The 134,236-nt window shown below is 41.0% G+C and overlaps 7 protein-coding genes and 2 long non-coding RNA genes across 12 annotated transcripts in view; all 9 read right to left on the reverse strand.

Annotated features, from left to right (window-relative positions):
* ankrd28a (ankyrin repeat domain 28a) overlaps positions 1–8,067 on the reverse strand; it is a 19,234-nt gene extending 11,167 nt beyond the window's left edge. Inside the window, exon 1 of one of the 2 annotated variants that reach the window (XM_019350890.2) lies at positions 7,874–8,067. In XM_019350890.2, the coding sequence (XP_019206435.1) occupies positions 7,874–7,900 (27 nt within the window). In that variant the 5' untranslated portion in view covers positions 7,901–8,067. Of the gene's footprint in view, positions 1–1,073; positions 1,776–7,873 lie in introns of those variants that run through there. The other variant, XM_019350889.2, reaches the window with a different exon arrangement.
* Positions 8,068–10,181: 2,114 nt separating this feature from the next.
* On the reverse strand, positions 10,182–13,210 carry LOC106096745 (uncharacterized). Its single transcript, XR_001223108.3, has 2 exons — positions 12,589–13,210; positions 10,182–11,076 (listed from the first exon to the last, which is right to left on the reverse strand). It is a non-coding gene; the product is annotated as an uncharacterized LOC106096745 (long non-coding RNA).
* Positions 13,211–15,778: 2,568 nt separating this feature from the next.
* Positions 15,779–17,754, reverse strand: LOC100693478 (granulins). Of its 2 annotated transcripts, none has more exons than XM_005462010.3 (5): positions 17,659–17,754; positions 17,393–17,542; positions 17,002–17,304; positions 16,676–16,839; positions 15,779–16,331 (listed from the first exon to the last, which is right to left on the reverse strand). In XM_005462010.3, exons 2-5 carry the CDS (start codon positions 17,540–17,542, stop codon positions 16,316–16,318), a joined length of 633 nt encoding a protein of 210 aa, XP_005462067.1. In that variant the 5' UTR covers positions 17,659–17,754; the 3' UTR covers positions 15,779–16,315. The 2 variants fall into 2 exon arrangements, with proteins under 2 accessions (XP_005462067.1, XP_005462068.1); XM_005462011.3 differs by having other exon boundaries at positions 17,677–17,717.
* Positions 17,755–24,458: 6,704 nt separating this feature from the next.
* Positions 24,459–26,226, reverse strand: granulin (progranulin). The gene is made up of 5 exons (NM_001279700.1): positions 26,190–26,226; positions 25,880–26,029; positions 25,497–25,799; positions 25,190–25,363; positions 24,459–24,636 (listed from the first exon to the last, which is right to left on the reverse strand). The coding sequence occupies exons 2-4, from the start codon at positions 26,027–26,029 to the stop codon at positions 25,196–25,198; spliced, it is 621 nt and encodes a 206-aa protein (NP_001266629.1). The 5' UTR covers positions 26,190–26,226; the 3' UTR covers positions 24,459–24,636; positions 25,190–25,195.
* A 17,193-nt stretch (positions 26,227–43,419) lies between these two features.
* Positions 43,420–45,469, reverse strand: LOC109196647 (granulins). Its single transcript, XM_019350973.2, has 5 exons — positions 45,350–45,469; positions 45,040–45,189; positions 44,658–44,960; positions 44,351–44,524; positions 43,420–43,763 (listed from the first exon to the last, which is right to left on the reverse strand). The coding sequence occupies exons 2-4, from the start codon at positions 45,187–45,189 to the stop codon at positions 44,357–44,359; spliced, it is 621 nt and encodes a 206-aa protein (XP_019206518.1). The 5' UTR covers positions 45,350–45,469; the 3' UTR covers positions 43,420–43,763; positions 44,351–44,356.
* Positions 45,470–57,230: 11,761 nt separating this feature from the next.
* Positions 57,231–59,230, reverse strand: LOC102076122 (granulins). The gene is made up of 5 exons (XM_019350974.2): positions 59,123–59,230; positions 58,903–58,983; positions 58,467–58,769; positions 58,160–58,333; positions 57,231–57,582 (listed from the first exon to the last, which is right to left on the reverse strand). Exons 2-4 carry the CDS (start codon positions 58,981–58,983, stop codon positions 58,166–58,168), a joined length of 552 nt encoding a protein of 183 aa, XP_019206519.1. The 5' UTR covers positions 59,123–59,230; the 3' UTR covers positions 57,231–57,582; positions 58,160–58,165.
* Positions 59,231–68,481: 9,251 nt separating this feature from the next.
* Positions 68,482–71,250, reverse strand: LOC100692931 (granulins). Its single transcript, XM_003457268.5, has 5 exons — positions 71,096–71,250; positions 70,682–70,831; positions 70,334–70,555; positions 69,281–69,418; positions 68,482–69,186 (listed from the first exon to the last, which is right to left on the reverse strand). The coding sequence occupies exons 2-5, from the start codon at positions 70,829–70,831 to the stop codon at positions 69,097–69,099; spliced, it is 600 nt and encodes a 199-aa protein (XP_003457316.1). The 5' UTR covers positions 71,096–71,250; the 3' UTR covers positions 68,482–69,096.
* A 1,612-nt stretch (positions 71,251–72,862) lies between these two features.
* On the reverse strand, positions 72,863–79,085 carry LOC106096746 (protein FAM133). 2 transcript variants are annotated; one of them, XR_002058077.2, is made up of 11 exons: positions 78,929–79,085; positions 78,203–78,300; positions 77,804–77,882; positions 76,802–76,888; positions 76,664–76,696; positions 76,404–76,475; positions 75,842–75,940; positions 75,698–75,736; positions 75,477–75,569; positions 73,705–73,755; positions 72,863–73,570 (listed from the first exon to the last, which is right to left on the reverse strand). It is a non-coding gene; the product is annotated as a protein FAM133 (long non-coding RNA). The 2 variants fall into 2 exon arrangements; XR_002058076.2 differs by having other exon boundaries at positions 75,698–75,739.
* Positions 79,086–80,759: 1,674 nt separating this feature from the next.
* cdk6 (cyclin dependent kinase 6) lies at positions 80,760–121,276 on the reverse strand. The gene is made up of 8 exons (XM_003457253.5): positions 120,344–121,276; positions 119,147–119,502; positions 112,646–112,781; positions 107,550–107,717; positions 92,148–92,257; positions 84,985–85,035; positions 84,546–84,681; positions 80,760–83,993 (listed from the first exon to the last, which is right to left on the reverse strand). The coding sequence occupies exons 2-8, from the start codon at positions 119,368–119,370 to the stop codon at positions 83,841–83,843; spliced, it is 978 nt and encodes a 325-aa protein (XP_003457301.1). The 5' UTR covers positions 119,371–119,502; positions 120,344–121,276; the 3' UTR covers positions 80,760–83,840.
* Between the last annotated feature and the right edge of the window lie 12,960 nt (positions 121,277–134,236).

Genomic DNA, 134,236 nt, shown 5'->3' on the forward strand with positions numbered 1-134,236 from the left:
AGATTTAACTGTTTGTGTCTTTGATAGAAAAAAAAATAACATTTATTTTAAAATCAAACTAATTCATGTGCAAAATGAAAACTTATGCAGCACAGCAGACATTTGGTATTATAATAAATGTCCTTAAAGACTGCCCTAGTGAGCCTCATCTTTGTTACCAAGATTCGAGCAATGTAGAAATCTTAAATTAATGCTACTGTTCTCTAATTGCAGCTTCCTTCTTTCAAAACCTATAAATAAATAAAAGTGTTTTTCATTTGCTGCAACAGTAGTGAAAGTGCACTGAGTAACGCTAATATGATGATGCTGATTTTGGCGAGGTTCTAATCTTCAAATGCTGCCGTTCGCTCTTTTGCAACCTATCAAGTATGTCTACAGAGGCTCCATGTCTCTTACTGACAAATCTTTTTGGCTAGAGTGGCTCGCCATGGTCAAACACTGCTGTTCAGTCTATACTTAGTACTATCTAGTGTTAATAAGCACTACAACAAACACTTTCAGCCTTCTTCTGTTTTCCCCAACCTGCTCTCATTACCTCCAAACTAAAAATAAGTAGGGCTGTCTAGCATGCCGGCATCCAACTCTTGCCTATTACAATGATGACCACTAAGCTAATGTAAGTGATTGAAGGAGGTCCCCATGCATAAACCCTGTCATCACAGCCGGCACATCTTCTTTGGCTTCCCCCTCTTCAGTGCATGCTTCAAAGAGCAGTTATCATAAGATGAAAAGACTTATTAACATGTTCCAGCAGAAAGCTTGCCCTTTATACATCCAACAGCAGAGACTACAAAGACCAGGGCTTGCTTTTAATCTATACAAACCAGAGCAGTTCTCATGTGGCAGGACAATACTAGTGCTATATTTAGTGGCACATACCATGCGCTGAAAGTGCACTGTATTTTTATAGAATGGCACATGAAACAGCACAGGTGTAAACATCAGACCAGGACTACAAAGTGCAGTGGTCTACCTTAAATCCCAGTTAAAGCTGTCATTTACACAAAAAACTGTAGATGGTTCCCTTGTTAAAACTAGCAATTTAGAGATTCAGCAAACAGTCCCAACCTCACCTTGTCATCCTCAGCGGCTACCTTTCGAGAGGGATGATGGGATCTGCGGTCTGGGGATGATTTGGGCCGTGGAGGTGGGGATGAAGAGCAGGAGTCATCCTCCTCTACCTCCTCCAGCACCACGATACACACACGGCTAGCCCGCTCAGACCGCATCGGGAACAAACATTCACACGCCACACAATCACTCACTCACTCACTCACACACACACGCTCTGTCACTCACGCACATGAATACAGAGTGTTCCTTCTCACATATGTGCGCAATTCAGCGGCACAAAGGTCAGCAGTAAATCCCGCACGCATAGTGTTTTCCTCGTAAACAAGCGCTGCACATCTTCACAGAAAAAAAATCCACTCTGAAATCCGGCTCTGTCCTCTATCTGTCAGTGTTGCTTTGCGGCATGTCTCTTTATCCTCCTCCTCCTCTTCCTCCTCCTCTCTCGTCTCCACACTCACACTCTGTGAGCAGCAGTAGCGGAGACGGCAGGGAATTCCTTTGCGTAATGGTGGCGGTAAGAGGCATGCGGCAGAATGAGCTGCGCACAGGAAGCTACATATCCTCAGTGCTGTGCTGCAGCCAGGAGCACATACGCAACTGATGCAAACACACACGCGTGCGCGCGCACACACAGATTAGCATAAACGTGGGAGGGGGCACCTAATGTATGTGTGGGTATGCATCGCTCATTTCAGGCAGACTGCTGAAGCCAGCTCTTTCAAAAGAAGAGAGGGATAGGAGAGGGAAAGGAGGGGGAGGGGAGAGGAGATAAAAGGGGTGAGAGACAGAGAGAAATAAAAAGAAAAGGGGTGGGAATGGGAGGGGATGATTGTAGGCAGGTACCTGGAGCACTACAGAACAGCTGTGTAAGTTGACAGTGAAAAATAGAAGAGCAGATAAAAGAGAATCAAGTTATAAAAAGAGTGACGAGAGAAGTAAGATTTGCTGGGACAAAGGACAGCTATTTTGATGCGTCACTGTAACCAGGTCACTTCCTGGTCAGGGCTTATCCTTACTGTCCAGCTAACGAGTATGACAAATACTTCCACTGTTTTAACTGTAAGAACAAAAACAAAAGTCTAATAATGCTTTTAAAGTAAAAGCTTCCCTTTCAAGGAACAGAAACCATGCTGTTTGTTGAACGTTTGAGCTCAGTCCAGATTCCTGCTTGTTTACAACTCTACCTAACTCAATCTAACCTTTGTCTTATCATTAAGTACCGATCTAATAAAACTCCTGTCTGTTATTGCACATTAAAGTAATAATGTCAAAGGTTGCTCATATTTTGTTAACTGGGCATGCTTCAGGCATCTTAAAAGCTATAATCAACATAGATCGTTAAAAGCAACAAAACACATACACACTGAAACGTGGTGCTGTTTTTAGCTAAATGGGGTGTAAATTATCTGCATTTTATAAAGCTGGTGCTACAATAGAAGTCCCCTTTCATTCTGTATGCTGGAGAATCAAAGAAAATGAATACCACATTGTTGTTGTTTTAGTTTGTGTGTGTGCCCTTGTCCTCTTTGGTGTACTGGTGGCATAGCTTTAGAAGTTCCCATCTCCTCATTATAAAACTGGAACCAAATGGCTTTGCCAGAGAATGTGAGGGTAGCTAACAAGACCAGTCTGTGCGTGCAATACTGTGTGTGTGTGTGTGTGTGTGTGTGTGTGTGTGTGTCTCCTTCATATTCAACACAGATCCTAAAAAGAGCAATCTTGCCAAGCCACACATCCCTATTAACTCAGTGGGAGGGACGGCGCAAGGCAAATGAGAGAGAGCGATTCATTTAGAAAGAGCCTTTGTGCAGGCCTAAATTTTAAGTCTAATGGTTTTAGCATTCAGAAACTTAATATAAAACACAACATACAATTTCTCTTTTCCTACAGTAATCACTCTGCCATTACAGATTTGCATCAAAAGCACAAACAAAGAATGATTTTCAGGAACCAAAGCATGTAAACAACCAGTGTTTTGTCTATCCCACTTGCTAGCACTGGGGAAACTCTAAGCAGAGCAGCCTGAAGATATTTACAAAGCAAATTTGTTGTAACCTGCCAAACAGAAGTGGGTATTTCTGTCTGTATTCATCCAAAGTCAAAAGCAAAGCCAAAGCAATGGATATGGAACAGGCTGGAAAACTCCACATACAGTAAAATGAATGATCAACATCATGTGAAAAACAATCTAACAAATAAATAAACATTTTGTTATGTTGGTCTTGTGTGGTGTCAAAAGTCCAGTGTGACTGCAGCTACTTCACAAGAGACCTGACGTGACAGTGTGCATGTGTAAGAGAAAGTATGCAGGCCTGCACTGACCTCTACTCTGACCAAGCAATAGGATGCACGGTGTGTAACGTAATCCCAGAAACACAAAGGGCAGTGCGTGAGTGTGTGTGTGTGTGTGTGTGTGTGTGTGTGTGCGCTGGCACAGACAGCAGTAATAAACCTGCTGAAATCAGCTGATACCGTGAGATATATTAAAAGGTTTCAAAGATCATCATGAGATCATCTGTAGTATAACTTTGCTGTTTTGATGTGTGTGGTGTAGGGATGTCACCAGAGCTATCTAGAGCTATTATACCTCTAGAAAAACTACAAACAGAGCATCAAAAACTACAAGTGGAAGATGGCGATTAGTGCAGCTGCTGCGATAGCTCTCCCCTGACTCATTATGTATGAAAGTAGTGTGTGTTGCTATCCTAAAATACAGGTTACCATTTTGCCCGAGACAGCTGAAATTAGCGTTATGAAATCATCTGTATGATAGGCTGAAATGTTTGTAATGGCTAATGTTGTAAATTGGTTAAGCTAGGTTAATCTAACTAACTTTATACCTCGTAGTATTGTTAGCCACCTACTCTGCGTCCATTCAACACTTTAATCTGTGTCCCATCAACAAAATATTATGTAAACATTTTAAATAAATGGTCTGCCACCATCACGTCAGTGTTTTAATACAACTTTTGAACTAGTACGCGGGATAGACTTTTTTAAATTATTATTATTACTGTGATATTGAACTGATCTCAAGCTATTGATAACGATGACTAACTTTCTGGTAATGTGACATAACTGGTAGTAGTGCAACGGACCAAAAGTCTCACGGTTCGTATCGGATCATGTTTTTTTCGTCACGGATCGGATCAATTTTCGGATCAGCAGAAAAAAAAAAAAAAAAGACAAAAATTTAAATCGCCATTTACTTATTTAAGTATTTTTTGCCTATTAAAAAAAACATTCAACTCAAGACTCATTGCACACAATTATATAAAAACAAATTAAGATGCAATATAGGGCAGTACAGGGCTTTCTATCTATTACTCCGCTGTGATATAATGGCTCAAGCATGTTCATCATAGTTTAAACTAGTGCTGTCAACGTAAATCTCGTTCAAAAGACGTTAATGCCATAACTGCATTAACGCGGCAAATCTCCGTTAACTAGTTACCGCGGATCGCCCCGTGCGTGGGGCTGCACGGCGTCAATGCGTCAACTAACGCGTTGACTAGTTTAAACCCCTTGTTTTGCACAACGGAATATGGCCTCCCGTCTGCAGCTAAACACCCCAATAGCTTTTGTAATAGCTTTAGCCCGGTCAGATTGGGCAGCAAAGGGCTGCTTAAATACCGCAAATTCCTCTGCTCCTCCACTTGGAGCGCTAGCGCTGACCATAGCTATCGCTTGACAGACTGACCACGCGCACCATACACAGACTTTTTTCTTCTTTTTCGAATCTTCGGATCACGTGTGTGCCGAACCGTGGAGTGGGATCGGTTCGGATTACAGATTATTATATTATATTGTTATGATTAATTTAGTTTTAAATGGATAATTGGATAATTGTTCAGTGAAAATCTGATGTGATGTGAAAGCTCTACCTTTTTCTTTTAAAATCCTTTATTTGAACTGTAAGAAGAACTCTGCAGATTTATTTTAACACCATCTATCCTTGAGCCAAGATCATCTTTAATGTATTGTTAATGCGGGAGAAACAGGAACGCCGATAAACACTGGAGAACAAGCAAATTCCACACAGAACGGTCAGTGTTAACCACTGGGTCGGCTTACGCTTTGATTATACTCAGACACAGACACAGACAGCTGGCGACCCAACAGACGAGGAGTTATTCCTGTTATAATTGTATGAACTATGCCTAAATTCCACTTCCTTGGGCGCACATGTAGTTGATGTCACTCAGACACAAGCGGCCTCAAGCGGACCCCAGCTGACTTGCAGATCTGAAAATTCTGATCAAACTTACACCAACTATGACTAAATAAACTAAGACAAACTGTGACTCCTAATGGTTTTTCCTTGTATAAATCACTACTTTTAGCCAGATTAACCTAGAATAGCCTACACATTCTCCAGGACTATAAAACTGAAAATTAAAGCAATTAAGTTGTATAAGTTCTGCACACACTGCACTTGTCCAAACAACTTGGTGCATGATGCTCAGAAGCTGCCGACCGGTTATTGTGTGGGACGATTCTGCTGTGTACAGACGGTTCTTTTGAGAAGTCCCAGGCCAGTAAACACATAGAAGGAGAAACATTTGAAATACTAATGATAGTTTTTTGTTTGTTTGTTTGTTTGTTTTTTAAAGAGAAATGATTCAATCACTTCTTAGCTGGATCAAACATCCTGGTTTCTAAGCAACATGACGCCCTCTGCAGGACAAACATATGCCGTTGCCAAGAAAAATGACATTCTCGTCTCCAGTTTGGCCCTCTGAGCCCTCTAAGTGTGACTATTTTTGTCCCTTTGTCAACTTGTCAGCAAACAGCACCAGAGAACAATAGAGAATAGAGAGGGAGATCTGACCAACACACACTCTTCCGCTCGTTGCATGCTTGATGTAAGACTGGAAGACTGTTCAGGCCGGGACAGGACACTGAGCCCCACAATACCTGACCCACTTTTTCTTGACCAAACTCATCAGGGCTTCAATCTAAGCCAATTGTGACTCAATATATAACTGAATTTCTAAGCAGTCAGTGTCACTATACTGAACCCCTGATAAGTCATTAAGAGTATAAAACATAAATTAAAAAAATAACAGATTTAAATCGATAATCCAAAGCTGAAAGCATAGCTTTGGATTTCAAATTCGTTAACAGTCACACAACAACCTCTCTTAATTGAAAACTGTAAAAAGTGAGAGACAAATATCAAGATTAATTAACTGTATATAGGAATTTTTAGGTAAGAGCGGTAAATAATAACAGCTGTATCAGCTTTGGAGCTGGAACATTCTCATAGTTTGCTATTTTTTCCATTAGTATTCATTTATTTTAATTAATTTTAGTCTCCAAAGCAGGTTTGCTTGTTACATTTTTACTATTGGTTAAGCATATAACATTCTCATCAGTTTCAGCATTCATTTTAATAACAGAGGATGGTAGAGATTCTTAATCTTAGCCTAATGCAGAGTTTCATCATCTTTATTATAAAATGTATTATTTAAGAAGTTTAGCACCAGCACTACAACAGAATCACAGTACTTTGACTCACGGTGTAAAACTCCCAGTCTCAGTTAACCTGTTCTTCATGTATGTTGACAAATTAACAAATTCCATGCCAAAAAATATTCTGTCTTTTAAATAGATTGGTCCACAATACCATTTCCTTTTTAAAAAAAAAAAAAATATATATATATATATATATATATATATATATATATATAAAATTCTATTTTTATTTCTGTTAAGTAAAATGCATACATGTATATGAGCTTACACACTTGATTTCCTAATTTATTACATCTATCTATCAAGCAAATGTACAAATACTGCATTATTTTCCTTTCAAATGTTATATAACATACAAACTGCTGTCAATGTGACTGGCTTCTCAGTGGGCCAAACGTGGAATATAAATAAATAAATAGTGTGTGGTAAAAACGTTAATCCGACCCTTGGCTAATGATGAACCTGCCCACTTGCTATCACTACCCTGAAGACAGGAGCGTTTCCAGCAGCTGATCTGAGCCTGAGGATAATGTCTGACCGGTGAACACAGCTGTGCAGACTTGAGGGCCAGCACCAGCTGCTACTTCAGTGTGACAGCCTTTCTTATCTCCAGCAACAGGTGACTGCCCGAAGCTGCCCTCGGGGGCTGAGACGGACAGCTGACAAACCTACTGGGCAACCAATTCGATCTGCAGTCTTTTAATTTGTAAGGTGCAATCCAATCCACGATATCGGCTAACTTTTACGTTATTAACCTGGCAAGGTGTGCCACGCGTTAAGGATTGCGGTTGCTTATTCACATTTAACAGGGCGCAGGAGTTAGCTAGCCACCCAGATTACCTCGTAGCTATCCAGCTGTGTTCATCGGTCCATCACCACCAGCACCAGCAACACTCACACACAAACAGTCAAAAGCACCCAGCCTTTGGCATGAAACAACTTTAACTGAACAAAGTTAATGCAAGGCAACAGATGGCCACACGTTAGCATGCTTCTTGCTGTTTTTTCTTTTTTTCTGTTTACGGCTACAGCTAGTTAGCTAACATGTTAGTTGACTTAATGATAAGAATGATGCAACATTAGCCTAGCATTTAGACTTTTATTTAAAAAAAAATAACATTTGCACGGTAGGCTTAAGTCACTATTGAGAAACCTAATAGTTTTATGTTACACAAGTTAAAGGAAAAATGAGCAGTCGACGTGACACGCCGCTCCTTATCTCCATACTGTAAAAACTCGAGCAAACTGGCGTTAATCGGTTTTACTCAAAAGTGTCGAGCTGACTACACCCCAGCTAAATGAATTCATAGGTGAGCATTACCTGGTCTTGTATCTTCAACACAGCCATATTCCTTGAGTTAAGACCAAAGGAGGCAGCAACTCGCCCGGGAGTTACTGTAAATTACCCGGGGTAGACTGAAAGGGAAAAGACGCTCCGCGGCGGCTTCTCCCTCTTCCTGTCACGGACGCACTCACTGGGAATACACAGCATCAACTTCCCCATATTTTCACCGTTATGTGTCCCGCTTATCAGGGAAATCATCATCTTGTTTCCCATAAACACAAAACGCAGACTCCAGCGCCCTCGCCATGTGTCAATATGAATTGTATACTGATTGAAAATAAAATAGTTTAGTATTAACTACACTGAGATAAATTCAAAATCACATTTTTCCCTGTTTGTAAAGTGTAAAAGCAATCATTTTGCCACATAGTGTGAAGGCATGAAGCAACTATAGACAAACATATTAAGTAAAATATTTTTTTAATTTAATTTTCAGCGTACAATATTATAAAAACATATAGTTACCTCAATATATAATTGGTCAGAAACGCAACACCATTTTTAAATTTAATTGGTAAAAGAAGATTATTATTATTATAAAATGAATTTGAGAACAGAACCCCAGCTTTAGTTTAAGGGTAATCACATCATTGTATGTGTTGCATTTGTTTTCTTGAAGGTGAGGAAGTGGAATATTTTGGAATGACTCGTTCTCAACTCAGTCGAGCTGTATTTCACTTGCTGAAGAAAAAACTTTAACAAAAAATTTAGATAGTGCCAGTGAAGTTCTGGCCTAACTGCTTTATTTCAAATTTTTAAAGTCTTAAAATCATCTTTAATTACTTTCAGAAATAAGAATTGAGTGCACAAGTTTGAATTTAGTTTTGGATTTTGTCACACAGGCTTAAATATGTACACACACTCCCACAAATATTTGGTTAAACTTGCTAGGGGACATTGCTTTTAGTAGTCACCAAAAAACCTATCAGCATAGTTCTGTTTGGACCACTCTTATTTGCAAATTTAGTAGAATTCATTAAGATTGGTTTCTTTCCTTGCACAGACCCGGATTTCAAGCATAGTCCATAAATTTTCAATATGGTTGAAGCCATTCCAGAAGCTTAATGTTAGCCTGCATTTTCCATCCCAATGCGTGATGTGTTTCAGATTACTGTCCTGTTGGAACAGCCAATTGTATCCAAGTTTCAGTCGTCTTGCTGTTAATTTGAGGTGAAGTTGAAGAAGTTTGAGGTATCCCTTCTTCTTCTTTACTATTCCAACCACTTTTTTTTACTGACATGATGCATGTGAGGCATGATGCTACCACCAGCTGGCACAGTGTTCTTAGGTTTAAAGCCTCACCTTTAGTCCTCCAAACATACCACTTATCATTGTGGCATCTCAAGTTCTGTGTCATCTGAGCATAAAACCTTCTTCCAGAAGGCATTTGGCTTGCCCATGTGGACAGCTGCAAATTTCAGTCAAGCTTAAAGGTGTTGATTTTGAAGCAGGGGCGTCTTTCTTGGTCAGCACCCTCTCGGTCCCTGGCAATATAAAACTCACTTTACTGTGGACAGTCATGCTGATGTTCCAGCAGTTTCCAGTTCGTTGCAGGCTTGAGCCTCGGTGGTTTCTGGGTTATTCCTGAACAGTCTAACCAAATTCTTCTCATCTGAGGGTGAGAGTTTGGGTCTTCTCCCAGACCTTGGCAGAACATCTGAATAACTTGCAGTACAATTGTTTGAACTGATGATCTAAACAGTTTCTTAGAAATTTCTCCAAAAATGTCTACAATTTTCCTTCTTAGGTATTCACCAAGTTCACTGGACTTTTCTGTTTGGTCCATCCACTGAGTGCTGTCAAGCAAACCCTTTTTATGCTGGCAAAGAGAAGCTACCAGTTGTAGTCAATCATGATCACTAAGAAGTGAATAGAGCTCATCAAGTTGGCTGAACAATATGTATACATATATCTGAGCCTGTATGTATACTTTTAACCCTGTATGGATTAGAGAAAATCCCAAATAAATTTAAACTCATGCATTAAATTCTTGACCTTTTAAAGTCACTAAATATGTATGCTTTACAGTTCAAATAAATTAAAAATCCAAAACGACCATTACCTTATGCCCTTAATAAGTCCATGTAAACTTCTGACTACAACTGTACATATTATTACAGTTATGCACAATCTTTTAAAACGTATAAATGTGTCCACTACTTCATCTCTGCAAACCTGCAAAAAGTATACCGGCACTCACTGAGACAATCATCGTGTGGTCGATTACAACTTGTAAAACAAACTACCGGTACCAGATATTTACAATAAACAATGCATGTAATGATGTTGATGACAGCTTTTATTTTGAACACATAAAACAAACAAACCAATAAATACGCACATATTGTTTCTATCAAAATGGATGTTTTCCAGTCAGTAAATGTCCCTATAGTGATCCATATACCAAGACGCAGCAGGTTTTCGTGCATTAACAGAATTTCATCCAGCTATAACATTCACGCTGATCACATGGGATTCAGGCCCTTTGGTCTGTAAAACCTCCTGCGCCGCTCTAGACTGGAATTACTGGAAAACTGTTTGCCACAAGTACCACACTTGTTTTTCTTGGTGTGGCTTTGCAGGTGTTGAACTAAACTCTCTGCAGACAGTAAATGTCTCCCACAGATTCCACAAACATGGTTTTTATCCCTTATACAGTATGTGTTTGCACATGGGCTTTCAGTCTGTACATGTAATGGAAAATCTTCCCACATAGGAATATGAAACTGGAGCTTTGATTGGTTGATATCTGACTTCTTTTTGTTAAAGTCACAGGAAGTAACAATCTTTTCACACACAGTTTTGTCTTTGATCTGAGCGCATGTGAACTTGAGCAAAGTGTTTTTGTGTCCTTTGACTCAGTCTTGCTGCGTTTTCCATCTCTGGAAACTGCACTGATTCCAGTAGAGTGCAGAGCTTCCCAAGTCAGTGCTGATACATCACACACCGTGCATTTGGGCAGAGATTCCATTGCCTGAGCTGAAGGTGCAAAAAGAGACCATCCCTTGCTGCTTTCACTCATATCTCCATAAAACTGTTCACATAGTCAATGACGACATAGTCGTAGTCCTGGGGCCGGCTTGGCTCTAGGCTTTGTTCTCTCATTTGATTGCTACCCTTTTCCACCAGCTCGTCTTTGCTCTGCAGTTGTTGTGAGCGCTGCGTCTCCGTAAGGCTCTCTGAGGAAAGGAAAAGGAAACCATCACAAGCTGGTACAAACATTAGAAAAGTTTGCTTTTAAAGTTACACTGCATATATGTCACACCTTGCTTGAATAAAGTGATGAGAAAACAGAGGATGTGTGTCTGTCACTCAACGGTTTAACAGCTGAATTAAAACCCTTCACCTTTTCAAAACTATTTAAAGTCCAGTTTAAAACATTAAAAGCACAACACAATAAGACCAGGCATACTTTCTCCTTGTTCATGAGTGAGGGGAGAGTGACAGACAGATTGGTGTGATGTCAGCAGTGATAAATGAGGTCACATGAGGTAAAGACACACAGCAAGACTGGAAAATAAATGCAAATTTGAGGATTTAGTTACTAAAGAAGACACTGCAACGGTGGTCAAATGTTGATGGAGGGTGTAACCAGACAAACACTAACACAGCAGGTGCTGGATGATCTGCTGCGAGGAGTTTATAATAATTTCTGGTCAGAGATTTGTTACATGTGTTGAGTTTTACTTGAATTTGTTTCACTGAGGAGAAGAATTTAGGCGACCAGTACAACAAGGGAACATAATCTGGAGATAGGGCTATTATTCTGGTACAGCAGCAAAGTATTGCCTAAACCTCAGTGACATATTGATGTGAAATCTTATGCAAACAAATACAATCACGCCGCATTCAATGAAAAATTACATATACATTTTTCTTTAAAAGTAAAGCTTTTACATTGTTTTGCTTTGGACTTTGTCTGAGGGATGATTACTCCAGTGATGTACTGGTCTGCATCACATTTAAAGGCACTAATAACACACACAATGTCCTTTTACATAAGGGCAAAACACACACTCATTATTGTACTAAACAAATAGTTTTATAAAATATTTTGCAGGTACATTAAGAATGGCTACATTATGACATTATTTTCTGAGCTGTCATTGTAGGAAAAGCACAGAAAGCTACAAATGAGAATCAGCAGCTGGGTCCAAATTGACCAGTACGTTAAACTCATACACCAGTCACGTGCAAGCCTTTTTCTTCTCCAGTGTGTTCTCTATATAGTTTCAGTCAACCATAACCTTAACTCTTAGTGAAACAGTGAAACTGAGAGTTGAGGAAGGGCAAAAAAAAAAAAACTAAACTAATAAACAACAACAAACAAACCCCAAATCATACATTGGATATAAAATTTGTGTTTTTGTGATATTAAAATCAAATTCAATAAAACAAACAAACAAACAAACAAAGAAACCAACACAAAGATGTATGCCCAGACCTAAATCCTACAGAAAATCTGTGGGGTGCCCTGAAGAGGTCTGCGCACAAGAGATGTCCTCGCAATCTGAGCTGACACCAAAAAAACTGTCACACTGAGCCGAAACAGTGCAAATACAAAATTTGAGCAGTAAAACAAACAAACAAACAAACAAACAAACAAACAAACAAACAGCTGGACTGGTGCATATTCCCTTTAAGCGTTTATTTTCTGGCGCATTTATCATCTGCTAGTTTAATGCGCCAACCTGAAGTCCAAAGTTGGATTTGATGATAATGTCCAGCGGTTACGCTGGTTTTCTTCCTTCAGACGGGTCGCCTGCTCCGTGTAACTTGTTATATTTTTTCTATAGCACCAAGTACTTCAGAAGCAGCAGCCTGGAGCCGTCTGAAGACAAACAACTTCAGTTCTTCCATTTGATTCACCTTCACACCACACGGGACCAATCCTCTACCTCTGTTTCTTCTTCGTCTTCCGACTCCGATGGAAACTGCGGCACAGGCGGTGCTGCTGCCCCCACAGGCTACGTAGTGTCAGTGTAACAGTTTCATCCTAACGTGCGTCAAGCCTGATGAGGAGACACAACTGCTTCTATTGTGTTACTTTGTTGTACTTTGTTTGAACTATTTTAAATTTTACTTACATACTTAGTTTTATTCTTTGTTTTATTAAGTTCTTATACTCTGTCTTTCAGTACTGCCAGATACACATTGGGTAACAAATTTGCCACATCTGCCCTAAATGAAAAGTACTTTTAATAATTAAAATCGTAAGCGGAAGAGAAGGGATTTTTTTTAAGGTTTTAAGGGTAAGCTCTTTAATCAAATTGGTATTTTTACTGCTAAAAATATATTTATTGTGGTTTTCCGTGACAGAGTTTTAAAAAAACACTAATGAAAAAAATATGAAAGCATATTATTATTATTTTTTCTTTTTTAATAGGATGCAAAATTACAGTTATTTACTTGAATTTTTTAACCTAAATAAATGAATAACTAAAAAGTTTGTTTGTGGTTGAACATTTGAAGGTGCATCAGCTTCAAATTTTGTGAATACAAATGTGAATTCAGTCATTAAAAAAAGTAAAATAGCTTTTGACAGATTTTTAAAATATTTGTGTTTTTTTGTTTTTACAACTGTCGTCTAATAAATTTATTAATCACTATAATTCCTTTTTGTTGAAGGCACTTTTTTTGGTCCATCAGCTTCTGCATTTCCCCATAATTATACTGTGGCTCAGCAGCAGGGGAGGCTGACACAACGGAGCTCCATCAGCTCATCACGCCTCCCCTGCATAAAAGAGCCGGGACCTGAGGTGTTGTTGTTGTGTGTGTGGCTGGCAGCTGAAAAGCTGCAGCTGAGATTAGAGGAAACAGCAATAGTGTTAAAAGAACAAACTATGTGGTTGGGTCCGACATTTATGCCACATATACATATGCTGGTAAACACAGAAAATCTGCTCTGTCCCCCAATTTACACCAAGGGCGTAGATTTGGCATGGACGGAAGGGACATGTCCCCACCAATATCAAGCAATTATTGAATTGTCCCCACCAATAATTTGATCTCTTCGAGTAAAGAAAAACAAACCCGATAGAAAGAAAAAAAAACGATCTGTCAACGTCTCATTCACCCAGCGGTGCAGAAAGAGTTAAATTACGTTCTCTACTGGAGTCCTACCTCATGTGACAAATATGGCCAATGTGATTGGCTGTGCCTTTCAGGGAGCTCTGTTTAGTTTTAGCAGCGGCAAGCCTGCGCTGCAAGGACCTACAAGGAGGAGAGGAGGGTGGCAGCAAAAAGGAAGAACCTGGATATAAGAAAGTATTTTTCAAAGAAACCTGTAAGTCACTTAAAGTCAAGTTAACTCATAAAATGTGTCCGTCATAATAACGTTACAGGCTATGCTAGGCTTTGGCCCACATCAGTCTAAAATTGTATGTAACCATGAATAACGTGTTTTGGAAACTAACTGCACAACATGCAGCACTATTAGTTATCTCAGTCTCAGAGTAACATTTCTAATTTTGATTGAAACTGTCAGAGAAAACGGAGCCTCGAGCAAGCCAGGATATTAGTTTACAGAGGCTGTTAAAATTATATGTCTAACATTAAAATGTTGGTGACACAATAATTTCATTGTCTTGTACTGACATATTCATAGGGTTAATTTTTGAGACAAAATATCATGAGGTAGTCATGATTTTGCAAATATTCCACCTTGTAGTGCAGTTTGCACAAATTGTTTTAAAAATGCACTCACCCTACAAACATTACTGATGAGTCAAGATCTGCACAAATTGACAGAAACACTGAAGCAGCTCCCCATTTTATTCTTATTGTCATGTATGTGCTATTTGTCAGGTGACAGAAGAACCAACACAAAGCTCAGAGAGCAATGGTGATGCAAGATCACAGGTGAAATTGGATGATGACTTGGTGGTTCATTACTGTATTTGAAGCACATGTGTGACTGCATGTATTTCGAATGTCTCACTGTTATTTATCAGGTGACAGAGGCAGCTCTGCCATGTTGTAGCTCGGACAGAGGTGACGAGGTGAGGTCACAGGTGACTGACTGATGTTTTGGTGCTATAGATTAACGAGAGGAGAAGGCATGTGTTTGGCTCCTTCACATAGTGGACATTGAGTTGTTGTGTGGGGCACCAGTAGTCCATGTCTGTTGCTGTAACAGTAGTTCATGTTTAGAATAAAAAATCCCAGCTCACTGATTTGATCAGGGCAATAGTGCCTAAAATGTTGCATAATTTTGCTGAGAGATCTTTACTTTGTGGTAATCTTAGATGAGTAGTTTTATGGACAAAAACCACCAGGTCATTCAGTCTTCCCTTAGTGCTAATGTATAAGAGATGTTGGTGTGATGTTGGTATAACTGAAGTTAAGTCATTATGCAAATGTACTGTTTATAAGATTGGGGAAACCTGCAGTCAGCTGAGACTGAAGAAGTCACTTGGATGAGTGACGAAACGTTTCTCCCAAAAAACGCTACGTCCAGATGAACAGAATCAGCTTTTGGAAAATTAATTACCTGGATGATTGAGCATGCATCAAGACGATATAACTGAAGTAATGTTGTTAAGTCCTTAAAGTCAAATTCTTTTATTGTCATGATTGTATTTGAAAATATATTTATTTTTGTATGATACCTGATTTATATGGAATATGGCTGAAGTAAACTAAAGTCTAAAATACTTAGTCATTTGTTTAATAGTAATTTAACATTATATAATTCACATATAAAACTATGAATTGTAATTTTAAATGGTTTAAAAGCATGTAGAATAGCATATGTAGGCAAGTATATTTCTCCTTTTTTTAATCAAGAAGCAAAGACAAAAAGGAAAAAAAAAAAAAAGAAACTGGGCAGGGTTGAATCAACCGTCCCCACCAATGCCAAAACCAAATCTACGCCCTTGATTTACACAGGTCACAACAGGTCTTTATTGGTGACACAAGATAGAAAACATTCAAACAAAGAAAGAAACAATAAAGACATTTTAATAATCATTCAGCCTTACATTTTATTTTCTAGTCTACATTCAGTGATATCTAGTTACGCAGGCAGCAGGAAATCTTGCAAAGCTGGTTTGTTAGGATGACTGGTGACTGTCCATTGCAACAGCCAACTATGCACACCCATTAGTCTAAAAGCAAAGAAACAGCAAACATTAAAAACAATCTTGTGCACTTGTCAGATCATTTGTCCAGGAACTGTCTTCTCCCAAGACTGATCTGATTATATATCAGATGTGATGCAAAATGCATTTCAACAGATTTCTGACCATAATAATAATAATAGGAAACTCTTATAAAAGAAAAAACTATTCAAAAGAATAGCCACAGCACATTTAGGCATGTTTCTGTGATCCTAGGATGTCCCAAGGGTAGGCTCGAGTTTTCTGCATGAGAAGGAGGAGGGCTGTGGCTACATCCATGCTCACAGAGATCGTTCATCTACGCAGAATTGGCCCTGAAAAAAAATTTACCCCTGTTAGACCAAAAGGAAATAAACAATAAACACTTTTTTTTTAAACATTTTTGTTCACACATGGTGATACTGAACACTGTTTTGTTGACCCTTATTGGTGGTAAAACCTGGTTCTTGCCTACCTATCCATAAAGTCACCTTTTGTACTGCTGTACTGCTGACACTGATATGAACTATTGAGTTACTTGTTGCTTCTTTGAGTTTCTTTCCACATGAGGAACCTAAGTCAAATATTCATTCATCTGTGGGAGATTTAAAATGTCTGAACAGTGAGTTGTGCAGAGAAACATTCTTCAAAATGAAGGTTGGAATGTGGCATTTCCTACCTCCTACTTTCCTTTGCCTTTGGGATGGGAGAAGCAGGTGCTGAAGGCAGCGCTGGCTTATAGAGGAAGGGATATGTGAGTTTTTCCCTCAGACAGTGCGTGTAGGTGTGATCACAGTCCAATCCAAATGGACAGCAGTGGTATCCATCGAGACAACATTTCCCCTACAAGAAACACTTTTAGTCTCTCTAACAATAATAATGGAGCACTTTTTAATTAAAAGCTGCAGACGTTCAGATGAAAGCCGATTTCATGTTAGTGGAAGATAAAAGGAATTTCATTACATTCATGTGTTGTATTGCACAAGTGTGTTTAGGCTGACTCACGGGAGAGTAGGGACAACAGAACCAGCCTCCTTTTGGGTGTCTGCAGCAGGTAGTGCCATCAGGACAGTAGGTGTAACTGTCACAGTGGACCACTGAACTCTTTATTTGATCTGGGACGCGGCTCTCTTTAAGCTCCTGGAGTGGAGATCCAGGCAGTTCAGGTGGGGCTGGTTTCTCCGCAGCCTCCTTCTTCACCATGGGTATGGTCAGCCACGGCTGGTCTAATTTCTGACATTTCATGGTAACCAGGTTACAGCGATATCCCGAAGGGCAGCAGTGGCGCAGATCAGCACAGCACATGGCCTGCAGAGCAAATAAAACTCATTTCTAGAAGACTCCCAACTACCACAAATCAAGTTACTACACTGGTGTGTGAATACACCTGACTTACATTTGGATATAGACAGCAGCTATATCCATGGGCAGTCTTGCAGCAGGTGCAGTCATCTGGACAAAGACTCTCATCAGGACATGTGATGGAGCATGAAGCAAATCCCCACACAAACATACCAACTGACAGCCACAGAGTGATCCCCGACATCTGCAAGGAAGAGTGTCGCCATGATTTTTTATTCTTTTGTTACTTAAACTTCAGGTTTTTCTGTTGCCTGCTGCGGTAATGTCAAATTTCAGTTAAAGACTTTAAAGGAACTTTACCTTTTTTCAGTCACTTATCTTCAGCAAGTGAAGAGCTTCAGCAGCTTCTCGTCACACGTTTCCCTCTGCTGAATCAAGCATGCAGGTTACACATTTTATAATGCAGGTTAGACACTCCCACTGACCTAAACTGTAACATCCCTTCTGTCACGTGATGCTTGTATTAAGACAGACAGGTTTTCAAGATTTCTGGAACTGCAGAAGGTCAAATCCACAACTACTGCTCTGCTTGGCTTAATAAACAAACTGTTAACTACATGTGCACAAGCAGTATAGTTAAGAACAAATGTATTTTTCATTATCGCTTACCATGCACTTCTTTTAATCGTACTCTATTTCACTAAAATGCCCTAAAATCCAAAAATATAACAGATAAGAACAAGAGGAACAATAACAATAAGGCCATTCTGCATAATGAGCAGTTAAGCATGTTATGATGATTGTAGGGAAGAATTTTCACTGGGGAAGTGTGTTAAAAAGGGAAGCCTGTAACTGGATTTTAGTAATTTGATGAAGTGAGCAGTGTTATTAGACTGAACCGTTAATAACAGACATCAGAATAAATTTTTAAGTCATACATAAACATATGTATAAAAATGGGAATATACAAAACAGTACCCAGATGAACACTTTGACAAAAATATTTATGTTTACTGAAGAGGAATTGTGGGGCAGCATGGTGGCGTGGTGGTTAGAGTTGTTGCCTCACAGTAAGAGGGTCTTGGGTTTGAATCCACCATCTGGATGTTTGCGTGTTCTTTCTGGTTTCTCTCCTGGTATTCTGGCATCCTCCCACAGTCCAAAGATATGAAGATAGTGGGGTTTTATTAACTGGTGATTTTAAATTGTCCTGAGGGGTAAATGTGAGTGCAGATGGTTGCCTGTCTGTCTGTGTTACCCCTACAACAAACTCATGACCTCTTGAACTCTGTACCCTACAACTCACTCTATACCACCACCCCTTGCAAATGTGTTTGCAAACCTCACCTACTTTTTCCACTTCTACATCCCTTCAGTGACAGATCTCATCTCATCTGCAGCAAAACAGCGACTCCAAACATACACTAAAGATCTCAATATCCTCCAAGAGATGGTTTGCCTTTATCCCTAAACTCTCTACTGAGAAAAAATGATGCTGTTTGAAAGGATTTTTTTCTGTTTTTGAATTGATCTAATTGATAAAATTTTTTTGCATTGTTAACAAAAGTATATTTGAACACATCCTCATTGCATGCCTTTTCCACAATGCTAAAAAATTAGTTTCGTCCTAATGCTGCAGGAGCTGTAGCGGTTTCATTTGTTCACTGATGAACACTGAAAGTGTTTGTGAGGTTCACCTACTGTGTTTGTTGTTCTTTATAATAAGCATAAACCACTGATCACATGTGACAGGGTCAAAGCCATCAGCGCACTGTGAAACGGAAACGGAATTTCCATTAAATTACAGTAAAACACTGACAACACGACCAGACATTCACTGTGATTACTCTAGTGTACTGTATCAGAAGTAGGTTTTACAGTTTAATAATAATAATCTCAACTGTCTCAACTATTCATTTCTACTTTTTTTTTTTTTTTTTTTTTTTTTTTTTTTTTTTTTTTTTTACTGTAACATATAGTTGTATGACCTGATGCACGAATCATCACAGCAAGTCCTGAGAACTTCCTGCAGGATTCTTGCTACTGCTAGCTAAACCTGATACACTGGTTTTGCCCAGTCACTGGAAACCACTTCACACAACAAAGTCTAAATGTCAAATAACTGTAACAACCATCAAAATAATGATAATGATGAACTTCCATCATTTTAAGCCCAATGAGTCAGTCAAGAAAAAGAGAAAGAGAAAGAAAAATGCTGCATTGCATAGTGAAACAGTAGGTGTAGGTGTGATGTGTAGGTGCAGGCTCAGTACTTTTGTTCATGTAAAGATGAGCTTCGCTGTCACCACTTTAGGTTGCTTCCAACTGAGCTGTCCTGAAATTTAATTCCATAACTGCCAAGCATGCAGGAAGGTAGTCATAAAGGAGGAGTTTTAAGCTTGCAACACCAATAGGTTTCTTTGTTTTGTTAAGTTTCTTACTAAACCACAAGGTGCGGTGGAATGTATTGACAAAACAGTCTCTCTCACTGTGATTGTGTGTGTGTTTTTTCTTTTTTTAAAATTATGTATTGTTAATTTTAAGAGTTTTTGGAAAGCTTTTTATTTCACTGGGTATTTTCTCACCCCACTAATCTGCTTGAAAATGACATTTTATGACACTGATATGCTTTAATAAAGGGTTTACTTCTCCATGTGGGTATAGATTTACGGGGAAGAGGGAACTTCCCCATACAAATTGTGGGTGCAAACAATGTGACTAAAAACATTTTTACAAAAACCTCCACAAATCAATAACTCAAATGTTAAGGTGGCACAAATAAACATAACTGAACTTAAACCAGCCAAAATTAATGTCGAGTGCACCAAGCTACACTGACCTGGTCTTCTCCTCCTGAACTACTGAGTTCTTCTGTTTAAATATTCTCAAGCGATCCAAACAAATAGTCTCTAAAGGAATTTTCCATACAATGGGTAAGACTGAATATTATAATCATCCACTTATTGATGCTACTTTTTACCAACAACAAAACACACTATTAAAGTGTAGCCATTACATTTTATAATGGCATACATAACTGAAGCAAACAAATCCCTGGAGTTTTCTTCCCCCTCTTTACCTGGTTCCTTCCATCAAAAATAAACAGGAAGATATGAATACATAAAGTGAAGCAGCACGTCCGTAAGTAAGGTAAGTTCACACACAATAAAAACGAATTAACAGTTTAAGCAATAAATGTTTTCAAACTACAGAATGAAGTATGGCTAAATCAGAGCAAACAAGAATATTAACTAATAATAACAAGACTAATCTTTGTGTTTGCAAATATGTTCTCACCCACTTTGTGACAGTTTGATTTTTTATTTCATTTGGAGTTTTTTCGTCCTGTTTCCACTTTATTCTGAGTGAGGTTCCAGTGTGTCCTTGCTTGTTTCAGTTTTACTGTCTGTGTCCTGGGCAAGATTCTGACATCCAGGTTGTCCCTCTCGCATCCATCAGTCTGTGTGGGAAACTTCAGTGTAAAAAAGTGCTTAGACGGTGGATAGATAGATTTAGTTTCTTTACTTTAACCTTTTGTTTAACCACTAGTGCACACACAGTGAAACTAAAAGCAGAAGAAGGAGAAAATCATAAATGACACCAGACCCGAAAACAGCGCCAATAAGTTAAATAATGACAACTTTTCAATGTTAGTTATCTTGACACTTTTGATACGAATAAATGAATCATTAAATAGTTGTTCAGCAAACTGATATTCTTGCAGTTGTAGATTTGTTAGGAAAGCTAAGTTTAAGTGAACCAAACAAACCCCTCATCCCCACAGCAAATACAGTATAAATACATAAATATATGAATAGTTTTTAAATATATATTTTTAAATGTACCAGTGTCAGACAAAGCCAAGCTACACACAGCACACAGCTAGAGGGACTCTTCAATTATTTAAGATGCTTTAAGTTTCTGTCCTTCAGTGTTTGTGTGACTGAAAAAAGGTAGCCAATAATCTCCATCACTTCGCCCCATGCTGTGAATTTAACTGAATGTAAAACATGGCATAAACACTGCACACCTAATAATAAAGTGCAAAAGGATTAACGATGCACTTCTGTCGAACAACATATTGAGTGACATCAATTAAAAAGAAGTGACAAAGTGAGGATGACTCATTTCGTTAAACACCTTCTGGTCTCCTGATCACTCTCTGGTGGGAGGAAGGAGAGGAGTCAAGGAGAGGAATTGAGGATGTGAAATTTGAGAAATGAGTGGAGGGCGGGTCTTACCCATCTATCCATCCTTCCTTCCATCCATCCATTCATCCTTCATATGGCCACTAAGGGGCAGCAGAGGCAAGCTGTGAACATGACAATATCAACACCTGAGTTCAAGTTATCTGTCATATACAGGTAACAATGGGACAATATTACCTGCAATGAAATTCGTAGGCTCCGAGGCAAAGTAAAATTGCACAAAGTTACACTTAGTTTCATATTTTTATCTAAATAGAGAAATTTTTTAAAGTGGAATAAATTAATACAGATTACTTAAACTTATACTGTAGTGGCTGTAGTGCAGAGGTTTTGCATATACATGTACAGTGTGTACAGCAGGGGTGTCTAACTCCAGTCCTCGAGAGCTACTTTTAGATGCATCCCTACTCCAACACAACTGAATCAAATGATTGGATTACAGCATGCCATCAAGTTTGGCAAAGGCCTGGTAACAAGTCATTCATCTGATTCAGGAGTGTCGGATCAAGGATGCATCTAAAAGCTACAGGACAGTAGCTCTCGAGGGCTGGAGTTGGACACCCCTGGTGTACAGTGATTGTGCAAAATAAGCTGTCTGATATTTCAGCAGTTCAGTTGCCCGATGACTTTTGGATAAAAGCTGTCCATGAATCTGCTGGTGAGGGTGTGGATGCTCATGTACACTCCTATCTGACTACAGGAGCTTGTTCATGTGGACGCACTTTTCTCCTCTCCCTTATCTTCCCTGCTTCCCTGCTTATGTCCTTGTCTAGTCTTGTGTTTTTTTTTTCTTTCACTCCTTGGAACACTCTCTCACAGTCTGTATCTAAAACCTAAAGAGAACTATGGATTTGATCAACTGGTCTCTGAATGCTATTGACACCCTCTTCTCCACGAGAAGTCTGGGCTCGGGAGAGCCAGAGTGCCCTGGAGGGACCTTCCCTGCCGGATACGCGATGGACGGGTGGCAGACATGGAGGATCGTGTGCCTGGCGGGACTGTCGATCGAGGACGCTGAAGATATCTACCTATTCGGAACCATGATAACAGGGTTCTTGCTGATCGGAGCTGGCTTGGCCCTGGCTTATCAGAGAATTAAGAAAGCGGAACCGGCTGTCCAAACCGCCACAAAGCTGCCCGCTGAGATTGACTTGACGGGACGAGGTGCGGGTTTTGAGAAAGGGCTCACAGACAGGGACATGGTCAAGAGCTTGGAGGCAATTGCGGCTGCAGTGAATACTCAGAATAACATCTCTGAGCGGATATTGGGACACATCAGGGAAGAATCCGCTCAAATCAACAACTATGGGCGGAAGTTGGAATACATCACGGATCAGTTGGCTGTGGTCGCGAGGTCTCAGAATCTGCTCTGTGAGCAAAAGAGTGACAAGATCTCGGATTCGAAGATAAATAACATCATGGAAAAACTCGCAGCTATCCAACGGATGATGGAGGGACCAGTGTCGGAGTGCTAAAAGAAACAGCTCGAAATTCTCATGAGTTGGTTGGAAGACAATTGCTATCATAATCTGGCTACCCCTCCGGCGCCAGCTGCGGGCTCAAGGCTGGAGCCGATCAAAACAATCCCTGATAACGACTATGTTGAGACTGTTCCTTCCCATCCCATGCAAGGCCACCTGGGTTGGCTGGTAGACTGTTTACTTAGCCTGGCAGGGCGAAGGACACTGTCTCAGCTGAACTCTGGACACGCACACACATACATATACTGATACTGATAAGCACTCACCGACGCATCACCCTCCCTACCCCGGATCCAACGCCACCTCCAACGCTTACCTCCCCTCTGATGTGGACATCGGGTCAGCTGGAGGCGCAGTCGAACGATTGCAGCGGTCCCAGATCAGATGTACACACTGGAACTCTTTCCCATGTTGCTCGTCTGTGTTTTATTGTGCTATGGTGTGTTGATATCTGTCCATTCCTGTATTATCCTTTTGTGTTACACATTTCGATGTTTTTTCCTCGCTACCTAGCCTGACCTGTCTCCCCAATGTGATGTTGTGTAATGTATGTACGGTCGGCAAGGTCTGTCATCTTGGTTGCGGGCAAAAGACCTGCAACTGACAAATAAAGGCTATCTCATCTCATCTCATAACCTGTCTAGCAACACCAGGCTTCACTTGTAGGTTCTGACCACATGAGGAATCTGAGCCAAATATTTTCTCCAACTCAAATATCTATGTTGCAAATGGGTGAAAAGGGGCAGATTTATTCCATTTGCTGTGATGTTGTTCTGTGTTTTCTACACTAGGTGTCAGCAGCAAACAGGCCGTTTCCAGAAGAGTGACCGAAGCATGGAAGAAGCTAACAACAATGGATCCGCAGTTTGGAAGCTTTTTAGGCTGGCAAGACCAACAAGGGTTTATTTTGTTTGTTTTTTGTTTTTTGTTTTTTTCAATTTGTTCATCAACTTCAAAGCGTTATCATAATGAAGTATTGTGATAAAGTTGTAATTCATTATGTTGGACTGGTGTAGAGCAGGCTGTGGTGTTCATGGGCACTCAGACTGTGATGTGAAAAGAAGATAAATGAATGACTCCATTACCCAGTTTGGAAGAAGATGTTATTTTTATTGGTCAAGTGTGAAAAGTACACAAAGGAAGGAAGAAACAAATCAAGCCTTTCACCTTACTACCTTAAATTCAACATGCTGGTCTATACTCACTGACACTCAGTCACACGGGCAATATAAGACAATGGAATAGATAAAAAGCACATTTCCATAACTAAAACTATATTTGGTGACTCTCAATTATAAAATATGCAGTAACATTAGCTTAACCCTGTAAACCTTCATCCATGAAATAATTGCCAGAAAATTAAAATTTTCTGAAAGTGGATGATTTATTGAACCTTCTGACAAATTAAAACAAAAAGAGATTAAATGTTCATTTGAAAGTATAAAATTTAATTTTCATTATTTTTTTTTTAGACCTGTGTACTATTCTTCAGCATGGCAAAAAGAATTTTAGGACAATTTTTAACAAAAATGACCAAAAAAATCTATCACAGTGGACTTTAAAGCCATCTCAGCATGTGTTACCATAACGCAGGAGGGGTTGCAGGTACATCTATAGTCACAGCAGCTGAAAATCTGCTTCCTGTGTCCCTGAAATGATTACAAATTGTTCAGTTAGAACAAAATATTTTGGTCAGAATGTGTTTTGTACTCTAAACCATCTATAAGCCACTCTTCAAATAAGCTCTACTGCTGACACTGAACTGGAATCAAAGCAAAATATTAAGTTGTCTGTTGGAGATTTGTGGGTATTTAGCTGCTACATGCTTTTTGCATGTCTGAAGCCAGTGTACTTTGGATTTATTAAAATCTTTCAAAGCCGCAAAACCTTGCAGAAAAAATACTCAGAGCTGAAGAAAGCCAATGAGTCAGTAATAACTCCCTGTGATATCATCCCCACAAGGTTCATCATGTCACAGTATGTCAACATCAGCGACCAAGCCCACAACTATCAGTACATTTAGCTGTTGTTAAATCCTGGTTAGTGCTCAGGTGTGCATTGGCATCACATGACTTGATAAAACACCAGTAAACAAAAAAAGGTCCTTAGCCTTTAAAATTGATCTGAAGAGTGAGTCATGCAGTGAAATTATCCCAGGATGTTCTCCACATGTGAAGGTGGTTAGAGTGTGGTGTTTCCTACCTTCTCCTAGTTTTCTTTGTCCTCTGAAGTTGGGATGAGGGAGGCAGGTGCTGAAGGCACTGCTGGCTTGCGGAGGAAAGGATATGTGAGTTTTTCCCTCACACAGTGCGTGTAGGTGCGGTCACAGTCAAATCCAATTGGACAACAGTGGTAGCCATCCAGACAACATTTGCCCTGCAAAAAACACTTTTAGTCTCTCAAAAGAATAATTATTATAGCTGCAAACTTGCTTCATGTCAGTGGAAGACAAAAGGAATTTTATTACAATCATGTGTCTTATTGCACAAGAGTGTTTAGAATGACTCACAGGAGAGTAGGGACAACAGGTCCAGCCTCCTTGTGGGTGTCTGCAGCAAGTAGTGCCATCAGGACAGTAGGTGTAACTGTCACAGTAGACCACTGAACTCTTTATTGGATCTGGGACCTGGCTCTCTTTAAGCTCCTGGAGTGGAGTTCCAGGCAGTTCAGGTGGGGCTGGTTTCTCCGCAGCCTCCTTCTTCACCATGGGTATGGTCAGCCACGGCTGGTCTAATTTCTCACAATTCATGGTAACCAGGTTACAGCGATATCCTGAAGGGCAGCAGTGGAGCAGATCGGCACAGCACATGGCCTGCAAAGTAAGTAAGACCAGCAGAGCTTTTTAACAACCAACAATCAAGTTACTGCACTGACGGAAAGTTTCTGACTTACATTTGGAAATGGGCAGCAGCCAAAGCCGATTTTAGCCTTGCAGCAGGTGGCGGAGTCTGAACAAGTACTCCCATCAGGACATGTGATAGAGGATGAAGCAAATCCCCACAGAAACACACCGAATGACAAACACAGAGTGATCCTCAACATCTGGAAGACAGAATCAACATGACTTTGCAGATTTTTTTCTTTCTGAACTACAAAGGTCAGACTTTGTAACTTTAATGTGACACACTAACGCACAATGTTAGTAGCAAGCACTAAACCATAAACCACTTTACAAAAAAGTTCACTTCTTTTAATCCCTTACCTTTAGGCAGTGAAGAAATTCAGCAGCTTCCTGTGTTGCCTTTCACACTTTCCCCTCTGCTGTATCACACACACAGCTCTATATAGTACAGGTCAGACACTCCCACTGAGTAAGAATGAAAGATTAACTTCACGTAACACCCCTCTATCTCGTGACTCTCATATTAAGACAGACAGGTTTTGAAAATTTCTGGAACTGCAAAAGTTCAAATCCACTACTTAACTGCTGTATTTGCTCAGCTTAATATACAGTCTCCACAAGTCCTCATATGACATGATTGTATATGCACAAGAAAGAAGGACTGGGTCTGTAAGCCTCACCTATCGATCAAAGTCCAACAGAGCTGGCAAAAGTACAGACGTTCTTCAATATGTAGAAGTACAGATTGAAGTACTGAGTACTATTTATCACAGTTGCTGAGCAGTCCTTACTTTTGTATATAACCTCTTCTTCCCCTCCCGTCCTGTCTTTCTCACATCGTTCTCTATCTCTGAAGTTATTAACTTTTTTTCCCTCGCTCAAATGTAGAACCTGTACCTTTAGCTAGCAGACACACTTTTGTGACAAACTGCACACAAACAGTTTGCGTGTTTGCAAATATTTGTTGAGCTGTTAGAAATGCTGGATTTTATAAAACACTGCTCCCCTTATGCTCGCTTCTCTTCTGTAGTGCTAGCTAGATGCAACTTGCAAACATCTGGTCCAAAAAGTGTTGTTTTGGATCATTTTCGCCAGCTTTAAGGGCTGAATGTGGTACTTTAAATAACATATAAATCATAAATTTCTGCCTATTTTGTGCATGGTTCAACAGGATTGTCTTTGTTATTTATGTTCAAGTCGGTTTGACATCTGTTATGTTAAACAAGAGATGGTACGACAACAACAAGAAGACACACCACCTTTGTCACAATTATTGTACCTTCTTGCACAACATGGCTATGTGAACGCTGCTGTCTTAAACATTCTTAGAACCCTGAAGATAAACATCTGCGGGAGCTGACTTCTCCACTTCTTGCCATTGCTAGCTAAACTTGCAACACTGGTCTTGGTTACAGGAAAATCTCAAATCAAATCACATATCTACAACAATTACAGCAAGGGATGAGCTTTAAGTATGCCTTAACTATACCAAGTGTTTTGATAGCAGTTCATGACAAAGTCATCGCACAGCCGAAGCAAAACAGCCTCATGTAGCAATGGAAGACCTTAGGTAATTAGCACAGCGGCTAACTTGTAGAGGGCTAGCATGGTGATGAGTGCAGGACACTGGGGGGAAAAAATAAAAATAAAAAAGTGTGAACTTCAGTCCATGGTGGCCATTAATCTACCGTGTTGAAAAAAGAGAACGATATGTGTTTTGGAGGAAGGAAGGTTCAGGGTTTATGTATTGGTAGCCTGTTGTTGTTGCTCCAAAAGATTAACTAGCTAAGGATAGTGCCCTCCAATGAAAATAGGTGCAGCCAATTATTGAATGGACTACCACATGATATGATTATTTAAGTTGTTGCATTTTGAGAACAAATTAAAGCACCCAAGACTACGCATTAAAGGTCCAAACTCATGCTAAAGATGCAAAATGTTCATCTCCGACTCTCCATAATGTTTTCATTTAAATATAAAAATACATCACTGGAGCCGCCCAGAGTGAAATGAGCAGTGTGGGAAATAATGACACACTGGTGTGTGTTTTATTGCGACATTAGCAGTTCCCATTGTTTCGGCTCCACACTTGAGAGAAAAAAGTCATAAAATTAAAAATAAATGTAGCTCTCCTTTTAGCAAAATATTATTATATATAAAGGTGTTACTAGAGTTATGAGGCACTACAACAATTTTTTTTTTGTTACATCAAAGTTGGATCTCATCCAGCTCACGTGTTATGAAATGAATAAATGTAAGTGAAGAGCCGTTAGGTGACAGGCAGCAGATGCTTCATTGCTTAATTTTGTTACTGCACAGAAAAGAGCAGAAAACTACAGGTCTTGTGAGTATTGTTGTTTTTTTCTTTTGTTCCATGCTTACAGGTTTACAAACGCTTGTGTTTACAACTATCACTAGATGTTTTTAAAAAAACCTGTCGGTTACTGATGGTTATTTAACATCAGAATATTTGGCATGCATATATGTGGGTATGTGTGTGTGTACCAAGTACTGTATCATACTTACTTTCAGTTTCTTGTGTTTCTTAAACAAAATATATATTATGTGAATGCTGCTATCTTTAACGGTCTTGAAGATACAATGAAGATAACTATCGACTGGAGCCAAGTTCTTCTTGTCTTCTTCTGGTCATTGCTAGCTAAACCTGCAGCACTGGTCTTGGCCCCATAAAGACAGAAAATCCACATCCACAACAATCAACGTTTACACATAAAAACAAACTGAAATAATCATTCAAATTGGTTATTTAAAAAAAAAAACATCTATCCCTTGGAAGGGCTAGAAAAATATTCTGCATTTTAGCAATTGATATGACTTTCAATTAATGTACAAGATCACTAAATTGTGGACTTCAGTCCTGTGTTCAGAACTGCAACTTGGTGACCAATAATGCATAAAAAGGACAGAAAGATATGTACTGGTAGTTGCTGGTTAGAGGGATTGTTGCCCAACTTTTCTGGCACTAGCAAGAGATGGTGCCTTGCAAAGAAAATGATCAAATATTCTGCATTTTAGCAATTGATTTGACTTTCGATTAATATACAAGATCGCTTTATCCAAGAAAACTGCTTTGTGGGCTGTAAATTGAAATGGGAAGTTATAACGAATATATCACAGTGAATTGCTTCTTTTTCTCACTGCTTCTCTTTTTGTTCTTGGCATCAGGAAAAAGTTGAAATGTGACCACAGGGAGAACAAAGAGCACATGCCTCTGAAAACCATTTCACAATAATGGAATTTGTATAATCAGCTGCAACAGCAACCAGCAGGCCAGTCACGAGGTCAAAAATGTACTAAACTGGCTTTGAAAATTGCCAAAATTAAATGCATTGTACTGGCCAACGGGAATGTTCTGGCTAACGCACGCTACAGAACCCATGTATCCATAGTTTTCACATTACGCTAAAGCTCCTGGGACACGCCGATGTGTGTCAAGTCTTTGAACATCTTCAAGTTTAACTTAGCCAAAATGCCAGATAGTTGCTGTGCTATCGGATGCACAAATCAACGTTTATTTACACCTGCCAGAATGGTGCAGAGTATGTCAACAACATGTGAACACACCTCTCCTAACCCTGCCTTACAGTCCAAATCACACCAATCTGACAATTTAATGCTACGAGAACTTTTCTGGCACTACACTGTAAGTACAAGTCGACAAAACATAAGATTATGTTTATTATTTACACATACTGACTGAAAATACATGTAGCTGTCTGTACTTTGAAAGCTTTCAAAGCAGCAGTGTAAGGTGAGGAATTCTCTACTAGATGCACGTAGATGCAGCAAAACTGGAGCTCTGGGAGAGACGTCACCACTTACAGGGATTTTTTTTAAAAAGCTGCAGAGGCAGAATATGCAAGACAAGTCCCCAAAATTCATATCTTTGTTTTTCCTCCATGGATCGATGATCTAAGCAGTCTTGGCTCAAGACAAGTGAAAAAACCAACACTCAACCAATGGTCATGACAATGGAGTAATGTTTTGCCTGTCAGGGTGGTGAGTCAGTCACATGACTGAAAACTCTGCCTGGTTGGGATCTCAGTTAAGGAGATTTATAGAATTAAATTATTGGGTTTTAACTTAAATAATTCTTTATTTTAGTCTGATCATGTTGAGCATATTGTTTCCAAGATGGCAAACAGCATTGCTCTCTTAAGGAAATTCTCTACATATCTTCCTATCTCTGTCCTGAATTGTCCAATCATTTGGTCATGCTAAAAAACATCTATAAAAGTTACAGCTTGAGGCACCCAGAACAGTTCAGCAATTTAAAGGCACATGTTTAGTTACTCGTGCAATCAGCTATTGTGAAATCTGTGTCATTCTTTTATTTTGCAATTAACTTGTAAGGTGTGGTTTTAGTCGTGATCATAAGACACAGCAAGTGACCTGTGGTCCACTAGATTTACTCTGTCCTCGAGCTGATTTTAAGAAAGGAGCTGCCAATACATAATTTACAATACAAAAACTAACCCTAAACAAGCTTTAAATAAACACAATTTAACAAATTCTACACAAAAGCTGTTGTCAAGAAATCTGACATGACTGCCCCGCACTTCACACAAGGATGCTGACGAACACCCACTTGGCCAAAAAAACATTTTAACAAACAACCTGCATTTACGGTGATTTACTCAATGTCACACTGCAGGATATTATATTTTTATTTTGCCTGTAGTAGTGACGCTGTGCTGGGGCTACACAACTGTGGATGTTTTCAGTACTTGGCACATGATGATAAAAAAGGGCCCAGGGGGAAAAAAAGGCTGTGGTTTGAAACTGTATTACTCATGCTATGAAAATGAGGAGCAACGAACTTATCTAACCTTTCTTTTTTTAAAGTACTGTTACATCAAAGTGGTGCTGGTTAGTTTAGTGTAGCGTTGTGTGCACCAGTTCAAGAGATTTGGAGTGCTCTGTTTGAGAAGCCCTTATTCTGATTTGTGTTGAACATAAAACACCGGCATGCTTTGGTAAAAATGACTTTTAATCAGATAAAGAACGAACGACGGACTCGGCCTACAGTGTGAGAGACAGGACAACTTAAACATCTGGTCAAATACATTTTTTTTAGTAAAATGAAACTGAGAATTTGGCTTCTGTTCTGTAGTATAGTTCTATCCAAGTCTGTGGTTTAAAGTGCTACAGCTGTGAATGCCCTCTATATGACAGGGCTGAAACAAAAGTGAATGAGAAACGTTATTCAATACTTCATCGAATAACATTAAAAACTGTTTCGTTTGACTACTTGAATACTGAAAGTAACCCAAGCAATGGAAAAAGTCGGGTATGAAGCATAGGGACTAACTTGTAGTGGGCTAGCACACTGAAGGTCTTAGTGAGTAGCAGGCACACTGAAAAAACTGTGGACTTCAGTCTTGTGTTCAAAACTGGTGACCAATAATGTATAAAAAGGACAGTGGTGAACAAGTGAAAGATATGCACTGGTAGTTGCTGGTTAAAGGAATTGTTGTCCAACTTTTGTGGCACTGGCAAGAGATAGTGCCCTGCAAAGAAAATGAATCCATCAGTGTAAAAATGTGCAGAACCTGTTGCAAGTAACTCTGGGAGTGTAGTTTATCTTAATGAAATAACCGATAATAATGAAAGTGTAATTGAAGTGTGATAACATGTAGAAAATTTAGAGCTGTTTAAGTTATTCTGCGTTGAGGGACAGGAACAAATTAAGAGCATGGGGAAAATGACTTTTCTTCAAATGTGTCATACTTGCTCATGTTCTTTTGAGGCAGCAGGGAAAGTTCCCATTGTTCCTTTGGTCACATACTCAAACAGTCATCCAGTTCACACTGTGTCACAATTCACAGGTTGTCGCCTGTGAAATGACAAATATGACCCTGCTCTTGATCACAGTTTGGGTGAAGACACATTAGGTCAGCGGTCCCCAACCCCTGGGCCACCTACCGGTTCCGGTTCATGAGTAGTTTGGTACTGGGCCACAAGAGTTGATGCTTGGGTGTGAAATTTATGGTTTTTATGGTTTTTATCGGTTTTTATTGTTATTTTTTATCGTTTTTATTGCTAACTCGCCTTTCCCTGGGTCTTTTCCCGTGTGTTATGAATAACTCTTCTTTTTTTGGTACCGGTCCTGGTTTTATTTTGTTGTATTTATCTGCGACACCTTAAAGGCTGGTCCGTGAAAATATTGTAGGACATAAACCGGTCTGTGGTGCAAAAAGGGTTGGGGACCACTGCATTAGGTGATCAATGTGTTGAACTCTGATTAAATTCTCATCTACACTGTAGGAAGAGTAGCAATTGAATGCGTGTTTTCCTTTCATCTGAGCTAAAAATGAGTGAAATGTTCATCATGGGTGGAAAAATAATATAGTAAGTTATAAGTAGTAATTAAAGTAATAGTAATAAGAGTAGAAAAAACAGGTTAAAATTAAAAATCATTTAAATTGATCGCAGATAAGAAAATAGAATGTAATAGCTTTATTGTCAGACCAAACAATAAAACATTAGGAGTGCAACTCTAAAGTGGGGTTTAAAATAAAACATCAAACATAAAAATGTTGAATAACAAATACTATAAATGAGTTATTATATTTAAAGGGAGAGAGTAGAAGCACAAGTTAGTTATCAGTACAGACATTCATTGATGCATTTAAGTATTCAGGACAGAAATGGCCCTTAAAAAGAAGAAGTCCGTGAGTCTACAGGTGTGTGTTTTGGCTGATCTGTACCTCCCAGAAGGTAACAGTTTAAACAGATGGTGGACCGGCTGAGAGCAGTCCCTAAAACCGTTTATGCTCTTTTGAGGTAGTGAGAGTTGGTGATTTCCTCCATGGATAGCAGCTGGCAGCCAGAGATTTTTTTTTCCGCTGTTCTCACCACTCCTTGCAAAAACCTGTTTTGTCTTCTACGGAGCAGCCTGTATACCACACTGGTAAGCGGTATGTTAGACTCAACTGCAGCATGGTAGACAGGAACAAGCAGTCTCCTCTTCATGTTTCTCCAAAAGAGAAACACGGAGAGGAGGCTTAGTGGAGACTTAGTGTTTAAAGCAAAGTTGTTCACTGAAAATGCTGACACTCGTCGCAGTATTTCATCTGTTTACTGACTCATCTTAAATGGACTCATATTCACTTGATATTAACTTGATATGAACTTACTGATGGTTTTGGATTAGTCAACAGGAGTAGAATCAAATGTGAACAGTGTGCACAGCACAGCCCTGTGGAGCTCTGATGTTCAGTGTATTTTGTGAAAAAGGCATAGATGGCTGAAAGAACGTGCTTACGTTTGCTGACCAAAACATCTGGGATAATGGCATTAAAAAAGAGAATAAAGAAGTGTTTCCAAATGGTCCAGTTCAATGCAAATTCTGTGCATGAGTCACATGAAATTTGTTCTGTGGTCAGGCAAATGAAAAAAAATATTTAATTCTTTTTGGAAAATATGAACACTACATCCTCTGGGCTAAAAAGAAGAGGGACCATCCTGCTCATCATGAGCATTCATTTCAACAGTCTGCATCTCTGATGATGGTATGGCTGTACTTCAGTGCTTAAGAAATTGGCAGCGTGCACATCTTGAAAGGCACCATCAGTGCTCAAAGGTATATACAGGTTTTAGAACAACATATGCTCCCATCCTGCCAATGCACTGCAAAAACTCAAAATCTTACCAAGAGTATTTGTCTTATTTCTAGTCAAAATTATCTCATTACACTTAAAATAAGACAGAATCAGCTAAAGGGCAACATTTCAGTGAGCTAAAGGAACTTGTTTCAAGACAGTAAATCTTAAAACTAGACAATTTTCACTTGTTCCATTGGCAGATTTTTTTTTTCACTTATTTCAAGCTAAAATATCTTGTATTAAGTAAAAAAATCTGCCTTCCCTCATTCACTTCCCTGCCTTCAGGGAAGGCCTTGATTATTAAATTCAGTTTTATTTATACAGCGCCAAATCACCACAACAGTCGCCTTAAGGTGCTTTATATAGTAAGGTAGACCCTACAATAATACATAAAGAGTGAAACCCAACAATCATATCAGAGATTAATAACAAGTAAGGATTCAATACAGAGAAGTCTATTAACACATAGTGAAAATCATGGAGAAGCTTGCGACTCTGCAACGGGAAATTGATAGATCTGGGGACCAGTGATGGACATTAGATCAACTGCAGAATTGGAATGCAGCTTTTTGCCCTAAACCAAACCAAAACAACCTCTATCTTCTCGTGGCCTTCCCTCACCAGCTAAAATTTCCCGGGCCAAAGCTGGAACAACCAATTCTCCCAGATAACAAGACGGTGTATGACTCTCTACTCTTTCCTCCTACTTCTTCAAGGTTACCTGCGTTGGCTTGTTGACTTTTGCTTAAATCTAGGTGAAAGGGCTCTCTCTCTTGAGTTGGACACAAGATACAGACACTTACGCACACATGCACATGTACTCAGACAGAAATATACAATATACAATATAAATGACTACTTCCACTCGATGCAGCCAGGTGGGTCTGATTCCAGCGACGGAGTATGGCTGCAGGACCAGATGGCTGTTTTTTCCTGTTCTCAAACTGCTCTCCTCCAGTCAATCAATCAATCAATCAATCAATCAATCAATCAATCAATCAATCAATCAATCAATCAATCAAAAAGACGACTGAAGAAGAAATACACAATGCATCATGGGAATCTCCCAGCATTCTACACTTTTTGCAGCATAACTAAGGGAAGATTCAGGGTCCCCTGGTCCAGCCCTAACTATATGCTTAAGCAAAAAGGAAAGTTTTAAGCCTAATCTTAAAAATAGAGATAGTGTCTGTCTCCCAAGTCCAATTTGGAAGCTGGTTCCAAAGAAGAGGAGCCTGAAAGCTGATGGCTCTCCCTCCCATTCTACTTTTAAATACTCTAGGAACAACAAATAAGCATGCAGTCCGAGAATGAAGAGCTCTAATGGGGCGATATGGTACTATAACGTCAGTCCAGACCTTTCACCCTTTCACTGAAAACATTTGGAACATCATGAAGCAGCTGTTGTAGATAAAATATGTGTTTATGAGCTTTGCAAATCATGGTAATCAAACAGTTGTATTGGCAGTTAAAGTCTGTGCAGGCCTACCTTTTACCTGATCAAGCAGCAAGAAGGTAATTAATGAAGAACTAGAACTAGTATAAAAATCGGCAAACAGTTTCCATCCCTGCAGCTGGCAGAATCGACAAATGTCCCAGTATTTAGGATTTTACATTTCTATGGAGCTGGTATCACATTAATCACCAGCAGTGGGATGGAAACTAAAATATCCTAAATGAATGGTTTTCATGCCAAGGCAGAAATGCACCAACCTGATATTTGGTTTAAATACAGTCTCATACTGACTCAAATATCAGTATTGGTCACACAGTGGGCTGATTTATTAGATTCACTGTAATGTTGTGTTTACAGCATCATGTGTCCTTAGTAGAGGGCTCATTCCTAAATGGAGCATTAACATAGCATGGGGCAAGCAAACAGATTGGGATGGGCAATTTGGAGATTATTTAAGGTGGAAAGACCAACAGGTTTCTTTGTTTGTTTGAACTTTCTGTCTTAACTGTAATCTATGGTTGACTGAATTGTCAGCAGCTGAAAAGTTTCTTGTCAGCTTATCTTGTCTTCTCTGATTAAGTTCATAGAAACACTTCCTGAAAAGCTTTAACTGCATGTAAGGTAACAGAATGATAAGGTAACATAAGGTAATTCACAAATCAAAAGGTAAGTTCAAACCAGGGAAAACACACATCTATGAAATGAGGGAACATGGAAAAGACAAGCACACATCATTAAGAGGGGACATGACAAAGGGCAAGGGGAGACTCAAACAATATATAGAAAGAATAATAAGGCTAGGGGAAAACAGCTGGGAAACACAGAGGGAAAAATCAAGGATAGCAAACTAAACTCAAAACAAGGTACACAAGACAAGAGACTTTCAAAATAAAACAGGAATTAACTCACACTGAGGAAAAGACGAACGTGATACAAGGAAAGACCAGTGTTGGGACTAATGCGTTAATAAGTAACGCGTTACAGTAACTACGTTATTATTGTGGTAACGAGCACGGTAACTAGTTATTATGCCAAAACCAGGAACGCATTACTCGTTACTGGGATTTAGATAGGCTCGTTACTCGTTACTTCGTGTGGTGCTATCGCGGAGCTTCCACAGATTCAGTAACATTAGCAAGTGGTGGAGGCCAGCAGGTGGATGAGGGAAAAGGGAGGCAAGAGGAGAGACCCGAAGCGGCCGCCGGTCCGAGTGTCAGGTGAACTGAACTTCAGGTAAGAAGTTATGACCTGCAGTCTATTTGGGTCAGATATAAACCAAGTTTAGGTGGAGTTTATTTTCGGTATGCTGACATTTTCGTACTGCGTGCTAGCTAGCATGACGGAGTTTCTATACAGCTGTGTGGGTGCTATGTTACTGATGTTGAACTTTATTTTGTTCTTACGGTTAATTATTAGAGTTGCCAACCGTCCCCTAAAAAACAGAATCGTCTGGTATTCAGAGAAAATATTACGCGTTTCGTACTGAGGTGAAAAGGAACACAGTTTGTCCCGGACTTCAGCTACAATGAAAAAGACACAAAGCTGAAGCTGCACAGCTGCCTCTTCTTCTCTCATTCTCTCCCCTCTCTCTCCTGTTGCTACTTCAATCATGAAACTGATCAATGATCAGCTGATCGGCTTTTCTCTCTTGTTTGTTTATCGCCCACTTTGCGCCAGAAAGAGGAAACCAGCGGATGTCGCGCTAAACAACAGCAGCACGTTTAAGCTTGATCAGCTGTTAGAATTTATTTAATATTAATTTCTAGTATCAGCTGATGTTTGCTGGAGCCACAGCTGTAAAGCTGCTGGTCATGATATCGGTTTGGTTATCTGGTGAGAGGGAAACATGCAGATGAAACCAGGAGATGTCCTTACTGAATCATCAGAGCTGAACAGGTGATGGAGAAACAGGTTTACCTTTTAGGTGACATGAATAAGTTGAAGGGAAGTTATGAACTGTTTCTGAGAGACAAATAACACCAGGATGCTTTTCTATGTAGCTGACAGCTGGTAACTGTGCAGGGGCGGGTCTAGCAAAGTGCTGCCAGGGGTCCATGTAGGGCATTAACAGGGAAAGGGGGGCACAAGGAAATAGTTTTCTTTATTATTCTCATTTAAAATGTCTCGCTTTTAAAAAAATAATTATCTGAGTCTTACAACAAACAATTGATAGATTGATACATATATACCATCAGAACAGTGTACATCACTGTCACAACGGTGTTTATTTTCATTCAAAGGCTTTATGATTTTTCCTATAATGGCGGGCCGGTCTCTAGTCAAAATGCCCGGGACGATTTTTTTGTCCCAGTCCAGCCCTGGATGCAGCTCATCTGCAGTCTGGTGTTACCTACATCTTCCTATTCAGAAGGCAGAATTTCCGAGTTCTGAGTACAATCAAAAGCACCACGACTGCAGTTTTTGTGTTGGATGTAAAAAGCAGGCTAGACTCATGCGGCGGTCAACGACGGTCCAGGCGTGGGATTTCTCTCGTGGAAATGTGCACATTATTTTTTCCTTTCTATTGGTAGGTGGCACAGTGCACTTGTGGCAAGTAAGCAAGCTAGAAGACTGGCAATCTGGCTGGGTATCCAGTTACGGAAGCAACACATTAACAAAACCAAAGTTACTTTCCCTAGTAACTAGTTACTTTGAAAGTAACGAGTAACTTGAAGTAACTGAGTTACTTTTGATAGAAGTAACTAGTAATGTAACCAAGTTACTAATTTAAAGTAACTTACCCAACACTGGGAAAGACAAACACAGATACAGAAACACAGGGGATGCAGGAATTCCCAGAAACTTAAGAAATAAAATAAAAACTGAACCAAAACTTTGAACAAAACTAGATATATAAATATAAATATCACCTGTCACTGTCCACTTAACAGTGTGTGAGAGAGTAAGTGCAAAGCACACGGTGTAACAAAACTCCTGTAACCTCATTTCTTTTCATACTTCAATTTTTTTCTAAAGGTGAAAAAAATGTTTGTTTTTTACCACAGACGAAATTGTTTGACCAGAATTAATAAACAAAAATAAATGAATAAACACAAAGTGTATTTTCCTTTCACTTTCACTTTCTCTTTAGTTTTTATTATTTAAATTTTTTTTTTTAAATCTTTTTGCTTAGTAAAAATAACTGATGCACAGATATGTAGATCATTGGTGTTGCCTCAGGGCAAGCAAGGCAGGTAGTGCTTATCTACGAATATCAATTGGAACACGTCAAAATGAAAGTGATCTGTTCTTTCACCTCAAACAGCTTTCTGTCATATTTACATCTTTCCTTTAAATTACTACCATCTGTGGTTGGTTATTGTCTCCGGAAGCAGGCTTAACTCCCCTTTACTGTATTTCCACTGAAATCTGGATTTGACTTCATATCCATGTCCTGACATGTAGAGATGTGGTTCTCAATAAATAAATGGACTAATGGCTTCCGTGCTTAATGTGTTCACAAATTTGGTCATATTAGTGAAGCCTATAAGACGTTTTCTCTCTATTTCACATTTATTTATTGTAGTTTTGACATTTATTTCAGTTTACTAAAATGTTTTTTCACCTCTAAAGCATTTAGTTCATTTCCGGTGGACAATAATAACCCTTGTCCGTGATGACAGCAAAAAACAGGATAACTGGTGCTTCTGTCAGTTCTCCTTTCATGAGGCTTCTCTCTGTGTTATGAGCTGTTGCATTTCATTAAAGCCTGATTCACTTCATTTGTGTCTGTCCAGGTGCTCACAAACTACTTCTAACACATAAATGAGTGGAAAGAGACCCAGTTATCCAGTTATTACCACACTCCGTTTCACATTATTTTCAGTGTTGGCTGTAAAATGGAACCTGTCTTTGATTCACTTCCCTATTTTCTTTTTACCGTAACTTTACCTCCTCCTTCCTTATCTAAGTGTGTTGCTCCATCAGCTTCTTCATTTCACCATAATTCTAAATGTGCTGCTGCCCGCAGAAACCCGGCTGTGGCGCCTGACTTGTTTACTTGATCAAACTCAGCATGTCAGTCTTGGACTTCTTTATGCCCAGAGCAGTCTTATTTCGCAACCAGTCACAATGGAAACTCACATTACTATCATTTTTATTTGCAAATGTCCTTATATTTTTATTCTCCACACCAAACACCATGACTTCACTAGAGAATAGTATGACCTTTCAGTTTTTGAAAAAAATCCAGCCACTCGACATTTTTAACAGACAACATAACCCAAGTTTAAAAAAACAGCTCCAGGAAATCATGCTCAGCTAATTTGTGATGGTAACATCAATATATGCAATATGTGCAACATTCCTCAGCAAATCTTGAGTAAACTAATATTAGCTCCAAAAAACCCCAGAAAACTGTTACGGTGCAGTTTCAACATTCAACATCGTTTCAATATTGTTTGTGTGGCCCCGAGAAATCTCAAGAGTAAGAATTTCTGTGCTTCAAAAAGGAAAGCTTGCAGGTGTATCCATACACAGCAGTGCTGCCCATCTGCACAACACTGGGCCTGAAATCAGTACAATCAGCACAAGTGTTTGTGTTAGAACAGCTGCTTTTCTAGGATTGTGGTAAAAATAATCATTTGCTGTTTTAATGCTTTAAACCTGTAAAATTTGTAAAATTTACCTCGAGATCAATGTGCTACTGTTCATAGAGCTAACAATTTTTTCTCACTTCACATCTAAAACAATCAAAATGTTAATATTTTGAAACTTAAGTGTTCAAAATAAACAAATATATTAATATATAAATAAATAAAAATGTGCATACATGTTTCATTAATAATTGTTTCTAGATCTGGATTTTTTGTGCAATTAACTGCTCACAGTTTATTTATCTTAAGCAGGCTGAACCATATGGGAAGGTTACGGTTAGGGTAAAATATCACGCTCAGAAACTCGTGTTTTAAACTCATATTACACACTTTGTGTTACAGGGTTAAACAATTTATGGGGCGATCGTGGCTCAAGAGTTGGGAGTTCGCCTTGTAATCGGAAGGTTACCGGTTCGAGCCCCGGCTCGGACATTCTCGGTCGTTGTGTCCTTGGGCAAGACACTTCACCCGTTGCCTACTGGTGGTGGTCAGAGGGCCCGGTGGCGCCAGTGTCCGGCAGCCTCGCCTCTGTCAGTGCGCCCCAGGGTGGCTGTGGCTACAACGTAGCTTGCCGTCACCAGTGTATGAATGTGTGTGTGAATGGGTGAATGACTGGATATGTAGAGCGCTTTGGGGTCCTTAGGGACCATAAAGGCGCTATATAAATACAGGCCATTTACCATTTACAGGCCATGTATAATCCTTACCAGTGGGTAGGGACAGTAGATGCCTTACAGCAAGACATCCTCCCCTGGCAGTAATGTAGAGAATCAAAGTGAATGACTTGAGCCTTAGGAGAGCCGGCGCTGTCTTGTGTTAGAGCTGGCTCTGGTGTTTGCAAAATGGGAAAGAAAGCTAACTATTACTCTCTGTCTCTTATCCAGAATTAGCTGGAAATGTTAGCTAGAACTACATGCCTTGCAAAGGAACTGAATACATCAGAGTAAGAATAAAGTGTAAAAAACATTTTGTCTGCACATTAAGTATGGCAACATGTTTTTTTTCTGATGTGTTATTGCAAGAAATGTGCAGCATGCTACAGTTTAGAATTAAGAAGTGCTTCTAAATGGTCCAACTCATGAAAATCAGCACTTTCTAAACTGTACAACAGTTACACTAACAATGAAACTCTATGTAGACCTGTCTCTTTACACTGCACAGAAAACTCATCAAAAACATGCTACATCACTACAGCTTCCTCTTCACATTGGAGACATCCCTGTTTTTTTCCCTCTTTAAAGGAAAAAGAAAAGAAAAAAAGGGAGAGACAGAGTCACCAACATTTACATTGAAGCTTGAAATATGCTGAATGACTTTTTTCAACTTTGGGAGGCACTGATGTAATATTTGGTTCAGATATGAACTCCACACCTACTCAAATATGTATGCTCTGGGTGAGCAGGGGCAGATTTATTTCATTTGCTCTGATGTGGTTCTGCATTTTCCACATTAGGTCTCAGCAGAGAGTTTCAGAAGAGTGAACATAACATGGGAGAAGCTAACAGCAATGGATCTGCAGGAAGCATTTTAATCGTGCAAAATCAGCAAGTTGGATTTTTTTTGTTTTGTTGTTGTTTTGTTTTCTGTTTTCTGTCACGATGAAGTTTTCGTCTGCAGAATATTTTCCTGTCTCTCTCTCTCGGATTATAGCAGTTGTAAGACTTACTAAGAAGCTTTTACTGCAACACACACTACCGGTCAAAAGTTTTAGAACAACACAATTTTGCCAGTTATTTACTGCACTTCAAGTCCAATGAATAGCTTGTAATGGTACAAAGGTAAGTGGTGAACTGCCAGAGGTTAAAAAAAAGGTAAGGTTACCCAAAGCTGATGCAGAGAAAAAGTCAATTAACAATGGAAGAGAGACAGACCACATAACACTTAAGAATGTAGGTCTTTCCTACAGAGAAATTGCAAAGAAAGTCAAGGTGTCAGTGCGTACAGTTTCCTTCACCATCAAAAATCACTCAGAAACTGGGGCAAGCTCTGACAGGAAGAGGTTTAGCAGACCCAAAGCCACAACTGAATCAGAGGAGAAGTTACTGAGAGTTAACAGCTTGAGTGATAGGCAGCTTCAAGCACAGCTTAATAGTGGTTGTAGTAAGCAAGTCTTAGTTTCACCTGTGAAGATAGGACTTTGAGCTGCAGGTATCAGAGGACGCGTTGCAGCAAGAAAGCCATTGCTAAGACATCAGAATAAGACAAAGAGGCTTGCCTGGGCCCTGAAACGCTGCCAATGGACTACTGAAGACTGGAAGAAGCCATTATGGACTGATGAATAAAAATTTGAAATCTTCGGTTCATCACGCAGGATCTTTGTATGTTGTTGAGTAGGTGAAAGGATGGTTCCACAGTGTGTGGCATCAACTATCAAATATGAAGGAGGAAGTGTGATGGTCTGGGTTTTTGGGTGGTACAGAGTGAGAGGTACCCTGAACCAAAACTGCTACCAATGCATTCTGCAGTGCTATGCAATACGCTCTGGTACGCGTCTAGTTGGTCAGGGTTTCATCCTACAGAAAGATAAAAAAACATAACATAAGTGACACAAAACATAAGTGCAAGCCAGGCCAGAACTACCTCAGGAAAAAATAAAAGATGGTAAGCTTAAAAACATGGAGTGGTCAGCACAGTCTCCAGACTTAAACACCATCGGGGTTTGGGATGAACAGACAGAAAAGTGAAAACAAAGTAACCTACAAGTGCCACACATTTATGGGAACTTCTGCAACAGATATGCGAAGAACTTTCCGAAGAACATTTGATTTCTATTGTAGAAATAATGCCATGGGTGTTTTCAGCTGTTATATCTGCCAACTGTGGCTACATTGATGACACAAAAGTTTAGAATACAGTTTCCTCTATAAATTCATTACATGATTTCATTTTTAACTCCAGCATAATGTAGTTGTTTCTGGCCTGGATGCAGTTTCCACTTCACAATAGTCCTCCTTTTGTGCAATGAAAATAAAAGTAATGTCCATATCTACCGTGTAGACTGAGCTACCATTTCCCTCCTCCAGTACACAAACTAAAATCTGCTGTGTAGCAGCCTCAAGGATTGACATAAGCATGATGTAGAGTTATACAACAGGGTTTGTTCTGGTCTTGACAACCTGTGAGAACTGCTCACGGACAAAAACAATAAAACAAAAACATCACATCAAAATGCACACTTGTACTTAGTGTCAATCAATCAAAAGTCCTTGATCACAGAAAATAAAACATTTAAAATACACAAACCTCGTGAGCTGGCATCCAGGAGGGGCTAAATAGTCCTTTATGGCCTTATTATCATATTCTCCATCTTCTTTCTCATTTATTTCTTCTCTTTTTCTAACTTTAAACATTACTTTCTCCATGTGTGGAGCTAACCGCAAGCTGCAGCATGCAGACACCATGTGCCTTAGCAAAAGAGTGCAACTGCAACCAACTGTACCCTACACAGTTCACCGCCAGAGGGTGCAAAAGAACAAAAACAAAAACATACAGCTTAACAAAACATCAAATGCAAAAGGCTTTTTCACACTGTGTGCAAGTGGAACCAATAACCTGGATCGATAGGCAAACAAACTGAAGATTCCAATGAGTTGGACTACTGGGAAAAAGAACCGGTTCTCAATTGCCATTCCAATCCACCATTATACATGGTAACATAATTAGTGTCTGTTTGTGTATATTTCTTCATATTTTGATAGGAAAATAGGAGGTAGGTACAGCAATTCTTGTTTTAATACTGGAATGTTCAAACATACATTGATATACAGAGTTTGAAAATTAATATGTGGTTTGTTCAACTTTATTCTTCAAGTAATGCATTATGCTGGACTGGTATTGAGCAGGCTGAGGTGTTCATGGGCACTCAGACTGTGAAGTGAAAAGATGATAAATAAATGACTGCATGACACAGCTGGAAGGACGATGCTATGACTTTTTATTGGTGAAGCAAGACAAAAGTATACAAAGAAATGGAAAAAAAAAATCATAAAACAAATCAAAAAAATTTCACCTCACCATCGTAACATCATACTGGTCTATATTCACTGACACTCAGTCACATAGGCAGTATAGGAGAATGGAATAGATGAAAAACACATTTTCATTATTTAAAAAATAATCGATTAAGATGATTTAAGATTAGCTTGAAATCCTTAATGATAAATCCAGATTAGGCATTTTCAACACATGATGACCTCAGTGAAAAGTTTGCTTAGCTGGTCTGTGGAGATGACTGGTGACTCTTTCTCCAGTGGGCCTGAAATTAGTGCAAGTCTTTGTGTTAGAACAACATATTATAGTCACCTCACTAAGTTTCTCCCTAAGCCAGGGGTGTCGAACTCCAGGCCTACAGGGCCGGTGTCCTGTGGGACACTTTTCATTTGGCTACTAAGGGGCAGCAGAAACAAGCTGTGATTTCTGGTCCTTGGGCTGCTACATGCTTCACTATGCTTGCAGGCTAGTAGCTGAATTAGCTTGTCTGCTGTTTGTTTTGGGAAGCCAGCATACTTTGGATTTATAGGAATCTTTCAAGGCTGCAAAACTATGCAGAAATACTACGCAGAGCTGAAAGATCCAAATTTGGTAATAATACTCTATGACCAAATGTCACAGTATGTCTGTCAAATGATCAAACCCACAACTATCAGTATATTTAGCTGTTGTTAAATCCTGGTTGGTGATCAGATGTGCACGCCATCATTTGATATAACACCAGTAAACAAAGAAAGGTCTAAAATGTAGCCTTTACATTTGATCTGAACAGTGAGTCATGCAGTGAAATTATCCCAGGATGTTCTCCACATGTAAAGGTTGTAAAGGTGGTTAGAGGGTGTCGTTTCCTACCTTCTTCTAATTGTCATCTTCCTCTGAAGTTGGGATGAGGGAGGCAGGTGCTGAAGGCACTGCTGGCTTGCGGAGGAAAGGATATGTGAGTTTTTCCCTCACACAGTGCGTGTAGGTGCGGTCACAGTCAGATCCAACTGGACAGCAGTGGTAGCCATCCAGACAACATTTGCCCTGCAAAAAACACTTTTAGTCTCTCAAAAGAATAATTATTATAGCTGCAAACTTGTTTCATGTCAGTGGAAGACAAAAGGAATTTTATTACAATCATGTGTCTTATTGCACAAGAGTGTTTAGGCTGACTCACAGGAGAGTAGGGACAACAGGTCCAGCCTCCTTGTGGGTGTCTGCAGCAAGTAGTGCCATCAGGACAGTAGGTGTAACTGTCACAGTAGACCACTGAACTATTTATTGGATCTGGGACCTGGCTCTCTTTAAGCTCCTGGAGTGGAGTTCCAGGCAGTTCAGGGGTGTTTGGTTTCTCCGCAGCCTCCTTCTTCACCATGGGTATGGTCAGCCACGGCTGGTCTAATTTCTGACATTTCATGGTAACCAGGTTACAGCGATATCCTGAAGGGCAGCAGTGGACCAGGTCGGCACAGCACATGGCCTGCAAAGTAAGTAAGACGAGCAGAGCTTTTAACAACCAACAATCAAGTTAGTGCACTGGCAGAAAGTTTCTGACTTACATGTGCATGGGGACAGCAGGCAAAGCCGATTTTAGCCTTGCAGCAGGTGGCGGTGTTTGGACAAGTACTCCCATCAGGACATGTGATAGAGCATGAAGCAAATCCCCACAGAAACACACCGAATGACAAACACAGAGTGATCCTCAACATCTGGAAGACAAAATCAACATGACTTTGCAGATTTTTTTCTTTCTGAACTACAAAGGTCAGACTTTGTAACTTTAATGTGACACACTAACGCACAATGTTAGTAGCAAGCACTAAACCATAAACCACTTTACAAAAAAGTTCACTTCTTTTAATCCCTTACCTTTAGGCAGTGAAGAAATTCAGCAGCTTCCTGTGTTGCCTTTCACACTTTCCCCTCTGCTGTAACACACACAGCTCTATATAGTACAGGTCAGACACTCCCACTGAGTAAGAATGAAAGATTAACTTCACGTAACACCCCTCTATCTCGTGACTCTCATATTAAGACAGACAGGTTTTGAAAATTTCTGGAACTGCAGAAGTTCAAATCCACTACTTAACTGCTGTATTTGCTCAGCTTAATATACAGTCTCCACACTTCCTCATATGACATGATTGTATATGCACAATAAAGAAGGACTGGGTCTGTCAGCCTCACCTGTCCATCAACGTGCAACAGAGCTGGCAGAAGTACAGACATTCTTCAATATGTAGTACAGATTGAAGTACTGTTTGAACTAATTTACTGAAAGAAAAGCAAAAAAGCATATACTTGGAAATTTACTTAATGAATGAAGGGAAAAACTACTACTAATAATAATGATACATTTTATTTAAAGACTTTCTAAACACTCAAGGACACCTCAAACACAATTACAATTGCTTAAATTGTAATGTAAGCAATTAAGTAGCGCTTCTGCAAATTTTTGGGTGCTAACTGCACTCTCACTCACCATTTTAATATAATATTAAAATAATATTAAAACACAGGAATACAAGCTTTATTTCAACTCGCATTGTAATTGTAATGATATACTCAGCTTGAACATTTGCGATGGAGAACACAAGCAGGGAAAACAACAGCTATATTTGTTGTTGCCTACAGTGTAGATGGGTGACTTTGCATCCACACTAAAACAGAAAAATCGATATACTCCGGGGTTAAAGTGAGGGACATTAATCTTGGTTCTAGTGGTGCAGTGTGAGGAAATAATCAGAATAATTTCTGTTGTGAGCTCGAGCTGATTTTGTGTTCAGGCTGCAATCAGCTGGGCTGTGCTGCTGCTTTTTGGGGATTCACACAACTGAATTCAACAAGACATTAGCTAATGTTACACAAGCTGACATGGCTGATTTATAAAGATAGAATTCAGTGAGTGAATCTAAGCATCATCAGCTTAAATGTAAATTGATGTCTTTTTTTTTCTTTCTTTTTTAAACCAAAACACCACAGCTTCTCTGTGCGGGTTCAATTTTGTGCTTTACTGTAAATTTGACCACATTTATTATACAGTGCTCAGCATAAGTGAATACACCCCACTACATTTGTCAGAAAACTTTTAGTTTCCTTTTAGAATCAACATTTTCTATGAGATACTATTCTACAAAATACTCCCACAAATGTGGGACATTGATTGCAAACAAGATTTGTGAATTTTCCACAAACAAAAGTGATTTTCCTAACAAATTCATTCAAGCCCATGTTGCAAAAATCAGTACACCCCAATTATAGTAAGTGATTCAAAAATTTAAGAAAGATGGAAGTGCAACCATCTTACAGAGACGTCCAGGCCGTCCATGGAAGTTAACATCTCGACAGGAGCATCTTCTGATGAGAAGGGTTGAAGAAAATCGTCATGCAAGGTCACTGAAGTTAGCTAAAGCAGTAGAAAGCCAAACTGGAGTGACCGTTTCCTGTGACACCACACTGCGCACACTGCAGAGGAATGGCATGCATGGGTATCGCCAAGGAAGGAAGCCTCTCCTAAATCCCATGCACAAAAAAGCACGCCTAGAATTTGCTAGGGCCCATGCTGAAAAAGATCAAGACTACTGGGACTCTATACTCTGGAGTATTGAGACAAAGATCACTGTTTTTGGAACTAATGGTTTCAAAACTGTATGGCGTCATAAAGGAGAGGATTTCAAAGACAAATGCATGGTGCCTACAGTGAAACATGGTGGGGGCAGTGTCCTTATGTGGGGCTGCATGAGTGCTGCTGGTGTTGGGAAGCTGCATTTCATTGATGGTATCATGAACTCAACAATGTACCGCTCTATACGGAAGAAGATGCCTCCATCACTCCATGCACTTGGTCATCGTGCACTTTTCCAACACGACAATGATCCAAAACACACATCTACAGCTACTGTTGCATTTCTGAGGAAGAACAGGTTGAAGGTGACTGAATGGCCAAGTATGTCTCCTGATCTGAACCCGATCGAACACCTGTGGGGAATTCTGAAGCGACAAGTTGAGCATCACTCTCCATCCAGCATCCAGGCTCTAAAAGAGGTTGAAGAATGGAAAAAGATAGATGTTGCAGTATGTCACCAACTTGTTCATTCCATGCCTAGAAGACTTGGTGCTGTCCTTGAAAATCACGGTGGTCATACAAAATACTAGATGTAGTAGTTTTTGTTGCGGGGTGTATTCATTTTTGCTTCACCCAAGTTGAGTAAAACTGAAGATTTTGTGATCTAAGTTATATTATTAACCTTAATTTCATATTATGGAGTTAAAATGGAGTTAAACAAGTGTTCAATAAAACCTAGCCTCTTGAAAATTTTGGAAATTGTTCTTTTGTTCTTTGAGCTACTGATTAACGTACTTTTTAAAGGGGGTGTACTCATTTATGCTGAGCACTGTAGTTAGGTTTAAAGTTCCTATTTATCACAGTTGCTGAGCAGTAATTATGTTTGTTTATAACCTCTTCTTCCCCTCCTGTCAGGTCTTTCTCACATCGTTTTCTATCTCTGAAGTTATTAACTTTTTTTCCCTCCCTCAAATGTTAGGGTCACCATATTTCCAAAAAAGAGGACACTTAGCTCAGTCATGAAGAACTTGCTTAAAGAAACATATTTAACATATTTAAACGATGCCTTCTCTGTGCAGTTAATGAATTATGAAATAAAATATGTCATATAGGCCTTTACAAGTAAACAAGTGCAAAAAAACCCAAAAAACTTAAAAACCTTGGGAATTAAATAATGGTACAGAAATAATGCATCATCTGCATAAAAATTTTTTTTTACCAGTACTGGGTCGGTATGAGGGCTGGACTGGGACAAAAAATTGTCCAGGGCATTTTGACTAGAGACCGGCACACCAGGTATTATAGGAAAAGCCATAAAGCCTTTGAATGAAAACAAACGCTGTTGTGACAGTGATGTACACTGTCTTGTTGGTATATGTATGATTTCTATACATTTTACGTCAGATAAAAACTTTGGTTGTAAGATTCAGATAATTATTTATTAAAAGCTAGACATTTTAAATGAGAATAAGAAAGAAAAGTATTTCTTTGAGCCCCCCTTTCCCTGTTAATGCACTACCTGGCCCCCCTGGCAAAGCTTTGCTAGACCCGCCCCTGCACAGTTACCAGCTGTAAGCTACATAGAAAAGGATCCTGGTGTTATTTGTCTCTCAGAAACAGTTCATAACTTCCCTTCAACTCATTCATGCCACCTTAAATGTAACCCTGTTTCTCCATCACCTGTTCAGCTCTGATGATTCAGTAAGGACATCTCCTGGTTTCATCTTCATGTTTCCCTCTCACTACATATCCAAACCAATATCATATCACTATCAGTAACATCATAGCACCCGCCCAGCTGTATAGAAACTTCGTCATGCTAGCTAGTACGCAGTACGAGTTATTGTAACTGACTGTAAAAAGTCAGCACAACGAAAATAAACTACACCTAAACTTACCTTCTTACCTGAAGGTCAGTTCACCTGACACTCGGACCGACGGCCGCCTCGGGTCTCTCCTCTGCCTGCCTCCCCTTTCCCTCATCCACCTGGCCTCTGTGGAAGCTCCGCCACAGGTGGTGGCTGTGGCGGAGTTGCTTTTACACATCGGCCAGCATCTGGGCAATCCACCACCTTTCATTGTTTATACCGTTACAAAAACAAAAACAACAACAACAAAACCACCCGTAAAAACGAAAAATCACCATCGGGCATACCGGGCATGCCCGATGGCCAGTCCAGCTATGGTCGGTACGAGAGAAATTTCTTTTGCAGTTCGCCTGAAAAGATGCACTTGCGCTTTGAGATCTTTTAAACACCATTAGGCGCATTGCTGCGCGCTGTCTGTCCCATCTGTGAGCGCAGAACAAGCGCTCACAAAACAGCAGTTCGGGGATGAAGTCTCACACATAGGTCCTCTGTTGGAATATAGGAAAACACGGACATTTTTATAAATCTCGAAAATTCTCCCGGACGCCCTGGACAAAACGTGAAAAATGGACATGTCCGGGGAAAAGAGGACGGTTGGTCACCCTATCAAATGTGGAACCTGTACCTTTAGCTAGCAGACACACTTTTGTGACAAACTGCACACAAACAGTTTGTGTGTTTGCAGATATTTGTCGAGCTGTTTGAAATGCTGGATTTTATTAAACACTTCTCCCCTTATGCTCGCTTCTCTTCTGTAGTGCTAGCTAGATGCAATTTGCAAACATCTGGTCCAAAAAGTGTTGTTTTGGATCATTTTGGCCTGCTTTAAGGGCTGAATGTAGTCCTTTAAATAACATCCATCCATCCATCCATCTTCATCCGCTTTATCCGAGGCCGGGTCGCGGGGGCAGCAGCCTAAGCAGAGAAGCCCAGACCTCCCTCTCCCCAGCCACCTCCTCCAGCTTATCCGGGGGAATACCAAGGCGTTCCCAGGCCAGCCGAGAGATATAATCTCTCCAGCGTGTCCTGGGTCTGCCCCGGGGCCTCCTCCCGGTGGGACATGCCCGGAACACCTCACCCAGGAGGCGCCCAGGAGGCATCCTTGTCAGATGCCCGAACCACCTCAACTGGCTCCTTTCGATGTGGAGGAGCAGCGGCTCTACTCTGAGCCCCTCCCGGATGGCCGAACCTCTCACCCTATCTCTAAGGGAGAGGCCAGCCACCCTTCGGAGGAAGCTCATTTCTGCCGCTTGTATCCGCGATCTCGTTCTTTCAGTCACTACCCACAGCTCGTGGCCATAGGTGAGGGTAGGGACGTAGATCGACCGGTAAATTGAGAGCTTCGCTTTTACACTCAGCTCCCTCTTCACCACGACGGACCGGTGCAGCGTCCGCATCACTGCAGCCGCAGCACCAATCCGTCTGTCGATCTTCGGCTCCCTTCTCCCATCACTCGCGAACAAGACCCCGAGATACTTGAACTCCTCCACTTGGGGCAGGAACTCATCCCCGACCCGGAGTGGGCACTCCACCCTCCATCCTCTCCGTGAATCGCTACCTTATCGTGGTGGAGGGGTTTGTGTGTCCCAGGGATCCCAGGGGCTATGTTGTCTGGGGGCTTTTGCCCCCTGGTAGGGTCTCCCATGGCAAATTGGTCCTGGGTGAGGGACCAGACAAAGAGCGATTCAGAAGACCCTTATGAAGAAAACATCGAGGGAACAGTTTACCCTGCCCGGGATAGGGTTACCGGGGCCCCGCCCTGGAGCCAGGCCCGGGAGGGTGCCCGAGGGCGAGCGTCTGGTGGCCGGGCCTTAGTCCATGGGGCCCGGCCGGGCACAGCCCGAAGAGGAGACATGGGCCCATCCTCCCGCAGGCCCACCACCCGCAGGAGGGTCGGGTGCATTGTGTGCTGGGTGGCAGCCAGGAGCAGAGGCCCTGGCGGACTGATCCCCGGCTGCCAAGACTGGCAATAGGGACTTTAAATAACATATAAATCATAAATTTCTGCGTATTTTGTGCCATTATGTGCAATAAGCACTAGTGGTGGATGCACCAACAGGATTGTTTTTGTTATTTTCCCTCCATATATGTTCAAGTCGGTTTGACATCTGAAAGATTTCCAGTGGTGGGAAATAGTCACTCATTTTCCATGTGTTGAATCTACACTAAGAAGCCTGTTTTGTAAAGTAGTAGAAAGTAGAGATATTTGTGTTATTAAAAAAGATATACAATATATATCTTATTCATATATTATGGTTTTATGCTACAAAACCATCGGTAACAAATTTCATTTAGTTCATTTTGCAGCATAAATGTAACTCCAACCACACAGTCATAAAGATCTCCTGTAATGTTAAACAAGAGATGGTACGACAACAACAAGAAGACACACCACCTTTGTCACAATTATTGTACCTTCTTGCACAACATGACTATGTGAACACTGCTGTCTTAAACATTCTTAGAACCCTGAAGATAACCATCTGCGGGAGCTGACTTCTCCACTTCTTGCCATTGCTAGCTAAACTTGCAACACTGGTCTTGGTTACAGGAAAATCTCAAATCAAATCACATATCTACAACAATTACAGCAAGGGATGAGCTTTAAGTATGCCTTAACTATACCAAATGTTTTGATAGCAGTTCATGACAAAGTCATCACACAGCCGAAGCAAAACAGCCTCATGTAGCAATGGAAGACCTTAGGTAATTAGCACAGCGGCTAACATGTAGAGGGCTAGCATGGTGATGAGTGCAGGACACTGGGGGGAAAAAAACACAAATAAAAAAAGTGTGAACTTCCATGGTGCCCATTAATCTACTTTATTTTGAGAAGAAGTTGAAGCACCCAAGACTACGCATTAAAAGTCCAACCTCAGGCTAAAGGTGCATAAAGGTGCAACTCTATAATGTTTTCATAATGTTTCAATTTAAATATAAAAATACATCACTGGAGCTTCCCAAAGTGAAGTGAGCAGTGTGGGAAATAATGTCTCACTGGTGTGTGTTTTGTTGTGACATTAGTAGTTCCCATTGTTCCGGCTCCACACCTGGGAAATAAAGTCATAAAATTAAAAATTAATGTAGCTCTACTTTTAGCAACATGTTATTGTATATAAAGGTCTTAATAGAGTTATGAAGCACTACAAAAATGTTTTTGGTTACATCAAAATTGGAGCTCATCCGCTCACATATTACTAAATGACGAAATGTAAGTGAAGAGCCGTTAGGTGACAGGCAGCAGATGCTTCATTGCTTAATTTTGTTGCTGCAGAGAAAAGAGCAGAAAACTACAGGTCTTGTACGTATTGTTTTTTTTTTCTTTTGTTCCATACTTGCAGGTTTACAAGAAGGACAATGTATAAAAAGGACAGAAAGATATGTACTGGTAGTTGCTGGTTAGAGGGATTGTTGCCTAACTTTTGTGGCACTAGCAAGAGATGGTGCCTTGCAAAGAAAATGATAAAATATTCTGCATTTTAGCAATTGATTTGACTTTCGATTAATATACAAGATCGCTTTATCCAAGAAAACCACTTTGTGGGCTGTAAATTGAAGTGGGAAGTTATAACGAATATATCACAGTGAATTGCTTCTTTTTCTAACTGCTTCTCTTTTTTGTTCTTGGCTTCAGGAAAGAGCACGTCTCTGAAAACCATTTCTCAATAAAGGATTTTTTATAATCAGCTGCAACAGCAACCAGCAGTCACGTCAAGTAGTGCTTATCTACGAATATCAATTGGAACACGTCAAAATGAAAGTGATCTGTTCTTTCACCTCAAACAGCTTTCTGTCATATTTACATCTTTCCTTTAAATTACTACCATATGTAGTTGGCTATCGTCTCCGGAAGCAGGCTTAACTCCCCTTTACTGTATTTCCACTGAAATCTGGATTTGATTTTATATCCATGTCCTGACATGTAGAGATGTGGTTCTCAATAAATAAATGGACCAATGGCTCCCGTGCTTAATGTGTTCATAAATTTGGTCATATTGGTGAAGCCTATGAGACATTTTCTCTCTATTTGACAATTATTTATTGTAGTTTTGACTAAAATGTTTTTTCACCGCTAGTTTGAGCATTTAGTTCATTTCTGGTGGACTATATTAACCTTTCTGTGATGACAGCAAAAAACAGGATAACTGGTGCTTCTGTCAGTTCTCCTTTCATGGGGCTTCTCTCTGTGTTATGAGCTGTTGCATTTCATTAAAGCCTGATTCTCTTCATTTGTGTCTGTCCAGGTGCTCACAAACTACTTCTAACACATAAATGAGTGGAAAGAGACCCAGTTATCCAGTTATTACCACACTCCGTTTCACATTATTTTAAGTGTTGACTGTAAAATGCAACCTGTGTTTGATTCACTTCCCTATTTTCTTTTTACCGTAACTTTACCTCCTCCTTCCTTATCTAAGTGTGTTGCTCCAACAGCTTCTTCATTTCACCATAATTCTAAATCTGCTGCCCGCAGAAACCCGGCTGTGGTGCCTGACTTGTATACTTGATTAAATTCAGCATGTCTATTACTTGATCTGGTCAGCCCTCAGTTATATTTGTACTGGTGACACATAAAGGAGTAAAGAAAGAATAAAACAAAACAAAAAGTCTTTCATATTGCAGTCTTGGAGCAGTCTGATCTGGCAACCAGTCACACCAATAGATGAAAACTCACATTACTATCATTTTTATTTTTTTACGTGTATTCATCTTCTTATCTATTCATTCATCCACTGACTGTCTTCTTGTGATCTGATTCTGTCTCAGATGTCACAGTATGTGCAATATTCTTCAGCAAATCTTGACTAAGCTAATATTAGCTCCAAAAACATAGAAAACTGTTACGGTGCAGTTTCAACATTTAACATCGTGAATGTAAGAGAGTAAGAATTTCTGAGTTTCAAGAAGGAAAGATCACAGTTGTATCCATACTCACAGCAGTGCTGCCCATCTGCACAACACTGGCCCTGAAATCAGTACAAGTGTCTGAGTTGGAACAGCTGCTTTGCTAGGATTGTAAAAACAAAAAAAATCATTTCCTGTTTTCTTAAAAAAAGTAATATTTTGAAACTTGAGTGTTCAAAATAAATAGATATATTAATATATAAATAAATAAAAATGCGCATATATGTTTCATTAATAATTGTTTCTACATCTGGATTTTTTGTGCAATTAACTGCTCACAGTTTATTTATCTTAAGCAGGCTGAACCATATGGGAAGGTTAAGGTTAGGGTAAAATATCACGCTCAGAAACTCGTGTGTTAAACTCATATTACACACCTTGTGTTACAGGGTTAAACAATTTATGCACAATCCTTACCAGTGGGTAGGGACAGTAGCCTCTGTCTATTATCCAAAATTAGCTGGAAATGTTAGCTAGAACTACATGCCTTGCAAAGGAACTGAATACATCAGAGTAAGAATAAAGTGTAAAAAACATTTTGACTGAACATTAAGTATGGCAACATGTTTTTTTCTGATGTGTTATTGCAAGAAATGTGCAGCATGCTACAGTTTAGAATTAAGAAGTGCTTCTAAATGGTCCAACTCATCAAAATCAGCACTTTCTACACTGTACAACAGTTACAGTGAAATTCTATGTAGACCTGTCTCTTTACACTGCACAGAAAACTCATTAAAAACACGTTACATCACTACAGCTTCCTCTTCACAGTCAAGACATCCCTGTTTTTCCCTCTTTAAAGGAAAAAGAAAAGAAAAAAAGGAGAGAGAGAGTCACCAACATTTATATGGAAGCTTGAAATATGCTGAATGGCTTTTTTCAACTTTGGGAGGCACTGATGTAATATTTGGTTCAGATATGAACTCCACACCTACTCAAATATGTATGCTCTGGGTGAGCAGGGGCAGATTTATTTCATTTGCTCTGATGTTGTTCTGCAATTTCCACATTAGGTGTCAGCAGAGAGTTTCAGAAGAGTGAACATAACATGGGAGAAGCTAACAGCAATGGATCTGCAGGAAGCATTTTAAGCTTGCAAGACCACCAAGGTTTTTTGTTGTTGTTTTGTTTTCTGTTTTCTGTCACGATGAAGTTTTCGTCTGCAGAATATTTTCCTGTCTCTCTCTCTTGGATTACAGCAGTTGTAACACTTACTGGGAAGCTTTTACTGCAACACACACTACCGGTCAAAAGTTTTAGAACAACACAATTTTGCCAGTTATTTATTGCAATTCAAGTCCAATGAATAGCTTGTAATGGTACAAAGGTAAGTGGTGAACTGCCAGAGGTTAAAAAAAAGGTAAGGTTACCCAAAGCTGATGCAAAGAAAAAGTCAATTAACAATGGACGAGAGACAGACCACATAACACTTAAGAATGTAGGTCTTTCCTACAGAGAAATTGCAAAGAAAGTCAAGGTGTCAGTGCGTACAGTTTCCTTCACCATCAAAAATCACTCAGAAACTGGGGCAAGCTCTGACAGGAAGAGGTCTAGCAGACCCAAAGCCACAACTGAATCAGAGGAGAAGTTACTGAGAGTTAACAGCTTGAGTGATAGGCAGCTTCAAGCACAGCTTAATAGTGGTCGTAGTAAGCAAGTCTTAGTTTCACCTGCGAAGATGGGACTTTGAGCTGCAGGTATCAGAGGACGCGTTGCAGCAAGAAAGCCATTGCTAAGACATCAGAATAAGACAAAGAGGCTTGCCTGGGCCCTGAAACGCTGCCAGTGGACTACTGAAGACTGGAAGAAGCCATTATGGACTGATGAATAAAAGTTTGAAATCTTCAGTTCATCACGCAGGATCTTTGTATGTTGTTGAGTAGGTGAAACGATGGTTCCACAGTGTGTGGCATCAACTATCAAATATGGAGGAGGAAGTGTGATGGTCTGGGTTTTTGGGTGGTACAGAGTGAGAGGTACCCTGAACCAAAACTGCTACCAATGCATTCTGCAGTGCTATGCAATACGCTCTGGTATGCGCCTAGTTGGTCAGGGGTTCATCCTACAGAAAGATAATGACACAAAACATAAGTGCAAGCCAGGCCAGAACTACCTCAGGAAAAAATAAAAGATGGTAAGCTTAAAAACATGGAGTGGTCAGCACAGTCTCCAGACTTAAACACCATCGGGGTTTGGGATGAACAGACAGAAAAGTGAAAACAAAGTAACCTACAAGTGCCACACATTTATGGGAACTTCTGCAACAGATATGCGAAGAACTTTCTGAAGAACATTTGATTTCTATTGTAGAAATAATGCCATGGGTGTTTTCAGCTGTTATATCTGCCAACTGTGGCTGCATTGATGACACAAAAGTTTAGAACACATTTTCCTCTATAAATTAATTACATGATTTCCTTTTTAACTCCAATTGCTTATTTGTACTGTGCTTTCATTTCAGAGTGCAATGAGACATTAAACTGCATAATTTCCAGTAAAAGCTGAAACAACTGTGGTGTTCTGATCGGATGGGAATTGAAATTAAGAATTTAGCGACTCTGAATCCATTTAGATATCACTTATCGATTTAATTCCTTTTTTATTCTCTTATTAATTCTCATTGGCTTCTAATTGGCTTCTCTTTGAGTCACCACCATCACTAAGCAGCATATCAATAACATTTAATTTTTGCAGATTAATTGTATGCTTTGTTTGTGCATGTTTATGTATGCGTAGATTTCCCCTCTTTGTTGTGATCAATGTTGGAGCCATTACTCAAAAAACGTAATGTATTACACATATTCTCAGCTTTAACATCTCTCTGGGTTCTTGGGTAGCTTAACATTAACATGCTATCTGTGCAGGTGCTTTCAAAGAGCCGAAGTTGTGTTAGCAGCATAATGTAGTTGTTTCTGGCCTGGATGTAGTTTCCACTTCACAATAGTCCTCCTTTTGTGCAATAAAAATAAAAGTACCGTCCATATCTACCATGTAGACTGCGCCACCATTTTCCTCCTCTAGCACACAAACTAAAATCTGCTGTGTGCAAGTGGAACCAATAACCTGGATCGATAGGCAAACAAAATGAAAATTCCAAGGAGTTGGACTACTGGGAACAAGAACCGGTTCTCAATTGCCATTCCAATCCACCATTATACATGGTAACATAATTAGTGTCTGTTTGTGTATATTTCTTTATATTTTGATAGGAAAATTGGAGGTAGGTACAGCAATTCTTGTTTTAATACTGGAAAGTGCAAACATACATTGATATACAGAGTTTGAAAATCAATATGGGGTTTGTTCAACTTTATTCCTCAAGTAATGCATTATGCTGGACTGGTACTGAGCAGGCTGAGGTGTTCATGGGCACTCAGACTGTGAGTAAATGACTGCATGACACAGCCGGGAAGAAGATGCTATGACTTTTTATTGGTGAAGCAAGACAAAAGTATACAAAGAAATGGAAAAAAAATCATAAAACAAATAAAAAACTTTTCACCTCACCATCGTAACATCATACTGGTCTATATTCATTGACATTCAGTCACATAGGCAGTATAGGAGAATGGAACCGATGAAAAACACATTTTCATTATTTAAAAAATAATCGATAAGATGATTTAAGATTAGCTTGAAATCCTTAATGATTTCCCTATTTCTACAATAAATCCAGATTAGGCATTTTCAACACATGATGACCTCAGTGAAAAGTTTGCTTAGCTGGTCTGTGGAGATGACTGGTGACTCTTTCTCCAGTGGGCCTGAAATTAGTGCAAGTCTTTGTGTTAGAACAACATATTATAGTCACCTCACTAAGTTTCTCCCTAAGTCTTTCTATCTAGCCGCTCTTCATTTGGCCACTAAGGGGCAGCAGAAACAAACTGTGATTTCTGGTCCTTGCTACATGCTTCACTATGCTTGCAGGCTAGTAGCTGAATTAGCTTGTCTGCTGTTTGTTTTGGGAAGCCAGCATACTTTGGATTTATAGGAATCTTTCAAGGCTGCAAAACTATGCAGAAATACTACGCAGAGCTGAAAGATCCAAATTTGGTAATAATACTATATGACCTCATCAGCACAAGAAACAGCTGGTTAGAGCAGGTTCATCATGTGACAGTAGTCTGTCAACATAAATGATCAAACCCACAACTATCAGTACATTTAGGTGTTGTTAAATCCTGGTTGGTGCTCAGATGTACACAACATCATTTGATATAACACCAGTAAACAAAAAAAGGTCTGTAGCCTTGAAATTTGATCTGAACAGTGAGTCATGCAGTGAAATTATCCCAGGATGTTCTCCACATGTAAAGGTGGTTAGAGTGTGGCGTTTCCTACCTTCTTCTAATTGTCGTCTTCCTCTGAAGTTGGGATGAGGGAGGCAGGTGCTGAAGGCACTGCTGGCTTGCGGAGGAAAGGATATGTGAGTTTTTCCCTCACACAGTGCGTGTAGGTGCGGTCACAGTCAAATCCAATTGGACAGCAGTGGTAGCCATCCAGACAACATTTGCCCTGCAAGAAACACTTTTAGTCTCTCAAAAGAATAATTATTATAGCTGCAAACTTGTTTCATGTCAGTGGAAGACAAAAGGAATTTTATTCCAATCATGTGTCTTATTGCACAAGAATATTTAGGCTGACTCACAGGAGAGTAGGGACAACAGAACCAGCCTCCTTGTGGGTGTCTGCAGCAAGTAGTGCCATCAGGACAGTAGGTGTAACTGTCACAGTAGACCATTGTTTTCTTTATTTGATCTGGGACCTGGCTCTCTTTAAGCTCCTGGAGTGGAGATCCAGACAGTTCAGGGGTGTTTGGTTTCTCCGCAGCCTCCTTCTTCACCATGGGTATGGTCAGCCACGGCTGGTCTAATTTCTGACATTTCATGGTAACCAGGTTACAGCGATATCCTGAAGGGCAGCAGTGGAGCAGATCGACACAGCACATGGCCTGCAGAATAAGTAGCAACCAACAATCAAGTTAGTGCACTGGTAGAAAGTTTCTGACTTTCATGTGCATGAGGACAGCAGCCAAAGCTGATTTTATCCTTGCAGCAGGTGGCGTTCTTTGGGCAAGTACTCACATCAGGACATGTGATAGAGCATGAAGCAAATCCCCACAAAAACACACCGAATGACAAACACAGAAGAGTGATCTTCAACATCTGGAAGACAGTAGCAAAATGACTCTGTACATTTTGTCTCTTTGGAGTATCAAGGTCAGACTTTGTAAATTTAATGTAACACTCTAACACTAAAGCATAATTCACTGTAGAAGAAGTGAACTTTTTTTGTAACCTTTACCTTTAGATAGTGAAGAAATTCAACAGCTTCCTGTGATGCCTTTCACGCTTTCCCTTCTGTGGTATCAAACACTGCTCTTTATATTAGAGGTCAGACACTCCCACTGCACAAAAATGAAAGTTTCACTTCACGTAACACCCCTGTGTCCTGTGACTGAGACAGGTTTTCAAAACTTCTGGAACTACAATAGCTCAATTCCACTATTAAACTACTGCTCGGTTAAATATACAAACAGTCTCTATACATGTTCTTATGCCATGATTGATTATACCTATTAAAAAAAAAGAACTGGCCTGTAAGCCTCACCTACTGATTAAAGTACAGCAAAGTTTGGAAAGGTACAGAGATTCTTCAATATGTAGAAGTACAGACTAGGGCTGGGCGATATGGCCTAAAATCCATATCGCGGTATAATTTGAAGCACGTGCGGTAACGATATATATCGCGATATATTCTTTTCTTCTGTATAACGTATTTTCCACACTATAAGGCACACTTAAAATCCTTTAATTTTCTCAAAAATCGAGAGTGTGCCTTATGTATGAATTCTGGTTGTGCTTACTGACCTCGAACCGATTTTGGCGTGCAGAAATCTGTTAAAAAAATGTTTTAGTACAACTTTGGTAAGCCGCACTGCTTGATGGATTGTCAGAGCATTACGGCTGCCGTAGTGAGGAGCTTCGCGGAGTAATCTGGGTCCAAAACTCAGTCCGTTTCAGGTCCCAAAGTCAAACGAACACAGAGTTAAAAACGGTCTAAATTCTTTCTGTAATGTTCTGTTCTCAAACTTATGAATAACGTATTCTTAATCTGCTTAACAACACTTTCATCTTTAATAAAATCATCAGCGTTGCTGCTTTACCAGGTGTAACAATTAAGTTGAACATCCAGGTATCCATGAAAACAGAGTTTATTAACTTTAACGGAGTTAGAAGTTAACAGGAAGTTAGCGCGCTAGTTTCCACCTAAACATGACATACCATGTTCTGACTGAGAGATTTTTGAAACTAATTAAAAGTACAGCTCTGCTAGCACTTCCAACACAAATGAAGACAGACAACTACAGGGAGTGCAGAATTATTAGGCAAATGAGTATTTTGTCCACATCATCCTCTTCATGCATGTTGTCTTACTCCAAGCTGTATAGGCTCGAAAGCCTACTACCAATTAAGCATATTAGGTGATGTGCATCTCTGTAATGAGAAGGGGTGTGGTCTAATGACATCAACACCCTATATCAGGTGTGCATAATTATTAGGCAACCTCCTTTCCTTTGGCAAAATGGGTCAAAAGAAGGACTTGACAGGCTCAGAAAAGTCAAAAACAGTGAGATATCTTGCAGAGGGATGCAGCAGTCTTAAAATTGCAAAGCTTCTGAAGCGTGATCATCGAACAATCAAGCGTTTCATTCAAAATAGTCAACAGGGTCGCAAGAAGCGTGTGGAAAAACCAAGGCGCAAAATAACTGCCCATGAACTGAGAAAAGTCAAGCGTGCAGCTGCCAAGATGCCACTTGCCACCAGTTTGGCCATATTTCAGAGCTGCAACATCACTGGAGTGCCCAAAAGCACAAGGTGTGCAATACTCAGAGACATGGCCAAGGTAAGAAAGGCTGAAAGACGACCACCACTGAACAAGACACACAAGCTGAAACGTCAAGACTGGGCCAAGAAATATCTCAAGACTGATTTTTCTAAGGTTTTATGGACTGATGAAATGAGAGTGAGTCTTGATGGGCCAGATGGATGGGCCCGTGGCTGGACTGGTAAAGGGCAGAGAGCTCCAGTCCGACTCAGACGCCAGCAAGGTGGAGGTGGAGTACTGGTTTGGGCTGGTATCATCAAAGATGAGCTTGTGGGGCCTTTTGAGGATGGAGTCAAGCTCAACTCCCAGTCCTACTGCCAGTTTCTGGAAGACACCTTCTTCAAGCAGTGGTACAGGAAGAAGTCTGCATCCTTCAAGAAAAACATGATTTTCATGCAGGACAATGCTCCATCACACGTGTCCAAGTACTCCACAGCGTGGCTGGCAAGAAAGGGTATAAAAGAAGAAAAACTAATGACATGACCTCCTTGTTCACCTGATCTGAACCCCATTGAGAACCTGTGGTCCATCATCAAATGTGAGATTTACAAGGAGGGAAAACAGTACACCTCTCTGAACAGTGTCTGGGAGGCTGTGGTTGCTGCTGCACGCAATGTTGATGGTGAACAGATCAAAACACTGACAGAATCCATGGATGGCAGGCTTTTGAGTGTCCTTGCAAAGAAAGGTGGCTATATTGGTCGCTGATTTGTTTTTGTTTTGTTTTTGAATGTCAGAAATGTATATTTGTGAATGTGGAGATGTTATATTGGTTTCACTGGTAAAAATAAATAATTGAAATGGGTATATATTTGTTTTTTGTTAAGTTGCCTAATAATTATGCACAGTAATAGTCACCTGCACACACAGATATCCCCCTAAAATAGCTAAAAGTAAAAACAAACTAAAAACTACTTCCAAACACATTCAGCTTTGATATTAATGAGTTTTTTGGGTTCATTGAGAACATGGTTGTTGTTCAATAATAAAATTATTCCTCAAAAATACAACTTGCCTAATAATTCTGCACTCCCTGTAAACAGCAGTGGCGTTTGCATGGTTACGGAAGTTGGACTACCTGGTATATAATGTTGTGCTACGTGATTGCTAGCGACACAGCTATGTTAGCATAACATTAGCACAGTGAAGCCGGAGGATGAACGCCAACTTTTTTCCACTCGATAAAAGTTAACGTGGTTAGGGACAAATGCAATCGCATAGCAGGATGCTATGGGCCAAACTTCAGTCAGGAGAACAACTGAGATTATTCATCTACAATACAAGGTTAGTTATTAATATACTGCAACAACATGGGAATAGAGCAGCTGCGAGAGAATTCAACATTAATGAATCAATGTTACGGAAGTGGAGGAAGCGCAGTTTTTGGCTTTCCCGATTGTGGTGGTGCGAATGAGGGATAACCAGGGACGGTAACTAAGATGTTGACAACGCCACCTGGGGGAGGGAGTTACACCCCAGGAAAGATTTCTCTAGCCAATGCAAGTGTTACACTGGCTACCAAAGCCCACAGACTCGTTATTAACAGCAGAGGTGAGACAGATGAATTTTACAAATCAAAATTTATTAAGAAGAACTACTAAAAACATAGAATTATAAAATCAGAAAGGTACCTAAGGTAGCAGGGTTGAGACGGCAAGATAGTTAATTAAAACACTTTATTAACAACCGATAATTAAAATGACCAGACTCCCTACCACGATGCTACCCTAAAACAATCAGTTTGATAAAAAAAAATAACTAAACAAAATAGTGGAGACTGGCCACTTGAGGAGGCAACCTACAGGGAGGAGTGCCCAAGGGTGCCACCAATTACTCACCCGTGTAATTCCACTGCAGACCTCACTGTCACTCACACTAAACTCTAAATGGTGCAATCTACCTATGCCCGGTGTGTACACTCGCATGCATCGGGGAGGGGATTCCACCTCACGTGCCTAGCCCCTCAACAAGCGGCCGCACCTCCACTAAAGCAATAAAACAAAGCATAAAACATTAAACACATTAGTAAAGGAGATCCACATAAAACAAATACACCCCAAGTTACTGTTCTTTATAAAAGCATCACATAACAAAACAGCATAAGACAAGACAGCAGCAGTATAGCACAATCCACTCTCTAAAGGGCAATAAACTGAGTAGCTTTCCTGGAGAGATCTGCAGTGCTTAGCTGCCTAATGCTCTCAGCCACCTTGGATGGACAAGACTGCCAAATGCCTCCTTCTGGTAGTGAAGCGCAGCTGTTTCTTATAAGCCCGCTAATTGTCAACTGGGAAGGTGTGGATGTTAGTGGTGCATTCGTGGACATCACGTAAGATCCTACCCCAGAATCTACTTCACTACAATCTACCCCCGGGATTTGAATCATCGTCCCGACGATTGACACTCACTGCCAAGGTCTAAACAGGGTAACTGTATTAGGCACAGGTGCTTGGGAGTGCACAGCCCCTATTGCTCTACTTCCTGCTACTTGGGGCAAATGATGCAGATTCGAGTGCATCCCAGCATTACCACGGGTAGTCCTATGTAAAGGGGCTATATTATTGTGAACACCAGCCATAACTGCCAGCTGATCAGTGCAAGCCGACACCACAGGGGACGTTGAGGGTTCTAGCTCGTCTGGTCTACGAGGGCTAGGAGTCTCTGGTCTTGGTTGGCAACTGCTTGGGGCTGGAGTAGGTTCAGAAACCAATAAAAAACACTCGCCACCTTGCATGGGTTCTTCTACAGGGGCAGTAGTGTACACGGACCCATTTTGGTCAGGGGCCTTAAGCACTTTATACACCACTGAACTTGAAGCACCCTTAATTTTATTACGACCTCTGAGCCCAACTTTCTTCAGATGAACCAGCTGACCTTCTCGCAGGGGAGCATCCTTTGCTTGCTGGTCATGGCGCGTCTTACGCCAATCAGCTACAGGGATTTGCTTCGGTTGAGGTGCGGGCAAATGGCCCACACACACATTAAGATGGGTTTGTGCATCTTTAGCCGACTGGCATCGCTCACACTCCTGGCACCACCGTTGGATGTCTCCATACATCCCTACCCAGTAGCACCATTGAGAAACCACATCTGCCGTGCTCCGAACACCCTGATAACCGTGCTCCTGGTGCACTTGCTGCAAAACCTGACCCTGAAGGGACTTGGGCAGCAATTCCTGCAGTGTCTCTCCTCTCCTTGGATGACAGACCTTCCGATATAACACGCCATCCCGCTCCACTAACCTACTCCATTACCTGACCAACCCGAGGGCCAGCTTTGAAGTGCGACCACGCTCCTTGGCATCAGGGCCCCGCCTCCGCCTCCAAAATTGCAGAAACTCCCGGACCATGGGGTCAGTCTCCTACAACATACGAAGGTCAGACAATGTATACCCAGGGAAGACCGAAGTAATGGCTTTAACAGCGGGGGTTACTGGTTTCCAACCAGTAACCTGCGGCAACGGGTCAGGTAGTACAGACTCTGAGCCTAGGATGCCCCCACCTGAACCTCGGCTCAATGGTTCAGGGGGTGGAAGTTTCCCTGCATGGAAGAACAAACAACATTACTTAAACTGGCTTGCACTGCTGTACCAGCTGACTGCACAGGCATGACTGTGGGCTCACCAGGGCACTCTCTGGCAAAATGCCCAACCTTCTGGCACCGTCTGCAAATGACAGCCTTATTACGTGAGGCAGGATATGGTTTGGAAGCACTATTCGAAGCTCATAGGGTGCAATACCTGCCGGACTACCTCTAAAAGGGACCTCCTGGACAGTGTGTTGAAAGCCTAACGCCAGGGGAACCGAGTAATTTCTATCCCTCCCGCCCCCTGGCATACCTCCACGCTTCCATAATATAGCCTCACGACGAACATCCATCAAGGTGGCAGTAGGGTGGCCGCGGACATACTGTTTTAATTCTCTGCGTAAGAAACAATCAAGCACATTTTCAACAAATTGGTCTCTAAGCAACACATCTTTGTTCAGCAGAACATGAGGGGACTGTTTCACAACTCTATCCATGCGGCACATAAGAGCATGCGAAAACTCTTGCAATGTTTCTCCCTCCTGCTGTCGTCTTAAAAAAGAACTCTTCCTGCAGAGAGACATATGACTTAGTACACCCATACAGTTCCTGTAAAATAGTCAAAATCTTTTCGGGATCGTCTTTCTCCTCTGGGAGCCGATATTTAATCTCTTCTCTGGGCTCGCCTTCTAGACGATCATAGATGAAAAGGGCTTGGTCGGCTGGTGAAAGATGTCGTACCCTCAAACAGGCCTGCACCTCTTCCACCCATTTGGCAATACCTATACCAGTCTTACCGTTGAACCATGGGCACTTCCTCTCCCGAGGAATGTAAATCAGTCTCTCAGTCGCGGGAGCTGAAACAGCAAAATGCACATTGGTGGATGAACCTGTAGCAGCAGCACTGGTGCCAGGTTGCTCCGATCCTCGCTCTTGCCGCATCTGCTGATTTTCTGCTTGCAGCTGAGCTACCAAGTCTCGTAGCTGTGTGAGCTATTCCTCCATGATAAACCAGAGTATTTAAATATCACTTTATAAAACCAGAAGTCCGTCCCGACGCTGCCGCTGCTGCTGTGTTGCCGCTGCACTACAATAACCAGACCAACCGAACAGATTTAACCCCAAAAAAACAAAACAAAACAAACAAAAAAAAAACCTGCAACAGATCTCTGCCTGAAAATATCCTGTCGACACAACGCCAGATTGTGGTGGCGCGAATGAGGGATAACCAGGGACGGTAACTAAGATGTTGACAACGCCACCTGGGGGAGGGAGTTACACCCCAGGAAAGATTTCTCTAGCCAATGTAAGTGTTACACTGGCTACCAAAGCCCACAGACTCGTTATTAACAGCAGAGGTGAGACAGATGAATTTTACAAATCAAAATTTATTAAGAAGAACTACTGAAAACATAGAATTATAAAATCAGAAAGGTACCTAACAGCTGCATTTTCAAAAATACCCGTGTAGGTGTGGACGTAGCGTAAAAGAGTTAGTGGTGTATTTTATTACTACCTGTAATTTATTGCAGTTTACTTGTATTTGTTTAATTGTTTACTCAGTGTTTGAGGTGTGAAATAAACCGCAATGGAGTTTGAAAATAAAATATGGGTGTGTGTGGAGTATGTGATTGTGCGGAGGGGGGGGGGCTAAGATTTTTCTTGTAAAACAAAGGGCGGCCTAGCAAAAAAAGTTTGGGAACTACTGCCCCAGGGTAAGGTGATCTCTCTCCTTTCTGTCTCCTTTCTCTCTCCTGTTTTTGTCATAAAAAATTCTAACATGTTTACAACTTTTCTTTTAAATTGCTGACATCTTGTAGATAGTGTCTCTTGAACAGGCCTAACTCTCTTTTACTACACTTCCACTGAAACCTGTGGCATCTCTGGATTTGATGGAATGTCTGTGTCCTATTAACAATGGCTTGAGCTTGTCAAGGTGAGAAGCCAACAACAGCACACCTGTTTGGTCTGGGTCTCAAAAATTAATTGATTTATACTACCATGCTTAATTGTTTCATGTGTTAAAAAATTTGGCCATATTATCAAAGTGTAAGATGTTTCTCTTTCTTTCTCTCTCTCTCTACACAAACACACACACACACACACACATATGTATATGTATACAAAATATAGTTTTAGTTACTTCCAGTACTGGAAGTAACTAAAAGTAGGGTTAATATAGTTCGCTCGAACGTTCTAGTGAACTATATTAACCCTCGCCCCCTCGCCCACGACCACGATACAAAACATTGTAACTTGTGCTTCAGTTCTCCTTTCATGAGGCTTGTCTTTGTGTTATAAGTTGTTGCATTTCATTAAATCCTGATCCACAGTTTCTGTCCAGGTGCTCGCAAACTACTGCCAACACATAACTGAGCGCACACAGACCTATAGAGAGAAACGTGCCTCGAAAGTGTTACGAGACTGCGTACGATCCACAAGCGTAAACTAAGATTTACAAATGTGTACAGTGATTTGTGTGTAACTTTTGAGGACAACACACACGAACATCAAGCTATTCGACCACACGTTAAAAAATAAAATGAAATAAAAAGGATACACTCAAACCAGAACAAATGGTTATTATTTACGCACAATTTTTCAAGTTCAGCTTCACGAATCAGATAGTTTACTCCTTGAAAAACCTTTGGGTGGATACAAATGTCTAAAACGGGTAACATCACTCTCACTTCCTCACTTTTTTTGTTTGTTTGTTTTGCTTTTGTTCTACATTTTTAATAAAATTGACCGTTTTTTTTTTTTCTAAAGAAACAGCACAGCTCATCACCCATCTAATTCAAAACATTTTACCAGATATGGCTACTACACAGTAGCCTAGTGGGAAAAGTCAGTGCACATCTGCAGATAGAGGGATCACCGTGGTTATGCATCACTCCCAGTCGTCCTCTGGAGTGAGTATATGCCAACCAATCTCTGTATATTTTGAATATAGATATAATCCATGTAATGTGGAATAATACGTTGATGCTAATCTTACCATTCTCTGGTAATAGCAGGCTAACACTAATGTTAGCTAATGACTAATCCTGAATAATTCACAAAGTCGTAGCTGTTTTAAACCATATATTCCCCTACTAGGCTACTGTGTAATGCCTTTAAATGTTAAATCTATTTTTTCTGTTGGAGAGGTGTCTTATTCTGTTTTTTTAAGATAAAGGAAATGCATAGTTTAAAAAAAATACATTAAAAGGAAGGAGGAGGAGGAAGCTCAGATGTCCCGGTTTTACACTGGGATATGAAGGCAACCTTCGTGGATCTGTGCAAATTCTCAAAACCAGATGTGGCCATGTGATGTGATGTGAGTGTTTCAGGCGATCCGTGCACACACATTTAAGGGTTTGTAAGTCAACCAGATGAATGTGAGACATTTATATGTACAGAAAGTTTTTGGAAGAGAAAATCCTCAGATTTGTGAAGCTAAACTCACATTGCTTTGTAAATGTGTGTGCACTGGATTTGGACCATCTATTTTTTGTGCAATTTTATACAAATCTTGGTTGGATTCTCATGCCTGGCTTCAATCGAGTGGGATTCAAATTACCCCATTTACCTTAAATATGATATTCTTTGGTGTGTTTCTGAAGGAAAAGAAAGCCAATTATGGTGTTAAGGTTTTATTAATCTTGTGTAAGCAATATATACATAAATGTAGTTTTTTTTAAGACCAAACCAACCCTACTTCACTGAACTTAACTAAGTTTAACTTATATTAAGACTGTGTCTACGGTCAAGCACTGTTTTAATGTCTTTATATTTTAATCCAAGCTCAAAATAAAAATCTATGAATCTCTCTCTCTCAAAAAAAAAAAAATGCACACAAATCACTGCACACTGGAAATCTTAGTTTACACTTTGTAAGACTTTTTCTCTCCATATAGACCCAGTCTTAACTGGTTATTGCCACACTTCTTCCTTTTTGACATGTTTTTGAGTGTTGGCTGTAAAATGGAGCCTGTCTTTGTTTCACTTCCCTATTTTTTTTTTCTTACCATAACTTTACCATTCCTCCTCCATTACTATTGTGTTACCGTCTTTCCTCATCTAAGTGTGTTGCACCATCAGCTTCTTCATTTCTCCATAATTCTAAATCTGCTGCCACCCGCAGAAACCCTGCTGTGGTGCCTGATTTGTATCAAACTCTGCATGTCTGCTGCTATATCCAGGTGGTCAGCAAGTTATATTGTTAATGGAGACAAATAAAGTAAAAGAAAGAATAAAACACACAAAAATGAATAAATTTTTTTTAAAAAGCTTTCACCTTCCAGTCCTCCACTTCTTTATGTGGCAGTCTGACCTTGCAACCAGTCACACCAACACACCAACATTTTGCGGCATCAAAACTCACATTTCTATCATTTTTATTTGGAAATATTCTTATGTTTTTAACTTTCAATACAAAAACGCCACAATTTGACTTGAAAATAGCAGAAAAGCCTTTGATTTTTCAGTTTATGAAAAGAATCCAGACATTAGACATTTTCAACATGACCTCAGTGGAAATAAATGGTTGCAGGAAATCTTTTGAAGCTAATTTGTGAAGTTAAATGGTGACTGTCCAGTGACGCAGCAGCATCAATTTAAACACAAAACAGCCAACGAATACTTAAAGTAATCTTACGTGGATATAACATCAATTGCCCGCTCGCTGTCTTCTTGTGAGGCTGATCGGCTTCTATCTCAGATGTGGCAGTGTGTGTAATAATTTTCAGCAAAATCTTGACAAATCTTGAAGTAACAGTATTTAAAAAATTTTAAAAAAATATAAAAACAGATCTAAACTGTTACAGTGCAGTTTCAACATTCAGCATCGTGTTTCAACATCATTCGTGCAGCCCTGAGAAATCTCAAGAGTAAGAATTTCTGCATTTCAAGGAGGAGGCATCACAGGTGTATCCATACTCACAGCAGTGCAGACCATCTGCACAACACTGGCCCTGAAATCAGTCCAAGTGTTTGTGTTAGAACAAAACATCAACCTTATTACAGCAAGAGGTGATGGCATTTCTGGGATTTATGCACAATCCTTACCAGTGGGTAGGGACAGCAGTTCCACTGGCCTGTGGATGCCTGGCAGCAAGACATCCCCCCCTGGCAGTAATGTAGGGAATCACAGCGAATGACTTGGGCCTCAGGGGAGCCGACGTGTGTTAGAGCTGGCTCTGGTATCTGCAAAATGGGAAGGACAGGCTAACTATTAGCCTGTTCGTCTTATCCAAAAATTAGTCGATTCATCAATCCTATTAAATGGGGGATAAAGTCTATCTGAGCTGTCACATGGGGGGGAAAGTACACTTTGTATGTAGCGATGGGAATTGATACAAATTTATCAGATATCGTAACATATCAAAGACATTACATTTGTGAAAATTGACTGCATGCTGTGGGTCAAATGTTTGCAGGCGCTTGCAAAGTTGCTTCAGCAGCACAATGCAGTTGTTTCTGTCCTGTATGCACTTTGCACTTTACCATCGCAATCTTGTCCTTTTAAGCAATAAAAATAAAAGTAATATCCATGTCTACGCTCAAGACTGTTCCACTGTTTTCCTCCTCTGACAAGAGGAACCGATAAACAGAGTCTGCAAGCAGACTAACAACTCCAAGGAACTGAACTTTTTCTATGCGTGTATGTGAGAGGATGTGTGATTTTATCTAAAAGTCCTTTAAAAACCTGATTTCTTTTTGTATTTAATTAATCAAGCTAAACCAGGAATTTTTTTTACTTTACTTGGCCATCTAAGGGGCAGCAGTATTTCTGAAACCCATGAGGAAAACTACACAGAGCTAAAGGATGCAAAGTTAGAAAAGAAATTCAGCAACTGTCCAGGTGTGCTCTCATCATGGCGAGAAACAGCTGATGCACGTGCAGTTCTTTTCTTGTCACATATAAAATGATTACAGCAGTCTTGCAATATAAGTGAGCAAACTGACAGCTGTCATCACATTCATGTGACTGGTGAACTCATGTGATCCTGCCTTATTGCTTTATTAACTTCTTCTTTGTGTAACATCGCTTCTTTTCAACAAAGTGAGGAGTTAAAGCGACAGGCAGCCTTTAAATGTTGTCAGCGTGGTGTGTCCTACCTCATTCATGCTCTCTGTGTCCTCTGACATAGGGATGACAAAGGCAGGTACTGAAGGCAGCGCTGGCTTATAGAGGAAAGGATATGTGAGTTTCTGTGCAGCATCCTTCTTCACCATGGGAATGCTCAGCCACGGCTGGTCCAGTTTCTCACACAGCTGTGTCACCAGGTTACAGCGATACCCTGACGGACAGCAGTGGAGCATGTCTGCGCAGCACACCGCCTGCAGAGTGAATACGACTTATTTCCAACCTGACTTCCAAAACCAACAACAAGCAAAACAATAAATAAAAAACCAAAGCAACAACACTCATGGAAAGCTATATTTGTGTGAATATAGCTGACTTACTTTTGGATACTGACAGCAGCCATATCCACGCTCAGTCTTGCAGCAGGTATCGATGTCTGAGCAAGTACTCCCATCAGGACACGTGATTAAGCCAGAAGCAAATCCCCACATAAACACCCCGACTGACAACCACAGAGTGAGCCTCGACATCTGGAGGGGAGAGCATCACACTGACTTTTTCTTTTTCCCTTTAATTCTTTTCCACTGACATCAAGGTGATATTAAAAAGTAGATAAAGTGCATATTTCTTTGCAGCTCACAAGTCAGACTTTTGATCGCATGTACTCCTGTAACTACAGTATCATTTTCACTTCTTCTGAAGATTCCTGCTCTCAAATGAAACTTACAAAACAAGATATTAAACCAATAAATTGCCCATAAAAGATTTTAAAATCAAATCTTTGAATCACATACCTTCAGATTGGGAAGAGAGTCAACAGTTTCCTGTCATATATTTCACACTTCCCCTATCACTGAAACTTGCATGGCTTTTTATAGTGCAGGTAAGACCCGCCCACTGAGGAGCAGCTGAGAGCTTGACTTCACATCACAGCACTTCTGTCCTGTGACAGTCATATAGCAGTTTTTAAGGTTTCTGGAACTACAGTAGTTCACGCCCACAGATAAAACTTCTATTTTTAAAGGGAAGTGCATTGTTTACTGGGCAACTTAAAGATTAAACAAGGCTTTATGAACACACATTAACCTTTCATACCTCTGTTTTGATCACAAGACCTGCCTATGAAGTCCTGCCACTGTGATGAGTGGCTAAATGTTCTCAAACTTTTATTTTATTTGGCCTTTACACTCACAGTTTGTGAAAGCTTTATATTTTTTTTTTTTATTAAAATCACCTAAACTATGAAATGCCAGCACATGTTTGCTCAAAGGAAACAAATATCCACCCCCACCCCACCACATTAATTCTCAGTTCCCACTTTTATACTTTATGGAAATTACTGCATGCCAATCCATGACTAAACGTGTTCCACTGTGCATTTTTCTATCCAGGTATGCTTTTACTACATTGGCAGCGTGTTTGGGATCGTTGTCATGATAAAAAAAAATGAAGCTGTTGCCATTCAGATGATTTCCAGATGGTATTGCATGGTGGTCCAAACTTTGAAAGAACTTTCTGTTTTCATAATGCCATCAATTTTGACAGTATATCTCAGCCACTTGCTAAAATGGTCCCAAACCATGACAGAGCCTCCAGTGATCCTGAGACTCACTGTGGTAAATCTCTCCTGTATTTATAGATGGCAATTTGAAGCTAAATTTTCAAAGTTCGTAAGACCTATTGCCACCGATTTTCAGTCCTGTTCTTGTGTAACTTGACATTCCCCAGCCTTTTCTCCTTGTTTCCTTTCCTTAGGAATGGCCTTTTAACAGCCACCGTCCCTCTGAGACCATTTCTGATGATCTACCTGCTGTTCACTGAAGCTGAAGGGCCCGATGCACCTCCTAGGTCTTTTTTGCCTCTTTCTTAAGGATGTGACTTTCAGATGCTGTTCATCTGCTGTGGAACCACTTTGTTGGCATAAAAAAGAATTTTATGTCTGTCAGTGTTATCTTTGACATTTTTCATAGATCGAAGCCTAGATACAATTTAAAACTGGTTCTTTGCCAAGTTGTGTGTAGACACAAAGAGGTTCATCCTTCAGATTGTTAGGTGCTGTTTTTATGCTTGAATCACTCACAGGTCAGAGTTAAGTGGCTTAACAAACAAAAAACATTCCTCTAAAAATGTCAGGTAGAAGGACTGGGCTGAAAGTGAGTGAAAGACTTTCAGAAAGCCTGCAGAACTGTTGCTTGAGGCCACTTGAAAAAATACGAGTCTGGCTCCTTAGAGACAAAATATGGAGAAATGAAGGGTGACTCATGACACTTTCCACAGTGGTGTCACACTTTTGGAGCCTGTGGTTTCATCGGTGAGGCATCTCATTCATTGTGCGGCATGACAGCAGATTCAAACACAAAGTCAGACTCATGGTTCAGTAAGAGGCACTTAAAGTAGTGAGGTTTACATATTTGTTTTTCTTTTTCCAGTTTCAGAAACAGAACGGAGAAGAACGGGGTCTGAAGAGGCCGAAGCTCCAGCAACCTGGAGACCTACAAACAACAGCTTTATTACTTAACCAACTCCTTCTGGCCTCAGTGTTGTAACTACATAACAGCAACAAAGGTTAAAACAATACTTTATTATTGAACTCCATTGTTTGTACAATTACACTGCAGTGTAACAACTCATCTAACGAAAACAATTATCCCTTGTATTACTGTATGACTGTGCAGCTCATTTCTTACAACAATGGCCAACTTCAATATGAAGCTGACAAGACATCCGGTCATCACGTCTACATGCATCACGCAGGCACTAGCATCAACAGCCTCGTGTAGCAATGGAAGATGTCAGGTGTGAAGCACAGGGGCTAACTCCTAGAGGGCTAGCATTCTGAAGGTGGTGGGGAGTGCCAGGCACACTCAAATCTCCACAGAGAGAGAGGAGGAAAAGAGAGGGAAGTGTGGGGAGTTCAGTCCTGTACTGTGTAACTCAGACCAATAGTGCAGAAAAATCATGGTGGTAAAACAAAAAAAGATGCACCAGTCGTTTCCACTTAGAGGGACCGGCGCTTTCCTCATTTTCACTTCACACATAGAAGCCGAGCATTCAAGCCCGCTGCTTCCCCTGTTCAGGTGGAAATCCCCAAAAATTGGATGCGAGTAGTTTTTGGTAGTCAAAGGCAAAAATGACTCTACTATTGAGCTGTCAGAAAAATGGGAGACACGTTTTCAGTCGAGGTCCGAGTCCGACTGAGACGCCGCCTTCTTTTTCTTTTTTCTGCCATGTTTTTTGTGCTTCTTTTTCCTCTTCTTCTTGGATTTGTCCTGGAAAAATAAAAAAAATTCTGCATTTTAGTGACTGATTGGTCTTTTGAACGATGTACAACGATATACTGCTCTGCCCGCAAAATCTTGTTTGCGGACTGTCTTGAAATAGGAAATGAAGTAAAATGTCTCACTGTGAATTTCTCCTTTTCCTCGCTGCTTCTCTTCTTCTTCTTGGCTTCAACCTGCAGGAGTAAAAAGTTGAAAGGTGACAAAGAATTTAAAAAAAAAAAATCCCCTAATATTTCACAATAGTGGAAATTCTACAATCAGCTGCAACAGCTGTGGGGTCAATCCAGGACCAAAGATGTTGTCAAACATAAATCTTCATGACTCCTTTATCTTTCTTCTGAATTATTAAATAGAATACATGCAGTACAGATCACTGGTTAGTTAAAACTGGGCGTGTGACCCAGTTTGAGATTATGATTTTTTTTATTTTTTTATTTATTGCATCTTGTGTTTTGTAATTTGAATATATTTATTTACTTATTTAAATTCTTAAGGCTGTTTTACTCCTATGTTCAGATGTTGCTATTTTTAAAAGTGCTTTATAAATAAAGCTGGCTTGGCTAAGAACACCATCAGCACTGCGTCAAACACTGATAGAATTAGGATGGATTTTCTCCAAGTTATTGAGGAGAAGGATCTATTCCACGTCGCACTGCAGGATATTAATTTTTTATTTTGCCTGTAGCAGTGATGCTGTGCTGGGGAAATACAACTGTGGACATTTGAAGTCAAACAAAAGTTCATATCTGAAACCATTTCACTCACATCATGAAGAGGAGCAGTAAGGAACTCATTTAAATGATCCTATAAAGTAATTTAATGTAGTGTTGTGTGCAATGATTCAAGGAGCTGAACATTAAATGCTGCCATGCTTTGCTAAAAATGACACAAAGATGGACTTCCCCCTACAGTAAAGAGACACGAGAGCTTGAACATCTGGTTGCGTAAACATTTTAGGAAAAATGAAACTGATGATTTGACTTCTGTTCTGTATCGCTACTGTATCCAAGTACAGGGTTTAAAGAGGGACACCAGCGAACGGCCTCTATCTGACAGGGCAGAAATGTAAAAGGCTCCATTGAATAACATGAAAAATGGTTCAGTTTGACTGCTTGAATGATTAAAGTAACTAAGGCTTTGTCCAGATCACTATCAGAATGAAAAGGTAACACATTCAAGACATAAATCCAAGCGGTTCGTATTTCCATCAGATGTCTACATGTGCATCTCATTGTCAATGCTTAAATAAGAAAATAACACCTAAATAAATAGTGCTCCAACAGCCAGCAGACAGATACAAACACGTGATTTATTCAAGTATTTTGGGTGGAGGCTTCTTTTACGTGCAAAACAGGAGGATCACTAATGAGTAACCGACCCCTTTGTGATTATAACAGAAGCCCTCTGAGATACTTTGGTGACATCTGGACCAGAGTCATTACAGGTTTGCATTTGCCAATTAGCTTTTTATTTTTATATGATTATTTATGTTAGTTTCCCCCAAGATGTCTAGTTTTCTTATTTTATTTCACCCAAATGTTTTTTCAGATCTAATTTTAAGTCCAGTTTTAGTCAGCTATTAAAAGCCTTGGTCTGCACAAACAATCTGTTCGTGTGCAAACAGCAGTGAAGACAGACTGCCATAAATATCTGACCTGAGAATAAGATCGACTCAGCTCTGACAAAAAAAAATAAAATAAAATCAGGGGAGCATTTTCAGTGAGGAGCTATTAAATTTAAAAACCGAGAAGACCAAAGAAGCAAAAGAGGAACAAAGGATGAACAGAGTAACGCTCAACTACTTCAAGTCTATTTGTAAAGTGAGGCAACGGATACATTTTTAATAAAAAATTAATGACTGCAGAAATGTGTGAGAGACAGAAATAATACTTACCGCCTCATCATCATCAGAGTCAGCAGACGACTCTGATGATGAGCCTTTATGACTTCTCTCAGCCTTCCTCTTTCTTCTACGGCTCTTTTCATCCTGATGGACACAAGATTTATTTATTTAAGTTGTTTAGGGAGGAAAAGAAAAGCCAGAGAATTGCATTTTAAATCAAGCGTCGTCATCAAAACGACAGATAAGTGAATAACTGAATAAACGTAAATTACCTTATCTCTGTCACCTTCTTCCTTTATTCTTTTCCTTTTCTTCTTGGAAAAAGAAAAAAGGACAAAAAATTACCACCACAGTCCATTTCTATAAAACTGCAATGAATCCACTATCACTACTTGCAGCATTGGAAAGAGTAAAACCTTGCTTTCAGCATCTGACTCATCCTCTGAGCTGTCCGATGCTCTTCTGGATGACGACTTCTTTCTCTTTCGCTTCTTCTTTACAGTCTTCTTTTCATCCTGCACGTGCAAAAAAAAAAAAAACCTGCAATCAGTGTTTTGCTGTATGTGAAGGAAAGCAGGAATCCTCCTAAGATCCACTAAAGTCTTTATAAATCTGATCTCTCTAAAAAATACAGTTTAATTTTTTTTTTTTCCTCTTTTTTATTAATTTTTGGGGGCTTTTTAGCTTTTATTAAGACAAGGACAGTTTAAGAGTGGACAAGAAAGGTGAGAGAAGGCAGCGAAAAGACATACAGGATATCAAGTCAACAGCCTTGTGGCACACTGACTGCTCAAGCCAGTGGGCCAAAAAACTTGCATCCCAAGTTAGTTTTGATAGTAAACTGTCATCCAGCAGACTCCAGAAATGTCCCAACCCGAACCTGTTTAATGCTACATGCCGTGCAGCTGTATTGTGTTACACTAGATTAGGTTCAAATGAAGCACATGAGATGTAAAATGAATCATAAAAGGACCTTACCTCGTCATCTGACTCTGAGGAGGAGCTGCTGGAGGAATCAGAACTCGATGAGGAGGAGGAAGATGAAGAATGCTTGACCAAAACACAGTGGAAGCAGGGTTCATTAGATATGAGGTTATTCGATTGTTTGAAAAAACAAAAAAACCCAAACTGCATTCACAGGCTTGAATAAGAGACGAGTTTAGAAAACATGCACTCTGTGTGTATGTATCAGTAACATGGCACAGCTGTCAATCAAAATGCTGGAGGTCTCTCCTCACCCTGCTGGATTTCTTCTTCTCCTTCTTCTTTTTCTAAACACAAATGCCAAGCAAATGAAGCACAGAGAAACAAAAAGTGAGTAAAGACGAGAAATAAAAATAATACTTCATGAACCTGATACAGGATTCATATCATACCTCTTTTTTGTCTTTCTTCTCCTCCTTGTCCTTTTCACTTGCACCTAGCATTTTCTCTCTGTTTTTGGCAAGTTCTTTCTTCCATCTCTTAAAAAAAACAAGAAACAATGTTACCAAAATAGTATAATAATAACAATAATAATAATGATAATAATAATAGACTGCATTTATATAGCGCTTTTCGCAACCCTTAAAGCGCTTTACAATTCCACTATTCATTCACTCTCACATTCACACACTGGTGGAGGCAAACCACAGTTGTAGCCACAGCTGCCCTGGGCCAGACTGACAGAAGCTAGGCTGCCATATCGCGCCATCGGCCCCTCTGGCCATCACCAGTAGGCGGTAGGTGAAGTGTCTTGCCCAAGGACACAACGACCAAGACGGACAGAGCTAGGGATCGAACCGGCAACCTTCCGGTTACAAGATGAGCTTCCCAACCCCCTGACCCCCCCGTGGTGTTTATTTGGTAACTGTTTCAATAAGTTGCAATATTTTCATCTAATATGGATTACAATGTTGCTACAGTGAGAAACCATGACAACACTTCAAATGTTCTACACACAAAAACAAATAAAAAAAAAATAAAATAAAAATCAAGCTCTCACAGTACGGTCACATTTCCATTGCAAACACAGATTTCCCCTAAGAAGGTAAAACATGCGGTACACCTGCACTCAGGCTCCGAGTTCACTGTATCAAACATTCTCACACTCGTAAATAAACAGTCAATTAACAATAACCAACTAACCAAACAAACACATCTTTGGACTGTGGGAGGAAGCCAGAGTACCAGGAGGCCCAGAAAGGCTCCAGCTGACCAGGATGTTTGAACAAATGCACCCCTGTGCCAACCACAAACTAAATAACTTTAAGATTGTATTTGTCTTTTTAATTTATAGACAAGTAAGGCAGCCATGGAGTATTAAAAGTAAGCTAACTCCAGAGGAAAACTGTGATTAACAGCCCTGTTCAAATGCTCTGTATATAATGCAAACATACCTCATTCATTTTGTCCTCAAAGTCAGCCAGGGCTCGAGAGCCCTTTTTCTTCTTCTCCAGCTGTTCCTTTAGCTCCTCCCTGATAAACACAAATAATTTTTTTTTTTTTAAACGGCTTAATTCCAAAACTGTCACCTTTTGGAAAAGACTGGATTCTTCTAGTTAAAGGTGAGGTTAGTATTCTTATTTAGGAATCACTAATAGCTTTATCTACTTAATACTGTTCATATGCTTTAGAGTTTTGAATTTATTAAAACCCTTTAACAAAGACTATGCTGCCAGATATGTTCACCTTGACTCCTTTGGCTCTTTAATAGTACACCAAAAATGTTCTTGTGGTGATGATAAAGTGAGGACACCACTTTACATCACTAAGCTGCAGATCTGCCCTTTACTTACCATGTTGGTCGAGGTCTGCTTAAATAATCCTGAATGGTTGGCCCAGAGCCCTGTACCGGCCCCCTGGCTCGTGCAGCAGCAATGGGGTTAATGTAAGCCTGAAACACAGACAAAAGCATTCATTTCCATCCTTCTAATAGAGGGACGCTTAAAATATGGCATAATGCATTGCAATTCACCAGTACTACATGCGGGATCGCTAAAATAGCTGTGAAACAGGGCAAACAGAGCCTGGGCATGGGGTTTACAGCAGGACGCTGCTACTGTGTAAGATTTGTGTGTACCTGGAGCTTCCCGAGGCTATTGAGAGAGCAATTAGTAGTACTTAGTAATAAAGTAGTTGCTGTATTTGCCAATCAACAACGGTCAAGTCAGTGCGCCTAAGATGCAAGCCGGGGGGGACCACTGTGCAACCTCAGCATGCCAAACTTTAACTACTCCCAAATTTAGGATTACCTTCTGATGCACTAAGCTAACGTTAGCTGTTTGAAAGCCTAAAGATTAAAGCAACCAATCTACGCTGTTGTATTTCCAAGCTAAGTGTGCATATGCGCGGCTAAACTAACCACCGTACACAGCAGGCCTAGCATCACAATACCTAGTGGACACGTACGTAAGCTAACCAATGCTAACTGCCGCGATAGCCCGTTTATTTTTATCTTGTTTACTAAATGTCACTCGGTAGATATGCAAATAATTTTATTCAAATTATGCGGCACCACTCACCACTCGATTGTCTCTCTTGCCCATGTCGAGTCAGCAATGGGAAACAACACCCAAGAGAAAGAACAACCATTTGTGTTACCTTGCTAACATTTACGTAGCCACTTCGAGTTGATAAAAGCTCGACTGATTCTTCTTCTTCGGCTGCCGTCGCAAATACTACACTACTGCCCCCTTCCGGAAAAGAGTAGGATATTGTGTCAGAATCCAAGTAGTGTTGAAATAAGCCAGAAATTAATGCTTTTACTAATACTTTTATTTTACTACTTCTTCTGGCTGCTTCCTTTAGAGGTCACCATAGCTGATCCTCTTCCCCCCATCTCACCCTATGGCAAGCATCCTCCTTTGTCACACCAACTCTCTGCATGTGATCCTCTTTTCATCATGCCTGGCAGCTCCATCTTCAACATCCTTTGTTCACTATATCCACTATGCCTCTACTGTACAGGTCCAAACCATCTCAGCCTCGCCTCTGTAACTCTAACTGCTAAGCCTGAGCTGTCTGTCTGATATACTAATATCTAATCATCTCCATTCTGCTCACTACCATGTTGACATCTTCACCTCCACCTCCCGTCTTTTTGTCACTGCCACCATCTCCAAATGATACATCATAGCAGGTTTCATTATCATCTTGTAAACCTTCTCTTTACACTTGAGGTTATTCTTCTGTCACAAATTATCCCTATGACACTCTCCTCCCTGCCTAACCCTTTTTCACCTCTCTTGTGCAGTCTGTTGCTTCGCATGGTTGACCCCAGGTATTTAAACTCATCTACCCTCACTATCTCTGCTCTTTGCTGTTTCACTGTTACACCCGTTTCCCTCTCATTCACATAGACATTGTGAGAAAGTATTAAAGCAGGTGGCATGTTTCAGTTCCCCTATGATATGCAGAGATAAGGAGTAGGTTGTAAAGAAGAATAGAAAAGCAGGAAACTATAGAGGAACAGTTGGGGAGTGTACCTTTCTATGTGAACGTTAGGGTGTGTGGCCTTGAATGTCCTTGATAAGGAAACAACGTATTCTTTTTATGACTCGGTTTGCTGACTGTAGTGGGCGTAGGGTGAGCTCACCTGTAGCCCCCGTGTCTAATCATGTAATTTAAAGGTTGCAACATGCTTGTGGGACTACTAGATAAATATAGGGCAAGTCCCTTAAGGGAGCGCCCAGAGCCTTTATAATGAACAGACTGAGGAATTGCTCCTCAGATCCACTTGGTGCTTGCTGTGGCTGCATGCAGTGTGATCTCCCAATGTGCATTGGTAATAAAGCTTTGATGAACGAAAACTTCAGCCTCATCTGACTCTTCTTCTCCAGCTGGGATATCAAACGGATCGGTGAGGTCGAGAAGTGAACCTCAACAACATGTATTCTGTTATGGTTCAGTCAACTTTCATTGTTCTTCCCTCCAGAGTATACCTCCACCTGCTATCACTACAGATAACAGTGTCATCTGCAAACATCTGTCACGGAGGCTCCTGGCTTACCTCATCTGTTACTCCTTCGCAAACAGGAAGGGTTCAGAGCAGAACATTGCAGACCTCAACCCCCGTCTTACTGTCCTCATATATGTCCTGCATACTTCTCATGCATTTCCACAGTTCCACTCTTGGCACCCTATTATATACTTTCTCTAGTCCCACAAAGACACAGTGCATTTCCTGACCTTCTCCATCAGCACTGAAAGCAAACATCAGATTTGGCGCACTCTTTCTCAGCATGAAGCCATACTCCTGCTCACTAATCGCCTCTTTCCCATTTCTTCATGTACGCCTCATGAGCGTTAGCCCTCTGTATTTACTCCAACCCTGATAAATAAGTCCAAACAACATTAATAAAAAGCTGCTTTTTATTCAGCTGGTGCAACATAATAATAAGACACCGATGCATTCATACATAAGTATAATGCCAATATGAGTGATGGATGAAGCGACGTTCAAAAATAGTGACACTGCTTAGAGTTCAGCAGCGGATTTCAGTTGTTATGAGACTGAAGAGCATTACAGATTGGTTAAATCATAAGAAAGCACACAGTGACTGTATTAACTGTAATGAGATTAAAGCAGTCAATATTTTAAATGTAAACCTCCGTGTCTAACGCATTTGTAGCTTTGATTGCATTGTAGATGCCACTTACACCAGAAATGAGTCGTTATCAAATAGAAAAACAAAAAAGAAGAAAAAATTAAAATCACACAGTGTTAAGCAGACATGTATTTCTGTCATGTTTGCCACCTGGTCATTAGGTTGTGGCAAGAACAGTTTATACAGGCAGTTATCTTCAGACAGTAAGGACTACAGTAACATATATTCGATAAATAGTAAAGACAGTAGATTGTGATCAATGACACGATCCTTAGACAGCTTGAAAGAAAACCTGAAGAAGTTGTATCGTAGTCATTCAGTAACCCAGAGATGTGCAAACTGTGCCCGAAAGGTTTCGGACGTCCGTGGAGAGAACCTGAGAAAGTCAGAGATTGAGTCTGTGTGTGTCTGTGTCTGTGTGCTAAAAGCACTACCTGCTACGAAACCCCAAAACAAAAACCAGTGTTACAATGTTACTGTTCTGCAAGAACTACTAAATACAAAAATACAACTCTGGAAAAACTTGCTTTTACCTTGCGGTTCAAAACTTAACTTGGATAGAACGGCACGCCAAGGTAAAATAAAGCAGAAACTGTACACAAAATATTGTGCATCACATCGTCATCAAAACTACTGGAAAATCCGTAGTAGTTCTCAACACATGATAAAAGAAATCCGTCGGAACAACCCACCACACGCAAATAAAACAGAAAACAAAGAAACAACTCTCGCCATGCAACATTCTGCAGACCCTCGCTACTCTACGTCTATCCGTTTTAACGACATGCCTATGTGCTGACAAACGCACGTATCAAAAGGTTTCTATTGTTACAGCTTGTACTTTAGAACTAGCACAATTTACTGTACAGTACCAATGCTTTTCCTTTATACATTCCTTACAACGTCAAACTATTCTTACACGGACTCTACAATCCTTTAATGAGTTGGCGTCACTGGTGTAAGAACACTGTATACCCCAGCATTAAAAAAACAAAACAAAAATCAAGTTACAAGTATATAAGACTCGTCAATAAAATTAAAATTAAATACAGAATATTAGTGACACAAAAGCGTGCCAAAATTCTACCATGTTGAATGAATAGTGCTTGTGGGTCTGTCTTTGACACTTTGTGCAGGTCTGTCTGTGCATTACTGTATGATTTGGAAAGAAATAATTTGATTTCACAATAATGATAAAACAAAGCGCTCACGTTGGTACAGCTAAAAGTCATTAAAAAGTCAAAGTCTATGTAAGTTGTAGGAACATCTCCAAGTTGTCTCAGCACCGATATCAGCCCCGTTACGAGTTCCTCGATGTGTGCAGAAACCATTAGAATCCCGCTACTGGTCTGCAGTTACTCTAGACTTCCACAAGGTGGCACCATTATTCTAGGTCAAACTGGAATGATAATGGACATGGCAGTGGGTGGCTGGTTTGTGATGCCTAACAACGTCCGAGTGAGTACATGGGTACGTGAGCGTGCTTATGTCAGCGGCACTGGGGACAATAAATGTGCGTGTGAAACGTTCGTCTTCTCACTGCACACACCAGCAGTAAGCAAGCTATTTATAAAAACAAAACAACAAACAAGACAACACAACAACAAAAATAAAGAGGCAGGTGAGATCCATCCAGGCTCTGGTCTGGTCTCTCTCTCTCTCCTGCAGTCCAGAGTCTTTTTTTTTCCATTGTTAAGTATAAACACTGGGCATAAGGAGGCTTCCGCTCTTCGGACTCTACAGTCCCAACTCCAAGTCAATAAAAGGATCGGGTCACTTTGCATTGTTACACAACATTTCACATCCTGAAAGCAGCATTTACAATCCATCAGTTCGTGGAAGGATGACAGCTTGTGTGCGCAGGGTTCTGGGGGGCGTTTGGTGCCATCCCATCTTCACCCGCCCCCCAGAGCGTTTTATACGCCCCAGGGGGGAAAGTATTTGCCCACTTTAGTCTGTTTTAGGCTTCGTTTTATATGCAACGTAAAACCAACATTAATGATGCTTTTTTTGACACTGATTATCAGAAAACATTCATAAAGAAAACGTTTAACGAAGTTACCTATAAAGGAGTGACAATATTACCGCTCTAAACTGTGTCACACGTCGCATCAGCTGATACAACTCATCGCTTATCAGGTAGGGTCTCTACCTTTCAAAATAAAGCATCTCCAGGTGACTGCTGTTGTGATTTGGCCTTTATCTTTCTGAAATAAATAAAACTGAATTGAACTAATGTGGCTGAGCGCTGCTGATGGAAACCCAGATGTGCTGTTCTTTAGTTAACATCATGCCTGCAGGGCCCAACAGCTGGAAAATCTCATTACTTGTCAGCTTGTATTTGGCACGTAGGACAAACATTAAAACACAGCTCAGCAAACGCCCCTTAATTAAAGCTTTCTGACCAATAACTAAGTGCTATATGTTGGTGGTGACGCGTCTTTGCAGGAGGCCACTGAGGACTTGAGTGGGGAGATCAATAAAGCAAAGGATAGACTTTGAAATTCACAATGTAAACCTCATTACAGAATGGCGTCATCATAATGGAGAAAAGCTGCAGTACTCAAACACTGATGCCTTTTCTGGACTATTTTTTTGAGATTGTGAACTCTCCTGTAACCAGCTGTTTTGTTTTTACTTGATTTGAGTGGATTTGTTGAAAGGGAAACCTTTTTCTGGTAATCAGTGCCAAAAAAACCTTTACTAATGTATTTTGATTTCACGCTGAAATAAAACATGACAAACTTTTTAGGAAGGGTACAGTAAATACTACTTATAGCCACGAGAACGTGGAGGGCGGTTAAAGGGGGGGGGGAAAAGAGGACTTTCAGGCACTCCTCTCCTCCATCGTGGACTTGTTGCTGGGGATGGGCTGGGCTGCGTACACACTTCTGCTGTGGCTGTCCACGCTTTGAAAGTAGGGGTGACTCAACGCAGTGAAGGCCGATATTCTCCTGGACGGGTTGAAGGTGAGGAATTGCTGCGGGGGGGAGAGGAAAAGAAGATAATGAGAGACCACCAAGTATAGAGGCTTGTTTACATTTCTAGGTTGAATAAAATATTGCGTGCAGCTCGGTTCCCACGCTGATTTTAAAATCAAAATCGATGCTTCAAAATGCAACAATCCTGATGAATGATCGATTATATTTGTGCTTTTATAAACAAGCCGAACTACAAGTTGGGTATAAATCTGCTCGATGGTGAAGTAAGCGCTTCGCTTGATGCATTTATTTTCCACACATGAGGATTTCAGGCTCCATGTTCAGAAAAAACAAGGAGTTAGAAGATATAAAATGTATCAAAAAAAAAACAAACAAAAAAAACCAATCAAATTGTACAAGGTAGTCAAGTTACTGACAGAAGTTGTTCTGTTAGCTTAGCTTCTCTTAGTGCTTTGGCCCATAAATAAATGTGCACGATGCCATAAAGGCGACAGTGATGAGCAAGTGACAGCTTTAAAAACATTTTCCATGCAATCTTTTTGGACACACATGATATTTTAAGATCTTTTAATGAGAGTTACACTACAAACCATTAACAAGGCCCGTCCCTGCTCGTCCATGTCTGGAACTAGGTCTTCTATTGGTTTCGGGGGCCGGGGTGTGAAGGCACTCTGTGGCAGGGCTACTTCCTGGGGCCAGTCTTCTGCCGAGGGTACCCCGACAACACTGTGGAATCATACAGCTCATCAGTGTCTTCATCATCGGCAATGGGAAGCATTCACCACTTAATTCCAGTTCAAATCATTTGAACTGGAATTGGGGGGGGGCACACGAATACATGCACCCCAGAAAAGCAGTGTGGGTTCATCTGATGGGTTTTGCATTAATTAGAAAAACAGTAGATGAGTGCATGTTCTGTCCTTAATGTTTAGGCAAGGGTTTGACTGAATCTTCCAAAATTCCACTGAGTTGAAAGAAAATATAACCGAGCCTGAGGAGAAATGGAAAACAAGAGTAGTCATTACTTACTCAAAAATCTTTCCTAGCTGATCAACATCCGAGTTTCCTCTAAACAGCGGCCTAGAAAACAGAAATTATAAAAAAAAAGGTTAGTTTAGTTTCTACGTATTATGTTGCAAAAACAAAACAAAACAAAGCCCGGAAATGCAGAAAAAGGTTTCAAAGTTTTTCAAATGTAGAGATTCAGTTCTCCCTTTTGTAACCTGCTTTAGATAGGAGTCATTTTCCCATGGTACACTGTAAGACCAACAGCCCTAACATATAAGCTTTTGGCTCGAGGAATGTGGGACTCCGATGTGAACGTTTTGAAGTAGCCACACGCTCGCAGCTTCATCCCAGGGAATAGGGATTGTGGAGCGGTGTTGGTGGTGCTGCTGAGGATGGGGAGGGAAGGAAACGGGGGATGAAAGGAGGGAGGAGAGCGGCAGCAGGGCTGCTGGTGGTTCCTGTGGCTTTGGGCCGTCTTCGGGTGCCCGTGCTTGGCATGGGATCAGCACAGATTCCAGTAGTCATCATCAGCACAAGCCTGGCAGTCGCCACACGGGACAGAAAAAGCCTTTTTATCCCGTGTGTGTGTGTGTGTGCGAGTGTGTGCGAGTGTCTGCTTTTGCTCTCGCTGACTGAATGCGTGGAGGAAATTGGGAGGAAAAGGCGTTTGAAAGAAAAGTTGGATTATCCTAACAGAGAAAGAGGTATAGGAGCTGGAGCTTCCTGTCAAAGTTCCTCTGAGGGGAAATAAGGAGGTGCTGTTGTCACAAGAGGGGACTTGTTTAACATTGCACACACCACCACTTTTAGGCTAAATGAGATTAATATTTCTAAGTGAAACCGCTCCCTCTCTCTCTCTCTCTCTCTCTCTCTCTCTTTTTTTTTTTTTTTTTTTTTAAATAGGTTCCACTTCTTTACTGTGTTTGCTCACCAGCAGATGTCAATGTAGTGCCAGGGTATCATCATATAGATGTGCCTTTATGCATGCCTGTCTGCATTTTGTATCCAGGCCTTAGTACACTTCAAGTGCACCCCACTTAACTGAACTCAACAGAGACTGGTTTAGCCACCATGTGCTCCTTGTGCTTTCCCACTTGCAGGAAGCTTTGCATAGCTTACACCCACACTTTCCTACAGTGGAGACACTGGGGATATTAGTCACACAAAAGGTGTTTGGCACATTTTTACTGTGACAGCAGACTTTCTGTCACAAGCTGAAGTTTGGAAGTGGAATTAAGATATTAGTTTCTTTCTAGTGTTCATAAATGGTGTCCTTGAGTAACGGACGTCTCAAAAATGATTGCATATGCAGGTCTTTTAGGGCAAGGCACCGCACTGAGAACTTTGACAGGCATGTAAAATCAGACCAAACCAGTTTCTGACTGTTGAAAAAGAAAAAAGAAAAATCACCTACAGCAAAGCTATCATGCCAAAACAAGTAGGGCTGATAATTCCAAGAGGTCCATTTTTAAACCTGGAGTGGTTTGTTGGTTTGTTGAAGGGGGATAACTGGATTCACACAGAGCTGGCCGCTGGCATGCACACACAGTCAGCAGTTGAGTGCGAGTGCTCGCGCTCTGGCATCGTTTCCCACCCTGAGATTTGCACGTACAAATCCCAATGCCCGTGCACAACGCCACACAAGTGGCTGCAGTGAAAAGGCCGAGACCGAGTTGGGACAGGCAGCTGAGTCACGCATCCTTTAGTGCCAGCACGGCGTCGTCCCACATTCCTTTGAGAGAACCTCTGGAATGCGCGTGTGAATTCGCATGTTTGCACGTGAGCGTCTCGAACCATCTGAGTGGGAGCTGGAGAGAAATGAGGTGTGCGCGTTGGACGGCGGACTTTTCATGCAGGGTATCCCTGTACTGCATGCACGCGTGCATGCAAGGGTGTGCTTTTGAGAATTTATCAATCGAGTTCCAAACTGTGAGAAAGTCAACACGGATGTGGGGCCTCTCCCGGGCCATTAACGAACCGCGTTCAACCTTTTTGGTTAGAGGAATGTCAACAAGCAGCAGCTCTCTCCACAGTTCTTTCGAACTGTGACTCACCCAACACCATCCCAGCCATGCAGATGCAGACTTGTATAATATTTGCTCAAATTCCTTGGAGAGCAACTATTCTCACTACAGTACATAGTCATTAAAAACACTTTTAATGAGCGTGTACTCTAATAGCATGTTTGGTGGTGAAAGTGAAGAAGAATGTGCTCATGAGTCATGAAACCTTTGAAGTCTCATGACTCAAAGAAAGAGTTCACATGTTTCTGGCCTGAAATGCGACATGGGGGGTCATGGCTGCTCGTGGGGGGGTTTTAGGCTTACTTTCAAAATTACATCTAACTTATGAACCGGCTGTTTCTTCTTCACTCAGCCTTTTTCACTCTGTGCTTATAAACTACTCTGCATTTAAATCATTAGTTATGAATCTCCGGCGTTCTTCCACAGCACATCTTAACCAGTCGAGTCAGATGGCTGCCCCAAACTGAGACAGTTTGTGTTGGAGGTTTCTTCCTGTTAAAAGGGAGTTTTTCCTTACCACTTTCTCCAAGTGATTGCTCATAGGGGGCCATAGGGGTTGATTGCAATATCAGAGGGAAACCCCAACAAAGTGAAAATGCTACAATAATGCAAAGTCAAACCCAATGTCTTGCAAACCAAACAAAATCAAAGCAACTTACAGAAAACAGGAGACTCATTATTTTTCTTTTGTTTTCTATCATATTATATGTACAGACTGTTTAGTCCTGCAGTGGTAGATGCTCACAGTGGTGAGTATAAACCAACAGATCAGGGTTAACAGCTCTAAATGCTTCAGTTAATTTGTTTTCTACTCTTGACTCTATGATGTCAGAGCTCTTTATGTCATCACAACTCTGGTTCCGAGCAGTCGCTTTACCCGACTGCTGTACCAACTATCTGTTTCCGAGGGGCCCCCAATCAGAAGAAAGCTGACTTAAAGGGCGATGGACGAACGAAGGGGCTCCAACAAGTTCTAGTATTCTAGACAAATTTGACTTTTCCTTTTAATCATGCAAAGATTTTCTCTAGCGGAGCAAGGAATAAAAATGTGAGGCTAAAAATGAGCACAACAGATTGGTGAACAATTCTTCTGAAAAACAGCTTAATTATGAGCATAGAGGTCTGCGTTCGTGCCCCCGAGCTGTCAGCATTTCTAATCTCAATTTCAATATAACTGCAAACTAACAAACACTGTTCTCTCTCAGTATCTTGCTTTCTTTCTCTTCTCCCAGGTGCCCTTTAATCTCTGACAGGTGGCCTTTTAAAAGCCATCTTAATCACCCGCTGAGACTGAGCAAGGAGAGAGAAGTGTGTGTGTGTTCGTGTGTGTGTTCATGGCCATCAAAGAGCTTTGCCTTACCGTCTACCTTACAGCAAAGTTGGGCAGATGCCAGATTTTGAAAATGCACTACACAAACCAACACACTTCAAAGTTTATTGTGTCAGGGTGCGAGGAGATGTACTGCATCAACTGCTCACTCTGATCAGGGCTGCAGACAGAACCAGACTGTGCTTTTAAATGAGCACTATATAACACAAGGACAGACCTTTGGTACACAGATTACGCACACATTGTTTCTACTATTTGACTTAAAAATGTTTGATTACAGATCAACTTGGGTTTTTTTTTTTCACGAGTGTAAAAGACGCATTGATGGGAAATAAACTTTGCTTTGTTCTCTTCATTTAAAGCCTGACCTTCAATAAAATTTTCCAGCTTGACCTTGCCACAAGTATGGAAAGTACCATACATTACTGACATTGAATGAAGTAGTTACGAGCATGACTGTGAATACATTACCTCTAAAACTAGCAGTGAACGTCTTATTCGAAATTCACCCATAAACCGCTGAAAATATTTGAAATGCGGTGCACAGATACAATTTCTGAACGAGGATAACGTTTTATAACTGGCGCCACAAACTGAAAACCTGTAAATGCTTCACCTGCTTTGCATGATTCGGAGTTTGAAATAATCCTGCTTATTTTTGGACAGCGGCCCCCTTTAATTCATCATCGGTCTCCGTCCCCCCCACCCTTCAAGGCCGACTATGAGAAACTTTTGACAGCAGAGCGGGACTTGTGTGACCACAGCTGTGTCATTCAGATGACCATACAAGGGATATCTGCTCTCACCGAAACCTCTGCATACGCTGACCTCATATGAAACTTTGGCCATGTTTCACGATTACACATCATTATGAAAGTGCACGTATGGCGTGTGTATGTGTTTTGGTTTTTTTTAAATATATGAATGACAGAAAAATAAGGAAACTTGAAAAAAGTTTGAAAGAACGCAAGTTCGAAGAAAAGCTATACTGTGAAGTGGTCTCAATTTAAATGTTGCAAACTAAGAGAATGAAACCTTAATCATAATTATAACACTAAGTATCAAAGCAGTCTCTCACAGTCCCAAAAGACCCATCTTTTTGTCCTATGCGTGAAAACTTGTAAAGCATCATTAAAATACTGTCACGTGCCAAGATTTAAATAGCCGGCAAACAAATTGAGCTTGATCAAACAACTCTTAGATCAAGCTTCATCACGGCACCATTTGTCAACAAGATACTCCGAAAGTGCCTCTGCATGTTTTTGTGCAGCACGACTAGATGTTAGCCTTGGGTAACCTTTTGATAGAGGAACCTATACATTCCCATCAGGTCCCAAGTACAGAGCGTGGGTTGCTGTGTGCGGCTGCGCATGCTGGGGTAAGGAGTCGTTTGGGGAAGGAAGCAGGGCTGCTTCTCTTGGCACTTAGCCCTACCTCAGAAAGACTGTTATTATCTACTGTAGAACACGCCACTTCAGCCTGGCGCGACCTCTCTACTGTCAATTAAAGCCTACATTTTATACATACTGTAGCACCTTAAAAACATTAAATCAACGTCGTCTTAATTTGACGAGGATAAAACTGCATCTTTTTGCCCCCGTCTTTTCTTTCTTCCAAAAAACCAAAAACAGGCAGTTGTAACTTTTTTGGGGGGGGTGAAAACTGTCCGTTATTAGCTTGGCTCGCCAGCGTGAAGTTCGTTAGACCACAAACTGACAAATACCTATACCAAGTAGAAGTAGAATCTAGACTTGCATGCTGCAACCACAGCAGACAGCAGTGTTACTGTAATGGCTTGATAAGCCAACCGAAATGTGATTCCTCGCTGCTCATAACGCATCTGACAGGTGTCATTTGAGGAAAAGATGACTACAGTAAGAAACTCCCAAATAACTGATTGTGCCGAGCGATTTCAGTTCGTGTTTTTCAAGTAAAATTAGACCAATGATACAAAGAACGCCCGTCGCCCTCTTCGTCGAGCTGCTCCTTTGTGAGCGATCGTAAATACAACACTCAAAGAAAGACTTTAAGCTTTTTCATCTGTTCACATGGGAACATTTTTATGAGTCACCCACCAGTAAAGAAGACGTTTTGATGTCTTATACTGCTCAAAAATGTATCCATTATATTATTTGATTATTACTATTACTGCAACTTATATGATAAAACAAACAGTCAGATAATTTTATGGGGGGGGGGAGTATTTAATATTAATGACACAATGACTTGGTTCCAGTCCCCCATATCACTTCTCATGTCTGTAACCTCCCCAAGTGATTCGGTTAAAGTGCTGTGCTCACTGAGGAATGTCATCATTACTCAATCATTACTTAAGAACACAATAAAGGGACTTTGGTGGGTATTTTCCCTTCCACAATGCTTTGGCGTAACCCAAATAACAGAAATTACAATAGCTATCAAGAGTTTGTTGGAACAGAAATAAAGCTTCATTAGTCTTGGGTTGGACACCCTTTTCCCTTCAGAAATGCCTTAATTGCTTGTGGCACAGATTCAACAAGTGGTTCTAAAAATTCCTCAGATTTTGTTCCATATTGACATTACAGCGTCATTCAGCTGGTGCAGATTTGTCGGCTGCACACCCACGAGGTTAATCTTCCGCTCCACCACATGACAAAATGCTGCATTGGATTGATATCTGGTGTCTGTAGAGGCCATTTGTTATGACGATATGAGCTTTGTAACATAGCACTTTATCTGCCATCAGAAGATGGGTACTCTGTGGTCTGTGGTCATAATATTCAGGTAGGCTGTGGCATTTCAACCATATTTATTTGGCATTGAGCATAATTTTAAATGGCACAAAAATATCCCACACACCATCACACCATAACCAGCAGACTAAACCTTTGATACTAGGCAGGATGGATTTATGCTTTCATGTTCACACCAAATTATGACGCTAATATCCGAATGCTGCAGCAGAAATAGAGACTCATCAGATCGAGCAACATCTTTCCAATTATCCGTTGTTTAAACTTGGTGAACTTGTGTAAACTATAGCCTCAGTTTCCTTTTTTTGGCTGACTAGATGGTCTTCTGTTATTAAAGCCCATCTGCTTTAAGATTGGACATGTTGATGTGGTCATCTTGACCATGTCAACACGTCTAAAAGCACCGAGTTGCTGCTTTGTGATTGGCTGATTCGTATAAACAAGAAATTAAGCAGGTATACCCAATATAGTGGCTAGAAGTCTCTATACCATGCAACGTCATGTCTTGGCAAGAGGAAAGTGGGTCATCTATAAGGTCTACATGCCTTTAAGCACAGCCCTAAATCCCAAATTGTCTCTTATACAACCGCTAACCTAAGTGTGTATATCACAGATAAAGACTTACAGTGCATTGAATAAGGTGTTGCACAGATGTGTGCAAATAGGTGATGTGGTTAGTTAGACCCAGCAAAGTGCTATTAAAAAAAGATACCAGTGAAAACAATCAAGACAACATGACGCTCACAAAGAGTCTGAATATGAAGACCAAAGTCTAACATGTGTTTAGACTTTACCGCCAAGGTGCGTCAACACTAAACCTCTGAATGAAATGTGATTGCGTGACTCGGGAAGCATTTGTGAAAACCTCGACAGAATCCTTCCACATTATGTTTATTCTATGTTAGACTGCTTCCTGATTAATAAGAGTGATCAGCAGGGATGCTAACAGTGAACCCAGGAATACCTCGGAGAATCAACATTAGTGAAAGAGACAAAGGAATAAGAGAACTGCAGAGAGACTTTAATTGAAGTTCAAAGACAGTCCAGATTTAAATAAGTATAAAGCCCAGACATCTTTGCCCAATACTTAGGCCTCACCTTCTCCTGAACATCTCAGCGAAGATGCAGCCGACACTCCACAGGTCCACCGGTGTAGCGTAACTTGACTGGAGCAGCACTTCTGGGGCTCTGTACCACAGTGTTACCACCTGCAACACAGCAGAAAACCTGTTAGATTTTACTGCACAAAGCACACACATAGACACACAAGTCACTAATGCACAGGGTTAATGCTTCTCTGTCCCCATCTTGAGCTTATGTAAGACATGAAATCATATCTGGCAGGACAGGCCTCCCTGTTCCCATTCCGGTGTACCCACTTCACACAATCTTTCCACATCAATCCACCGGGGAAGCTCAGAACTGTACCTTTATTTACAATTGCAGCGTGAACGTCGGTACAGAGGAGCACCTACTACAAAGACTCACAATACATGTCTCAAACCTGGCAGACAACATGTGCATGGGAAATGAAAAGGGGGTGATTAACTGATATCAACCGCCCCGCTCTACCCCTCCTTCCTGTCAAAATAGAGAGTGAGAAAAAAACCCAAACACTTCCTGTCTTTTATCAGACTACCCTACATCCACCTGAAGCATCAACAGCAGCCATTTTGTGCTACTTCAAACTAAGCATGCTTTCCAAATTTGTCCCTGTAACTCTTTTGGGACCTCGCAGTTTGTGTGTGTGGAGCCATGAGCCTGCAGGAAAGCAGCAGCATTGTTAACAGCTACAGTAGGGAAAGCCTCCAGACAAAACTCAGTGACCCCTAGTAAGAGTGGACGGGTTCCAGGTGCTTTCCTAAACTCCAGATTTTTCCTACAGCTTTTGGCTGCAGTTCCCCCTCCAGGCACTGCAGACTGCTTATCTGGATCTTCAAGTCAGGGACGAATGTATGTAAGCAAAGAGGATGCACTGTCACCTAGATATATTTATAGACTTGGCTGGCTCTAAACAAGTATGAAGGAACAATCATTGGATTTTTTTTCCTCCCCTCCTTTTTCTTTAAAGATCTTATTCACTCTTAAATATGCTTGACTAGGTAATTTGAGAGGAATGATCTTCAAAAGAAGTACGCAGTTAAATATAAACTATTAGTGAATGAACTGGGTCATTGTTTATGTGACCGGCACAAGTTGCTTGTGCGTTTCTGACTTGTAGGATTGTGGTGAAAGGAAACTCATGTTAGGTCTAATGCTCCACACTTTGCTTTCAGTACTTTTCAAAAACTTCTGAAACTGCTCTGAAACATTATCCAGACATTCACAGCAACCAGGTGACACTTTCACAGACTCTGATTTGAATGATGATGGTTTATTACTGGAAAGCTGAAATCCTCATCAGTCCCAGGTGGGCTTTCAGTTGATTGCCAACTAGCCTAAATTACATCCAAAAACTCAACAAAACATGCTACAAGTAAACAGACAGTATTAGTTCAAAGTACTGCAGTGACTAAAGGGTTTATGGTTCATGGGCCGGTGTCTATTTGCATAGCTCTTTACCTGCACAGAAAAGAAGGATTGTGGAAATATAATCAAAGCAGAGACACTTTTTGTGCATGTTCAAGATTAAAAATGCATGCATTATAAGCACCAACAGTGGCTGCAGAGGACAGTTTTCATTGTTTTCAAGCACTCGGTTTCACTTCAATATTTAAACTTCTTTCTCTGTTATGTCTTCTCCACAGCAGGGAGGGCCGGGGGTGGTAGCTAAAGGGACCAACAATAGCACAAACACAAACAAACACAGGTAGCCCAGATTACAGTTTGTTCTACATATGTGACAATGCCATCGGGTTCACGTACACAACTACCAACTATGAAGATAAGGGTCTGCAAAGGTCTGCAGAACATGTGTGTAGGGGTTTCCTTGTGCAGTGCTGCGCCAGGAGTCACAGGTAGTGAGCAACTGGATTTAAATACATTACTGGCAGCCTAAATAAATATTCTAGGGCAATTGATTACCAGGTCATCTGGCCATGGAATAGGAATTCCACGGAAATCACTTTATATACGACTGTGGCACAAGAACTTGTCCTGGATATGTGAGGTGAACTGAACAAGTGAGCAAATCTCCAAGCTGACAAGTGAGATCAATAAGAGGAATAAAAAGCTGAGCCGCATTTTTTCTAAACTGAATGAGACTATTAATAGAGCCGGGGGCCGCATTTTGCAGATGTGTGATACTTTCTCATCTCTACTTCCTGCTTCAGTGGAAATAGGGCGGAAGTTGAGGCTAGTTGGCTGAGATCCGTCGGGCGAGTCACGTGACCAGAAATGAGACACGCATCTGCCAAGTGAGCACACCGAGTGTTAGGGTCATTGACGAATTTTAGAACAGTGAAACCTCAGAGAAAATCATGAATGGAAGTCGCACAGCTTCCCATAGAGTCGGGCTACATACTTTCATTTTGAACGAGGACAGGACTCAACACAGCATTGCTACATTTTTGTAGGAATTTTAAAAATTTTTCGAAAATCTTTTAGTTAAGTTTGCAGCAAAGTGTTGAGCTCGATCTTCAGTTAGAGCATATCTGCATCTGTCGCCTATGGAGATATTGCCATGAGATGTTCAAATGCAGGTCACCATTTTTAAACATGGATAGATGCTTAACCGACAAATGGCCCGCTCCACGTCTTCCTCTTACGCTTGCAGTTGCAGGCTCAAATGCATATGACCTCAGTCTATTGCATGGATTTGTCACCCTGCAAATACAAAAGTCAGGACTCCGAGATACATGCACGCACGCACACATGCACACAAACTCACACACTCTCACAAAGCCTTCTAGGAAGAACCACAGACCTAGAGCTCGGGGTATATCCGCCTCAGTGAAATGCAGTTATTCGAAAACCGAGCCACAACTGCAGATTAAGGCATATACATAACACATGCATGCACTTGCAGACACACCGGAAGATAGCTGTATTAAGCTTTATTTCAAATATGAAATTACACCCCAGCCACTTGCAAAATACTAAACCATTTTTGTAGCTGTGTATTTATGGCCTTGCATGCCTGCACTGAAGGATAAGCCAGCAGTTATTCTAGATTTGTGTTTTTTGTCAATGACCATCATAAAGGAAACTAAAACCAACAGCAGACGATTTTTCAGTACTTTCCAACTTCCCTTACTCCATCTTTGACACTTAAATTTGTTCCTGCTCAAGACATAAAAAAGTCACATATTTAAAAACATATTTTTTCATCTGTATTCTTTGCACTAGGTAGTGTTTAGAGCACCAGCTCCCTTTTCTCCATACCTCCTCCCTCATCTCTATAAAAAAGCCCATTTCTCTGTTTCTGTAAGTCTATAAAACACACGTGTCTAAAATGCAGTACAGCCCAGACTTAAGTTGGAGAACCTACTGTGTACATGAGTGGGTTTAGATCACACACATTTTGACACTATGCATGGAATGCTCAAGCCTGTTGCATCCAACCCCTTAAAAAAAACCAAAAAAAACAAAACAAAACACAACACTCATCCCTACAATGCTTTGAGTCGAGGCCTAAACACACAACCAAATAACTGTTTTCACAGAGATGATTATAACAACACGTGTGTGCTACAAAATGAAAAAAAGGACATTCCACACTTGTAATGTTCCCTTTTGCCCCCCCCAATCTTCTTCCGACCACGTTAGCATTCCTCCTTCCTTAGTCTCGCTTTCTCACCCTTCTTATTCTCTGTTCTGCTTCACAAATGCCCTCATTATACGCTCCTGCTCTCCCTCTTCTGCACGGGCTACATGAACACACGCAAACTCATGCACGCAGTATAACGGAAAGTCAAAAATGGGTCGGTCATTTTGCATTTTCAATCTGCCTGCGTCCATCTGACACCCTTCTTCCCCTCTGGCACGGAAACAGAAAACCCAGGAGGTGGTCAGATAAAGCCAAATGAGAAAAAAGACAGAGCAAGCTAAGAGCAACACAGCGAGAGAGAGAGATGTAGTGAGTGCACGAGGCTGACTCCAGATTAAAGGACAACATTCTCAGAATTCCTTTCTGCTGAGACCATCGTCCTCAGCCCTGCCTGCTGCTCTTTCCTCCCGGCTCCTCATCAGGGAGGAAATGGCTTCTCCTACCCCAGAGGACCTCCAGACCTCCTAGGTCAGACCTCCAAGCCCGTCCGCCTTGCAACATCCGTTCCGGTGCTGCCAGTGCATGCTGCATGTACGGGGGGACTTGTATGACAATGAGGTGCATGCACATGATCAAGGGTGGGGTTGGGAGTAGGGGCATTTGGTTTGAGCTATGTGTGAGTATTTGCATGCGAGTTAGAGAGCACCTGCTTTAGCTTGGATGAGTATGCTTCAGTGCCAAGAACCTTCTTGTGCTAGAGTGTGTAACTACAAATGTATGCAAGTCATCTGCAGCATGTGTTTGACGTTTTAAGGGAGAAGTCCGTTTATTACAGCCTGGGCTTTATTTTTCCCAGATTAGTGCATCTTTGTTGTCAGTGATTAGTCCGTGTGTTTACCAGTTAACTGAAGCAGCATTTCGAAGTGGGAACTTTCCATTGTATCAGAAATATAAAACATCCGGTAACAATTATGAACAATGAACTCTGGGACTGGCCATCACCCCCCCACGCCATCACGATGCCGAAAATTCAATCCCGAGTTTATCGAGGTAGCTTTCAAAATAAGGTCAAAGTGCCTTTTTGCTAAACAACAGCAACTCTAATCTGAAGTAAATCTACTGCAGAATGGCTTGAAATGGGGTGGGGGGGGGCAATTTCAATCTTAATCCAAAAATAGATGCGGTGAAATGTCCTCATGGAAGCTGCTCATACCACACATCACAATATCGTTGAGCTGAAGCATTTCTTTAAAAGTTTCTTTAAAAGCGCTCCAAAAAGTCCGCCTGAATATTGTGCAGGGTCTGCACTTTTGTTAAACATGTGTGAAACCTACGCTCGCCTCTTTGCCAATGTCGTTAGAATCACAAATATTGGCTGCGGTTGCACAAAGTAACAAAATAAGCAATAAACACTGTAGCTCGGCTAGAAAACAGGACCTACACTGTAATAACCAGAGTCAGTTCATTCAGAACGTTTTTTGAACTGTAGGAGACCACATGCTTCATTCCTCATCCCATTCTTCTTCAAATCTCGAGACGTCTTCCTGTCAGTCAGAGTGACCTGATGTCATAAGGGGCTGCAGCGCCAGAGGCGAGGAGGCTGATGGCGCTTGGCTCGGGGCCCATGTTTACATTCCCTGTCACTGAGGAAGCCCAGGATGAAAGCGCTCCACTGCACAGTGATACATGCCCTCCACACACACACACACACACACACACACCACACACACACACACACACACACACACACACACACACACACACGCACGTACGTAATCGAAAAGAGCAGGATTGTCGAAAGTCAAAATTTTCAGTTGCTGAATCAACCGGAATAGAGTGGAGTGCACTTAGGCTTGAGTACATTCCTGAAAACAATCCACAACAAATTGAAGTCTTCCTAAGAGAACCTCAGAGGAAAATGTGTAAAGACTCCGGTGTATATAGGCTGGCTACATTTGGGTGAAGCAGAGCGGATGTCATAATAATAAGCATTAAACAGCATTGTGTCTCCAGAGAGGCTCCGTTCGAAGCTTCAGCAGTCAGCCATCTTGTAAACACCATTATTTCATTCCTCCTTCACTTTTCCTCTTGCTCCCTTTTTTTTTGTTCTGCGAAAAAAAAAGGGGAAAAAAAGAACAATTCACAGCCTCCCACAATAGCTCTGCCCAGACCAGGAAAGGAAATAAAGGAGAAGATTTAAAAGAAAAATGAGGTGGGGGGGCAAAAAGGTCCATTGAGACAGAGACGCCTATGGGAGGGTCTGAGAGACAGCGAGAGAACTACAGGGGCCCAAAAAAGAAAAGTGCAAGAGCAGCACACAAACTGTATACAGTAAAACAGAAAAAAATTAAAAAAAACGAGGGGCAGTGAGACTGTTGCCAAAGTATGCACAGCGTACAGGAATGCAGCACGGGGCCCTCGGCGCACAAAACAAAGACAGCACAGTCAGTGGCTCTCTCTCCCCAGTGCTACCACATCCGCACATCATTAACTGGAAAATTCCTGATATATGCTGTAATTTCCCCCCCCCTCCTATTCCTCTTGCTGCTGCTGGTACAGACTAGGCTTTAAAATCCAGGTGACTGGTGCGTGTGCACATGTGATTCACACGCACCAGTCAGTAGCCCCCTTTTCCGCACCTGCAGGGTTGCCAAGACATCAACAACAATTAATACAGCAATGTGCAGAAGTAGGAGCGTGTGTGCGTTTGCATGTGTGTGCGGGGGGGGGGGGGGGGGAATCTCTGATCATATATGTATGTGTGTGTCAGTGAGTGTGAAACCCTGCGAGTGTTTGCTTATGTCAAACTGAGGCCAACCCCTTTGCTCCAGCCGGCTGCAGTCAAAGCATAGAGGATGACTTTTCCTTTTTTCCCATGTGGAGCCGTTTGAGGAGATATCTAAACATTCCCACATTCAGTGCTGCACGTGCTCTCCTGCGTGCACTGCAAGGATTTTTTCCCCTCCCTCCCTCGCCCAGCCTGCTTGCCTCTGTCTCTCTCTCTCTCTCTCTCATTTATTTCTTGCCTGTCCAGAGCAGAAACACATTGTTTGGCATGAGGACAAATTCACAGACATGACGATCTGCTTCATACTTTGTCATCGCAGAGTTATTTCATCTTCGTCCGTATGTTTCTGAGCTCTGCTGCGTTAAACAGTGGCGGTGCACAGCTGATGTCTGACATAGTTTGACGATTGCGTCAGCCCCTAAAGCATGTTTTGGAAAGAGGCTTTTTTTAAAACATTGCATTTGGTTTGGGGGGGGGGACAACACACCTTATTTGCATGATCATCGGTATCTTCTAAGAGCATCATGACATGCCACAAATGAGAACATTTTCCCCTAACTCCCGCCAACAGATTTTAACTGATATTCATAGTCAAACGAGGGTGCAAAGGTGGGAGACACTTTCATAGTGAAAATGCAAATGCAGACTGAATACAGTCAGACTGCTTCTTGAAAGTCTTGTAGTGTTAAAAGCACGTCTGCTGTTTGAGCACGGGCAGGAAATCTGGTTTCAATTTGTTTAATGTCGTCTGAGATACGGGTGTCTTATTCTGGTACGGGTAGTGGGAGGGCTGCGAGAGGGAACCGGGGGGAAGAAGTGGGAAAACACCTTTGATCAGGTAACGGTTACAGTCCCCTGCATGTCACCAACCAACATTTTACGGGAAGTGGTGGCTGTCGACGTGCAGATTGTTTGAGACGAGTCTATTCAAAATTATGCAAATCAGAAAAGCAGCAATGAGTAAAAAACAGTGTTTGTATTCAAAACAAGTAAGCCTCAATTCAGCCAGGATATAAAATTCCCTTTGGCCCCCATGTCACTCAACACACTGATGTAAGATAAGATCAGAGGCAAGACAAAAAACATTTGCACCACTAATAAGCTTATCTTGTCATTCCCAGTAAATGATGGCTGCCAGCTCCATTTCTTTTCTGCTAAAACTAGAAAAACACAAGAGCTCAACAGATACCGCTCGCATCAAAGTCTGCTGGCATTCCCCTTCAGTTCTCCAAATTCAATTTGAGCGGCAACGACATGCGCGTGACAGGCATAAGAGCGGAAAGCAACGGGCATCACGGGATCATCCCATCGAGCCTTGTATGACGATGATTATAAATGTGTGGATGGCAACAATGGAAAGACCCCTATGGTCAGGTTACAGGAAGTTATTTATTGGAAGCTTCACCTAACTTGACCTGCATGAGTCACATGAAGCTGAGGGGATTCCCTTATCTTACTGTTAGGAATTTTCTTAAAAACACTGAGCTGGATTTCTCCTCAAGCTCAAAGTTTAACATGAACTGACATGTTTCATGCATTACGTATACAGTCAGTAGGGATTAGCTTAAATAAAAACATTCATTAATGCACAGGAGTGAAGAGAGAGAGATGAGTTCCTCAACGTGCATCCAATTCCATCATTCCAGTTATGCAGCGTTGCTGATTTGTTACTGAGCCCTGATAAACAGGAGAGGAGCGATTAATGCTCAGATGACGGAGGCAGGAGTAAAAGGACTTTTTTCTGCTAGAATGGCTCCATTTCCCAAAACTTTAGTGGGAGTGTTAACGAAAAGTGTAAGAGTCTAGTGTAGGAGATGAAATTATACCAACATCCTGTTGATCCTAAGTGGGCAGAGCAGATGCTGTGGTGTGTTTGAAGGGAAAGATTCACTCAGATGCATAATCAACAATAACCAGCCCAAAAATCCACCGTGCATTAGTTATTTCCTAAACATTCAAAATTCATCCACCCACAGCTATTACAAGACACCATTAAAGTGTGTTTTCATTGTTACTAGGCTACCTGTTGCCTTTTTTGGTAGTTATTTTAATGGTTAGAGTTCACATCCTGTGAGACTGAAATGGAAAATTCTCCATAATAAAACTCTTGAAATGACAGGAAAAAAAAAGGATTTCTGCCTTTATTAAAATAGATCAGGGTCTTACTAACGTCCAGCAGTGATGGTGCTTTCTGCCAAATAATTTACACGTTACAAACTGTGACTGTCAGCTAAAGGCATGCGTGCTCTTTTTTTGTGTGCTCCGATGTTTATGGCCTAGTGTTGGTGCTGACATGTGGAAACTGTCTGATGTGCAGACTCTTGTGTGCAGAAAAAGCCTCTTTAAGCTGTATTTCTTCAGACAAACACTTTGTCCATCTGTTTCAAAACACTGCTGGGTCTCATGAAATACATAGTTTGTAAGGGGGGGGGGCTGTATGATATTTTACTTGAATCTATTGCATGTGCTTTTCATTGCAACTGCCTCTTGAGGTCTTCAAGATTTATTTATATTTACCTACTTGAATTTATAACCTCCGCCAAGGAGGTTATGTTTAGCATTTGCATGCTTTTCTGTCTGTTAACATAATAGGTCGAAAAGTTTTGAATGAATCCTGATAAAACTTGGTAGGGGGTGTCGAGTGGGGTCATGCTAACAATCCATTAAAATGTGGCCTACATCCAGCGAAGGTCTTCCACGCCAACTTCATGATTTGTTACCAAAATTGACGAAAAGACTTAGATGTGATGTGTATTGTCAAACTATAGAAAGTACTGTACAAAGATCTAAAATATGTCACATTTAATACATGTCACATGCGATATTTAAAACTGTTTCTCATGGCCTCTGCAACATTAAGGACATGATACCGGTATGTGGGGTGTCACATTCGACATTTCACATGTGCCTTTCTTTCAAGTTGACCTTAAAATCTGCTATATCTTTAAAGTTATGTCAAAAGAAAGAGCTTAAATGTACTGCAGTATAATATAATATCATAAGATCAAGTTATTTATGCCCAGTTACAAATAAATACCTATCATCTATTACCTACTCCTACAAAATGTTTGTGTATTGAAAGTAAATGTGTTATGCCACGTGTTGGCGGAGGTTTGCACTCTTCTGATGCTTTTTGTTGAATTTATTATCGATTCTTCTTTACGTTTTCTGTTCACTCACTGTACTGGTGATGCAAATGATTGCTAGGTTCACTGACATGCGTCACCTGCAGGGTTTAGGACGCTGTCACACTGGAAGGCGGTCAGGCCTTAAAGAACTCGAGTATTAATTTTACATGTTGAATAAAATGAACGATGTGCACATTTATGACAGATTCTCTGAGAGTCTGTTGCATGTTCCCTACCCCCGCCTCGAGGAGTGGACCAATCTGAATGAAACTTTGCATGAACATTGCCTTGGGCACTGTGAGCACTAACATCTATATAGTAGTATATAGTATTAATTTTGACAGTTCAACTGAACTCTGAGTGGAATGAATTTTAAGAATGTGACAGTTTTTACATTTACAGCCACTCCCTGTTTAACAGGATTTCTCTTTTTCTCAAAACCCATGAGCCCGAAGAAGGGCCGACACCGAAAAGTCACAAATTACTGCATCTCTGCAAGCTAGACTATGTGCAAAGTCTTTTTGTTTTACAAATTAAACAACAGTTATCCCAAAGCACTTCATATTCTGAGATAAAGACCCTACCAGTGTTGTCATCCTGCTAACAAACCCAGCGTTTACTAAGTCCATTAGTAATCTCATTACATGTTTTCTGTCACTTTATGCATTTAGGATACAAGAAAAGGTTAAAGCGTTGTGCTACTCTGTGAGTTGGTTTGTTTTGTATTAAAATGATGTGACACTTCTTCCCATTTCCAAAAAGATTATTTTGCTTCAAGTGCTTTGGCAGCAGGAGGACCTTAAAGAGCCCTCTGCACTCTTTCCTGTTATGTCAGATTAACCCATCAGCTTTTCCCATCTGCCTGTCACTCAAGGCAGTACAATGAGGCTGTAGCCAAACTAGGGTCATATAAAAAAAAAAAGAAGAAAAAAAAATCAACAAAGCAATGGTCCCTCAGGAACTGCCGGGGGCACCCTAATCTGGACCCCCACACCAACCCTTTGGGTGGTCTCCCTCCCCTCTCCCTCTTTTTACTCTCCATCTCCGTTCTACGAGAAGCCGATTTGGTTGGGTTGGGAGGTAATCACTCATATTCAGTCATGCATGCACCCGGACTCCATGGCCCAATTTTAAATGCACGTGTATTAGCAAGCCACCATGTTGCTAGGTGAGGCAGCAAATTCATCACAAAAAGAGAAGTTCGGGCAATGCTGGTAAATCATCAGCAGAAAGTACACCAGTGCTACTTTCAGTTAGCAACACTGGAAAAACAAAAAAACCCCATAAAAGTGAGTGAGGGACTCTTTTAACAACTTCATGCAAATGTTCATTTCAGTCATCTTGTCATTCTAGAAGTGCTAAATGAATCACTTTGAAAGTGAGAGAGAACAGTCTCATTCGCTTAAGCAACAGCAGTTCTCTAAAGCCCATCTGTCTACCAGTAACGGTGGCATTAGGTGACTAAATATGTAACTGTTGGTCTGTTGGGCAAAGGGGAAGATCCTCTTAAACACTGTGTGTGTGTGTGTGTGTGTGTGTGTGTTGGTGTGCGCTGCATACAGTGTAGATTGTGCGCTTTATTATTAGCAAGAGGAAACAATGAATGGATGAATGGAGATTGTGTATGTGTGTGCGTTTGTTTGTGTGTGTCTTGGGCTGATAGGGGGATTCCAGACCCAGGAACATTCATCTGGAACCGAAGACCCCGTCCTCGCAGCTCCACACCAGCGCGTGCATGTGCTAAGACACACACACACACACACACCCCATCTCGTTTTGTGGCCCAATCTAACCGAGGAAGGAAATGAGTGCTCGAGTGTGACTGCAAACAGATTAACATGTTATGTGCTGCTCTGTGTGTGCGCGCGAGTAGTTTCGGGGACTTCATAACTGTTGCTCATATGTGAAGGTGAATCCCCTGGCAAGTATTCTTTCCTCGACAAAAATGCCCGTCTAGTCATAAAAAAAAGAAAAGAAACTATCACACCTACTTGAGACGAATCTTCAGTAAAACCACATACACACTAAATATTGTGTAACACTATGCAAATTCTATGGTTAATCATGTCTTCATCTACTAGTGCGCTATGAATAATCATCAATCAGGATGATAGATAACTGAGGAAATACTTCTCTTAATCTAAAAAAATTACCCTTGATTATAATACTGAGAAATTATATGTTTATGGCGTGGCCTACGATCATTACTCAAACTGAATTTCTTTCCTCTTAAAGACTAACCCAGTTAAAAGCAGCTATCAGGTGTAACCTTTGGAACCGTAACTCATCTGTACTTTCCAATAACTGTTGCCTTAATAATGAAAGTGCAAGTTAACATCAGTGTTTCCAACACAAAGACTTTACCTGGCGTTTCGCCCACTTATGTGAATGCCTCCCAGTGTATTTGTTGAGTAATCTTAGCATTTAATTTAATTATTAACTTAAAATTGAACAACAATGCCATCCACAGTGGATCTACCAACAGACACACCCTCCATTCTTATTTATTAAAGTCGCCACTAAACACTTGGCTGACCAGAACACATTTTATACTCCAAGCTCATGTACATGCCTAACATTGTTGCCAAGAGAGTCTGAAAATATCACATCTGGACTTTAAGAAGGCAACGTAAACAAAGGTCACTGGGGCATGCATGGTGGGATGGTCAGCTTGCTTGACATTTTTAATGGGTTTGGGGTTTTTTTTAAGAATCTGGTGATTTGCTTCATTAAACTGCCTTTAAAACCATCAGAAATGGTATTTCTCCATAAAAATGCCTACAGAGCACCAGAAGTTGTTACTGTGCAGTAGATGCGAGCATGTCAGCTTTGGCTGTCACACAGAGAAGAGCACCAATGATAATGCCACAGACGAGCAGAATCAAAGCTCGTCCTCTATCAGCTCAGCTTTCTCGACATTTATGTCACCTGGACCCAAGGTGGATTATGATGGATGCAGAAAAGTACAACACCAGCCTATCCAGGTGCATGCACTTTTTCCTTCTGACATATTTCAGCCAAAAGAAAAAAGAAATTTGGTTTTTGCGCAACTCACTTGAGTCTGGAAAGATACATTTCTTTAGCATCACAAAATGAGTACTATTTAAGTCTACTATATGTAAGAGAAAGCTGACATATCTCCAGGATGACTTGCACCAATACAATATAGATGAATAAATAATTAGTACTACAGGTCAAAAAATTACAGTTGGCTAAAATACTTTTATTTCACCTTCACCAAGCCTTAACATAAGGTAATGACAATATCCCAATGGACTCAAAAAGTCCAGACACATTAATGATGAAATTTCCTAAAAAGGCAGGCAGATCAGAAAAGCTTTGAATAAAAGTTTTTTTAAAAAGGGAAAAAAACCCCAAAGTACTGAGCTACTGTTGCTGCCTACCTTGATCTTGAAAGTCTCATCTCTCCTCATTTTAAACTCTTCCAAAGACTCTTTTCAGTCCTTCTCTATATATTATCTGGTCATCAGAGCCCAGAGCTCAGCAGTTAGGCATCAAAGTCCCGACAGCGGGACGGGAGGGGTGTCTGTCTCTCCTTGCCTGTTCCATCCCTGTCTGCGACAGCCACTGAGGGATTCCTGAGGCAGGCCACGGGGCCCCTTGGCTCTCAATTTACACAGAGAAATCCAATCATTTGGCGCTGTTCTGCCGAGCTACCCGCTGATGCCCTGTAAGTGCCCGCTACAACACATTAGACGCTTTTCATCCAACTCTCAGGAGATGGGAGGGAAGTTCAAGGCGGTGTGTCTTGTGTTGGGCTTTAGGGTCAGGAGGGGGATCCATCAAAAAGCCTTGATGACAACGTCGGCATGAGTTTGAAGTATCCACACACACATTTTATCAAGATCCTACTACAAAGTGCATGTTCGAGGATGGTTTGTACAAATAAATAAAAGACAACAAACACACAAACACACACACACAGTTATTAAGTGAAACCCTGTAGAAAAAATAAAGAGGTTTTGAGTCGGTTTTTGAATGTAGTTACAGCTGTAACTGACTTCAGGTCAGCAGGCAGGTTGTTTCCAAACAGCATCACAGGAACTGAAAGAACCTCAGGAAACTTAGGATCTAATTCTGGAAACACTTAAAAGACCTGCACCTAATGACCTAAGAGGTCTGACTGGGTTATATGTACTGAACCAGTCAAAGGATTTTAAAGGTAATTCTCTGTTAAACTGGGAACCAATGAAATGCCTTCAGTACTGGGGTAATATGTTCAAGTTTGCATGTATATGTAAGGACTCTAGCTGCTGCAGTGAGTTTAAGTCATTCTACTGGTGATTCTAATAGTCAGTAGTAAATAAATAAATGAAGCCTTACAACAGTCTAACCTGCTAGATATGAATGCATGGATCAATTTCTCAAAGTCAGTTTGAGAGAAGGATTTTCAAAGTTTTTATCAATTTAGGTGGAAGAAAACAGTCCGTGACTTTATTAACATGACTGAGATGACTGTCCAAAATAATGCCAATGTTTTAACCTGCTGACTGTGTTTGAGAAAAGGTGGTGATACATATGAACAGATTTTCTCTCCTATTTTTAGAACAACAAATATTTCCATCTCGTTTCTGTTCAATTCAGAAACGTTCCTGGCTTCCAGCAAATGTCATCAACGGATCTTATTCATTTGTGATCAGAACAAAATAAGCACAGCTGTGCATCATCTGCAAGAGAGTGGTAGGATGTATTATTATTTTTTATGATAGTACAGTGGTCCCTCGCTGTAACGCGGTTCACCTTTTGCAGCATCGCCGTTTCGGGGATTTTTTTTTTGTGCAATTTTGCATGCTTTGTTTTTTTTCCCAGCGCATTGTGTTCTGCATCCTGATTGGCTGTAGACCATTGTCAGTCAATCTCGTGCCAAGTCTCCTGTCCAGTACAGAATGCGTTCACCTTGTCAAATTTACATAGAACTTAGATCGCTAGCAGTGTGACTCAGAAGTGCTGTACTGTAACCTTTATCCCCAACAAACAACACTAACGACGAAGCGTTTTGCTCCGTCCAAGGCACCTGCAGTAGCACCAAAAGGCAGAGGAAGATGCTACCATCGCACAAGTTGGACTTCTAGACACAATCAGATAAGTCAAACCTACTCAACTCATTCTTCTTGCTTCCTCTACTTCCATACCATTGATTCATTAATGTTGAATTCTCTCGCAGCTGCTCTATTCTCATGTTCTGGACCTGAAAACAGGGTTTGATCTTTGATTTCATGCTATAATACTGGACTTATTTTTCTACAAAGGTTTGAACTTTGTGGGCATTTAAAACAAGAGAGAAAAGTGTGAAAATGTTCATGCCTGTCTGAGACAAGTGGAAAAAGTGTGTAGTGAGGGGTTTTACAGCCTTAAAACATCTATAATAATTGTAAAGAATAAAGCTGACTACTCAACGGATATCACCTATCGTGGGTTATTTTTAGAACGTAACTCCCGCGATAAACGAGGCACCACTGTACCAAGCAGAAGCATGTGAAGGTTAAAGAGTCATGGACCAAAGAAGGACCCTTGAGGAACTCCCAGTGGAATTTTCATTGTGCAGATCTAAAACTGCTAATTGAAACATGAAAACTTGTATCCATTAGGTATGATGGCAACCAGCTGAGAGCCCGACATGTTAAAACCAATTAAATCTATTATATTTTGCTTTGAAAGATAAGATCAGAAGTAGGTCTATATTTATTAATTGCCAATAAATCCAGGTTATTTTTCTTCAGTAGTAGTGTGATTACAACTCAAAAGAAGAAGAAAATAAATTAAAAAAAATTAAAATCACCATATTTCATAGTGAGAAGTCTTGACGCGCTCATCCAGTCGGGAAACCCTGTGCTTACAGTTTTGTGAGTATTTGTTTTGAAGGCCTCCGCTGGATGAGACCTACTGCGTTTAAAAATATGAAGACCGTAACTCACCACTGACGTGAGCGCCATCTGGAAGCTGTAGATGCGAGCTAGACCAAAGTCGGCCAGTTTGATCTGTCCTCCGCTGGTGACCAGGATGTTTTGGGGTTTTAGGTCACGGTGAACCACGCGGTGCGAGTGCAGGAAGTCTAACCCCTGGAGCAGCTGGTACATCATATCCTGTAAAAGAGCCAAAGAGGGAAACAGAGGGGCAGCAAGGACATAAAGTTAATATGAAGTTTAAAAATGGATGGTTTAATTATGAGACTAGTACAGCAATGGCACTATTGAACGCATACGGGGCAAAAAAGGCTGAGCGGATGGTCGTGGATGTTGATTACATTTGCAATATACACATCTGAATGATTACGTCTGACCTGTTGGAACGTCACTTCCGAAACAGTTCATGCTAACTGTCCACACAAAGTCTAGGCTGCAAAACCTTGCACAACTACAAAGATTTGAATCCATTTCTCCTTCGCTCTGAGCAACGAAAGGCCAGAGTGACAACAGCCTGCAGTGAAAAGCATTGTGGTATGGAGGGAGTTAACTAGAGGAGGCCTGCGTCTTTTCTCGTCGACTGTGGCAGATGTTTGATAACTGACACACACACACACACACACACACACACTCGATAGAGGCAGAAAGAGGCCCCTGCTTTGTACAAGCACAGATCTCTGTTACTCAGCAGCTGTCCTGCTAGATTTAATTGGCACTCGCTCGTTTCTCTCCCCCCCCCTTTTTTTTATGCCCCAAAGCTGACCTCAGAAAATAGCCATAGGCACCGCATCGCCCATGACACAAAGAGGAAGGTAAACTGGCATGAGCAGGAATGAACAAAGCCAGCTTAGACTTGTTCTTTCCAAATAGGAATACTCTCAAACAGGTGCCACACCTGTAAACAAAAAACAAGTCATTCCATGGGATTGTGATCAGGTAGTTTTGGCAAAGACTGTTTAAGTAAATAAAAGTCGAGGGAGTGGTATTTCAGGTTGAATCCTAATACCAACTTAAAAGTCTGTGTGTGTGTGTTTGGTTTTTTTAGCCTCGCTTACATGTAGCACACAGCAGAAGAGCTTCAGGCACCTTCTCTGCTGAAAATACTTCATTTGGTTTAGGTGAGACGGGGGGGGTGCAACACTTGAGTAGACCCATTTGTTCCAGGCAATTACCTGGTCCGTGTTCAAGCGGACATTAAGCAGATTTCGTATAAGGGGAGCTGAAAGTCTGTTTAGCGAAAAGACAGAACGATCCCCACGATTGTGCTCTTGGATCTCCGATCGGGTACCGTCTAGAAATATCCAAGGTTTGCGATGAGAGTTTGAAAGCCCCTTTCTACAGCACCCATACTCCCTCCTACTCACAAGACACACACCCCAAAAAAACAACCCAAAAAGCCCTCCGCCAAGACCTCACAAGTGACATGGACCTGAGCCCGCAGCTCTATTCAGTGGCCGACCAGCTGGTGAGTGAGTCAAAGGGGTCTGCACACTGAAGCAGAAAACATTAGCGAGCAGTGTGGGGCTGGCTGCTGTGCGGGCCACAGAGGAGGAGACAGGGCACCCTGCACACAATACTGTGCAGATGGGGAGTGATGTGAGTGTGTGTGTGTTTGTATACACAAACTAACAATGTTCCCCCTGGGTTGGTGTAAGTATGAGCGCATCTATTTCCAAATCTGTGTGTGTGTGTGTGTGCATGACTGTATGCACCTCAGTCTGTGTGAGGGTGCATCAGTGTGTGGGTGCCCTCTGACCAAGGACAGGCAGGATGTATAAACAGACCTTCCTTTCTACATCTCCATTGAGCCATGACCTCCCGAGGAGGGCAGCAGACAGACAGGGCCATAGGACAGAGGCAGGCAGTTGGTTATTTTGTGTGTGTGTGTGTTTGTGTGTGTATATACAGGGTGGGGTGGGGGGGCTGACACAATAGCATGGCCCCCCACCCATCAGTTCCTCTGTGCTTTAAATAGCCATTTCACCATGCTTCCTTTCAACAGCATTTCCTAATAAATACTAATTATCTCACAAGTGTGACCTTTGGACAAACACATAAACAGTCTTGGCCTCTGCGGCCTGAGTGTCATCTTCCCGTCACTATCAGGTAGAGTCACAGCTGAGTAATGCTAAATATTTCAGCTACGTTCTACATGGTCACTATAACCACTGACAGCAGGCAAACATCAAGTTTATGCATACAAAAATATAGTTTATAACTTCTGAAAAGTATAAAGGCCACTTGTGGCACAAAGCGATCCACCTCCCTCAATGCTGATTCCAGCTGCAGGGAGAGAAAAGTGGCTCACACAACTGTCTTCAACTGGCAATGCTTCAAGCTAAAAAGCTCCACAAACAACTTGGCCAGGAGGAAATAAAAATCACACAAAAAAGCAACAGATCTGACCCTGGAAAAAAGAAAAAGAAGAAGAAGAGGTCCAGGGAGGGAGGGAAAAAAAGTAGTCAGCCCATGCAAAAAGCAGTCAAAACATGGCTTTCTGAGTGCGCCTCCTTTTCTAATGCAAATGTAGCAGAGGCAGCCATATTGTTTATTGTAGCCAGGCACAATATGGGACATCTGCCGGTTAGCGTTAGTGTAATTCCCTCCCCATGCTTCATTAACCTCTCTTCTCCCCCTTCTTCATGGACCCACAGAATAGAGTTGTGGAAGCTTGGATGATGATGGCGGAGGAGGGTGGGCGAGCCCCAAGCGGTGGCCCGGCTGACGAGCGCTGAGGTTGGGGCAACCTGGCTGCTTGATGTCCTTCCAGCTCATTTGATTCCTGGAGGAGGGCCCCTTGCATCAATGACCATGTGGTGGGTCTCGAGCCTGAGTGGGTGGTGTTGGGTGGAGGGCTGAAGTGGACAGGCTAGGTCAGGGTGGGGTGCTTCGAGTTTGAGAAAAACTATGCTTCTTCTTTCGGAGTTTAGGGCCACTGGTTGAAGGTAAATGTTTTTTCACGGTTAAAGGTGGAAACGTTCACACAGTCAAGGGGGACTGCCATTTAATCAGATGGGCACAGGCGGCACACGTCTGGACTGGGATTCAAAATCTGGAGTTGTTTTGGGGGGAGGGGATCCCCTTCCGAGTTACTGTGGAGTGTCCACTGTCCTAGCAATAACAGGGGATGGTGCCTGGCTCTGTAGCATTGTCGCTGTCCTTTTGTTCCTTGAGGCCTCAGCTGTTAGGAGAAAGCAGAGCCTGGGAGGGGGCTTAAGGGGTGGCCACATTGTTCAGAGCCCCAAAACGCCTCCTCAAACTTTTCCAACGTCAGATATGGCCAAACACAGATAGTGTGGATGGTTGGATGGGTTGACATCTTATAAAACTGACAATCCCACAAGTAAGCCTACTTCTTGTATTGTCAGGCCAGGTTTGCAGAGTTAAGAAAGCTGGCCGAAATGTAACTTCTCTGTCTTCTTTCCTTTCCAGTACAAACCACTTCCTCATCTTTTCTTGAATACTGAGCACAACAACACAGGCTTCTTAGTGGAGGTATGTACCAGTGTCCAGATGTTTCAACACGCCTTCAAATGTGAACATCAGACCATTGACACATCTTCACACGTGGTCTGAGACTAAAAGAGGGGAGCGCTTGTTCATTACAGTTGTATTCAGTGCAGTAGCCTCTACACCGCCACAGAAAGAGTCTGAGTCATTCAGGGTTTATAATCAGTCCTTTCGTTGATTAATTCATCACTTATTATGAGTCCTATGAGACAAGTGGTCAGAGATCTGCAACCATTGGTTCAGCCATTTAACCAGACAAATAAGCAACAATCTTTTGATAAAACTGCACATTTTTACTCCATCCACTGGCACTACAATTATTAATGAGCTGTTTTAAATTAAATGAGCTAAACTCTAACTCTTCTGTTATATCAAACAGAGAAAAGGGCCTTTCTTCCCACCCTTTACTTCCATTAAATCCCCTTGGGCTATGTCCTTATTTTCAGCTTATTAAAAAAAAAGTAAATAAAATTAGTTAATACAGCTTCATGGGACTCAAAACAACTGACTAGCTAATAAGGATTAACCTTCTGATGAAACAGACTCAAAAACTGAAAGTAGCTACACATAATGACTGTGAAAATTTCTGAAGCGTCGGGTTTCCAGAAAAACGCTGCAGTATTATAATATCTGCAGCCAGACGTGATCGGCGCACACATCACAGAAACCACAGTCCCACAGTCTGTATCAACTTCGGCAAAAGTCATGGGAAAGCCTCAGGTGTGATCTACCCGACTCGTCTATGCTTGCACTGCATCCCACTGACAGCCCGGCTCGACACAAAGCTTTCACAAGCGAACCCAGGCCCGGGGTGATGAGCAGCGGTTGCCGTAGCACCCGAACTTCTCCGTTTCAAATTTGACACTTCAAACTCTCGAGGCTCCTCTGTCTAAAAAAAGAGATATACCTTTCCAATATTATTCATGGCACATCAACTGACCTTGGGGTGAAACCCGATAAAGATCTTTTTTTTTCTTTTTTAATGTTTCCCACACGAATTCCTCAGTTTTTTAAAAAAAGAAAGAGACCATAACAGAGGAAAGGAGCTACTTCCGACCTTTTGGCAAAGTGTAACTGGATGCTCAGTGGATTTATTTAACACATTTCCCAATTCAACAACTTTTAGCACACAACTGAGAGGGCTCTGTTTTCAAAGACACACATGGAAGATTTTTAAAACTGGCTCTGTGTCTGTAATATTGTGTAAAGTTGGAGGGAAGGGTGAAAATAGAGAAGGCAGGGATCCTTTAATTTGGAGCCCATCTGCCACATGTGCTGCCCCTCAGAGTGCCCCAGTAACTCTGATGTTGGAGGGAACTGCTCTGCCTTCTGCGTCTCTGGCCAAGAAAACCCACTCAGAACCGTAGAAACATGGCTGTGTTCAACCAGTGCTACAGCCGCAAGAGATTAACCAGGCGCTTCCTATATACTTCAAACAGAAATAATATTTAAAATAAGCCTCCTTCGTTTTTTTTCTTGGAATAATGTGTAATAGGCAAGCACACACACATTTATAGTGACCATTAAAATGAAAAAAAAAAACAAACAAACTGCATTTACATTCCTGTGTAAACCTACATTACGACGACGGCGGTTACCTTGATGGTCTCAGGCGGTACTCCAGGGTCAGGAGCCTTTTCCAGGTAGGTGGTCAGGTCCTGATCTACATGCTCAAAGACCAGAGTGAGTTTGGTTTCTCGGTCAGTCCGAGAGACTGTGCACACATCAAACAACCTAGGATAGGAGAAAAGATGATGAGATCAACACAATTGATTGAACGGGGGTGCACTAGGCTTAGTTCCCTGCTGCTACACAAGGTAAGAGTACATGTACACAACATCAAATATTACCCACAGGCTCTTATTACTATATAGACTATAATTAATCACCTTTCAGCGTCTATAACAGACTGTAATTTAAGATTTCAGATTCTTATGCCCCATCAGTGAAGTAGGCTACTGCATTTGTTTTAGAGTATGAACACAACAGTATATTATTAATATAGTAATAAAAGTATTTTAAATAAGAAGTTTGTGATACCAAACATTGGTGTAACTAAAGATATTATCAGCAGTGTTGGGGAGTAACGGAATACATGTACCAGCGTTACGTATTTAAAATACAAAATATGAGTAACTGTATTCTGTTACAGTTACCGTTTAAAAAGGTGGTATTCAGAATACAGTTACTTTGCTGAGATAAAGGGATTACACGGCGGTCTTTTCCCGTTTCATATGTTAGGCTATGCCCTCTCTATTTTTGGTAATTCCACGCCGGTGGAAACCCAAACAAAACACGCATTAAGAGGCTCTATATGGCTTGGCTCTGTATATAGCACTGCAGAACTGTGCCCCCCCCAGCATGTTTGCACTGAGTAGGAGATGCTCTGTATCTCATTGTACAACTGTATAGTGACAATAAAGGCATTCTATTCTAGTCTAATGCCTGTGTCTCAATCCCGCGGCCCATGTCACCTCTACTTGCCCCATATGGAAAAGAAATTGGAAAAACTTATAAAAGACTTGCACCAGCTTTAGCTTGCTTCATATAGTGAATCATATAAGGCTTATATGATTTACTCATGAAAGTGGCCACTTTGTCATTACTTTCATATATAGTTTTAGGAAGTATCCAAAACATACAAGTTCCATTTATATAATTTTTCAAGGGATCATTATATATATTTTTTTTATTTTTTAATATATATATTTTCCATATGGGGCGGTCCGCATAATGATGTGAAGAAATTTTTTTTAATTATTGTTCAAAAAATTATTTATTATGAAGTCAATGGGCAGAGTGTTACAGCCATAGCCCTAAAGAATGTGGCCTCATGGGCAGTGTGTAGTCCAGTTGTAAGTAAGCTATTAGGACTCGACCGTACACCGTGTTCGTGTTTTCCTCCAAAACAATAAGTTCCGTTGGAGCCTTTCAACGCCTCTCTCTGTGTCTCGCTAGCAAAGTCGACCCAGACAACAAAGTAAAGCTAGTTTTCGGCTACGAGCCCGACAAGGAACCCGACGTATTAGCCAGAGGTCCCTTTAATACGGTTCGGAGCCGTGGACCTGTTTTATATACGCGCAGAATAGTTTCATATGAGATCGCTGCAAAAAGTGCAGCCTTACCTAATGTCCACCCTACTGTTACTCATTTATATTAAGATTTAAAAATCTAGTTGGTATTGGTATGGCGAGTAACCTTCAGTAATAGTAATAAATCACACAGCAATAGTACATTCATGCAGTTGTAAAAAGCATGATAATATATTAAGTAATCCAAAGTATTCAGAATACATTACTCTCATTGAGTAACGTAACGGAATACATTACAAAATACATTTTGGGGCATGTAATCTGTAATCTGTATTTTAAAAGTAACCTTCCCAACACTGATTATCAGTAACTGGTAAGGGTCATTAGGATAGCTAAATGTCAGTGTGTTTCCTGCTATGACAAGTGCTAATGCAAAAGCACAACCAGTTTTCTTAAATAGATAAAAAGATAATAATTAAAATGTACAACAACCTAGCTTTGAATAAAAATGTCCCTCATATTAAAACTAAGAAATGAATCTGAATCTACCACCATCGCCAAGTTTCAAAGAAAGGGAGTGCTCATGTTTTCCATTGTGTTACATGACCTTTTCTTTTAACACTCACTTGTTTTACTTTTGAAATTAATAAGTTTTTTCCATTCTCGCTCGATGCAGAAATTGGCCTGATCAACACTTCCAGGTGTTCTTTGTCATATTTATTTGACTCAATAATGTGCCTGATGTTCTAAGTGGGTGACAGGTCTGGGCTGCATGGAAGCCAGTTTAGCACCTGGTCTCTTTCACTGAGCCACGCTGTTGTAATATGCGTAGAATGTGGTTTGTCATCATCTTGCTGAAATCAGTAGGGGTGTAACAATACTCCAAAACCACAGGTTGGTTCATACCTTGTCCATTTTTGTGCCTTAAAACACAGGATTGTCTTGCTTTTGTCTTTTGAGATGGTTTAAACACTGTTATGAGAAAAAAATCCTCCAATAAAACCATCATAAAAGCTGGGACATTAACTCATAAATCTGGACCCCCCGATTTATCCTATGGGATGATAACACCAACTCCAGCTATGGCCACTGCTTTTTTGCAAGCCTTTTAAAACTTTAAGACTATTGAGCCTTAAACACGAGCGCCTTGGTTTCCCAAGGCGACCAACTAAGGCCAAGCATCCAGATTATGTCAGTAGACCTGCCAAGGAAGGCTTTGATGAAAAGCTGGAAAGAAAAAAAAAAATCTATCCAGTGTGTCCTCTTCAAAGAGCGAGGGACTACAAGCAGCATTCCTCAACCAGCACTATGACAACTCCTGACACACTATGGGACGTCTAGTGGAGCCTGCCTGCAAAGGCAGCATCTTTCATCGTGACAACACAGAAGACGAAAAGCGCCTTGATGGATCTCCACCGAGCACATGTTGCGTTGTCATTAAGGGGGTTAAAGAGAGCAAAAACTAAACCATTATTTTCTTTCTCTTCTTCAGTCTACAATATAGTTTTTTTAGGCAAAAAAAAAAAAAAAAATGTTTAAATTAACAGGTTAAATTTTAAGTGTTGCTCGTTTTAAAAATACAAGTTTAAAAGATATTTTGAGTTATCCTAATATTCAGAGTTTATTTTAACTTTGAGTTGTCCTAATGGACAAGTATAAAATTATTACAAGCCCTAATTATACACAAAGTTTGAAAGTTTACATTAGTAATGAAGACGGAAACTAAAAAGTAAACATTTTCCTCAAAAACTAATTTAGTCCTGTGGTGGAAAAAATTTTGACTTAAGCTGCCAAAAAACTGGAGAACAAAAAAGAAATAAAACCTCACTGGCTTCATTCATGATCATTGCCGTACTCGTTATATTCATGAGGTATCGTATTAATCCAGTGTGACAACATCTTACTCTTTAATGCAGGCACTCATTTAACTTACCTACAGTTATAAAAGCACAGAAAAGAAATAACTAAATCTCCCTGGAAACTTGTTTACTCCTATCCAGAGAGGCATCATTTGTCCTTGCCAACAACCTGGTAATCAATGGGTTTGGTCATGCTGGAGTCAGAGGAGTGAGTGAGAGGTATTAGTACTGTGCATGATGTCAGAGAATAGAAGGCGCCCTCCTTCTGAAGCACTGGGGTTAAACGCCCCTCACAGCTCGATTGTTGGACTACAATGGAGGCTTTTAGCAGACACTGAACATATGGAATGAATAATGGGCCTCATTACAAACATCCAGGGGTTGCCTGGAGTCACACAGAAGGCCCACAATGCACTTTTCCTGGCCTGTGCCGCTTGGCTATGCTAGTTGGCTAAACTCAAGGGTAGAGGAGTTTCTCCGACGCTTTAAAAATCTGCTGGTTTACATGCTTTAACAAACAAATGCTGCTGCATAATATGGAAAGTGTCTAGTGAAGCAAAGCGTATTCAACCATAAATATAACTGACCAAAGATCGTTTTAATGCTTGCTTACATGTCCGTCTTCCAGTAAGGACAAACCCCCACTGTGGACCCATTAAGAGAAAGCCACAACCATTATCCTCCATTATTCATTGATACGTTGGGGAATTATTGTTAGAGTCACAAGGGCACAAGCCATGCCTCTAAAACATCCATTTAGAACTTCCCCTTCAATCCCAAAGCACTCGATATTCAGACTAAAACAAGCACAAGGTCAGACCTTGGCTTGTGCCAGCATGTGACGCAGTATCAGAGTCCTGCTCTCTCAGTGAAAAGTCATTACAAAAACCAAAAGAAAATGGCATCTGTGTGCAAAACAGTCAGAAGGAAAACTAGAAAAAAAATAGCTTGTTTTGTTTTTAAACATCATGCATTATTGCCAACTGGCATTGATAGTGCCAAGTGTCATACTCGAGGCCATTTGGATAGGATAGAACAGTACTGATGGGCACAAGAGTTTAACTACAGAGAGATGACACAGTTATGGAAACGCCAGCACATGATCTCACTAAATCAACATGGGAACAGCTTTAATGTGTGTTCACATTGATCCTACAAGTCTTAGAAACTGTACTGGAGGGATGGACACCATTCTCCTGAAAGACCTGGTGTTGTGATGGCGATTATGAAGACCAGGCAAAAATCTCCAAAAGATGTTCAGTTGGGCTAAAAACCCAAACCTTTGGTGATCCCTGGAACCCTGCAGACAAGGGTCATCCTGGAAGGGATCACTGCCATGGGGACAGAAATCACACCGAGACAAAGGTGATCTTTAAGAATGATTTGTGGTCAAATTTCACTCCAAGAAGCCATGGCTCACTTATCAAATACAGACCAGTGCCTATGGATATATCGACTTAACGAAGGATTTATACTCTGCTGTTTAAGTAATCGGTGATAGGTGACTAAGCACAAACGGTCTAAGGAAGAGTGGCTCATCGTTTTTTCCTGGCATATCACATTGCATGCATAATTCATTAAATGTGCAATGTAGACCACAACTTCCAACCCTATTAACTGCTGTTCTTCTAGATTTAAATGCAGGCTTGCCAGCTGAGGAGTCTTTCTGATGTGTTTGCAATCAGTAGCCCTACAATGAACTCTTTCAAAGTCGCTTAGATCTTTTTATCTTTTAATGCCATCTTGATGCACAATCATAATCAGCATTTCCATGCATGCCAGAACATAGCGGGATGTTTATTTGATTGTTAATTGTAAAATTCAAAGGATTTGCTCTTAAACTTTTTATTTATTTCATGCTTTTATTTTGTTTGTCACATTTCTGTAGGCTCTCTAGATCAAATGTGTCCACCCAGAGGCACCTGGTTGGTCATTCTTAGGAAAATCATGTATACCCATTAACAAAAAACAAAACAAAAACAAAACAAAACAAAACCAAAAAACCCCCCAAAAAACCAAAAACTGAGTACATACCACATAGCACAGACCATTTTAAAGATTTTGTCCAATGAAAATCGTTACATGCACACGTCTTAACATGTGATTATGGTGTTGTTGACTACTCCCCTTTCGTCATGAGTGAAATAAGCAGTCAGCGGCATGGCTGCGCAGGATCGCCAGTTTCAAACACGTGGATTCAGACTGCCAGGGTTTCACATACCTAACAGAGTCATCTTAAATGGGAAAATTAAGTGTTTCTTTTAAGCTTCTGTTGTAACAAATTAAGAAAAAAAAGGTAACTACTTGTTAAGCAAAACAATTAACATGACTGAGAAATGTTACAACAATCCTCATCCAGTAGGCAACGTAATGTCACGTGGAAACTTGAGGGTTTCACTGAATGCAACGTCTTGTATCCAGTAATCTTGGGATGAGAAATATTTTGAGTGTTCTTAAGAGTCTGGATTTCTAAGCAGGTAATTTCAGTTGTGTTGTGTCTTTTTGAAGATATCAGTATTTTTATAAATATTCCAAAATGTGAAAGGAGGGATGGGATCTTTAATCATAAAAGACTAAACACTAATGAGTGTTTAGCAGAAAGGTGAAGTCCGAATGTTGAACGGCTACATCGTATGTCCAATGGAACCTTACGTGTCTTCACCATTCCTAATATCAAAGGGATCTAGCACCCCTAAACACTTAAGCATGCAGGTCTCGCTTCATTCTGCAAGTCAGCGATAATAGAGGCTAGGGTAGTGGAAAGCCACCGCTTCCGAAGGATGCTGCTGCATCTTATCTATAGATGAAGACAAGATTTGCACACATGAAATATGCATGAGGTGACAAATGTGACTGGTGCCAACCAATCGAGATAAACCGGGGCGGGCTTTTGAACTAAACAGGAAGTTGAGAATGCACAGGTGTGCGCCTAATACCTGCTGATAGTGACAGCCTCCAGTGTGTTGTTGTGGAGCCTGTGTTGCCTGCAGGAAACTAAAAGGGCCACCAGCTTCAGACAAGTCTGCGAGCAGGCCTTACCACCAAAGGTCATATGAGCCATCACAGTTGCCACAAGAGACCATCAAAAAGGAAGTAATGTATACTTAGTCTCATATGCACATTTCTTTCACCACCCCACCACCACCACCCCTCCCCTCCATCCTGTCTCTTAAACACAAAGCAGGTTGGCTCCCCACCCCTCACTTACCTGACAACATTGGGGTGCTCAAAGGCTTCAAGCTGCCTCAGCACCGCCACCTCGCGGATGGTGGACAGCGGCATGCCTTCTTCCTCCGTCTGGACACGAACTCTTTTTAGGGCTACAAAGCGTCCCCCGTTCTTCAAATCTCTCGCCTTGTACACTTTCCCGTAGGCGCCTTCTCCAATCTCGGCCACAGGCTCATACTGAGTACCAATACTTTCTTTGTCCATTTTTGCAGAACTTTTTCCCCCCCTTCTTCTTCTTCTCTTGTTGAAAATATTGCGGGGAATCCCGGGCGAGGATGACGAGCCAGACTCTCTTACAAAGGCATTTTCAGAGAAAAAAGTTGGCACATGCAATGCCTAGATGACAGGGAGACACAGATGGGGGAAGACACCATCTTTGTCAGATTTGGTCAAAGAGTGCTCCAGGTAGGCAATAAAAGGACTGTCATGATGTTTTATTCCGACTATCAAAATGAAAAGAAAAAAAAAAAGAACCGCTGCGTCCCAAGTTCCACTCCTCCTCCTATTACGCACTGCAGCTCATGTCCTCCTACCTCTAACATAAAACTAATGTGAAAAATAATTCAAATTAATCCCAGTTAACCCCTTTCAATGCTTGCTTTGCATCCAATAATTTGTCTCGTGCAATGAATAATTCACCCCGCATGCGGTGTAGCTCGTGTAATCTTCGCACGAGCTGTCTTAAATGGTTTTAAAAAATTGTTAACGCAACACGCAAAAATGAGCATAAATTTCACCCACTTCTTCGTTTTACGCCAGCAACAAGATCAAACTAGCAGCCCTCCCTGTGCTGGTTTGTCAAAGTTTCTCTTTGAGGACACCCAAACTTGCGAGCACGTGGCTGCATTGTCTGAACTTCCTACAGCAACAATCCATTTAAAACCCCTTAAATGTCGCTTTCCGAGCCCGAAACGGCTCGAAATATGTGAAACGACACCGCATCCGAGTTTCAAGTGTGTTTTCATTAGCCTGGGTGGCTTTCCCGAATTTTTTTCCAATTTATTTTGTGCGTGGACGCAAAGTGTGCCAAATAATGGCTTAAATTCTAATAAATCGGGGAATTGGTCATGTCACCGTTTAAAACCTCATTGGGTTGCAAAGCAAGCATTGCCAGGCTCATAAAGACACTTTGTTTTGCACAAATATCTGCATAAATATGCCCACTTTCAGCGTTTACCTTGTTTTATGTTGTCAATACAACGTCGCAACGTCGGCATGCCCGGTATAACGCTGAGGACGCTTTCGTGTGTCGGATAAAAACTGCTCCGTCAAATGCATCCCTGTCCACTTTCCTCCATGCCGGGGCCACACAGGTAGTTGACGGTGCAGGCTCTAACCCCCCATCCCCTCAGACTACACCAGCCCAGGCAGACACTAAAAACGAGCAGAGGAGGAGGAGGTGGCGGCGGTGGTGGGCCGTACGCAAACTTGCGCGCACACACACTCTCACTTCAAGTTTGTGTGTGGAGGGGAGGGGGTGTATGATTGGGGAGGGGGGTCATAGGACAAAGGCAAACGCGTGATATAGCCCTCCAGAACCACGCTCTTCTTTGGATTTTCTCCTTTCTTTCTTTCTTTCTTCTGTTTTTTTTTTTCTTCCATATATCCGCGGATAGGCCTATGCAACTGCAGCCTCGCTCGCCTTGTGTGAGCTCCGTCTCTGCCTGGCTTTCCCACGCCGGCTGAATGTGGCCTGACCCCCTTCAGAGAGGTTTGACACGGAGCGGGGACATTTCCGCATTCCTCCCCGACTACAAAGGCACACCGCCTCCTTTTGCTCTCCCTCGGCCTCCTCGGTGCTTTACCATTCATAGTCCTCTCCGCGGGTTTTGTCTCCTGTGTCAAAACCGGGAGCACGCAGAGATCGGGGAGGGGAGAGAGGAGGTTTGTTAGATGGACGGCCACACTATCTATCTCCCTCAAAACCATTGAGGAGCTCCTGCGGCAACAATGCACCAGCGGGAATGCAATGTGACAAGCTCGCCCTAGATGAGCCGAAGGGGTCAGGTTCAAGGCCCGGTGACTTGATCTGTGGCAGGGGGAACCCCCCTCTGCTCCGGTGGTCGTTAGCAAGGCATAACTAATGAACCTGTTTGTTTATTTATTTTACAAGTTGGACATTTCTACAGAGCATCAGCTTCATCTTCACATCAGGATACACCTCTGATTTATTTCACTGAAGATGAGACGTTAAGAAAAATCTATAAATCCGTTTTTATGCATTAAAACTATTATTATTACGTTTTTTCTGATCTTAAAATTGCACCAGCAGCTTCAGAAAGATTTGTAAGTCAATCAGCAAATTGTAGAATTTATCATTAGTTACTGCTTTACATGAGATTCATGTTTGTCCCCATTTTTTTCTGAAAATTTAAACTTGACATCTGAACATTTTCTTTAAAAAATAAATAAAAATACATCTGTACAGATAAATGTATATATTTATCTTTTATAATTAAATATTAGTAGAACTTAGTTTATTTTCATCTTCATAACTTATTTATAGTGAATACATATAAATCAAGAATATTAAGAAAATTTAAAGAAACCACTAAAAACAATTTTTAGAAAACAAGAAGTAGTTTCAAGCTTTAAATGCTATAAATTTGACAGTTTTTATGGTAAATTTTCTCTTTTTTAAATCTCGTGCTTAAATATTTAAATTAGTTTCAAATTCCAAACATTTCATGTAAATGATCAAATTTCACTTTTTTGTATGAAAGAGTCTTACCAAAAATGTATTGTTTTGCGTTTTTCCTTCTACTTCTGGACAAAGTTTAGATGTGACAGCACTTGATGTCAGATTGTGCCAATGAATAGCCAATTACAGGCGTGTAAGTAAGCCCCCCCATGATCATGCTTTCATTGGAAGCCATGTTTTCAGAGAGTCGTAGATGATCACAAGAAGGTCATTACCCCGGTGCTATGATTTTCACGCAAACTTGTCTTCCATGCTGTTTGCAGAGTTCCCCGATTCCCTGTGAAAAGGTAAAACTTTGGGGGGGATAATGACATGGAAGTATCTATGTCAATCTCCCTCCGCCCAGCCTTGTACGCAACCCCACATTTAAACCATTTGCATCACAAAAAACGCACAGTGCAGACAGAGTGTCCCAGACCAATTACTGTAAACGGGGACGTTTACATTTTTTCATCATCATTGTTCGTGTGAAATCAGCTCTGAGAGCCATCGCCCAGATTGAATACATTAGCAAACATACTTCTGATCTGGCTGGAAAACAAACCAACTAGATATGTTGTGTGCAGTATAGAGATGAGAGAGTGACACAAACCTCAAACGTTCACACACACACACACTTTCTCAAATTGTAACCGTGTAACGACTTCTACAAATTACTCAGTAGCTAATTCATAAAGTTCCCAAGCTTGTTTTGTTTTTGTTTTTTTCTCATGCAGGAACTGTCGATGACAGTCCAATTAAGAACATCCTGCTTTGGGAATAGCACGATCGGAATTTGATCTGATTTGATGTTTAATGGGTGTATGAATACACTTACTTTTTTATAAAAAAAAAGAAATCGACTTTCACCGCACTCAGTTTAGCTGCTCTTATATACAGACATCTTTAAACACTCTAATTTTCTGAATGTATTATTAAGAATTTATTATGAAAAAATTAAATTTCCCCCCCCTTTTCAAAATAAAAACCATGTCAGTGTACAGGATTATAACACACGCTTGCTAATTAATTTACAGAAAACAATGTGGATGATACTCATTTTTAATTTTTTTTCCAATTTCTCATTTTTAATAGTTTTTAAAAAAATAAATAATCACATTGTTTTCTTCAGAAAAAACTAGAAAACTCAAATAGGATTATTTTTCATTATAAGTAAATGTTCTGAATTCAAAATTCTACTTTAATTTAAAGTTTAGTAGTTGCGACACTAAATTGCACTCAAATATTTGTAGTTATGTAGTAAAATGATATTCTGTAACAAAAGAAAAAATTACCTATAAGGGTCTTATTCTGTATGAAAATATTAGGCATTTAACAATATTTCGCTGTTGCTATTGTCTATTATGAGCCTACATTCGGTTTGTTTCCCATCATAGGGTTGCAGATTTTTTTGAACTTCCGTATTTCATGAAATATTAGATAATTTAGGGAAGTTAACTAGGAAGTTTTGGGGGATGTTGCTAACACTCACAAGAAAGCCAGACAAAAGGCTGCATACATTTGCTGTAAAGGATTTTTTTAAGACAAAAAGCCCGAAACCACCAGTTTCATCTCTGAGAATGTGTAACTATTAAGAAACTGAGCTCATGCTGAAGCAAAGCCAAACACCCCTGCTTGTTTTTCAACTCAATTTTCTTGAGAATTTACATTTGGCATTGGTATCGTGGAGGAATGTTGCTTGACAGAGCCACTCCTTTCATGTTCTTGAAAACAAAAACAACAAAAAAAGTTTGGAGATTTAGCGAGTAAAATTCATTATTACCGTACCATTGTGCGACCCTATTTATTGACAGGTTCGCACAATGGTTACAAAAGGTTGTCGGGACATTTCCTCAGGTATGAACAGCTGGCAGCTTTGTCTGTCTGTGATAACACAATGTGAGGGGTTTGGGGCAGGACTGCTGGATCAGGAAAAGGTGAAACCAAATAAGGAATCAAGTATCAGGCAGGCTCTGTTAAACTTTCTAATAACTCCTGGTAAATTATCTATGAAGGCATTTCCCTCTTAAACTCATTAAAGGGTTCAACTAAAATGAAAAAGAATAAAAAAAGGAAATGTACAGGACATTAAAAAAAGCTTAAAGGCTTAAGTCAACAAAACACTCCAGTGGGTCCCCCTGTAGGTTAATCACTGCAAGCAGTTACTTTTAGATTACTTTTATAAAAAGGTAGATTAAAAAATATATATGTATTTAAAATCTGTATTAGTTACATAGGAGAAAAAAAAGAGAAAACGTCAAAAGAGAAGACAAATCATTTATTAACTGTCACAGCTTAAAAGAAACCCAGAACACGGCCCTAATTGAAACCAGTTCTCACTGCAATTTGAAGTCGATTTGAAGTAGTCATACCATACTGCTGCTTTAAGCGCCCCAACAAGGCCATTTCTATCTTTCACTCTGACTCTAAAATGTAAAAGAGAATGCAGTATGTTTGTGTGTGTGCGTGCGTGTGTGTCCGCACGGCAGCTGCTGATCAGCCTGGCCAAGAGAGAATTACGGCCCTCCCGTGGGGGAAGAGAGAGGGGCCAACAAGGGACAGGTGACTCCCAGTCTCTCCCAGATCTCCTTACACCCACCCACCCACCCACACACACACACACACACACACACACACAAACAGGGAGAGATTGATTGTGGGCTGGTCTACCATGTCCCACTATAACAGAGGGGGATGTCCCTATCACAAGGCAGAGGGTACAGTAAAATTAAGCCTTTAGGCAAACAGCTGTCACACCTGGGGAGAAAGCTGATATGATGTGTGATATCGGATGCCTTTCTAAGCCCTCAGTCCCATTGTTGGGATTTACAAGCATCACTTAGTCTGCAGTTTTGAACCAGCCGTCAGCAGCTTGATATTTAAGTGACATTTTGAGCGTGAAGACAGAGGCCGGCGTGATGCGAGCAGACAATCCGACTCTGTTCTGCGTCTCTGACTTGATTTCCTTTCTCTCGTCCAGCCAGCGTTAAGTCCAGAGTGTTTGGTAGAACTAAAGCTCCTTCTCTCTTCTTCCCCTGTCCTCCTCTTCTCCCCGCCACCGGCCCCCAGACACAAGCCTCTTTCTGTTGGGGCATCCCCATGGCAACCAAGCCACTAACTTGAGGAGACGACATAAAAACCTGCTCTTTTAGGGGACACAGGAACACCTGCTACCTCCGCCGTTGGGGAGGGCCTGGGTCTGGACGCAGAGCCACGTGCAGACACAATCGCATACAAATTCATGTGGTCACAAACGCGCACACATATCCGCACAAACATAAACAGAGGGTCAGTGTGACATTCAAATGAGGCCTCGAGCTAACATCTGCTCCCCTTTGGACGCTAATCTATCTTCCAATAACATTTCAGGTTGTTTTGGTGGCTTTTATATGTTATGGTAAAAGGAAAAGAAGAAAGAGTTCAATGGAAACAAAAGGCTGATTGTTAGTTTTAGTCTACAAATTTTTTTAATGTCTCAATCTTCGTAAGCTTCTATCTTTTTGGACAACAGTAGTTTCTCTAGCAAACAAAAAAATGTTCTAAGGGACTGGCATGCACCTGCTCTGCTGCCTGTCTGGGTTTTCTATACAATATCCATCAAAATACTGAATTTCTATGTAACTGTTCACCTCATCAACCCCAGCAAACATTTCAGCATTGAATAACTCTCACCCGAAAGTCCAGTCTTGAAAAACACACTTCGTTAGGCACAACTCCCCAACTGCTCGTTAACGCAAAAATCTAAACAGCCAAACATATGCCAGTAACCAAAAGTGTTTAGGCATGTAGACATGGTCAAGTCAACCTGCTGAAGATCAAAGTAAGGATCACACTAAGGAAGAAAGCTGACTTAAGTGATCTTGAACATACCAGAAAGCAGTAGTTCTTTGAGTGAAAATGCTTTGTTAATGCCAGAGGTCAGTAGAGATGGCTTCAAGCTGATAGGGCAACAGTAACTCGTTACTGCAGGTTTCCCCAATCTTATAAAGTTTATAAGATTGGGGAAACTTGCAGTCAGCTGAGACTGAAGAAGTCACTTGGATGAGTGACGAAATGTTACGTCCAAATGAACAGAATCAAACTTTAGGGATTTACTTACCTGGATGATTGAGCATGCATCAAGACATTATTTGGTTCGATATCTGCTGCAGCATTCAGATGGTAGGGTCAGAATTTCATGTAAACAACATGAAAGCATGGATCTAGTTCACTGCACTCAGTCTGCTTCCACAATCATCAGATCTCAATACAATAGAGCACCTTTGGGATGTGGTGGAAGAGCAGATTCACATCATGGACGTGCAGCTGATAAATCTGCAGCAGCTGTACGATGCTATCATACCAATATGGAGCAAAATCTCGGAGGAATGTTTTCAGCACCTTGTTGAATTCGTGCCATGAAGAATTAAGGCAGCATTGAAGCCAAAAAGAGATTCAAACTGGCACTAGCAAGTTGGCTGATGAATGTGGCTCCAAAATGAAAACATCCAAGACTTTCTTCCTTGTCTGCCCAGCAAGAGGAAGTTCATATCAGGCCATATTATATTTTCATCAGTTAGAACAAAATTAAACAAAACTAATCTGTTATTAAATATACACACGTCATAAACCTGCAAATTTGTACTATTTTGCACTATCTATCTATTGATCTCGTACTTGCAATTAAAGTAGTATATTAACGTGAAGGTTGTGTGCCTGACTGATAAACGTTTCAAAATGTGTATGATTATGTGTAATATATGTCTATATATGTTATGAGCACTAAATGGCACTTAACTGTACAGGATTCAATGTCAGTATCAGTTTTCTGTGATGCACTTTTTGCGTTCTGCAACTAGCTTCAGATGGGGACATGATGTAAAATTAAAAAGTTTCTGAGAGTTAGTTACTGGGGATTTATGCTTCATTATGAAATCTATGCTGTAATTTATGCTGTAACTGAACAAACCCCTCTGAACCCTACGCCATGGTGCAACCTATGGGCATAGTCTGACATCCACCTCTCTAGAAATGCAACTAGACATTATGTCAACACAGCCTGCAGCTATTATTATTAGAAGCAGCAGCATACACTTTCATTACTATTCAGACACCCAGTTTTATCCAACCACGAAACCAGATAACACACACCAATTAGTTAAAATGCAGGAATGTCTTAAAGACGTAAACACCTGGACAACCTCTAACTTTCTGCTTCTAAATTCAGATAAAGATGAGTTAAACTGAGGTGCTCGACATTAAAAATTGTAGCAATATTGTATCAAACCAGATTCTTACTCTGAATGGCATTATCTTGGTCTTCAGTAACTCTGTGAGGAATCTTTGACCAGTCATTTTTCACCTGGATATGTCCTTCAGTGCACATATTATACAAATATGTAGGACTGCTTTCTTTGCGCAATATCTCTTAAGTTAGAAACTGTTTCAGGGGTGTTGCTGAAAAACTAGTTCATGCATTTATTACTTCTAGGCTGGACTGCTATCATTCATTATTATCAGGCTGTCCTAAAAACTCCCTGAGAAGCCTTCAGCTGAGCAAGAGTACTGACAGGGATATTGGCTTCTCTTCATTGGCTCCCTGTCAAATCCAGAATAGAATGTAAAATCCTTCTTATCACATACAAGGTCTTAAAAAATCAGGCCCCATCTTATCTTAAAGACCGTAACACTGCTATAGAGCACTTTGCTCTCAAACTGCAGGCTTACTTGCAGTTCCTAAGATATTTAAAAGTAGAATTGGAGGCAGCGCCTTCAGCTTTCAGGCCCCAGCTCCCAGTTTAGATTCAGACACCCTCTCTTTTAACATTAGGCTTAAAACTTTCCTTTTTGATAATGCTTATACAGTTGTAGTTAGGGCTGGATCAGGTGACCCTGAATACTCACTCGGTTATGTTGCTGTAGGCTTAGACCGCTGGGGGCTTCCCATGATGCACTGTTTCTTCTTCAGTTACCTCGGTTCAGTCGTTATATCTGAAAAGAACCTGAGCATTAAGAATTAATGCACCACATACGAGCATCAATGCAAGCAACGATGTCGGCCACTTACCGTATTTTCCGCACTATAAAGCGCACTTAAAATCCTTGACTTTTCTCAAAAATTGACAGTGCGCGTTATAATCCAGTGTGCCTTATGTATGAATTCTGGTTGTGCTTACTGACCTTGAACTGATTTTATGTGGCACACGGCGCTCAAAAATCTGTCAAAAAATGTTTTAGTATGACTTTGGTAAGCTACGAAGCTGCACCGCTTGATGGATTGTCGGAGCATTACGGCTACCATAGTCAGGAGCCTCGCGGAGTAATCTGGGTGCAAACTATCCTAAAGTCAAACGAACACCGCAGCATCACAGAGAGTTAAAAATTGTCTAAATAAGTTTAACATCCAGGCATCCATGAAAACTTAAAACTATGATGTAGAGCTCTGCTATCACTTCCAACATAAACGAAGACAGAAAACTAATAATAATAATGGATTGCATTTATATAGCGCTTTCCAAGGCACCCAAAGCACTTTACAATGCCACTATTCATTCACACACTGGTGGAGGCAAGCTACAGTTGTAGCCACAGCTGCCCTGGGGCAGACTGACAGAAGCGAGGCTGCCATATCGCGCCATCGGCCCCTCTGGCCAACACCAGTAGGCGGTAGGGTAAAGTGTCTTGCCCAAGGACACAACGACCAGGACAGAGAGCCCGGCGACCTTCCGGTTACAGATGAGCTTCCCAACCTACTGAGCCACGGTCGCCAGAAAACTAAACAGCAGTGAGGTTTAGGGAAGTTTGGCTAGCTGGTATATCATGATGGGCTACGTGATCGCTAGCGACACGGCTATGTTAGCATAACACAGTGAAGCTAGAGGATGAACGCTAACTTTTTTCCACTCGATAAAAGTTAAGGTGAGGGTTAAGGACACATGCAATCGCATGGCAGGATTCTGTAAACAGACCAGACTTCAGTCAGGAGAACAACTGAGATAATCCATCCACAATAGGAGGTTAGTCATTAATATACTGCAACAACATGGGAATAGAGCAGCTGCGAGAGAATTCAACATTAATGAATCAATGGTACGGAAGTGGGGGAAGCAAGAATAATGAGTTGAGTAAAATTTGACTTATCTGACTGTTTTGTTTTGCTTATGCGCCTTATAATCTGGTCTGCTTTATGTATGAAAACAGACCCGTTCATCGACAGTGCGCCTTATAATCCGGTGTGCCTTATGGTCCCAAAAATACGGTACATAGACTAAGTTATAGGATCTACAGAGAGTCTAAATCAGGCCTATTTAAATTTGTAATTTTCATATCGTTAAAAAAAATCTCATTGAATTGCAGTTCAATAGATCCAAAATGCTGCTACTAGAAGGAGACATTATATTTTTCCTATGTTAGCTTCTCCAGAAGTCCGGATTTGCCAAGAATTGATTTTTAAATCCGGGTCTAGAACAATTTACAGACTTTTGGTGTCCTACTATCCCACCAGAGTTCCAACATCAACAGTATCCCAACAGTTCCTAGATTTTCTAAAAGTACAATGGAACGCAGAACCTTCAGTTATCAGACTCCTCTCTGTTAAATGTGCATAAACAGGCTTTTTCTGAAAAAAAAAAAAAATCCTTTTTAACATGACTTTCTTATCCTTCAGGGCAAATCACAAGTGTCAGTTTCGTGGCAACCAGAGTGCACTTTGAGAAGAAGACAATATAGGCCTAAATCCCACTTTCCAACATTATAATACATCAAGTCATTATGTTGTCATTCTGCTCATGGCCAATGGGTGAAATCTCATCAAACAGACAGCAATTTAAAGCTCCAGCACACCCATCAAAGGACCCAATTAACAAGTGTCAGTTTGGGGTCACCCTCCAAGCCGAGGCTTCCTGCGTCCTCCTGTTGCAGGCGGAATATTCTGGAGAGACTGCTGAGTGAACCTCTGGTGCCTGGCTGCTGTTATTTAAGAGTATTAATGATTAACTGAGAGTGCTATTGTCCCCTCAGGCCCAGCTGTCCCTCCTCTGCCGTTGATCCACTCCGATGCCTCCGGGCCACTAAACTGGCTCCATTCATGTGCTAAAGTGACAGCTGCTCTTCACATTCCACAAAAAATTAACCGCAGATACCGGAAAACAAGCCGGGAACAGATAAATAAAATTTGACAGGTTTCTTTTGTCTTTTAAAGAGACGGACTGGTGATTAAAGGGTGGATCAGAGGGATTATTTCAAGTCTGCGCCTTTTACAGTTAAGTAAGCGGAAGACAGAAGGACAGATAAATTTAGCTGTGTTGGCCCTTAGTCATTCAGGGGATGTGAAGCAAATGAACTCAGCAACTTTACTGTTAAAGACGCCAAACAATGTCCGAACACGTGGCCGATTAGAGGTGAAATCAGTTAAAGAAAATGTAGGATTGGGGTTATACACGATGAGCAAAAGTCTGCTGTGTGGGAGTTTATCATCCATATCAAAGCCTTTATTGCCATGCCGTCTCCTTTTATTGTGTTGGGCTGTATTCAAGAAATTTTCGGTTGGCGTGTTTTACCTGGGAAAGACCTGCGGACCTGCTCTTCTGACGAAATTGCTGGAGCCAAGAAAGAAGAGTTTATAACTGCTATTTAATGTGCAATTTAAAGTGGCATTTGGAGGAAATGTACAGGATATGAATCTTGGCTTTACTCCCTTGGGAAAATGAGAGACAATCCTAATTAACCTGCAAAAAGAAACAACAGAATAAAGGAAAAATAAAATAAAATGTAAATTATCTGCATGCAATCGCACCATGCATTCTGTTGAACGTCTAAATCCTTTTCTGCCTTCTTACTCTGGAATCACTCTCTGCAAAAGCAAAAGTACAGTAATCACTATCAGTAATTCAAACCTGTATCATCCTTACAGCTATATTGTTTTACAGCATCGGTCTTTAAAGAAATCTTTAAGCTTCATCTTACCGCGTACGGCACTTTAACAAGGTCTTTCAAAAGCACCGCTGGTGTTTCATTAGCATTTGCAGCTCTTTCAGTGTATTGTGAAGAACTGTTATTCTGTCACATGGAAACGGTTATCTCGCCTTATCTGTAATCAGCTGAGTGGTCACAGATACTGTTTGTGCCTGCTGTGTGAGCACAGGTTACTGAGGGTCATGTGCTCTTTACTGCCGTGCTTCTTGGACACAGGTGGGATCTAATTACTGGTAACGTGGTGGATTCTTTCCAGATCACTTTCAATTAAAGGGTCTTGCAAACCCCTTTCTCTCTTTTTTCTTTTTCCGCACACGTAAACACACGTTTTACATCCCAGCTTTTGATTTCTAGTGTGCATGCAAAGATGGATGCAACCGCAGTACCACCTTGCAAAGCAACTTATCAGCCTTGGAGCTCATACCTGCAGGGTAAGCCTTATAATAATGAGTTTTGGTTAAGCCTGAGAGTGGTTACTTTTGAGACTGTAGTGAACAAAGTAATTCCCCTCATACCATATGTGGGTGATGGTTGAGCGTAGTTCCTCTTTGCTTTTGCACTTTTGCAGTGCATCAACATAAATTTTTGAGTTTTTCCTCCTTTAGCATTGCAACCATTCTAAGTTTTTTAAAGCTGACACACCACAAGCGACTGCAGCCGCCCCGCTGCCTTGTCAAAAACTCATTGGCTGATGTTCGAACAGGCGTGTACTGGTTACTGGCTCAGTGTATGTGTGGCTCATTTTGAGCCTGCAGTTTTAGTTTTTTGATTTACAATAGTGCTAGTGCAGTGAGTCCTCCTAAAAAAATACAAATAAGTAGCGGATGTTCATAACTCTGGAGTTTACTTTGCCAGAATTGAATTGAAAAAGTTTAACACAGTGAGAAATACCCCTTTTTGCATTGTGAAATGCCTCTTTTTGCTTTCTGTTAGAGTGAGAGATCCTCATACGTGTCCGTTAAAGCTACTGCCAGCAGGTGATTACGATAGCACAGACTTGGGAAATTCTGTTCAAAGGTGAAAAAAAAAGTTTACAGATTAACATATCACATCCTGTTTCTATCACTTTTAAACTGTCCCAGATATTTATTTATTTATTTATAAATTTTACCCTGAAAGAGTGCAAAAATCTTTGAATTTTAAGACTCTGACTTTGATTAGCCATATGTGTTTGCCTATACATTTGTTAGGAAAGCTATGGTTATTTATGGCGGGAAAAAAAGCATGTTTGAAACAGTCATAAGTGTGCTGAGACAGCTAGCTTCAGGATCATCTAGCCTCCACTTGTCATATTGGAAAGTGTCTGTAAAAGTGTCTCTTTGTGGATTAAAAATAAATCATAATCGCCACTGAAACTCAAATCACCAGAGCTTGTTTTACTTCCCACTTCTTGCCCCACTGCAGGGTGTCCTATGGAAATACCCTTAAAAAACATCATCAAGCCATTATTTCCTTCCATTCATTTTCTTCTGCTTATCTGGGGCTGGGTCGCGGAGGCAGCAGCCTAAGCAGAGAAGCCCAGACTTCCCTCTCCCTGGCCACCTTCTCCAGCTTGTCTGGAAGAACACCAAGGCATTCCCAGGCCAGCCAAGAGATATAATCGCTTCAGAGTGTCCTGGGTCTGATCCTGGACCTCTTCCCAGTGGGACATACCCAGAATACCTCACCCAGGAGGCTCCCAGGTGGCATCCTTGTCAGAGCCCCGAACCACCTCAACTGGCTCTTTTCGATGCGGAGGACTAGCGGCTCTACTCTGATCCCCTTCTGTATGGCCAAACTCCTCACCCGATCTCTAAGAGAGAGGCCATTCACTCCTTGGAGAAAGCTCATTTCTGCTGCTTCCATCCACATGCCATTATTTCCACATATGCAAAAGGACTGGTGCTAATTTCTACTCTTATTGAGCACACAACGTGGTTTCTAAAAGCCAGATTCACCCAGTCACACACATGTATTCATCCAAGTGATTTTTTCTATGCCTATACACACACGGATCCATCAAGAGCAACTCAGTGTTTAGTATCTTGTTCCAGGATACTTCATCATGCATAGTGGAGAAATGACCTTCTGATTGGTGGACGACCCGGTCTACCTTCTGTCATGGAGAACATTTTCTGCCTGATACCTTCAGGGAGAAAACCCCGGCTCCTGAGTTTCTCAACAGGAGTGTCTATCCATCACACCATCCATTCTTCCACTTATGTAGTTGTTCCCATAGAGGGAGAGTCAGAAACATTCCCACCAAACACCAAAAAAGTCTCAGTCTAATAGTTCAAATACCTGCCTGCGCTACCAGCGGCGGTGTAAAAAAAGGTTCTGGTGGCCGACCCGGCAGGCGGTGACACTGGCGAGATCCTTCCGTATGGACGGCCATGGGTCCGGCAGCAACAGCGAGACAGCTCTGGTGGCTGGCACGGTGGGCGGCAACTGTGGCAAAACAGTTCAGTTGGCCTGCCACGGACCTAGTAGGGGCGACATAGCAGCTCAGGTGGCCGATCATGGGTCCAGTTGCCTCCAGGCAGCGTTGCAGCTCTTGAGGCCTGCCGCGGGTCCGGCGGCGACGGCAAAACAGTTCAGGCAGGTGGTGCCGTAGCAGCTCTGGCGGCCTGCCATGGGTCCGGTGGTGGTGACATAGCGACACTGGAGGGCAGCTGCCGATCCGGCGGTGGCAACGAAGCAGTTCAGGTGGCGTGATGTCCTCATGCACCGGTGTGGCAGGTTTTGGCCGGAGCAGATGCAGGACCAGAAGATGCTTTGAGTCCTTTGGCTGAACCGACGCTAACTGCCACTGCACAGGTCACACAGCTGGCTCGGGATGCTGCGGCTGGGGCTGTGCTGTGCAGATAGTCTGTTCTAGTAATGGCAGTGATATGCAGCCCTCAGCTGCATCTGAATGAGCTCCTCAGAACATCCAGCAGAGGACGAAAGTGGCTGAACCGGCGACTGAGCTACTGACTGAGCTACAGGCTGGGCTACAGCAGGCTGAGCTAACGCCTGAACGGACGGCTGAAGCACAGCAGACTTTACTACCTCCAGGGGTCCTGAGTGGTCTGGCTCTGAGTCAATATTTTCACAGTCCACCGACTCTGGAGTATCTGGTTCTCCTGCAAAAATAGTCTCTTTGACGTCCACGCCAAAACTCTCAACATAAACAGCCTCAGAGCTGACAGGCTCTAAAACTAACACTCTGGCCTCAGAAGGGGCACAAGGAGAACAGTCAACAAACACTGACTCAGAATTAGCTGTAAGCTCATGTTCATTTTCTGGCAACACAGAGGTTTTAAGCTTTTAAGTAAAAAGAGGCTGCAGTGTGGGCCTCTTTTTATTATCAAGAGACTGAGCACTGTCCTTGGGTTTAGATGAAGCTGTCTCTCTTTCTTGTTTCACTGTAAAAACATTTTCTCCAACAACAGAGTCTGTTTTACTCACCAAGGCTCC

Source organism: Oreochromis niloticus, linkage group LG22 (genome assembly GCF_001858045.2).
Source record: "Oreochromis niloticus isolate F11D_XX linkage group LG22, O_niloticus_UMD_NMBU, whole genome shotgun sequence".
In the NCBI taxonomy this organism is placed as follows: Eukaryota; Metazoa; Chordata; class Actinopteri; order Cichliformes; family Cichlidae; genus Oreochromis; species Oreochromis niloticus.

What these genes read in the sequence shown, in the direction of transcription:
- cdk6 (XM_003457253.5), bottom strand. Translation starts at nt 119,370, where the DNA reads ATGGACAAAGAAAGTATTGGTACTCAGTATGAGCCTGTGGCCGAGATT. An exon ending in GAGCACCCCAATGTTGTCAG is followed by an intron (nt 112,782 to 119,146) that starts GTAAGTGAGGGG and finishes CTCCTATCCTAG; the next exon opens with GTTGTTTGATGTGTGCACAG. An exon ending in AGATGGCGCTCACGTCAGTG is followed by an intron (nt 92,258 to 107,549) that starts GTGAGTTACGGT and finishes GCTGTGTTGCAG; the next exon opens with GTGGTAACACTGTGGTACAG.
- LOC100693478 (XM_005462010.3), bottom strand. Translation starts at nt 17,542, where the DNA reads ATGTCGGGGATCACTCTGTGGCTGTCAGTTGGTATGTTTGTGTGGGGA. An exon ending in GCTGCTGTCTATATCCAAAT is followed by an intron (nt 17,305 to 17,392) that starts GTAAGTCAGGTG and finishes TTTGCTCTGCAG; the next exon opens with GCCATGTGCTGTGCTGATCT. An exon ending in TCTGTTGTCCCTACTCTCCC is followed by an intron (nt 16,840 to 17,001) that starts GTGAGTCAGCCT and finishes TGTTTCTTGTAG; the next exon opens with GGGAAATGTTGTCTCGATGG.
- LOC102076122 (XM_019350974.2), bottom strand. Translation starts at nt 58,983, where the DNA reads ATGTTGAAGATCACTCTTCTGTGTTTGTCATTCGGTGTGTTTTTGTGG. An exon ending in GCTCTATCACATGTCCTGAT is followed by an intron (nt 58,770 to 58,902) that starts GTGAGTACTTGC and finishes CTTATTCTGCAG; the next exon opens with GCCATGTGCTGTGTCGATCT. An exon ending in TCTGTTGTCCCTACTCTCCT is followed by an intron (nt 58,334 to 58,466) that starts GTGAGTCAGCCT and finishes TGTTTCTTGCAG; the next exon opens with GGCAAATGTTGTCTGGATGG.
- granulin (NM_001279700.1), bottom strand. Translation starts at nt 26,029, where the DNA reads ATGTTGAGGATCACTCTGTGTTTGTCATTCGGTGTGTTTCTGTGGGGA. An exon ending in GCTGCTGCCCATTTCCAAAT is followed by an intron (nt 25,800 to 25,879) that starts GTAAGTCAGAAA and finishes CTTACTTTGCAG; the next exon opens with GCCATGTGCTGTGCCGATCT. An exon ending in CCTGTTGTCCCTACTCTCCT is followed by an intron (nt 25,364 to 25,496) that starts GTGAGTCATTCT and finishes TGTTTTTTGCAG; the next exon opens with GGCAAATGTTGTCTGGATGG.
- LOC100692931 (XM_003457268.5), bottom strand. Translation starts at nt 70,831, where the DNA reads ATGTCGAGGCTCACTCTGTGGTTGTCAGTCGGGGTGTTTATGTGGGGA. An exon ending in GCTGCTGTCAGTATCCAAAA is followed by an intron (nt 70,556 to 70,681) that starts GTAAGTCAGCTA and finishes TTCACTCTGCAG; the next exon opens with GCGGTGTGCTGCGCAGACAT. An exon ending in ACACAGAGAGCATGAATGAG is followed by an intron (nt 69,419 to 70,333) that starts GTAGGACACACC and finishes CCCATTTTGCAG; the next exon opens with ATACCAGAGCCAGCTCTAAC.
- LOC109196647 (XM_019350973.2), bottom strand. Translation starts at nt 45,189, where the DNA reads ATGTTGAGGATCACTCTGTGTTTGTCATTCGGTGTGTTTCTGTGGGGA. An exon ending in CCTGCTGTCCCCATGCACAT is followed by an intron (nt 44,961 to 45,039) that starts GTAAGTCAGAAA and finishes CTTACTTTGCAG; the next exon opens with GCCATGTGCTGTGCCGACCT. An exon ending in CCTGTTGTCCCTACTCTCCT is followed by an intron (nt 44,525 to 44,657) that starts GTGAGTCAGCCT and finishes TGTTTTTTGCAG; the next exon opens with GGCAAATGTTGTCTGGATGG.